This window comes from Protomyctophum bolini (genome assembly GCF_963924005.1).
Source record: "Protomyctophum bolini genome assembly, chromosome: 19".
Lineage (NCBI taxonomy): Eukaryota > Metazoa > Chordata > Actinopteri > Myctophiformes > Myctophidae > Protomyctophum > Protomyctophum bolini.
The window spans coordinates 14,853,780-14,983,779 of NC_137880.1; the positions used below are offsets into that span (position 1 = coordinate 14,853,780).

At 42.1% G+C, this 130,000-nt stretch overlaps 2 protein-coding genes across 2 annotated transcripts; one reads left to right on the plus strand and one right to left on the minus strand.

Annotated features, from left to right (window-relative positions):
* Positions 1–10,727: 10,727 nt before the first annotated feature.
* On the minus strand, positions 10,728–27,869 carry ufl1 (UFM1-specific ligase 1). The gene is made up of 20 exons (XM_080790867.1): positions 27,855–27,869; positions 23,063–23,260; positions 21,484–21,629; positions 21,041–21,069; positions 20,729–20,826; positions 20,098–20,212; positions 19,305–19,441; positions 19,141–19,199; positions 18,772–18,918; positions 18,165–18,340; positions 17,088–17,267; positions 16,600–16,726; positions 16,091–16,216; positions 15,381–15,501; positions 14,994–15,160; positions 14,237–14,367; positions 13,822–13,902; positions 13,646–13,731; positions 13,128–13,308; positions 10,728–11,582 (listed from the first exon to the last, which is right to left on the minus strand). The coding sequence occupies exons 2-20, from the start codon at positions 23,137–23,139 to the stop codon at positions 11,367–11,369; spliced, it is 2,400 nt and encodes a 799-aa protein (XP_080646993.1). The 5' UTR covers positions 23,140–23,260; positions 27,855–27,869; the 3' UTR covers positions 10,728–11,366.
* A 13,413-nt stretch (positions 27,870–41,282) lies between these two features.
* LOC308334571 (CREB-binding protein-like) lies at positions 41,283–102,776 on the plus strand (the record flags this gene model as incomplete). The annotated part of the gene is made up of 4 exons (XM_080791371.1): positions 41,283–41,288; positions 64,884–65,045; positions 65,186–65,467; positions 102,726–102,776. The coding sequence occupies 4 exons, from the start codon at positions 41,283–41,285 to the stop codon at positions 102,774–102,776; spliced, it is 501 nt and encodes a 166-aa protein (XP_080647497.1).
* Positions 102,777–130,000: the final 27,224 nt, after the last annotated feature.

The following is a 130,000-nucleotide window of genomic DNA, read 5'->3' on the forward strand; positions in this document are numbered from 1 at the left end:
CATCTTCTTCTTTTGGTTTCCGGCAGGCTGTGCAATCTAGTGCAATGCTGCCCTCCACAGTTCGGGAAAATGCTCGTTTATCGTATAGTAAATTAAAACAGTGTCCACCGAATGATCCAATCCCCCATAGTCCGTTCAGTCACTCAGACTGAATGATCCCATCCCCCATAGTCCGTTCAGTCACTCAGACTGAGTGAGTCTGAGTCGCCGTCGCCCACTAGCACACTATCCAAATCTTCCCCAGTGACGTCCTCAACATTTAAAAATACTTTTGCTGCTTCCAGCACCATCTTGATTCTCTCAGACTTCCTCTTGATTTCCACCACACAATTGATTACCATCGCTATGGAAGCTAGGAATTTGTTCTTTACAGACTCTGCATATGACATTCCCCATTCTGTTCTCATCCTGTGTACCGTCACCTCCTTGACTGTCCTAAGGCAAGCTGCGCTGAGCCTGCATAATGCTCTCCTCCTCAATGAATACACTTAGCCTGTTCGTTTTCCTTGCAGTCTTCTTTACAGTTATCTTTCCCACATACTTTACTACATACAGCCGCTACGTGCCTGTATTGCTGACAGCAATAGCATCTTAATGGAGCTCTCTCATAAGGCCTAACAATATAACTCATATATTCAGCATATACTCATTCTGGTATCTCCCCTTCAAATGTCAAACACACTATCTTACTGTCCTCCCGTTTTCCTTCCCTGAATCGCGTCAGCCTCCTTGCACCACAAACTCCTTTAACATCCAAAAATTGCTCTAATTTAATTGAAAGTGGCACGCCACCTATCACTCCCTTCGTCCTTCGCTTTCCTCTCAAGTTAAAGAGTTTTCATCTTTTCTCCACAGCTTTACCTATCACTCGAGGATCACTAAACAGCCCATTGGCTTGTTCAATCACTACTATCCCGACCGCATAGCACTCACTTCCTTCATCATCATCATCATCATCATCATCATCATCATCACTTGTTGACATGTTTCGTCCTTTCTTTCTTTTATTTTAATTTCGATGTACTCTCGGTTCCTCCAAATAATTTCTTTCATTGTCCAATTCCTCCTCCGTCGAGTCCATTTCGAACGACCCGCCGTTCCACCCAGCGGCGTCAAACAAAAGAGTCACACCTGACTCCATGGCTCCTTTTATAGGTGGACTCCAAGTGGGTTGTACCCCTTATACCCCTCTTCTCTCTTCAATGTTTGAGACAGGAATGACTACTACCACTCAAACCTAGGCCTCTGTCTAGTAGCCCCAACCATCTGTCTTTAGGAGAGGTTCCCACAGCACAAAGTATATTCACCTTTAAATGCAACTGACCAGAAAACAAAAAACATTTCACAAACCACAAAAAAATAAAATAATGTCTCTCTCTCTCTCTCTCTCACTCACTCACTCACTCACACACACACACACACACACGCACACGCACACGCACACGCACACTACAGTATGCAGATTTATGCATGACAGGTTGATCTTAATCCCTGAGAATGGAATTAGAGGCTGAGTCTCTAGAGAAGACTGACTGACCCTTAAAACATGAAATAACCTTTAACGGATTAATATTAGAGAGAGAGCGAGAGAGAGTAAAGTAAAGATACAGTGTTCAATTAATGTCCGCTTATTTCAAGTCACCGTTCAGAACAGAGGGAGAGATTAAAATGAAAGAATGTTTATCAAAGTGTGCGTGTGCGTGTGCGTGCGTGCGTGCGTGTGTGCGTCTGTGCACACAAGGGAATGAGTGAAATTGTTTTGGAAGGAAGTTTGTGGAATAATGAGTTTTTTTAAGCCTCTGCTGATGACAGCCGTGGCCGGAGGCTTTATGTTTTCAACATGAAGTTCGAGATCCACAGGGAAGACATGCCTTTATTAGACCCCATCTTGTTATGAGAACGAGAATGCCCGTTTCTTATTTCTTATTGCGACAGTTAGTCCGTCCGAACGTCTGTCCATCACGCCTGGTATCACATCTCCATATATGGTTGTCAGTTCATATATGGAGACGGCCGTCGGCCATATTTAAAAAATATGCGATGAAAAAGTATGCGATGAAAGTACGTGGATGAATGTACACGATGAAAGTATGCGATGAAAGTATGCGTTAAAAAAATACGCCTGAGGGTGGAGGCGTTTCAATTGAAACTGGTGAAACATAGCAATGGCCTCCTATGTGTGTTGGGTGCTGCTACTGAAACAAGCTAATGAGAGCCCAATTCAGTCCTGGTCTAATGCCTCTTCTCTGCTCTCTTTCTCTACTCCCACCCCTCTGTGTCTAGATCTCTCTCTAAATGCAGACAGAGTATTTTGTTCTCTTGGCAGAATAACAAGCCTTCCCTGTTGCACCTCAAAGTGCAGAGATAATGTATGCATTATGTCTGCGTCCGTCCGTCCGTCCGCCCGTCTGTCCCCCTCTCTCTCTCTCTCTCTCTCTCTCTGTGTGTGTGTCTCTCTCTCTCTCTCTCTCTCTCTTTGTCTCTCTCATTGCTCATTAGTAGATGCAAATCAGATTCCTGCTAGGGGAGAGTGTGCCGAGATCAAGGCATGATTATCACAGTGCCATGACCCATGGGCACTGTGATATCTTTTGATATGGGCACAGACAATCAGAAGGTCTGTCCCTGTGTGCCTGCATGCGTGCCTGCATGCGTGCCTGCGTGCAAGTGATGTGTGTGTGCATGTGCGCTTCTCGTTGCTACCCTTCAGTCTCACCCAAACACGGTGAAATAGCACGGGATTGCAATTCCGTATATACACGCCTAGAAAACCCCAAATTCCGTACATACTGTATGACACTGAAATCCTCCCCATAGACAAAGACGGAGGGGCGGCGTCTCTACCGAACTTGAGCCACGGAAGACGCCACCGAGAGGCCCTAAAGGGCTGCCAATTGCCGTGTCGAGCACTGCGAAGTTCGGTAGAGACGACTCAGCCCGATATGGACAGAATAGTAAATAATGTCAAACCCGAACTCACCCAGCCCGAACCAGCCACGGTGAAATAGTACCTCTGTAGCGGTCAAGTCGTGTCATATGTACGGATTTGGGGTTTTTTGTATGTACGGAATTGCAAATCCGCGCTATTTTGCCGTAACTGTCTGTTCCATTAGTGTCCTTGTGTCTGCATCCGTGCATGCGTGCATACGTGTGTGCTCCCATCTCTTCCTGCCATAATGAATACCCTCAGGAGTCTCATTATTGTGTGTTTAGAGTTGGTGTCGATTCCAGGTCCACACTCTGCTCTAACAAGCCTCCACAGAAACACACAATCACTGTGTCAGCAACTATTTGCTTTACTGGAGATGGTTACAGTCATATAAATGTACAGTTCTGGGTTTCTAACCTATATTCTTCCAGGGAAAGTGTTTTTGCTTCCTTCAGCACAGCCCTGCTTCACATTAACTCACTCTCCCCCATGGTTTATAGTGGAGCTGCACAGACACACACATTCCTGCCTGTGATGGAAGCTCCACAGTATATAACTGTTGTCCAGTAGAACCTCTGTCTCCCACTGACTGAGGAATGATACCAAACTACTGGAACATCTGGTACAGTGTGAGGATGCTACCAAACTAGTAACTACTGGAACATCTGGTACAGTGTGAGGATGCTACCAAACTAGTAACTACTGGAACATCTGGTACAGTGTGAGGATGCTACCAAACTACTGGAACATCTGGTACAGTGTGAGGATGCTACCAAACTACTGGAACATCTGGTACAGTGTAAGGATGCTACCAAACTACTGGAACATCTGGTACAGTGTGAGGATGCTACCAAACTAGTAACTACTGGAACATATGGTCCAGTGTGAGGATGCTACCAAACTAGTAACTACTGGAACATCTGGTACAGTGTGAGGATGCTACCAAACTAGCAACTACTGGAACATCTGGTACAGTGTGAGGATGCTACCAAACTACTGGAACTTCTGGTACAGTGTGAGGATGCTACTAAACTACTGGAACATCTGGTACAGTGTGAGGAATGATACCAAACTACTAGAACATCTGGTCCAGTGTGAGGATGCTACCAAACTACTGGAACATCTGGTCCTGTGTGAGGATGCTACCAAACTACTGGAACATCTGGTCCAGTGTGAGGAATGATACCAAACTACTGAAGCAGCTGGTCCAATGAGAGGAATGCTACCAAACCAGTTAGAAATCAGACCTGTCTGAACTGAGCAATCCAGGCTGTGTGTGTGTGTGTGTGTGTGTGTGTGTGTGTGTGTGTGTGTGTGTGTGTGTGTGTGTGTGTGTGTGTGTGTGTGTGTGTGTGTGTGTGTGTGTGTGTGTGTGTGTGTGCGTGTGCGTGTCAGAGGAATGCGAGTCACATCACGTAATCATAATCATGACACATGGAGATGTGTCGCACTGAATGTTTTGCAGTGACATGCATGCATGCATGCACACACGCACCCACACACACAAGACCAAGCTCCATATTCTGATAGTAATCACTGCTATAGTGTTTGTTCAATCATTTGAACTGTATCTCCGCCTCTGTAATAAACAGACAATACATTTTCAGGTGGGTTGCCGATGTCAGCCAATCAGCTGAGGATTTGACTGTAGGCTACATGTTTAAATTGTTTACTTCAATAATCTAAAATGAAATCATCATTTCCAAATAATCCATTATTTGATAGAATGAAGCTTGAGGGCATATTTTGATGAAGACGTGCACGGTGCACGCACATGCACGCACGTGCATGCACGTGCACGCACACACTAGAGAGACTAGCAGTGTAGTTCTGCTGCTTCTTTGGATGAGTTTACAATCTGTGACACACATCCCCCCACGCACATTATGCCACCCTGCAACTCCCCTCCACATACACACAGATTGCCCAACCTACATGCATATGGGCAGGCGGTTTCTATTGTGTGCGTGTGTGTGTGCGTGCGTGCGTGTGTTGACGTTGGCCTCTGAAGCCCTCTACAGCACAGCAGCACAGAACAGACTGACAACCAATAAATCACCTGAAAGATAGAGAGAGAGAGAGAGAGAGAGAGATGAGAGAGAGAGAGAGAGAGATGCACGCGTGCGTGCGTGTGTCTGCGCAGGTTATGATAGTTTATGTTGATGATGTTACGTACTTACAGTATGTGTCTGAGGAAAATATGAGTCATGAGTGCAACGGAAAACTCATCTAAACCCAGAAAATAAACTCTAAAGTCACAATTCTGATCATTGAGAAGAAGAAATAACGCAAAACAAAACATTAAAAAACATAACCTAGATCAAAACAAAACAAACATTCGATCACAGAGAAGAAAATAGCCAAACACTCAAAATATATTGAGTTTTATATCAACACTAGACAACAGGAAGAAACCCAACTGAAAGAAAATATATGGAGTTTCATCACCACTGGTCTACGAGAAGAATAAAGTTGAATTGTAGCTGCTGCAGCCATGATGTGGTGGTCGGACAATTTCAAAGGGTGAAGAGTAGATAGATGACAAACGGCAAGAGGAGGAAGACAAGTGAGAAATATAGGAGGGTTGATCAGTGACAGTAACTGATCTGGGTTGAAAATGTTCATCAAACTTTGAATCCATGCATGTAACCAGTAAAAGCCACATTTTTCTATTGTCATTGTTTATGCAAACTGTAAAAAATGTCCTGTGAGTCCATATGGGCTTGGCTTCTTCGGAAGCATGACACTTAAATAAAGAATCAATCAATCAATCATTTAGACTAAAGTCTCTTTTACAACAGGCCAAGAGAAGAGGCAAATAGTATCACACAGCTCTGCCAGTAACAACAAATAGTCTATAAGACAATCAGGGACAGACACAATAGTATCATTCGTAAACACAGTACCAAGCTGGAACGTCTAATAAAGTTACCAATACATTCTACTTCACCTCTGGCCTGAGCTGGCTTTACTGTGACTGTCTGTGAGTCAATCCTATGTGGATCCATTTGGTTCCATTTGTACCCTCTCAGAATGATAGACCTGTATACTAGAAACAGATGTGTAGAGCTGGGCAGAATGTACCCTCTCAGAATGATAGACCTGTATACTAGAAACAGATGTGTAGAGCTGGGCAGAATGTACCCTCTCAGAATGATAGACCTGTATACTAGAAACAGATGTGTAGAGCTGGGCAGAATTTACCCTCTCAGAATGATAGACCTGTATACTATAGAAACAGATGTGTAGAGCTGGGCAGAATGTACCCTCTCAGAATGATAGACCTGTATACTAGAAACAGATGTGTAGAGCTGGGCAGAATGTACCCTCTCAGAATGATAGACCTGTATACTAGAAACAGATATGTAGAGCTGGGCAGAATGCTGAGGGATTCTCTATACTGTAGTTAGACTCTTTTGTTACATTGCATGCATGGTAGATTTCAAAATAGAGTAAAAAGAACACGGTTCAAACCAGACAAACTTCTAAAAAGAAATCCATAGACATGTTTTTTTTATATTTTCTCAACACATTTGCATATAGATTGCAAAATTACATGAGGATATACACATAGTCATAAACATTGTCATGGACATTGGAGTATTAGCCTACTTGAGAATGTGCAGGTGGATTTTACACTACTGTCAAAGTGGTGTCGGCCGGGGGACCGCCAAGGTTCCTTCACATGGATCCAAATGGACCCTTACAGATCTGTAACTGAACACTATCGGAGTTAAGTTACACTACATTTGCACACTCTCATAGTAATGGTGGTCCATGAAATTAAAAGGTTTGAGAAGCATTGGTTTGCAGGGGCACATATCCTGTGGGCTCTATCTTTGATAATTAAAAACCTGGCTGGATTGTTTGTGGAGGACAGGTTGGTGTTGATTGAGTAAAAAATGTGGGAGGAGGTATAGGTTTAATTAGTTTTACATTCTATGATAAAAAGAGAGCGATGGATTTAATAATTCCTACCAGCTCCACACGTACGCACGCAGACACGCACGCAGTAGAGACAGGTGTTTTAGATTGCTGGAGGAGTTTGAGTCTTGTCTTATATCATATGGTTGTTAAATTAACTTTGTCTTGCACCAGGTGCTTAGTTACACGCACACACGCAGACAGACAGGCAGGCAGGCAGGCAGGCAGGCAGGCAGGCAGGAAAGGGAGAATATGACAGGGATGGGAGAATATGATAGTCAGAGAACAGAGGAATTTTATAGCAGGGGGAAAAAGGTTTAAGAAGGGAGTCTAATGAAATATTTAGAGATTAGAGAAAACGGAGGAAATGAGAAACCGATGGGGGGAGACACAGGACAGGAGGTGAGACGGTCATTCTCAGATATCATTCAGACAGACATACACCATTTAGTCCTATTTGAGTCACATCAAAGTCTTTTATTCTTAGTCAACAAAATTAACAGCAATGCCTGCATGCAAATTGATCTACTTTTAATTATTAGCCCCATTATTTCAATTAAACAGCATGCTTCCCCCATCGCCACGGCAATGTGAGCATGTCATCAGCACAGCTGAGTCCTCTGTTCCTTTGAACACAGCAACAATATACTAAAAGCCTGTGTGTGTGTGTGTGTGTGTGTGTGTGTGTGTGTGTGTGTGTGTGTGTGTGTGTGTGTGTGTGTGTGTGTGTGTGTGTGTGTGTGTGTGTGTGTCATATCCGTGTTGCTACAAGGTCTACCAGATACAAATACATGACAGCGATACGCTTCACTGGCTCTGCTAACACAAGCTCTCTCTCCAGGCACGCAGGCACGCACGCACACACACACACACACGCACTGCTTCAATCTCCTCTGTTTCTCCTCTTGCTCTCAGCATCTTTGTCTTTTTGTCCTTGCGCACTCTCTCTCTCTTCTCCCTCTCTCTCTCTTCAGATACAAGATACCTTCCCATGTCTGATCTGATCTGATGCTTTGTTCTCCCTCTAAACATGAAAATTCACACACACACACACACACACACACACACACACACACACACACACACACACACACACACTGCATAATTTGTTAAGATAGATACAGTATAACATTCAAAGATTGAATGATTGTATTTGTCACGTGTGCAGTGACATAGTATGTTATCATGATGATGATGATGAATATAGCCTATTACATTTATCTTAAGTTCTTGTTTTCTTGTTTAATAGGTTTAGCTATGTTAATTGTTAGTTCAAGGTTAGCTTTATTGTCCCTTGCGGGAAATTGGTTTGCAGCCAGATCATAGTAAAACAAATACACACAACAAACAACATTCAATACAAGACTAAGTAAGATCTAAGAACAGGGCACTAGAGACAGAGAATTCATGACATTCAATAGTAGCAAGTCAGCAAAAGTGCATTAGTGGGCGGCAAAGAGGCAAGAATAAAGTGCTGTCAGCTGTTCAGCAGTTGATTAGCAGCCGGGACAAAGGATAGTTTGAACCGATTAGTCTTTGTAGTGGGCACCCTCAGCCGACGACCTTAGGGCAAATCTTACTGGCCACTTTGACGAGGCTGCTGAGCCTGTTCTTGTAGTTTCTGTAGCTCTGTTTTTCTATAGGTCCCATCGTTATTTTAGTGGTTTTGTGCTATCTGTCTACGCTCGTTTGCTATTACCTGTCTTGACTGTGTGTGATCAGTTTATTATTATTATTTTTTACAGTTCAATGTAGTGAGTCTTTATGTGTCCTCTCCTTGTGTTGCTGAGTGTTTCTCAGGATTCTGTGTAGGTTTAGTCTAGATCACAAGTTTTGCACATGTAATTGTTTTGCCTGGTTTTTGGAAAGTGGTGTTTGTTGAAATAACCCTTTTGTTTGTGAGTAAAAAACCCCAAAAACAAACCTTTGCAGAAGTGGTTTTCAAACCAAGGACCCCTGCAGACCCCCAACCCCAACTGAAAATATTGTGCCAGGGAACTCCCAGTATAGAAGATTTGTGTTAAAAAATATATAAAATTATTTAACAGTTTCCAAAACTGTTAATAATTAAAAAAAGAAAACAAGGTTGCTGCGTGTGCTGAGCTATACAGCACATCTGTCAGTTCTTAATAGCCCGTTGGAACTCCCCGAATAGAAGGACCCCTGGCCCAGACACGGCTTTGAGAACCACAGCCATACTGAGGATTTATTCTTTCAGTGTAGATTGTGGTTGCAATGATTAAAAATAATATTTTCATATCAGTCTAATGTTGCATAATCAAACTGGGGGTCCTTGAAATTAAAAAGGGTTTTTGAGAATCATTGTTATATTACAGGGACTAATACTACAGTAGCCTGGCCAGTGGTGGCCTGTAGCCAGTGTTAAAACACATGATTACGTTACATATTATTAGTTGTGATGATGCTGCCATCTAGAGGTGTATTTACTATATATGCTATTTGAAAATAATACATTATTGCTAGATTCTACGACAGTGACATAGACGCAGAGAAGGCTCCCTTGACTCAAATACACCAGAGTAAGGCCAAGTGTGGACAAGGACGGACACATGCACACCGCACAGACGAACAGTCTGGTGAGACGTAGGAGGACACTAGGCAGGAGGCAAACCATAGTCCTAGAGACCTCTCAGTGCCTGATATCCCTCAAGAACACACAAGGCAGAGAGAGCTTCCTGTTAGTTCTGGCAGCAGAGAAAGGACAGTGGGCGGGTCCACGGGGGTGCCCTGGGCGCATTGGTTTGCTGCACCGGGCCGGCAGGTTTCGAACCACAGCCTGTTGGCTGGGTGTGGCCTTCCCTCCCGGTGCTGGTTGCGCCTCGGTTGTGGCTGCGCCCGGGGCGCCCCTCCGTGGACTTTTCTATAGCTGGAAGCCTGGAGGAGAGGGGCAGTGACTTGGCCAATCACTGCTGACCCGCCAACTGGAGAGTGTATATGGTTGAGGGTTGAAACACTCTAAGAAGGTTGGAGACCACCTGATGACCTCTCTTCCAGGCCAAGGCATCCATTAGAAATGGATTATATTTATATTTGATGTATTTACAAACCCTATGTGTACATTATTTCACACAATACACATCTGTCTATGAGTAGCTGTCTGCCTGCCTGCCAGCCAGCAAGTTGGTTAACAGAAAATAAATTGTTATGGCTGAGTAAAATAAAATACAATAAACACAATTTGCCTGAAAATAGATTACCCAGCTATGACCTTTTTCATGAAAAAAATGAGTAGTGATATGGCTGACTGAGTAAAATAAAACAATCTACCTGAAAATAGATAGCTATAAGTGAAGAGCAATTTCCTCAATTACCATTTCCGCAATTTCCGCAATTTCCATTTCCGCAATTTCCTCAATTTCCATTTCCTCAATTTCCATTTCCGCAATTACCATTTCCGCAATTTCCATTTCCGCATTTCCGCAATTTCCACCATTTCCGCAATTTCCATTCCCATTTCCATTTCCAACTATTAATGGCAGCTGGGTTTCATCATTCAAATAAAATAGAATTCTGTCCGTTTAGCTATAAAATTATGTCAGGGAATAGGGATACACAGTATATGTCTTTCATTTGCATTGCACCCCCCCCCCCCCCCCAAGCTTTTATTTTCGTTCGAGTAATAGTACAACTCTAATAGTATTACTTATAATAATAAAAGATAACTTCATTCAGATTTATTTATTTTTATTTCATTTTCCAGATTTTTCTTCTTCTTTTTTTTAGATTTTCATTGGTGGGCCAGTCATAATGGTCCCGCGGGCCTGAGGTTGAGTATCACTGGCATAGACTGTAAAAGGGCAAGGGTAGATAATAGATATAAGACTTTGCATGCACACTCAGGTCTCGACAATATTGGAAAGGAGGGAAAACTGTCTTTTTGAGAATAAATTCAGGTTTGAAATTATATATTTGTTTTATTACGTTTCAGGAGACATTGCAGGAACGATGTTAAATAACAGAAAAAGATGGCCATGTGAGAGGATTTTCTTGAAGTGATGGCTGCTATAATCTTGGGTTATATAGCTACCTTTTTTCAATAAAGTAAACCTTTACCAAAATAATGCTTACTTTATTGGCCCACTGTCGAGGTGCGTGTAAATAGTTATGCTCTTATATAGCTACCTGGCTATGATAAAAATCAGAAATATTCACAATCTATTTATTTTAGTTTAAACACTGGAAGCGAAAGGCAGAGACACGGAATTAAATGCAACAAGGGTAGTCGCAATCTAACGATCTGGTCAACTAAGTACTGTCATATTTCTGAGCTTGGTCAAGGTACCTTTACATCTGATTCCGATGACCATATTTAAACTTGTCCAGGTACCTATATAACCCAAGGTTCTACCAAAGTACAAAATCACTTTAAAACTACAACATAAACTGCTACTGTCAGCAGTATTTAGTAGAACACAATCGCTCATGTCGGGATCAAACCCAACATCCATTTATAAATCAACAATCACATTCCGTTGCCCATCGTGACGTGATGTCAGTCTTCGTTCACTGACGTCTTCCTCGGCAACAGAACAAGGTCCTTCAGTTCAGGCGTCAGGGACTTGAGCTCGCTGCGGATCACCTGGGCCTCCTCGTCCTTCTCGGCATTGTCATCCTCTCCCATCTCCTGCTTCTTCCCGCCGCCCTGGCCCAGGGCCACCAGCTGTTTCACCACCAGGCTCTGATAGCGAGACAGCAGCTGGTGCTGTTCCTGAAACACATGGAGACACACGTTTCAGTGCTGGAACTCGGCAACCTTGGAAACAACCTTGGAAACGCAATCATTACAAACCGCCACATGGTGGCGATATCTTGCCTTTTCTGATAACTGGTCAGTTATGTTTACATTACAATCAAATGGGGCTGGGCGATAGACAAAATCAAATAGCACAATATTTCTTTACCTTGGTATCGATATTATATTATATTGTGACGAACATAAAACAACCTTGCAATGCGTTGTGAGCTTGTATAATGTTTTGCCTGTTTTCCCAGGCAATATATCTCATATGATATTGATAAAACCTTTTTTATCTCACACCCCACCCTACAAACAGTTCCATACACTTAAGCTGAGGTGTGTATGTCTACCACCATGTTTCTGAGGTTCTCCAATCCATGAGTTATTCAAGCACCATACAGCATTATGTGAGGTTTTTAAATCTATAAATGTCCAGTTCATACATTTCCAGTTCGTACATTATATCATACACATACTGTACACCATTTGGTGCATACTTTCAAACCATGATGTATACATTTTTTGTACGACTCTAGTCACTCTAATGATGTTGAGATAATGCGTGTCATTGCAGGGTATAGCCTCTTGCCGTCAGCCGATTTCTCTTTTGACATCCTGTGGCAGTTAACCCTGCCACTGTCTGTATTTATCAGACTACAATGAGTTTCCTGTGTTATTTTATCTTGGGGTGGTATTAGTTTGACACTATATTGTAAGATTGATGATTGATTGCTAATTGGCTCCAGGGTAGGGAGCATACTAACTGGGTTTGTGTGGGGAACACACCAACTTGATTTTGTATATAGAGACATGTTTAATTATATTATGGAGATAATTTATATTGTGTATTATGTGACTCTAAAATGTATTATGAATGAACTGTGATGTCTCTGGACATTGTGAAGCCACTGGTTAGATTGTGGAATAAATCCTGGGTTGGTTTGGTCCATGGGAGGGGCCTGGCCTTTTTAAGAGGGGGACCTGCCACTGCACAGGAGTCAATGTAGGACTGCCCAGGCAGGAGAATAGACCTATAGAGCCAACCAGGCCAGTGAATGTAAATACTTATTTTGTGTATTTCTTGTAACAACCATTTCATGTGGACACTCAAAAGGTGAATAAAAACGGATTGTTTTTTTGCATAGAAAAGACTGCCTGCTATTTTTGCCATTTTGAGCATTTTGAGAACTGGTTCAGTGCCAATTTTGGCCTACACTACCTTCACTCAGACCAGGGTTTGACACATCCCCCCCCCCACTTTCTACTATGTTGACTGGTGGTTGTTGAATGCTTCCTTGTGATCACGTGGTTTCAATTCAAACCCAGCTTATTACACACAGCTAGGGTTGAGATGTGGAAACGGTTTATTCTGCTATACAATTGCTATACTGGCGGTTCTCAAACATCTAACTACCATAACTCTGAATGAGAGAGAGAGAGAACTGTTGTTGTCAAACCATGTTAGCTACTAATCCGTTTATGTATTCAGAGTGATTAGGTTCATGGCAGTAGTACCGGTGGTATGCGTCCGGTGAGTGTGCCGATGACTTGAGGCACACAGCGTCCTGGTGCATGGAGCATGCAGTTGGTGCTGGCCTGGAAGAGCAGAACGCTGGTCAGGTGGAGAGCCAGGGCCGGGTCTTCTGTCTCTTTCAACTGCTCCGTCAGCGCTTGGCGGTGCACAAACAAGGCCTGTCTGAAGACGGCACACATGAACATTGTTGTCAAAATCTGTGAAGGGCCCCTCTTTAAAAAACGTTACATTTTTATAAAGAGAGCACCGTTTAAAATAATAATAATTAAAATAATTAAATTGTAGAACATTGTCAGACATTTTTCCCAAGCATCTCTATGTTACTACAAACAGTGATTTGCTGGGGCCATTAATGGAATAACCAATAGCCAATGATTATGTATGATATACTGTATGGCAATGTGAACAGGCATGTATTGATGACAACATTGTCTGTTAGAACAGCATCCTGTATTTATGCTGAACAGTAGCTTATATACATAACATAATTATATATTACCTGTCCCTTTTCTTGTCTCCCTTCTTCAGCATGAAGCCACACACATCAGCTGAAGTTTCAACGTTGGTTAAAAAGTCTTCAATAATCTGTGAAGGTAAATAAATAAATACATTTATACATAAAAGATAAAAAAAGTGAAAGAAATACAGACCATCTGTTGACAGAAATCAACTTACTTTTCCATTCAGGCAGTTGTGCAGCTTCATAAGAGGTCCTTTGGTTTCGTCTGGTAGCTTTCCCAATATCTTCACTCTAGCCTTAAAGGACGACAGATGGGGAATTCAATGAGACTTACAATCAGAGCATGTGAGCCGAGCGTGAACGGGAGGAGTGCAAACTCTAGAGCGAGGACCGCATGCCGCTCCGAGCAGCCCAAAATAGGGATGACAGGGTTATTAAACTCATTAATACATTTATGCGTTTGCTTTAAAAACTATAGGTCTACAAGCTCACAGCGTGTCACTTTGTGTCGCTCTGCAAGCTTGTACATCTGCTATTTTTTTAATATTATTTAGAAAAGTCTTGAAAGTGTGAGAAGAACAGCTGATTTAGGTCTTAATTAATGTATGGGCCTCTGGGGGACAAACAGACCTCACTGGTGATGGAGCTGGAACTCTCCACTGACATCATCAGCTCAGCAGCCAGGAAGTTGACCAGGATGTTGGTGACATCGGTGCACACGGTTTTCAGAACGTGCTTGGCGATAAGGACCTGGGTTTCATCTGCCAGATCAAAGTGGATCAGGTTTAATCAGTGGTTACTAATACTTTAGGTACAATTTAGAGGTGCTTGTACTTTAGTTGAGTATTTCCATTTTTCAGAACCACTACAATTACTTGACACTAGTTACTACTTACTTTGGATTAGTATTACAAACATGAACCAGTTGAGCCCTATCTGTTATTATAAGTTATTTGAAAATAGCCTACAAGCTCACAATGTGCAATTTACAATTTAGGCATTTAGCAGACGCTCTTAATCCAGAGCGACTTACATTAAGCAAGAACAAAAAAGCATGGCAATACATCACATAGTAATAGTTTTCATGAAACATGCGTAAGCTAAGAACGTAACAGTGTAATCTCTCTAATGAAACTATACATACCGGTATATACTATACTATACTATAAAGTGATATGACTACATACAATGCAATTCTAGTGCTGTCTACATCACATGCTATAAGTCTGTATAAAATGCCTACAAGTCAACAAAAAGTGCTATCTAAGGGGCAAAAAACAGTTCGGATGTGTTGTAAATGCATTATAGCTCAGTGGTGAACCGGTGTTCAACAGCGGTGACCTATGTGTCCACACCAGTGGCAGGCAGATGCTAATGCTTACTGCACCTGAGAAGAACTTGGTGCCTTTTTCAAAGAGGCGGATGTTGTTGTAGAGGCTGGTGATCTCCTCCTGGAGGTCTTTCATGCTTTTCTTCTTGTTGGCTCCTGATGGAGAGCTAGTGGAGGACATGAACACTGACCGCACCACCTCCTGGTAAGCTTTGGTCAAAGGCCTGTGGTGGAAGACATGCTTCCATGTTAGAAGGTGGTTTGGGAAACAAATGTCTTGCCATCTTTCTATTGTACTTTTCGTAAATATAAGGACTACTGTCGGGTGGTAAAATAAAGGATTTAAATAAAGGTTGAAAGAAAGAAAGAGTAAAATGTGAAGGAGAGGTGGAGTCAAATAGTATTATGTATATGTATTTTATTTATTTCAGCAATCTATATTACCTTACTAAATGTTCCGCCAGCTCAGAAAGAATTTCTTCAGGGGAGTCACTCAGTCGCTCTTCTAAGATGCCCACTATTTCCTCCAAGGTCATAAAAAGGACTTCAGTCTGTTTACCACGATCTAGGGAAAGAGTAAGGCTAAACTAATTGGTCTCAAGGGAGCTACATTTACCTTCAGACTTACAAAAAACAGTTAAATAACCCAGAGAGGGATCTTTAACCAACCAGCAATTAAGCTCTTGTTAAATCAGAGGGTTTAGGCCTCGACTATACGCATACGGATACTTTTCTAAACAGAGACAATTAAACAAGAACTTTCCACATGAACTTGATGATCTCCGTATAGTCGTATACACATAAACGCAAAAACAGAGTATTCCCCATCAGCAGCAGATCAGTGTTAAATTCTGTGTTAAATTCGGCACAGGATGTCAAAACAGATGTGTGACATGATGCATATTTGATATGAATCGAAATCTTGTCCAAAAAAAATTGTAGTGGATACAGTGAATTTAAGCCCCATTATAGCAACCCATTGTGGGCATGTCATAATAATAGCCAAACGTTCAGCGAAAATAACGCGCATTGCAATGTGCTGTGAGCTTGTAGATTGTCTATTATTCACTGAAGAGATTTAGAAGAGGGCCAAGTAAAAATAACTAGGACCTCCATGTCCACAAGTACACTGTGGCCATAATAAGTAACCATACTTTGTTGGGCAGGTCCGGTTTCTTCGTCGCTGTCTTCATCCCTCCTCCCTCCCTTCTTCTTGGTTTTGCGTATCCGGAACTCTCTGGCGTTGCCTCCCCCGCCAGCTTTCACACTGCCACTACCCTCTGGGAACCAGGAAGACAACGTAGTGCATGAAGGATGGAAACTATCAACACAATGATGGTTCATCTTGGATGCAAGTAACATCGTTCTGATCTACAGTACATACTGTAAAGAAATTACACAGCAGTACTGTGTACAATACATAAGTAACTAACGTATCTATAGTGTCTATTTGGTTGTTTAATGTTTAAGAAAAATGTTCTAATATTCACACATAACCACTTTGAAACTGGCATTGCCCATTTTGGAAATATAGCAACTTTAACTATGTGTCATACTACAAAGTATATTGGGTTTAAATAGTAAAAAAATCAAATACTGTGCCATGTGACTGAGAATATGTGTGCGTTTCTGTACTTCTGCCCTAAAAAGGTTTTTAGCTAACCTGTTGTCTTCTTCCTGCGCTCTGCCTCTTTCTTTTCCTTTCTAGAAGGACCAGTGACTTCTGTCATCATGGATGTTCGCTTCAGATCTTCTTCAGTTACCAGAAACACTGGGTTATTCTTGACTTCCTGAAACAGCACAGCGCTAAAACATCACCGACATGGCTATTTCAGTGGATAATCATTAGGTAAATATAGCAAAATATATTCTTGCAAGGCAGCCACCTACAATATTAACAAGAGGTGTTGTAAAGTGCGACATCTAGTGGTTGAATGTTGTCTAGCGCTTCTTTAGCTACTTTTAATGTAGCAGGTCTAGTAATTGAAGTGATTGCCAGACATTCGCCTAAAATAGTCAATCTACAGGCTCACAATGCTGGTGTGAGCTGGTAGATTAGTACATATGTCTGGGGATCCCCGGTCAACAAATTATTTTAAGTTTAAGTTGTTAAATGTCACCTGTAATCCATATTGAAAAGGAAAGCCGTACCATTTGCGCTTTAAGCTGCATGGCCTCATCAAACAGAGAAAGGCAGTTGTTGATGAACTTCTCGCTGACGACCACCGTGTCTGCCAGCACCCTGGCAGAGGACTGCACACTGGTGTTCCTCATGGCCTGGTTGATCAGCATCACGCCATCCTCCACTGACAGACAGCTCGGCAAAATTGGCTAAGTCGGGGAGAGAGAAAAGCAGCACCAAATGAGTTAGTGCAGTGCAACCTTTTTCATATCAAGGTCATTTGAGCCACAGACCACCATTTGATGAGATTTAGTTTCTCAGACATATATATATTTTCTTTGGATACGATTTTGTCCATAATTCCATGCACAGGCAAACATTAGTCAAAATAACAATTCTTCTACATTCTCCAATTGTGTAGACGTCTTGTAAATGAAGTAATGCAGATGCTTATCAATTGGACCCCCTCAAAACGAGATGCTACAGTACATCTCAAGGGGTTATTCCTATTAAAGAATTTCAATCAACAACAATTTAACCAAATGTACCAGCATGGATCCATTTGGTTTCATTTTAGGCTCTCAAGAGTTAAAGATCTATAAGGGTCAATTTGGTTCGCCAAGGACCACTGGTGGTCACCAGACCACTGGTTGAGAACCACTGAGTTAGTGTCTGAGAATGTAAAGAATGTCTATTCAGAATGAAGACTATGTCTGATTTGTAACCTGCTTCATATTATTTATGTATCGTTTTAATGTTAACGACACAAACCCTATAGCATCCCCGTTGTGGACATAAATAGACAAATATTCTGTGAAAATAGTAGATCTTCAAGCTCACAAAATGTCAGCTTGTAGAAAATGGAGTAGAGGGCAAAAAAGGAGATGACCATGTACAACCATGGACAACCCAGTTCCCCAGTCAACAATGTACTGTATATACTGTAGTGTAGGTGTAGGTTTTAAGCTCTGCACACGTACACAGGCACACAGGCTCACCGTCGTCACCGACCCTCTTATAGATGGCTAGCCCCTTGCAGTGCCATGCCGTTAAAAGCAATTTGTGTAAAACGTTAATTTAAGAGTAGAAGGGCGGTATATAAGCACCTGGATATCAGCCCACGTGGCTGAGTTGACTGCTTCCTCCACCGAGGCCTCCACCTGGTCTACCAAGGCCTGGCCCACACAGGCTGCTCGCAGGAACAACAGCTTGCTGGATTTGTAGCGCTTCTTAATGTAGCCCGCTGGGTCAGGGATCCCCAACCGGACCAATGCGTCAAACTCTGCATGGAATCACCAAGAAGAGTTAGGTGGATTTCCGGCCCAAGCTTTTGTCACACAGTAAAATCCTCGGTGGTAATCTCTTAAAGCCTATACACTTAGTCATATGACGAATAGTGAAACATAATCCATCTGCAAAGCTCATAACGAACGCATCGGCAGGCGACACAGTGAGCTTGTAGAGCTGCTTTTTGGCATGAATAGGCAAACTGGGGTTCAAGTTATTAGTCATAGGACCAATAGATCACACCACATTGCCATGCAACACGCTGAGCTTGTAGATATGCTATTTTCTAAATGTATACCCTCACTCACAGTCATATTTAACACTGATGATTTTATTGTGTATTGTCATTAAGTAAACGAAATACAATAAAAAATCCAATGCCCATACACGTAATATTGAAAGCATATTAAATAAATGAAGGAGTACCCAGATATCCGTTCTGCTTAAGGAAGGAGTCCACCCATGCATTCTGTGTTTTGGAGTAAATGTCAGGAATGTACACAGCCTTGTCCTGGCGGCCTCCAACCACTGCACCTTTAAGACGTCCAGTGTTCACCAGCTCCTCCAAGACAGCTGGCAAAAGCACAGAAGCAGCGTTATTACACACAGCCAGGGTTGGGATGCGTAAACGGACCAGCTTTATCACACTGTCGGAGCTGGTATGGTATGCAGCTCTGCTATACAATTGCATACAAAGGATCCCAACCGTACCCACAGCAGGCTATGAATAAAATACTGTGTATCATATGCTACGTTGCGACTGAATCAATAATTAAGAATGATAGAACTGCTTACAATACAGAAGATGTTCCTGAAATCCAAACGTTCCAATCATGGTGCTGACAGGTGTTGGCCTTGAGAATACAAGAACAAAAGCAGCAGCAGGGGATTCAGTTTAGAACATAATTAAGTAAGTAAATAATGCTCTAATTATGCTTAGGAGATGTTTGGGGGCATACCGAGTGATTGCACTGAAAAGCCCACTGATGCGTGCCTTGTGTCGCGCTACAAACGCTTGTGTAAATATGACACCCCTGTTGTACTGGTCCATTTCCCCCTGGATCAGCTTCCCTGGGCCCATACGTCTTGACAACTCCTACCATATAAAGTAAAAACATACCATTACACATGTTCTCATTTCTCAAGACGATTTCGTTAAAAGTTTAAACTACTCGTTTAAAGTAGTCTTTTTAGGAAGCCAAGGGGTATCAGTGGAGTATCAAACCGTACTATGATTTAGCATAAGATCTGGGTGAATATTTAACCAAAGCTTACTTTCAAAATAGCGATGCACGACATTTACATTTTATCCAATATCCAATAGTTCAAATCAATCATTAGAATACCAATATTACAATACACATTTCCATTTCCAACTGTGATTCTGGGTGTAGATGCAAAAACAACGGTGCATTCTTATTACCTGATTTATTAGGCCTACTGATGCACATAAGTTCAAATAACTTAAATGAAGCAAAGTTGTAACACTTATTTTTGCATACATATGCTTTTATATGTTCAACAGGTATTCTGAAAGCTTCCCCAGAAAGCACCGATTAAATCTGCAGCCTTCAATCATCAAATAATTACTTTTTAAGCTTCCCATTGAAACGTAATTATAAAATGGCTGCAGAATTACAGGGATACTTGTACCAATATTGTGTATTAAGTAAATATTGTCAGGTTCATTTTATTCCATGAGATATATTCCAAGATTATTTCTTTTTATTGTGTGATTTAAGAGTGACTCACCTCTGTCAGAAAATCCCCTGGAAGGTCATAGCTTTTACAGAGATCGGAAATATTTATAAAACCGGCCCCTTGTAGTTTGTCATTCACCTCCTCTGCTAAGCTGTCCAGGTAAGTACTACAGTGAACAACATAAGATGAATACTTTCAGTAAAAGTTACAAGGCTATGCAGTATGCACCATTTATGATTATAGTCTAATCTGGTATTTATTTAGTTATTACAGAATGGTCAATGATGTCATGTTGTTAACCATGCTGTCCATCACCGATTTATAAAGAGCATCATGACACATTTATTGTATTTATTTGACAATACAGAAAACTATGTATCATGTTATAAAATCATGAAACCATTGCATTGTGTGTGGGGTTTCTAGCCGAGGCTAATTTGTGTCACCCTGTCCCTGTTAAGGCCTTCATATACAAATATCTACCTAGTAAAAATTAATCAAATTATAATAATCACATGCAAGAAGCTCTAATTAATGAATTGCAAAAGCAATAAGATTCCCAAATTTAAAACGTGCATAACATCTTAGTGTTCACAGCTTTGGTTCGATTTGAACCAATATACATTTCTAACATGCAGTATGTGTTCATAATAAGAGCAAACATGAACCACCTTATACTTACTTATCTATGAGTTGGCCCAACACAAGGCGGACACCTCTTTCAGATTTTGCTATGTCGTTTGCTCTATTTTCAACATGGACCAAATCCACGTTGATACTCTGTAGAGGGAAGGATCATGACATGGTTTATGGGAGGTTTTACTTTTAGTCAAGACATTACAGTGTAAGAATAGTACGGTATACATCTGTTTTTGGCATGTGATTGCATAATGTGAAAACTGCTGCTCTCAGATTTTGATTAGCAAAAAGGCCTTCAACAGCAATACAGTACAGCATGTTAACTAGTCTAAGAAAATAGTCTTCTTGAACGCACCTGCTGGAGATCGACGATGTTGACACGCCCTGCGAAAACAGAAAGTCTTATTATTCTTTTTCTACAGGTTTTCAAAAATGCTTTCATGTCCCAGGCACACCAATAGACAAAGGTACACCTGTATTCACAGAAAAAACAGCTGATTAAAAGATTAAGAGCTTGTAGATTGGCTATTATTTGACTGCGACGACTGACATGCCAAGTTAAAAGTTTTTTCTAGGCCCTAGGGCATAGTCAATAACGAGTCCGACCTGGCATCTGTCTACATAACATGCCATCAAAATTACATTTTAACCTTTGCATAAGCCTGTAAGGTCGTCAAGGCTAGGGTAATTGCTACAGTAACGAGCTCCGTAGTCTGAAGAGGTGAGTCTTCAGACTGTCTTGATCCAAGGCTACAGATGGCAGGAACATTATGGTACTGATATACAGGTTGAACTGACCTCCATGGATGTACAGCTCATCTCTGATATCCCTGTTGATCTGGGCTGGGGTGATGTACTCTTTCCCATCAAGTGTGTGTACCACATCCAGTTTCTTGTCCTGGACCAACTTTGCAATGATTTCAATGCAGTTCCTCTCAGACAACCTGTTGGAATTGTTCAAATGCATAAAGTGTTATTACTAATACTGACACTGCAATAGCTGAATAGACACGAGTAAACATAATCATTGCTGTCGGATAGAAACCTTGTATCTCCATATTTCAACTGTTTTTTTCCCTCATAAATGGCCTACTAGAAGTAGTGAAAATAGCCACTCTTGTATATTCGATTCACTATTTCAGAATTTGTGTGGTTCTCAAACTTTTTTATTTTAAAGGACCCTATAACTTTGAGTGTACAAATGGAATCAAATAGTGTACTATTTGGTGCATTTTGTTGGGGGGTGTTTTTTGTGCAAAACTAATGCTTGGAATGAATGTCACATGCATGCTACTTAATGGAATTTAGAATGTTTTGCCTTATAGGTTGTTAATGGCCACATGTATATAACCCCCTATAAAAGAAATTGCTCAATGATGACAGCCGGTCAGCAGGTGGATTCATGAATGTATGTGTAACATAGACAATATTTTAGGCCAATAAAAAAAATATATATACCAAATTTCCCACTTTGAACTAAAGTTACTAGTCTGGTTACCAGACTATGACTATGATATATGGTACATATAGAGTTATAAAGGAGGTATGGTGTAGCAGAGTGTTTCCACATAAGCCAACTATATCAGCACTATTTGTTCGACCAGAACAGCTAGAGCCTTCATTAGTAATCATTGGTAACACCTGGGAAGGAAGGAAGAGGCTATAAGTTTTCGTCCAATATGGCTGCTCGTGCTTGCCTCCAACAGAGCACTTCTAAACCGGCTTAGAGTATATATATTATACTCTATAGTTCCAACCCAAACTCGAACATTTAGAAAGATTATCACCTCCTGTACTGTACAGAAAGTCAGTGTTAATTTGTGTTGACTAAGACTAAAGACTAAGTCGACTAAGATTTTTCAGAAGACTAAATAGGACTAAAATAGTGAAAAAATGAACACTGCAGAAAGTAACGGTGGATTTTTAAGAAACAAACTTGGCAGATACAAAGAGGATAATCCAAGCTTTCTATGCAGCTGCAATGTTGGTGAGTTGAGTTTAACATAGTTTGTTTGATTGAATGTGCTGTCAAGAGTTGGTATTGCAATCGCAACTGCCAGATATATAAAAATAGCAGCGTTGCTTGCGGCTGGTGTCCACCCGTCCGACAGCAACGAAATGGCATATGTCAGACTGGAGTGTGGAAGGAAGTGATGTAGTACTATAGTACACACTGTACTACAGTGGGGTCGTATGCATTGGCAGTATAGCATGGCCAGGCTCTGGGCACGGCGGTGTCGCTCGCTGATTTACAAGCGAACATGTTTCGGATTTATAATATTATTGCTTGCTTTTATTCGTGTCTGACTCAGTTAATCCTGAACACGTTAGCATTAGCCCAGACACATCTGTGTGTATGTGGTTGTTTTTGCATTACCTCTGCACAGTGTCAGTGAACTGTGCTCTCTGGAAGTCAGCAGCAAGGCGTCGGATCTCTTCCCACGCATCTGCCATGATTATTTAACGCTTATCAGTTGTTTAAAACGGTGTTTGATAATGATTCAAACGACATTCGTATGAATGAAACTCGTGATTTTCTAACGAGAGACCCAACTGCACTGTGTGGCCATAGGCACTGTCTAGTGAGCTAATCTAGTGAGCTAATTTAAGGCTTCCGGTGGACGATCTCTTCAAAATAAGAGTACCTCTAGAGTATTGAAAAAAAGTTTGATTTGCACATTAAAACTACAAATTAAGCATTTAAATGATGCTGTAAGACACACATTATGTTTCTGTGTAAAAACAAGTAATTAAATAATAATAATAATAATAATAAAGTTATCTAAATGGATAAATGCTATTCACTGGAGTGCATGGACTTCATAAAGTGGACACTGGACAAAAGACGGCTCCGCGAGGCAACTATCTGGACATACCCACGCGTCCGGGGAGATGTCCTCTACCACACCCCACTCTCCGCTAAGCGGGAGAGGTGTAAAATTCACAGCAGCAGAGCTTCTACTGGGGTCAATGCAAAAAAATGTACCGTTTCCGGACCCAGAATGGACACTGGACAAAAGACGGCTCCGCGAGGCAACTATCTGGACATACCCACGCGTCCGGGGAGATGTCCTCTACCACCCCACAGTCTCCGCTAAGCGGGAGAGGTGTAAAATTCACAGCAGCAGAGCTTCTACTGGGGTCAATGCAAAAAAAATACCGTTTCCGGACCCAGAATGGACACTGGACAAAAGACGGCTCCGCGAGGCAACTATCTGGACATACCCACGCGTCCGGGGAGATGTCCTCTACCACCCCACAGTCTCCGCTAAGCGTGAGAGGTGTAAAATTCACAGCAGCAGAGCTTCTACTGTGGTCAATGCAAAAAAAATTACCGTTTCCGGACCCATAATGGACACTGGACAAAAGACGGCTCCGCGAGGCAACTATCTGGACATACCCACGTGTTCAGGGAGATGTCCTGTACCACACCCCAGTCTCCGCTAAGCGGGAGAGGTGTAAAATTCACAGCTGGAGCCCTTCTACTGGGGTCAATGCAAAAAAATTACCGTTTCCGGACCCAGAATGGACACTGGACAAAAGACGGCTCCGCGAGGCAACTATCTGGACATACCCACGCGTCCGGGGAGATGTCCTCTACCACCCCACAGTCTCCGCTAAGCGGGAGAGGTGTAAAATTCACAGCAGCAGAGCTTCTACTGTGGTCAATGCAAAAAAATTAACCGTTTCCGGACCCAGAATGGACACTGGACAAAAGACGGGTCCGCGAGGCAACTATCTGGACATACCCACGTGTTCAGGGAGATGTCCTGTACCACACCCCAGTCTCCGCTAAGCGGGAGAGGTGTAAAATTCACAGCAGCAGAGCTTCTACTGTGGTCAATGCAAAAAAAATTACCGTTTCCGGACCCAGAATGGACACTGGACAAAAGACGGCTCCGCGAGGCAACTATCTGGACATACCCACGTGTTCAGGGAGATGTCCTGTACCACACCCCAGTCTCCGCTGTGTATGTATTGTTGTTTGCAAATGTGACTTGCCTGTTTCATCAAATGACTTTTACATGCCCTTATGGTACAGAAATCTAAATCTTTGTTATCTGCCTTTCCTACCACTATTCTCCAGCAGCGTAACAAGTACATACTCATGCTATCTTGATTGAAGATACGCATACTGGCTTTTAAAAGCACTATGGACCTGTCACTATTAATCTGAATCGGTGTTGTGTTTGTACCAAATATCTCCTTCTCTTTGCATCTCAATTGTGTGAGTAGTTCCTCTATAGCCGATTGAGTATGTTCTTCAGAGATCATGAATGCAACAGGAGTTGATGAATTAAATGAACTTACTATAATTTCATAATACAAAATCCTTTTCTCTGTTAGTTTAGTCTTAATGATCCCCCCTGTGGCATCCCATGATGCGGCACATTGTGCGGTCGCATTGTGCCACAGTTTCACTCCTGCTTCACTAAAACATATAACCTTAAGGGGACTAACTTTAATAACTTGAATGAATCCTTTTACAACAACACTGTCTGTGTCTTTATCCTCCCATTCTTTTTTAAGGTCCATCAAAGCTTTGATCTCACTGTTATCCTTCCATCCTAGTTTCCGCTGTTCATATTTGACCTGCCTGTACAAAGAAGTGTCTTTGCCAACTCCACTACGATTTCCAGCTATTAAAGACCTTGGGTCTGCATTGTTCACTGCCTCAATGTAAGCATTATGTGCAAATCGGTTCTTCATTTTTCTACCCAAGTTTGCACGCTCTGTGCTTCTAATATATCTACCTCTCAATTTGTCCTTTGTGTGATGTATGTTGCCAGTGTAAGCTATATGAAATATGCCGTCTTCGAATGAATAGAGATGTATTTTAAAGGTCATCTCACATGAAGTATGCCGACAGGCGCCAATGATTGTCAGACATGGCTTGCTTGATTTTCTAACGACAGCGGTAGAAAAGTAGTGATTAACAAAACGGATTATACAGTATGGATTCGATTCCTTGACTTTGCTGGCAAACAGCTCTTGCCATTCATACATCTTAAAATATTTATTTCCTTTGACTCTTAAGGAGTTTACAGTGTCCCATTCTGAAGACTTCAAAGTAAAGGTAGTAGGTTCAATGGCACTGTGTTTGAAGGGTCCTAATGTAGCACTAGATAGTCCCATGACACTCTGAACAGTACCATCATCTAGACTCAGAGTCTGTACAGACTGATGTACAGTGCTATACGAGTGATCTATTTCTACAGCATCTAGACTCAGAGTCTGTACAGTGCTATACGAGTGATCTATTTCTACAGCATCTAGACTCAGAGTCTGTACAGACTGATTCTGTACAGTGCTATACGAGTGATCTATTTCTACAGCATCTAGACTCAGAGTCTGTACAGAATGATTATGTACAGTGCTCTCATGAAATGCGTGGTGCACAACAACTGGCTTTATAGGCACATGAACACTGCTGGTTTGATTTAAATGTGATTCATCTACACTAGTGCTGTCTTCCTGCACATGAACACTGCTATTCTTTTCAGGCTTTATAGGCTGCACATGAACACTGTTGGTTTGATTTAAATGTGATTCATCTACACTAGTGCTGTCTTCCTGCACATGAACACTGCTATTCTTTTCAGGCTTTATAGGCTGCACATGAACACTGTTGGTTTGATTTAAATGTGATTCATCTACACTAGTGCTGTCTTCCTGCACATGAACACTGCTATTCTTTTCAGGCTTTATAGGCTGCACATGAACACTGCTATTCTTTTCAGTATATAAAATCCCCTGTGTCAATGGCTCATGATTGCAAGTAGTGGATAAACACGCATAATTGAGATTGAGATAGTTGCCTCGCGGAGCCGTCTTTTGTCCAGTGTCCAGTCTGGGTCCGGAAACGGTATTTTTTTTGCATTGACCCCAGTAGAAGCTCTGCTGCTGTGAATTTTACACCTCTCCCGCTTAGCGGAGACTGTGGGGTGGTAGAGGACATCTCCCCGAACGCGTGGGTATGTCCAGATAGTTGCCTCGCGGAGCCGTCTTTTGTCCAGTGTCCAGTCTGGGTCCGGAAACGGTATTTTTTTTGCATTGACCCCAGTAGAAGCTCTGCTGCTGTGAATTTTACACCTCTCCCGCTTAGCGGAGACTGTGGGGTGGTAGAGGACATCTCCCCGGACGCGTGGGTATGTCCAGATAGTTGCCTCGCGGAGGCCTCTTTGTCCAGTGTCCATTCTGGGTCTGGAAACGGCACTTTTTTGAGTGTTGACCCCAATAGAAGGTCTGCTGCTCTGAATTTTACACCTCTCCCGCTTAGCGGAGAGTGGGGTGTGGTAGAGGACATCTCCCTGAACACGTGGGTATGTCCAGATAGTTGCCTCGCGGAGCCGTCTTTTGTCCAGTGTCCATTCTGGGTCCGGAAACGGTATTTTTTTTTGCATTGACCCCAGTAGAAGCTCTGCTGCTCTGAATTTTACACCTCTCCCGCTTAGCGGAGACTGTGGGGTGGTAGAGGACATCTCCCCGAACGCGTGGGTATGTCCAGATAGTTGCCTCGCGGAGCCGTCTTTTGTCCAGTGTCCATTCTGGGTCCAGAAACGGTACATTTTTTTGCATTGACCCCAGTAGAAGCTCTGCTGCTGTGAATTTTACACCTCTCCCGCTTAGCGGAGACTGTGGGGTGGTAGAGGACATCTCCCCGAACGCGTGGGTATGTCCAGATAGTTGCCTCGCGGAGCCGTCTTTTGTCCAGTGTCCAGTCTGGGTCCGGAAACGGTATTTTTTTTGCATTGACCCCAGTAGAAGCTCTGCTGCTCTGAATTTTACACCTCTCCCGCTTAGCGGAGAGTGGGGTGTGGTAGAGGACATCTCCCCGAACGCGTGGGTATGTCCAGATAGTTGCCTCGCGGAGCCGTCTTTTGTCCAGTGTCCACTTTATAAAGTCCATGCACTCCAGTGAATAGCATTTATCCATTTAGATAACTTTTTTATGTTATTTAATTACTTATTTTTACACAGAAACATAATGTGTGTCTTTACAATAACTGTAATGTAATAATAATACTAATAATGTAATGTAATAATTATTTAATTAACGAATTAAATAACCTTATCTTATTCTGAAGGCAACCGGATGTCTTAAATTAGCTAGCTCTCAGACAGGAAGTTCTAAATTAGCTCATAAGACGGAGCCGTGGCCATATCACTAGACAGACTGTGGCTAACACACGTCAACATTCAGTGACGTAGTACGGAAAGGCGTGAGGTTCAGTTCTGGCATAAATTCGTTTCACAGGTTGCAAACTCGCAGATCCGGTTTGGTTCTTCAGCGGATGCGGAAACTGTGTTCAGTAGGCGGGCTCTATAAACCCCTCAGACTAGAGTATGTAGAAACCAGGCTGCTGATGGGGTCCAGTCTTCACACAATTCATTGAGCTTATTCATTTACGTGTTTATTCATGTAAATTTTATATTTTCATGTAGGCTACATCATGCAATGATTAATGAATGACATGTAATTGCGATGTGAAAGTGAAAAGTTATAATCTCTGACTGAAGCTGTAGTGTAAACTGTGAAGCCAGTCGGAGCCAGCAGACGCGGGGGGAGAGCTTTGAGTATATATGAATTCATATACCGGTATACTCTAAGGCTTTTGAGCAACTTAATGCAAGTGGATGGAAGGAGAACTAACTTAATACTATATGATTGAATTCATAGACCGTACAAAATGAATAATTGAATTACGCTTATGACTTTGTCCCTTGTTACTTCCCGTAGTTGTCCTCTCATCCAGGCGTTCCCGCCGTTCCGGAAGAAACACACTAGCGCACAGGGAGTCGTCTCAGGCGGGGACCCCGTCGAGCACTGTCCAGTGACGAGGATCGCCCGTTCCTGGACATGCAGCAGGGGGGTTCCACATGCTGGAGACCACCCTGGGACGGGTCGCAGCCTCACTTGAGACCACACTGGAACACGTCGCTGCCTCACATGAGCGGGCCACCGAAATGCGCTAGTATGTGATGACAAATCCTGGATATGATGATGATGAACTCCCAGAGTCGGCTGAGGAATAGAGAAAGAGTGAGAGATTCTGCCCAGGCTGTCTGAAGAAAGCACACAAGTAGTCTACGACCGTGATAGACTGAATACACTAGCTGTCAACATGGCTGTGGCACGTTCTGACAACATTGAGCTTCAGACATTGACTGAAGTCAAACTTCGAGAAGTTCTGGCTGCAGCTGAGGAAAAAGACCACCAATCAGTGATCACAGAAGCAATCTGGTAAGTAGGCTACAGCCTGTGTCATCGCCTTGACTGAAACCTGGCTCAATGAGACCATACGGGACTCCGATGTCAGTCTGGATGGATTCACCATCATACGGGCGGACAGGACGGGTCAGTCGGACAAGGGACAGTGGCGGAGGGGTCTGCATCTACGTCAACAACAGGTGGTGTAATAACATCAAGGTCCACAACACAGTCTGTACACCTAACATTGAGATGTTAACCCTGTCACTTCGCCCTTTCTATCTCCCAAGAGAATTCCCAACGGTGGTTGTCGGGTGTGTTTACATCCAGCCTAAAGCTAACTACAGAATAGCTGTGAAAAAGTTAGTCCGGAGCCCTGCATACTGCATAGCATCAAAAACAGTTCTCAAGTTGCGATCCATTCGGGTCCTATGTATTCAACTCATAAACATGACATGAATAATAACAATTTTATATCAATACTAACATGAATCTTGTTTCTTATTTGCAGGTTAATGCTCAGCAAGCCTGGCAGGCGGTGCGTGTCGTGCGCATATTTGTCATGCAAGGGCAGGCATACATCTTCCTGAAGGAGTATGTGATGACAAATCCTGGAAATGCTGCTAATGAACTCCCAGATTCGGCTGACAATGACACAATCGAATCAATCCATGTCGGGGTCCAGGACTGGCGCCTTCAGCGCGTATAATCAACTCATGATTGAGTACTCCATTTAGTACTATTGTAAGTAATGGCTTATGTTTAAAAAGTTATTTATTCACAACGCCCCCTCGCAGAGGCGTTGTGAGCTTGTAGATGGGCTATTTTCAAAATGTTTTACTTTTTCATATTTTAGGCATTAAAAAAAAAGTCTTAGGTCTTTTGAATTGGAAATCATCACGTCATCTGGAGAGACTCCGCTCGGGCTTCCAGGGTATTGTGGCATTGGTCCGACCTCCCGTTAGTCCGACCATTACTAACACTATCCCTAACCTAACCTCACAGGAAGCCATGAGTGATTTGTAACCCGTGGCACGGGAAATGGACCCTTTAGATCTTTATTTTTTTCTCTTCTCAATTTTCTCTTCAATGAATTGATCTCTCACTGCCGTTGTAGTTTCAGGGCCAAACGTAGAATCTGGGAATCTGTTTAAGAAGGTCCTGTGTTCTTTCTATTCCTTGGTGCCCCATGCTATCATGCACACTTTCCTTTAAACAGGCAGGTAAAATTAAATCAACCTTGACCTGGTCCTGATTACACGATCTACTTCCTCAATGAATTCCTCCACTGAGCGACCATCTTTGTCTGGGTCGCCACTAAAGGGCTCAATCTGACGCTCTCTAGGCAGTTAAAGTGGCAATTGCTTCCATGGCAGTATCATGTTTCTTACTCAGTTCAGAAAGCTGGGTTTGCAACTGCTCAACAGGAGTGGTCTCTTCTTCCTAGCGTCCTCCGCTGACGTGGTCTCCTCAGTTGTCTCCTCCATTGTTGTTGTCTCCTTCTCCCGTCTCCTGTCTCGTCTCCTCTTCCTGGCAGACATGGTGGAATGTCTCTGTGCAGACTTGACTCACTCAGTCACTTGCAGCGCTGCAGATTGAGTTTGGTCTTCTACGATGATCTTCTCCCTCCCTCAGTGGCGTGTGGATGAGCGGTCCGGGCACTGGCTCTCCACAGGAATTCCAGGCTGCCGTCACCTTCTCAGATCCTCTCCAGCACTGGGCCGCCCGATACCACTACAGTTATTTATGCACTTCACAAGTCTGTCTAATCTATTAAAAAAAATGATAACCCCAATCCTGGTACCAAAATGTGACCTGGTGATGACACCGGACACAATACTGCATTTGGGGTTGTTCATTATCAGACTGCTCTCCAGATTTGAGAACAGTTTTATTATTTATTACTTAAAGGTTGGTGTTGATAACAGACAAAAAAAAGGTTTGTTGATTTGCTTTTAATCAATTTTGTGCATTTATATATTTTTGTGCATTTATATAGCGCCTTTATCCAAGGCGCTTTACATAGATTGTGCATTACATTCACCCATTCACACACCGATGGCAGCGGAAACCATGCAAGGCACCAACTAGCACACCGGGAGCAATTAGGGGTTCAGTGTCTGTGACAGTGTCTGTGACACTTCGACAGTAACTCTGGGGGAGCCCGGGTTCGAACTGGCAACCTTGCGGTTCCCATCCAGGCACTCCCATCCAGGCACTCTACCCCTGAGCCACCGCCGCCCCTTCAATCAAATACTGTGCCATGTGACTGAGAATATGTGTGCGTTTCTGTACTAAAAAGGTTTTTAGCTAACCTGTTGTCTTCTTCCTGCGCTCTGCCTTTTCCTTTCTAGAAGGACCAGTGACTTCTGTCATCATGGATGTTCGCTTCAGATCTTCTTCAGTTACCAGAAACACTGGGTTATTCTTGACTTCCTGAAACAGCACAGCGCTAAAACATTACCGACATGGCTATTTGTATATTCAATAGATAAAAAGCTTTTCAGTGGATAATCATTAGGTAAATAAAGCTAAATATATTCTTGCAAGGCAGCCACCTACAATATTGCACACAACATGATTGTAGACCTGTGCTGCCAATAATAGTATACTGTACTGTATGTAACAGAGGTGTTGTAAAAGTGTGACATCTAGTGGTTGAATGTCTAAAGGAATTGCCAGACATTCGCCTAAAATAGTCAATCTACAGTCTCACAATGTGCTGGTAGTTGCCAAAGAGATTTGGTGTAGAGGGGAAAAGACTGGGGATCCCTGGTCAACAAATGATATTGCGTTTAAGTGGTTAAATGTCACCTGTAATCCATATTGAAAAGGAAAGCCGTACCATTTGCGCTTTAAGCTGCATGGCCTCATCAAACAGAGAAAGGAAGTTGTTGATGAACTTCTCGCTGACGACCACCGTGTCTGCCAGCACCCTGGCAGAGGACTGCACACTGGCGTTCCGCATGGCCTGGTTAATCAGCGTCACGCCATCCTCCACTGACAGACAGCTCGGCAAAATTGGCTAAGTCGGGGAGAGAGAAGAGCAGCACCAAATTAGTTAGTGCAGTGCAACCTTTTTCATGATTTATTGGGCCTACTGATGCACATAATAGTTCAAATAACTAAAATGTAGTAAAGTTGTAACACTTATTTTTGCATACATATGCTTTTGTACATATGTTCAACGGGTATTCTGAAAGCTTCCCCAGAAAGCACTGATTAAATCTGCAGCCTTCAATCATCAAATAATTGCTTTTTAAGCTTCCCATTGAAATGTAATTATAAAATGGCTGCAAAATTATTGTGTATTAAGTAAATATTGTCAGGTTCATTTTATTCCATGAGATATATTCCAAGATTATTTCTTTTTATTGTGTGATTTAAGAGTGACTCACCTCTGTCAGAAAATCCCCTGGAAGGTCATAGCTTTTACAGAGATCAGAAATATTTATAAAACCGGCCCCTTGTAGTTTGTCATTCACCTCCTCTGCTAAGCTGTCCAGGTAAGTACTACAGTGAACAACATAAGATGAATACTTTCAGTAAAAGTTACAAGGCTATGCACTATGCAGTATGCACCATTTATGATTATAGTCTAATCTGGTATTTATTTAGTTATTACAGAATGGTCAATGATGTCATGTTTTTAACCATGCTGTCCATCACCGATTTATAAAGAGCATCATCACACATTTATTGTATTTATTTGACAATACAGAAAACTATGTATCATGTTATAAAATCATGAAACCATTGCATTGTGTGTGGGGTTTCTAGCCGAGGCTAATTTGTGTCACCCTGTCCCTGTTAAGGCCTTCATATACAAATATCTACCTAGTAAAAATTAATCAAATTATAATAATCACATGCAAGAAGCTCTAATGAATGCAAAAGCAATTGCAAAAGCAATAAGATTCCCAAATTTAAAACGTGCATAACATCTTAGTGTTTGCAGCTTTGGTTCGATTTGAACCAATATACATTTCTAACATGCATTATGTGTTCATAATGAGAGCAAACATGAACCACCTTATACTTACTTATCTATGAGTTGGCCCAACACAAGGCGGACACCTCTTTCAGATTTTGCTATGTCGTTTGCTCTATTTTCAACATGGACCAAGTCCACGTTGATGATCTGTAGAGGTAAGGATCATGACATGGTTTATGGGAGGTTTTACTTTTAGTCAAGACATTACAGTGTAAGAATAGTACGGTATACATCTGTTTTTGGCATGTGATTGCATAATGTGAAAACAGCTGCTCACTGATTTTGATTAGCAAAAAGGCCTTCAACAGCAATACAGCATGTTAACTAGTCTAAGAAAATAGTCTTCTTGAACGCACCTGCTGGAGATCGACGATGTTGACACGCCCTGCGAAAACAGAAAGTATTATTTTTCTCCAGGAAATGCTTTCATGTCCCAGGCACACCAATGGACAAACTCTCAATGTACACCTGTATTCACAGAAAAAACAGCTGATTAAAAGCACAAGGGGGCGCTCCGCAACCCTGCCCTAGGGCATAGTCAATAACAACCTGGCATCTGTCTACATAACATGCCATCTAAATTACATTTTAGCCTTTGCATAAGCCTGTAAGGTCGTCAAGGCTAGGGTAATTGCTACAGTAACGAGCTCCGTAGTCTGAACTAAGAGGTGAGTCTTCAGACTGTCTTGATCCAAGGCTACAGATGGCAGGAACATTATGGTACTGATATACAGGTTGAACTGACCTCCATGGATGTACAGCTCATCTCTGATATCCCTGTTGATCTGGGCTGGGGTGATGTACTCTTTCCCATCAAGTGTGTGTACCACATCCGGTTTCTTGTCCTGGACCAATTTGCAATGATTTCAATGCAGTTCCTCTCAGACAACCTGTTGGAATTGTTCAAATGCATAAAGTGTTATTACTGACACTACAATAGCTGAATAGATGCGAGTGAACATAATTGTTGCTGTCAGATAGAAACCTCGTATCTCCAGATGATCTCCGTATCTTTTAATTTTTTCATAAATGCCCTGCTAGAAGTAGTGAAAATAGCCACTCACAAATGTGTCGCGAGGCATTATGAGCTTGTAGATATGAGCTTGTAAACTTTGAGTTTACAAATGGAATCAAATAGTGTACAAATGTACTAATGGTGCCTTTGGGGGGGGGGGGGGGGGGTAATTTGGATTGAGTGGGAAATTTGGTATATATATATTTTTTAAAAGCCCTTTAAAAACGGCCATAGCCGTCATCGCAATTGTGATGAGGTCAGCACATTTGTGGCTATGGCTGTTTTGAGCCCATGGGGTGTTTTTTGTGCTAAACTAATGCTTGGAATGAATTCAGAATCACATTCAATGAAATTTAGATTTTTTTTGCCTTATAGGTTGTTAATGGTCACATGTATATAACCCCCTATCAAAGAAATTGCTCAATCATGACAGCAGGCGGATTCATGAATGTAACAATATTTTAGGCCAATAAAAAAAAAAATATATATATAGGCTACGCCAAATTTCCCACTTTGAACAAAAGAACCCTGTTGGCTACCAGACTATGACTATGATATGGTGCATAGAGTTATAAAGGAGGTATGGTGTAGCAGAGTGTTTCTAGTACAAGCCAACTACCATATCAGCACTATCTGCTTGACCAGAACAGCTAGAGCCTTCATTAGTAATCATTGGTAACACCTGGGAAGGAAGGAAGAGGCTATAAGTTTTCGTCCAATATGGCTGCTCGTGCTTCAACAGAGCACTTCCAATCCAAACATTTAGTAAAATTATCACCTGTACTGTACGGAATGTCTTGACAAGAAAGTCAGTGTTAATTTAGTTGACTAAGGTTTTTCAGAAGACTAAATAGGACTAAGACTAAATGGCGTGTTATTCAAAAGACTAAAACAATCAAAATATTGTGAAAAGATTTACACTGCAGAAAGAACATGTTTGTATACGGTGGATTTCTATGAAACAAACTTGGCAGATACAAGGAGGATAACCCAAGCTTTCTGCAGCTGCAACGTTATTGGTGAGTTGAGTTTAACATAGTTTGTTTACTTGTTTGTTTGTTTGTTTGAATGTGCTGTCAAGAGTTGGTATTGCAATCGCGTTGCTTGCGGCTGGTGTCCACCCGACAGCAACGAAATGGCATAATGTCAGACTGGAGTGTGGAAGGAAGTGATGTAGTACACACTGTGTGTACTACGTACAGTACTCTGGGGTCGTATGGCATGGCCAGGCTCTGGGCATGGCGGTGTCGCTCTCTGATTTACAAGCGAACAAGTTTCGGAATTATATTATTGCTTGCTTTTATTCTTGTCTGATTCAGTTAATCCTGAACACGTTAGCATTAGCCGACACATCTGTGTGTGTGTGTGTGTGTGTGTGTGTGCGTGCGTGTGTGTGTATGTGGTTGTTTTTGCATTACCTCTGCACAGTGTCGGTGAACTGTGCTCTCTGGAAGTCTGCAGCAAGGTGTCGGATCTCTTCCCATGCAGCTGCCATGATTATTGAAAGCTTATCAGTTGTTTAAAACGGTGTTTGATTCAAACGAGTTGAAACGACACTCGTATGAATGAAACTCGTGATTTTCTAACGAGAGACCCAACCGCACTATGTGTCCATAGACTGTGGCAGTACGGAAAGGCGTGAGGCATCAATTGGCATCAATTCGCTTCACAGGTTGCAGTCTGGCAGATCCTTTCATTATATGTAATTTTACATTTTCATGTAGGGTACATCATGCAATAAATGACATGTAATTGCGATTTTAATTTTGAAAGTGGTAAAGTTACAATCTGACTGTGAAGACTGAAGAGTAAGCTTTTAAGCCATGTAATGCATTCTTGTAGTGCATGTTGTAGTGCACCTAAGTGTACTCCAGGGGGCAGTAGACTACAAGCCATGAATCTACTTTCAGGCAACTCAACAGATGTCATAACAGTTCTAACTTCATAATACCAATACCAACACAGTTGAGGATTCTTCAACTGTGTTTTTCCTCAATGAGGAATATCTTTGGTTGAGGACAGATTCATAATCCGTAAAGGCCCATGATAAGGTAACTTTAATTAAAATACTACCGGAGGACACTCTCTAATAGAGTAGGCTGTTCAAGGATGAACTAATGCGTGATAGAGACCTAGCTGTCTCTCAAAGAGGTTAAAGAAAAGCTCTGTCTAAAACAGTACTGAGGAAATGATTGGAAAATGATAGTTGTTGAAATTCCGTCTCCATACACTCTGAAATAACAGGAGAATAACTGAATTAGAACACAATCTACCACCACTTCTCAAGAAACCCACAATCCGAGACTGGCCAATTCCCCAAGGCTATAGCGTTTACAATCGTGAGAAATGTAGAATTATTAAAACCTTTTGAATATTATTATGGTTCCCTCCATTATCATTTCTCTGTTATATATTATGTTTCTACAAACCACTTGTTTTCAATGGCAAACAGCACATCTCTGCACCCCCACAGTTACATAGACTATTTGGCCGTGGAATCCCATCTGAAAAGATCTTTTGCCAGGGATCCCCATACAAGATGTGTAGTATAGGGTTAAAATGAATAACTGATTTCAAAGCTATATTTACTAATTTTGCCCTCCCCCTCAAGGACCCCCTCAAGGAACTGAACCTTGGGGGTCCTGGACCCCACTTTGAGAACCACTGCAGTAGGTTATGAATGGTTTACAGCTGGTGTGAGAGAGATATATGTGGGATACACTACATGTAATAGCAAAGTGGAACAGAGGACTGTACTCTGTGTGATGCATTGAATCCAGGACCAACCTGGTTTTGAAAGCAGGGGGGTGGGCTATGAGGTTACAATAAAACTTCCCACTGTGGGAGCTCTTTAACGGAATTACCCAAATACAGTCAAGTGTGTCGGTCCTAGGGTGACCTGCTAATTATTAACTGTCCCCTTGCAGTCCCGCTGTATAGCTAATAGAAGCCTGCTTGAACAGAAGTCTCAGGTACAATGAAGAGAATAACCTAATTCAGGTACTTGTGCAATCAATGAATTCATTAGTACTGTAAACGTGTGTGTGTGTGTGTGTGTGTGTGTGTGTGTGTGTGTGTGTGTGTGTGTGTGTGTGTGTGTGTGTGTGTGTGTGTGTGTGTGTGTGTGTGTGTGTGTGTGTGTTGCAGTCAACTAAACGGCAGTACCACTGTGTGTGTGTGTACCGTGATTTTGTGAAAATATGTGGAATGTTATTCCTGGAATTAAGACATAATTGAACTGGTGCATTGCATGATTTGCATCTAACTTCAAAGCACTTCAATATCTCTTATCCTTAAAACATTATGGTGAAATGAGTATTTTGCATTGTTTTGTTTGCTGATAAAGAGAATTTAATGCAGTTAGTTATTTTTTGTGGTAGCAAAAAAAAGTTTTCTTTCAATTCACTGACATCTCATCGTATTCATTGAGTTACACTTTAACTTCGTCTAATTTCGTTTTTTTCAAATGTAGTCAGCTTCCCTTATCAGATTAGAGTTTGGACAAACCAACATAAAAAAATCCTCAAGGTATGTGATGGGATGGGAATCGTCTGTGATGTCATTCAGAGGGATCAAATAATGCTTTATAATATGAACTGAGGTTAATACTGTATTTCCAATATGATAGTGGTGAATAAAGTCCTTACAGCTTCGAGGATGCAGGATTTTATTTAAGAAAAATACTTCAAACTCCAAAAATATTTTATTTTTGGAGTTTGAAGTATTTGTTTTAGTTATTTTAGTTATTGACACATAAAAACAGACATAACAGACACCACTGGTGATACAATGAATGATGGGGGTATCAAAATCAGAGACATATAGATTTCCCCCATCCCCTCCAGCAAATCGAACCCTGATCCGGTGTATAATACTGTAGTACAGACCTGCCATAAAGCACGTTCTTTGCAATGATCCTCAACCAAATAGAAGTTCAAAGCTGCACTGTGCCAAAACAATAGTTGTGGCTAAGAGATCAAGTACATCAGGGCTCTTTGAAAGCTTTGATTTTAAGACACATTTTTGATTAGCTGCTTTGCACTAAAGAAGGGGGAAAAAGTTCTCCCAGTGTAATTCTGAACTTCAAAGCACAGCGTCCCTTGCAGAATTTAGGTCATGTTTCCACAGTGAATAAGCATTGTGAGGCTGCCTCTTTGAATTGTAATCAAGTTCAGGTCCATAAGTAAACACTTTTGTCTAAGCTGCAACAAACAGTGTTCTCCTGCAACTTCAAACGACTGAGCTTGAGATAGTTTGTGATATTCTTGAAAAGATAAAAATAAAAACCTTTTGAAGATGTTGTTGAACAAGCAGCAACGCTTTTTAATATTTAGTCCTCTTTGTTATCTTAAATGCATAAAAAAAAAATGCTTGCATACATTTTCTAATCTTATCCAATGTTCAACGCTATCCAAAGCAGAACTGTAAAGCATGCTTAATATGATATGATGATAAGCTGTCTCCCACCTTCTCTTGCCTTTTAAGTAGAACACTTTTTCTGGAGTAACTGAGCTTGAGAATCAGCTATTCTTGGCATGGAACATGGTCATACGACTAACCATAAATCAGGCTAAACAGACACGTTCTTCAGTCTGTCTGCCACCTTCCAGTGAAGTTGACACATCTGTACTGATCTTTCCTGTGATTCCTTGCGGCAGAAGTGGGCGATGGCAGTTCAATGACAATTGAAGTGATGGTTGGCAGAAGCAGCACGTAGGGGGATACTTGTATTCAGGTCAAACATCTTAATCCTACTACAACTACATGAACAAACGTACAAAGGAATTGCACTCATCTTTTTGGGCTGAAGAATTTGCAGAAACAAACTGTTGCATTGTTGTTTCGTCATAAAGCTGCAGAAATATGCTTTTGAGGGATTTTTCTATTGTTTCCACGAAAGATTAAACTTTGTCCCATGATGAATTCACCCCGGTTTGACATTCTGTTCAGGATACACTTGTGGGAAATGTTTTGGGAGCCTAGGGCTAGTCAGATCAGAGGTAAAACAAGGCTTTAGAGGGCAATCTGCCCTAAGCTAAGAGCAGTGATCCAAATGCAAAGGTCACTGCATATACAATAAGTTCAAAGTTTTCAAGTTCAAGACTTTATGCTTCCAAAAGTTAAATCTGGTTTGCAGCAAGACATAAAAATGCAACAGATGTTCACCATTGAAAACATAACGGAGTACACAGACCACATAGAAGAAACATTAAATAGATTCTTAGCTATTTGTTATGAAATATATTTACACAGTATGACGTTTTAATTGGACAATATTTCAATCTGCTCAGCATATCTGCCAAAGTTAAAGTGGCTTGTGCCAAGAGAGTGAATTAAAGAAAGAATGACAGAGAGACAACAGAGAATAACTAGTAGCTGGCCAAGTGCAGACCATAGTTGGTTAGGTTATGTGCATATATATTATATATTGCCAACTGTAATAATGAGGGTGCAGCAGCAAAGACAAGGCCACACAAGCTCAAATAATTAAAACAAAACAAACATACCTCTGTTGGTGTTCACTGCTTTTGAAAAAGGATTAGAAACAAAACATATCATTCATTTAAAGGGGGAATTTAAAGAAACTGTTAAAATCAAAACTATCTGATTCTGATATCCAGCATAAATAAAATCATGTGGGCTCACAAGCTACAGGTTATTTTTTTTTTAAATGTTGTGTGGCTTTCGCCTTTATTTTATATTTTTATCGAGGGACAGACAGTAGGCTGACAGGAAATGGGGAGAGAGATGGGGGAAGTGATATGCAGTAAAGGCCGTCGGGATCGGGAGTCGAATGCCAGACTGGATTACCAGCCAAGGTGCCTGGACCGCTGAGCCACGGCCCAGGATACAGGTTCTTGTTTGCAGATGCTATGTTTTGAAAGTATTGAGCTCTGCTCATAAAAGTAGTTTGACAACTAATCGGAGATCGGTCAGAATTTCATAATCGTGAACCCCAAATTTGTATACATTTCAAAACTTGAAATGGGACATTCTGTACAATGAGTACTTTTACTTTTGGTACTTTTGGTACAGAATTGGTACATTTTGATGCCAATTCTGTACTTTTACTCAAGTAAATTTTGATTACCGGACTTTTACTTGAGCAGAGTTTTTCTACATTGCAGTATTGATACTTTTACTTAAGTAACAAAATGTGAGTGTGTGTAATTAAGGAATGCATGCAGGGACATAATGGTTTGGGCGTTATACATCTCTGGTCCTTGCACTCGTCACTACTGTACTGTTACTGTACCTGTAATGTTGCTGATGCAACAATTATGAGACCGCGTTGCAACAGCTGCATCTTTAATACGCTGTGAATAAGCGTGTCCGCTATGTAAATGTAGTTCATTGATTTACTGATTTAGTCATTTATTTCCTCTCGGGTGAACTGTCTATCTGTCATATGAGAAAAGTAGGGCATGAACCCACGCAGGGATTGTATTGCCCACAGCGGGGACCCTGGGGCCTCTGGTTATCTTTTCCCCGGCTGACAGGAGGAAAAAGCCCCATGGTCTGAGATATCACCCTGCACAAACTCTTTAAACCTCTGGGGGACAGCTTGTGTGACAGTATATAGGCACTGTGACACACACACACACACACACACACACACACACACATTCCACCACGTTTTTATAGGCGCGCAATTAACCACAGGGGCTGGCAAATTAATTCATGAACGTGGGCGGGGGTCATCAATCACACACATGCCATGGTCATACCTGAGGACGACGCAACCTCTCGTGTCTTTGAGCCAACTCCCAAGACTGCATTGTTTATTAGATTCATCCGGACTTTATTCAATTAGGTATTCCCACTGAGAATAACGGTCTATTATTTCCGCAGACACAGACAAGAAGGCGGGGCCATTATATACATATACTGTACATAGGAGTCAAAGACAAACAAGAATGTCTATATAAAGTACATTCACCAAAAATCACATTACGGGTCATTAGTAAGAAGAACTCCCAGAAGGCATGGGTGGAATTAGTAAGAAGACGGACGAAGAACCCAGCCAATGCAAGCTTTCTATGCATGCATATTATGAAGCACTGGCTAATTGGTGACCGGTATAGGTTTTCATAGACGGCAGAGCACAATGCCACAGTGGTGGAATATATTCAGCCTTTTCCACAGCTCTACTGCCAGCCTTCAATGTCCTTCATGAACCTCGGCCGAATATGGCACATTTTTACATTTACATTTCAAGCATTCAGCTGACTCTCTCATCCAGAGTGACTTAACAAGTACGGCTGCAGAACAAAGCCTAATGTATGCTTTGTTGTATGACTGCACCGGTGAAGGATAAATTAGGCTTTAACATTCAATTCGATAACCAGCATTGCACGCATGCAATACCAAGCAGCATGAGGGTCAGTGTGTGAAATATTCCTGTGCTCCAAGAATGCTGAAGGCAAGAAATGGGAGAGATTTCTTTTTCTTTTTAGTCTGTAACCAAGAGTCTATAGTATCCAAGGCAATTCATTGAGAACAGGACCTTTTCAGATGCTTCACTGGCCTTCCCCAGCGATGCTGGTACAGCCTGTCTCAGCATGTCATTGTCACTCCTCAGGGTACATCGTGAGAGATTCTCTTGACTGGCCATCTGGATACCAGGAAACATTCTGTCCACGTCCACGACTTTGACAGATATCCGTATTTCCCCCTACCATGGGAAGATGACAGTACATGTTCCTATCTTAAAATAAGGGATAAGGGCTTTTTCCCCCCTGTGCGGGAGTAAGTTGGGTCTCGTCTCGGCCTGAGAGTTATCTAATATAAGACTTGAATTGAGTTGGGATACTTAAGGTAGACGTGTGTGTGTGTGTGTGTGTGTGTGTGTGCACACGTGTGTGTGCATGCGTGCACGTGTAGGCTCATTCATAGTCTGGATTTTCGGTGGTGAGGTGACCACCGAACTACAACATGACGTCACAAGCCGCGGTGAAGAGCAAACCATCGTCTCTCTGTTTTTACTCGCCACTGCTCAACGTTATTTCAGCTCCGGTGGTCAGCTCACCACCGGGGGGGTGGTCACCTCACCACCGAAAAACCAGACTATGAATAGGCCGCGAGTGTGTGAGAGAGAGACCTGGCAGAACCTAACCCATTAGCTGTGGCCGATATTGGCAGAATGAGATTGTCTGTTGATGCTTTCAAGAAAATACTAAAGACTTTCCTTTCTAATAATAATAATAATAACGCTACCCCCCATGTTGTTGTGCTGTACTGTACACGTTGAGATTGGTTTCAGATGTAAAGTGCAATATGTATTATTTTATGGACGAAATAGGGACGGACGGCAGGTTGAAAGTGGTTAAAATAATCCATAGCAGGAGCCAGCATATAAAGTAGCCTATTCCGTGTTGATGATCTAAGGCTCTAAGCTCAGTTCACGACTCACTGCCACTCTGGAATTAAGCATCGACCCAAAACAAACACTGAAAAGGAATTAATAGGGAGGTAGCATAGTCTGCACGGGTCACATTGTCTTTGTATATTGGGAGCTGTGATTCAATACCTGCAATTATTATCCTTGGGCTGTTTTTTCACTTGGAGTTAATAGCCATTTGCGGTGGTGAGGAGCCAGCTCGGGAGGCTTCTCTAATTTCTACTTCTTTGAAGAGGCTTTTTTTTGGTTCGTGCCACAGAAAGGAATGCACGGTATTTCGAATGGTTGCAATTAATGGAGGTGAAAGATTTAATTCCAGGCATTTGTAAATAGGCGGCAGTGGCTCAGGGGACCGCAAGGTTCCCAGTTCGATCCCGGGCTCCCCCAGAGTTGGTGTCGAGGTGTCCTTGAGCAAGACTTTGAACCATAGACTGTAAAAAATATGGACAAAGCGTCTAACATGAACGTAAAATGAAGCCTGTCAGTCCTTGCAATGGAAGTCGCCATCTTCCTAGATCCGTTTGGGCCCAGACAACGAGGTAGGACTTCCCCTCTTCTTCTTCGTTGGTTTTTATTTTGACTCGAGTGGGTGGGAGATCCCGTTCATAGACTGTAACGGTAGCCACGCCCCTCAGAACATGCGCAACTTTATGGTCATTTTTTTTTATAAATGGGGCCATAATTTTCCAAAAAGAATATTATGACATTAGAAATGAGACTTTAAACTAGTGACTGAAAGCAAAAAGTATTCATGACCATGTTTATTAAGGTAATACAGTCTAGGTGAAGTTGGGCCCAAATACATGGACTTCTATGGGGCTATTTTTTTGAGCCCAATGACAGCGCCACAAGAGGCCATTATATGAACTTTCATTTCCTTAGTGGCTTCACAAAAAATCTGACTGCCCCCCTGCTTTGAACCCCTAATAATTAGGGGTTCAAAAGCAATTAGGGTCTAATTGTTCCCGATGTGTGTGTGTGTGTGTGTGTGTGTGTGTGTGTGTGTGTGTGTGTGTGTGTGTGTGTGTGTGTGTGTGTGTGTGTGTGTGTGTGTGTGTGTGTGTGTGTGTGTGTGTGTGTGTGTGTGTGTGTGTGTGTGTGTGTGTGTGTGTGTGTGTGTGTGTGTGTGTGTGTGCGCGTGTGTGTGTGTGCGCGTGCGCTTTGCATGAAGTATATACATTAATCATTCACCATTTATGATGGAGATGCTTAGTGGGTTGAGTATTCCACCTTCTATGTTGGTGGTCTCTTCTCTGAGGAGTAGATTCCTCATCAGTTCTACTTCATGCACTCCTAATGGTGAACCTGGAACTCCATATATGGTCATGGTTGATGTGGATCTCCTTATATTAATGTATTGTTGTACATCTTTTCACATTGAGGCAGATGGAGACGGTACACTTCCGGTTGTGTCCGTCGCATATAGCAACCTAGAACCGTTCATATGCTGGCGAAGAAGTGGTGAAGCGTTGGATTTAAATAGACGTAAATAGTGAACATAGCAGATCTACAAGCTCATAACACATCGCGCCGAGTTGTGAGCTTAGTTTGGCTTCAATATAGGGTCTCTCCCAGAGAGACATCACATTTCTCTTTTGGGTCTCGAGCCAAAAAGTTTGGAAACCATATAGGCCTATTCTATAGGCCAATATATTATTCACATACCGGTAGGCTAGTTGACATAATTATGAACTTATTCATTTGTTTAAGTAAATAAATATAAGTCATAAAATCCAATTGGAGAAGTAGGGGGAGTTTTCCCTAAGTAGACCATGCCCCACCTGTGAGCCAATCCTGAAAAGAGCACATTTACATCAGTGGCTTTTGTCCACACTGACATTTCCATTATTTGACATTCTTAGCTGGAGGCCAGGTGTTGTACAAGTGCACGGGTCAACACCATAGAATCAGTCTTTTTTTCCCTCTCCCTCTAGTCGTCACAACCTTTGACAATAGGTGCAAATGAGCCAACAGTTTCGAGGACTCATGTTTATGCATGACTGGGCTTCCAGAACGTATACCGGTATATCTTTTTTGTGGGTCCATGCAGTGGTGAGAAAAAGTTGCGGTTAGAACAGCCTGTAAATAGATTCTTTGGCGGTCCTGTCTAGAGGCCAGGGACCGGCTGAAGTCAGTGAACCACAGAAGAATGTTGAGCTAAATGAATGTCTTGAAGTACACCTGATTCACATTAGACCCATTATGTCTTCGGTCATCCATTTGGCTTGGATCGACATTTTTTCATAGCCGTTAGCTAACATTGGGAGGGGGTGTACGGATGATGGATCTGCCTTTAATCTGGAAAGACGTTTAGAAACTGTCTGCAATTTTACTAACCAGAATGAACAATTATGGAAATGAGTAGAATAACATATGGAAGGTAATATATCTGTATTTAAAAGTAAGGGTGCATTGGAAGGTGCCTATATGGTAACTTAATTTAGAAATGCACACGCATGCATACTAACACATGCAATTACATACAGTACTGTATGCATGCGCACACACACACAAACCGGGGTTGTGCTCCGAAAATAGCAGACCTACAATCTCACAATGTGCCATAGCACAAAGCGTTGTGGGTTTGTAGATCTGCTATTTTCGGTGTATGACACCGCCAGTGCAACAAGGTATGAATGTCAGTACCTTTTACTTTCCCTATGGACACTGATTTTTATGACTTCCTTAAGTTAACCCGTGGCGGTAACTTAACACTGATCCAAATCCTCCCAAATTCTCACTTTGGAGGTCTGGCGTTCAAGTGCACAAGCGACACATTTCTCTCGGTTCTTTATCCCTGAGGGTGTAGAGTAGACCACACAGAATGTTAAATTATAACGATCACGTACATTCACACACGTACAGTATGTGTGTAGCTAAGGAGCGCGAGGCATTTGACTCTACTCTCTGCGGTTCAGGGGTCTCAAAGGGAGTGTGAAAAGTTCATTTTTGATGTAGGCTACGAAGAAATATATAAAATGTGTAGAGAATAAAGGAACTACAGTCTCTTGTGGGACCACATGTCTTCTACCTCATTTGCATTAAAGGTCCGCACATCAAAAGTCACGGATGCCCTTTTTAAAATATTAATATGCTTGTTTCGGGCTCACAGCTCATGGCACCCTCTATCAGGGGCTATAGGGAAGGCAGTGCCGAGAGAGAGAGAGAGAGGCACTCCAGTACAGTTTCTGCATTCACGGTTTATGTCTAGCCCTGGCCCACTTTTTCTCTCTCCTCTTTTTTTTTTCCTCCACTGGTCAGCTTGTCTACTCCGTTCTCATGCCTGCGGGGCTGACTGACTGTCATTCTATAGGGCTCCCATTCCTTATCTCTCAAGAGAGTCTCCTGCTGACGAGCAATAGCTGAAGTGAGCATATAACAGTGGGAGAATATGTTGAGGAAGATGTTTTACCATAAAAGAAGAGCCTAGGTCCTGGTCTATACCGTTGGCGCAAAAGTGCTGCCACAGCAGTTTTGCTCTATACACTATACAGTATACGAGAAGTCCATAGGGAACAACTAGCTTGCTTGTTTGTGTCCCACAGATGGATATAGTTTTGCTTCTTTTTTTTTGCATTTGCAGTTACTTCTATGCTAAATAGCTCCCAATGAAATAAATGATTGACTTCTGATTATGAGGTGTGAAACGTGAAACATTTCTGTTTAACCATTTTGTGGGCATCTGTTTGATGTGCGTGGGTGTTTGTTTGAGTTTAATATGAGTTGCGTGTACAAATGAATTATATGTGTGAGTGCATGTGTGTCTTTGTCGGTGCATGTGTTGCCAGGTGTTGTTCTGTGTAGGTGTGGATCCTTTTAGTTCTCACATATGCTCAGAGTAAAATGCAATAAATCAAATTAAAAAAGTAATACTTCCACCCTGTTCCCAGGCAAAGCAGTCTCTACGACGTGTATTGTTACAGTACAGTAGGTTGCCATTCATCATGTTCCGTTGTAGGTTGACCAGTATTGTCAAATGGAAAAGTTATCAGGTGAAGAATACAATTAGACCAAAGTCGTCACTAATGGACATATATTTTGAAAAATAGATCTACCACGGATGTTTTTTACATAGCCAGAATGCCTGTTTGTTCTGTAATTATATGGATTAATCACCTGCTATTACAATTACCTGCATTTAAGATCTGCCTTTTGCTTGTTTTGGAATTAGAGTTTTGTACTTGCTCAGTGCAAACACAGTGTAGGGATTAGGGAATAAGGAGGAATGATCGTCTGACATGCACACATCATTGTGCGGGGTGGGGCTGTACTTCTGCTTTTGATATCCCTCCTCTGGTCATTCATTTTATTTGTGTTATGCCTGTTTCAGGTCAAAAGCCCATATCACAAGTCGCAACACGAGCCACAGATCTACAAGCCCACAAAAGTTGCAATGTGGCACGCTGTCTTTGAGCTTGTAGATTAGTTTGATTTGCTGGTAGGGAAGGGATGGGAGGGGTCATGCTTCTGCTTTTGATATACCCCTTTTGTCCCTGCATCTGGTCACACTGATTTAAAATTCATGTGTCTAATTTGTTTGATAATATTTACATTTTACAATTTAATTAAAAAATGTATCTTAACCTGGTGTCCTAATTTGGGAAATTTTTCAATAGCAAAACCACTAATCTATAAGCTCACAACGCAAAGCTTGTAGACTGGCTATTTGTTAGTCGTATGTAAAAGTATAAAGTGCTTAAATGGTTAAGCAAATCCTCTCTCTCTCTCGCTCTCTCTCACACACACACACACACACACACACACACACACACACACACACACACACACACACACACACACTCTGACCTTCTATACATATGCATTGCATCAGAGAGTGCCAGAGGTCAGGGTCGTCCAAAGTGCTGTGCCCTGGAGTAGTTAGAGGTTCATTCTCTTGCTCAAGGGCACCATAGGCGAGCAGGGATGGTGGGCAATTCAGTTCATGCTCAAGCAAGACAACCAAGATAATGAGGTTACTTTCAAAATGTAATCTGCTGGAGCTCCATGAACCCCAGTCATTTTAATCACTAACACAGGCAGCCGTGTGGAGGTGGATGAATACATTATCCTATCCGCTGAGACACTTTCCTTCTTACCTATGTCCATATAGAAGTAAACAAGGAAGTGTTGGCTCCTGAAAGTCAAAGTATAGTTATAATAGAGCGGGGAAGAGGCATACCATTTTGGAAGCCCTGCAGTTTAATTTGCAGTAAACTGTACTGTCTTACATGATACAGTACATTATTGCAGCATGTACATTCTGTATCACGTCCTTTGTCTATAATGCATTATAATTATAAACGTATCATAAATTAACATAACATTTACAAAGTATCACAATACTTCATAAATGGGCACTCACATACTTTACATAGGTACTTCACATAATACTACTACAAAAATAGCAGATCTACAAGCTCACCGCGGACAGCAATGCTCCCTCGTCTACTATTTAAGTGGTAAAGAAACTTCTTGTTGACTTGGGGTGTGTGTGTGTGTGTGTGTGTGTGTGTGTGTGTGTGTGTGTGTGTGTGTGTGCGTGTGCGTGCGGTTGAATCTCATGACATATCTCACAGTTGTGTTTTATTTGGATCAGTCCCGTCTTGTTGCTGCTTAGGTTATTGTAGGTATGAGGCCAAACGCACTCAATTTGATGTATCATGTAATCACTTCATTATTATAACGTGGCTTATGTCCTGAGTCGGCAAGACGTGTGTACCAAGGGTCCTAATATGCTGCCGTTGCCGCTTGCAGTCGGGGGTAGCTACTCTCCGAACAGTGAGGCCAACGGCTATGCAAGTTTAATTGAGGTAATATAGTATTGATTTATTTTCCTCCTTTTTTTCCCGTGTGTGTGTGTGTGTGTGTGTGTGGGTGTGTTTCTTTCCTTGCAGCTGCCTGGCTTCAGGCATTCAAGTGCTTGACCAGCCTGTAAGAAAAGCTTGGCTTCGCCAAGAGTCGTGTACCATCCCTAATGAGCTCGCTAATTATCTGCCTGATGAATACTCGGCTGATCATTCTTCAATACAAACTTAACAGGCAGTGGCATGCATGGGTTTTGGTACACTTGAGCTGGTGTAAAGGAAAGCATAAAGCATAAGTTGCTTCATGCAGGGATGTGAAAGTAACTGAGTACATTTACTTGCTGTATCATCTACAAGCTAACAACACATTGCATCATTTCATCGCACGGCATGAGAGAGATTTTGAAAACTTGGAACATTCAGAATAATTGGGCACTTTTACGAATATTTTATGTCCACAATTTTGTATGTTAACTCAAATAAAACTTTGCATACAAGACTTTTACTTGTAACGGAGCATTTCAACATTGTGGTATTGCTACTTACTTGAAAAAAAAGGGAACTTTTCTTCCACCCCTAGTGAAAATTACTCTCCGAATGGATCAACCAACTTCCTGAGAACAATACCACTGTCTTTGTCAACATACACTACATAGTAATGCGGATTTGGGTCAGCTCAGCCTAAATCAAGTTCTTTTTTTTTTATATCCAGGGGGATCTTTTGTGAACAAAATGATGCAAAAATAGAGGGGAAAAAAACGAATTATGAATTAATTTATGCCTATAATATTAGAGAAAATAATTGACCTTCAGAGGGAAATGAGAGGCACAGGGTGCAGCCATTCATCACAACCCAATGAAGGACATTCCCACTAAGTCTTTTTATAGTCTGAAAGGGCTATAGTTTAATTGACCTCTATGCTGTGATGGTTAATGGAGCACAAACGCTCTCCAGGAAACTTGTGAAGAAACATGATGACTCTGAAAGCAAACAATACACTTTGTATGCGAGTGAGACGAAGATGGGTGATTAAGGATATTTTTATATATTTCATAAGGCCATTATTTTTAATCCATACAATTACAATTTAAAGTATGATGATATGACACATACATATATCATTTTTAGGTTATGGAGTAATGCTATATATATTATTTATCCATAAAGTCAGCATGCACAGCAAACACAGCCATGATACAAAACGGGACAAAAAAAACTATTGCATAATTAAAGTTTGTGTTCTACGTTCATGCTTGTGTTGTTGGGTTTAAATTGTTCTGTTATTGTACTGATGTAGCACTTTGAGATTATTATGAATAATGAAGTACTGTACTGTTCCCTTTTCACATCTACTGTACAGTAGATGATAGTTAATGTTATTAAATAAGGTTGAACATATGCAGTAAGTGTAGCAGTTAACCGTCTTAGACGGTTAATCACTTTGAGCCCATGGCAAGAGGAGGTATTTGAGCCACTACAATTATATGCATACTTGAGATGTCTATTTCTACATCCAAAGGAATGGCTGCTGCCTCAGTGGAGCACGCGCACAGAGAGAGAGAGAGGGGGGGGGGGGGGGGGGGGGATTCTGAGTTTTCTTGGCTGAATGCAAAATGCATCTGAAGCTTTTCCTCTGGGAATCCTAATCATAGCTACAAACTCCGAAATCGGGGTCAGAATATGCATGGAAATTCAATGGGGGAATGCAGGAAGAAAGCATTGAAGTATGCATTGCCAGAGATCCTTCAATCCAAGGCCTCTTTTACACAGACTCACTTTTACACAGTCTACACTCAGAGTTATATGAACAACTCTTGACTGTGTATATCATTGCATGGCTTCTTTTTTTTCTTCTTCTTCTTCAGAATGGGAATCAGACGGCACTTGAGCTGTGGCACAAACCCATTTCTTTCCTAGATTTGTGCCAAGTTTAATTTTAGATTTCTGATTTTCATCTCATTTACCTACTCTAATTTTTATCAAACGAATCCAGCGCTGCTTGTCTCGATGCATTATGGCCAGCTTGCCTCAGTAAATCTGTCCTACATGAAAAGGTGTTTTTCACAGCATAGCCCTCATAGGTACCAGTAAGACGCGCAAACGCGGGAAGCGAACGCAGCTCGTACATATTTGGCTTTTTTAAAGATTTCTTTTTAAGTTATTTTTTTAAGTTACGTTATTTTAAGTTAAGTTTTTAACGAGTGATTTGTTTGTGATTGATGCAGCACACGCCATATTTGGACGTATAGCTGCTTTGGGGACTCCGTATATGGTTATGGCTGAGTAACACTTTGTTCGCAATAACTACGTATACTAATCATCTAAGCAATTTCCCAGAGGCCATCCACTTTGCAGAAACCTTTGTACCCTGCACTGGTGATGTACAGTAACTAGATCTTCAGAGATGTTTTGCCCTGGACTTGAACCCAGGATCTTCTTGACTGATCATCCTCACCCCACAGGCTCTCTTATGGCATTCAATGTTTGTATGCATGTGGGTGTGTGTGTATAAGATAGAGGTGGGATCATGATGGAAGTCCAACTATCTTTGAAGAACAAATCAATCTACATTTTCCATAACGTTGATCATCCCTGAGGCTGCTCTATCCCACGTTAGAATTTAATCACTTTCAATACATACACAATAATTTTCCATAATCTATGCTTTTTGAATTTACCGGTATGCCATTTGGTATTCTACACAGTATATAGACCAACATCTGAATTGGACTCTAGCGGTAATAGTGTCCCAGTAAGTAGAGCAGGCGAGATTCCTTTTTTTCTGGTAATTTGCTCTGCAATTTTGCACATAACTGCCTGCAAAATAGCATTTATGAACAAGCTTATGTGTAAATTCGATGGATAGTTTTATCTAAAGCACCTTACAGTATCACGCGGGCATATTCTTTTCAGCATGGGTGGTCCTGGTAGGAATTAAAACCCACCCTGCTTATGCTATTGAGCTACACGTGGAATGGAACCCATATCATATCGTATTATTAGCGTTACTGTCAAGCTCTACCAGTTGACCTAGAGTATACCGCATTGGACTGACATTAATAATGGTTAATCTAACCATAGGTCCCTTTATCCTTTCCTGAAATTATATCCATCATACCTTTTATCACACTTACTTTCTTGCACTATAGCTTCAAGAAACTAATGCAATAGCACTGTAGTCCAATATAGTGTTTTTGATAGAATTTTTTGTTTTAGTCATATGTCTTTTGATAGTCTAAAACGTAAGGTCTGAAAGATTTTAGTTTTAGTCGACTAAAGTAAATATCCAATTTTAGTCTACAGTTGAACTACAGTTGATTTTGTCTTGATGGCGTAGTAATGGCAGATTTTACCTCTGGGTACCTACCATGGTGTTTACGCCATGGAAATGGCGCCACCCTTAGCCGATTCTTGAGTGAGATGAGCTTAGATAAAACCTGGTTGCATGCTGAAAAGCTCTAGCCAAATATTCTGTGGCTCTTGAAAGGTTAGCAAAAGTCATTATATCAGTTTGACTACTAATATATAAAAATAAAGAAATAAAGGCCCCAAATGCTTCACCTGCCTGTCAGGAAATGTCTGTAAAATGCAATACATTCCAATCATATCCATGCCAGTGGAACAATAATGGATACATTATTTGCCAAACACGCAAGATTGAGCTGCAAGCAGTGCTGGAAGCAGAGCGCCTCCGACTTTCACTTAGCGGAAATGCCACTCTAATTGGTGTCAACTTCCCTTTGTAGGAGCATAGCCTCCACACCTGCACTGGGATACTTGGGCGTCGTGTTGCTTGCACTCTCGGTTTACAGTTTCATCTTTCCACATCTATAATTGCAAAGACATGAGTGGGAGGAGGAATAATCAGAAGCAGGTGCACCTCATTGTCTTGACGGCGGGCCACTGTCACGTCTCTCTACATCAGTGGTTCTCAACCTTTATTGGGAATAAGTGGATAAGGGCCTGGCCTCCAGAGTGGCTGGGGAACATTTAAGCCCCCCACCCTATTGGCCAAAGCTGGATCTGCAGTCGGGCGAAGTACAAAAAAACGAGCAGCTGTGTTTTAACACAGAGTGCTCGTTCTTGGAGTTTGGAGAATGGAGAATAATTCAGTAGTAGAGCGTTCTTCCGGGTGCTTCAAACACCAGTGAGCAACTTCCATTGAAATGAATAGCTGGGGGCGGGGCAGTCCGCCCTATACAAGTCTAAGATCAAGGCCCACCTAAACATTTCAACAGGCGTTCGTAGCCCACCCAACTGACCACTTAGCGCAGTCAGATGGGCTTTCTGCTGCCGTGTACAGCAGCCCGTGTGCATTTTCAGAGGATGTTTTAAATCAAACGGTTGTGTTCCAGCTTGGGTCGATGGAACTAACATGCATGGAAGAATTATCATTGTGGGATCGCTAAGGCTGAAATCTGAAAATTCAGTACTACAGTATACTTAAACGCTCTATACTTGATAACACAGACCTGTAAAGAGCACATTTCACTACACAAATCAATTAACCAAAAATTGCCAATCTACAAGCTCACAACGCGTTATGAGCTTGTAGATTGGCTATTGTTGCCGAACGTTCCCGGCAGAATAGGCATGCTGGGGATTCAAGTGGTTAACAAATGTTTAGGTTTTAAGCATATTTTGATTGGGACATTTAATGCTCATATTGTCCCATCTCTAGTCGGGAGAAGAGAGGAAGTGGGTGACTGCATCTCAAGTCCTTAAATTACATCCGCATACACTTGCATTACATCCAATCCTTGCATGTTAGTCAAACATGGAAACCAGAAGAGGAGAGATTTGAATTTTTGGAAGTTGGCAATTCCTTTCACAGCGTGTGTGAACTGTGAAGTGCAGAGTTTTATTCAGCTTTTGGGCACCATTGAGAGGCAGCATGCACCTCGTTGCTGTCGGGTGAAAACCTTGTACAGTATGTCCAAAATGGTTCATGTTTTTAGATATTTTTTGGCCTGACTGTGTCGGGAGGAAACTAAACGTCATACTGTATGTACCAAAACTGTTACTTTTCAGGATTCAAATTTTAAAAAGGACAAAAGTTGCAGATCGACGAGGTCAAAACTCAAAATGCTTCACTTGTGGATCTGCGACTTTTGATGCATTTGTGAGGTTGTAGTAGTGTAGTGTAGTGTAGTAGTAGTATGCTCAAGTAGTAGGGCATTGATTTAAATGCCCACAACAGGTTAGAATATGGAGATAAGGGGTTTCTGTCCGACAGCAACGATCTGTTTGTTGTGCAGCTCTGACAAGTCATGCCCGTGGAGACGACTCCTCCCCTGTTGAGCCGCTGCTCAGAGGCACTGTCGGAAGAAATACTTAAGTAAAAGTATAGCAATACCACAATGTAAAAAGTAAAATAACTGTATTCATAATTGTACTTGATTAAAAAGTAGTACAAACGTACTGGCATTAAAATATTGCCAAAATAGTATCCCTTTTTGGCAAACTTGTGCAAAAATAGCAGATCCACAAGCTATAAAAGTATAAAATAGGGCTTAAGTGGTTAATGTTGTTTTGATTAATAATCCAAATCTGCGAGGTAACTTGTAACTAACGTTTGACTGAGACGTCGTGGAGTACTGTTAGTAGAAGAAAAAAGAAAATTGACATACTCAAGCAAATTAAAAGTACTACTTGAGTTGTCTACAGTACTTGCGTAAATGTACTTTCCACCAGTGAGTACCAGTACTTATTCCTTGTATAGTGTCCATGGCAACCAAGTGGAGAAAGCAGGCGCAGCCACAGGGGTTTGCTGTCAAAATATGAGTCTTTGCTAAAAGCACGTGTGAAAAAACAGTCTGAGAGAGAGAGCATCAGTGAGCAGGGAAGTGGCAGAGTAATAATGTGGCAGAGGGCCTCTTTCATTCCACCACCATCACCACAGTGAGTGACACCTCGCGACACACACACACACACACACACACACACACACACACACACACACACACACACACACACTCGCATAAAATATATATAACCTGAAATTCACCCCTTGAAAAATATCCACTGTAGAAAAATGCACTTATAATGTAAATTATATGTCCACAAGCATGAATAATGTAAATGGCTTACAGTAGCTTACGTAATACATATCCAAAAATAGTGAATTGATATTTTTTTCTATTCATTAAAAATGGGTAAAGTTCTTATTTATTTCATTACGTTTTTGCACTTAGTACATTTGAGAGGTATGATTCCATCAGTGTATTTTTTTTAAAGTCTGTTACAAGGAGTTTGGTTTACAAAATTTACTTGAGTAAAAGCACAAAAGTATTGCCATCAAAATGTACTTAAGTACCAAAAGTGAAATGAGTCCATCCATCCATCCATCCATCTTCAACTGCTTATCCGTAGTCGGGTCCTCCTAAACCACCTAAACTGGCTCCAGCGACTGTACTCGTAACTGAACTTCTCACCTTATCTCTAAGGGAGATGTTAGCCACCCGTGACCCGTCAAAGAAAACTCATTTCGGCCGATTGTATTAGCGACCTTATATTCTTTCGGTCATGACCCAGTAAAATTTGTCATTCTGCAGAATGGCCCATTTCACAACTTTTCCGATGTATATACATATTTTGAAAATTGCAATGCATTGTGAGCTTGTCTCAGCTATTTTCAAATGGCCAAAGTATAGGGGGCTGGAGTGGTTATGTGTGTTTGTAATAATAATCAAAATCTAACTAGTAATCTAAAAGTAACTAGTAACTAAGGTTCAAATAATAAATGTGAATTAAAAGCACAACATTCTGAGATGTACTGGAGTAGTAAAAGTATAGACAATTGGAAAATACTCCAATAAAGTAAAAGTAGCCTACTAGTTACTTTCCAGCACTGATAAGGACCCCTGCTCGATAAACGGCTTAGTACCAGAGGGAACCTCCACATGTACGAGGTTAAAAGTTTATAAGGGCAAACACTTTCCCAGCCTCGGCTACCGCAAATAGGCCATAGAAAGCCGTTATCAAACAGTTCTTTTGATGTCTGGACGTGTATGTGTGTCTGTGTATGTGTGCATATGTGAGTCTGTTCCGCACATTTTTTTAGGACAGCATGGCCTCCTGGGCTGGCAAGTGTGAAATTAACATTAATGAGAATTTAACACCATGGGGGGCGGGAGGAGGATGGGACTCCTCCGTCTACCTCCCCTCTACCTCGAGTGAAAGTAAACTTTCTCTCCCAAAATGCTCTCGTCGATGAGAATTACAGCAGTGTAGTAGGCTATAGGTGGCATTTTCTAAAATGAATGCACATACAGTATGAACTATGAAGGCATGGCTCCCCAACAGGGACATATAGATACAGTGCAATGAGTGCATTGCACTTCCAGTGATAAAAAGTATCTGCCAAACGTTGTAGGCCTACTTTAACATCTTCAGAAGGCTTGTATTATAGGCACTGACTGCAGTGATGGCGGGAGCCTATATGGCATCTGTTGTAATTAATATTATGCAAAATGTACATTAATTTGTCTTTAACTCCATAATGATGCCATGTGGCTAACATCCCCTGTCGGTCTTCCAGCCGTGCGAACACTCCACCCCCACACTGGACTATCTTTATCTTAAAACATTTCTGCACTTAAATTGTAATCTCCCGCAGCATTATGGGAGCCCCGCGGTTCACTCATCCAACAACCCTGGAGAGCTTCACTCTACAGGAGAGAAATGCGTCTGATTAAGCTCCTCGTTCATTTTGTCAAGAGGATCGTGCTTCATGTATAGCTGGATCCTTGGAAATTCAAAATGGTCAGATTACGTTTAGTACAAATCACTTGATTTTGAAGTAAGCACTCAGGGTGGTCTTTAAATGCAGGGTCACAGTCTCTTCCCTGAATGAGATTATGGCACATATGACTTGGAATGTAATTAATTTCTGCTTCTTTTTAATCCCATTGCGGACCCAGAGATGCAGAGATTCTCCATTACTGTACATGGCCTATTGTCAGAACCCTAGTGGAGAAAGGCTTAGGAGGCAAATCCAATTATTAGACGTAATATTCACTTTAGAATGTTATTTTTGTATCCTTGGCGAGTGTCCTTGCTTGTGGTCATTTGAGAAACACCGGCGGAATGACTGATTTCTTTTTTTTCTTTTTGCAGAGCAGCGGAAGATGCTGTGACACTGTATCTTGATTTAACACAGGACAGTTTGATGGTGTGAACCATGTTCCCTGGTGCTGTTTAAATCCTTTAAAAAATATTCCTCTTAATAAATGTACGTGGCAAGTAATTTTCTACACCCCAAAACAGTATCTTCTGTATCTCTGCCCTCCTTTAGTATACAAGGATCTATTGCATATCATCTCTTTCGGGTAGAAACATTATGTCCAAAACTGCCAAAGTAACAGATCTACAAGTGGTTCGAGCTTGTGGATGTGCTACTTTCAATGCTTTTGTGTGACGATGTAGTATCAAGTAGGGAATTAATTTAGGAGCTAGGATGGCTAATGTGTGGCACACCCTGCGATCCCATTCATTCATAATCGCTAATAATAGTCAACCCTGTCTGAGTTATGTGGCCCGTGCCCAACCTGGATCCATGCAGTAAGTGCTATATGGCAGGGATTTAATTGCAGAGCACTATATAAATGCTTTGGAGACGTTTTGATTAAAGTATTTATTAACAGTTTGTAGAATTACAGTACATTTCAAGTACAACTCAATACAAAAACACCATAAAGTATTACACTAATTTACAAGAGGGTCCACCATTTTCAATTCATCATAACATCATAACACAAATATACACTTCTATATAGCCAAAAATAGGAAATCATCATAGAAGAGTTGAAAAGGGAAAAAAAATATATATACAGTGAGGGGGAAAAGGTGTTGGTGGGGGGATTCAGAATTTATGGGGTCCAGTTTCGAATTGCAGCCGTCCGTAGGTGCCCTTTGAGAGCGGTTTTGAGCTGAAGCGGAAGACATTAACCAAATAAGAAACAAAATTGTTGGATGTAAGCGTTGTTGTTGATCTATGAGGCGAGGAACATTTGTAGTTTGCATTTGTATTGAATCCTTGAAAGCCACGACTACTATACTGTATGGTGTATGCATTTGCATGCCAGCCTGCTTCTCGCACCTTCGCTCCCCTATCGTTATGTAACCCACCACCCACCCACACAATTTAAACTAGGTTGTGAAAAGAAATACAAATATAACTACTGTATATCTTACAGCGTGCGGAGGATATCCTCCACATCTACCCATGTCCACCACCACCATTTGACCCTGGTCCACCTCCGCAGTGCAATCTCCAGTGTTGGGGAGTATTAAGCTACATGTAGCTGAGCTACGTAGCTTAGCTACATTTTGCTGTAGCTTGTGGTAGCTTAGCTACATTCATATTGGTGTACCTCGTCAAGTAGCTCAGCTACTTTTTGGGTCATTTTTGGTAGCTTAGCTACTCAAGTTACAAGCTACAATTTTGGGCAATAACATGAAATAAATATATTCATTTTGACCATTAGTTGCTGTGTTAATTCTTGTACTAGAACCCCCTTTGAAAAATCAAGGACTGTTCCTTTTTCTGATTGCTTTGAGGGCATGTCAGCTCTTGACAAGCCAACAGCTGCCTCTAATTGTTTTATCCTTTCTTTAATGGGGGAAAATCTGTCTAGAACAGGGGTCTTCAAATGTTGACGATCAAATGTCATCATGTAACAGTTGTTTAGTTATAATGTAGGTGTAGTTATCTCATTATACAAGGGTCTCTTTTTTTACAGTTAAGATGTGTTAACATTGACGATCAAATGCCATGTATAACACACAGTATCCTCAACAGATCCTCTTTTATTTGTGTAAGTCTCTAAGTCTTTTTTTTTTAAATAAATCCGTTGAGAGGCATATTTCAGCTGGCATCGTGGCATGTGACTTTTTTGTAGGATATTATATTTTGTTTCATATGCACCGCATGTACATTCTCAATTTAACGCTGAAAAATAAAAAGTAGCTGAGCTACTTTTTCCATGTAGCTGTAGCTTTACAAGCTACATTTCTCCAGGGGTAGCTATGTAGCTTGATCAAGCTACTGCCATGGTGAGCTACTTGTAGCTTTACAAGCTACGCTTTCAAAGTAACTTCCCCAACACTGGCAATCTCTCATAGTGCCTCTGCGGTGTTTCTCCATGTCAGCACGGGATCATTATCAAGTCAACACACCCACCCTCTTCCCAACAACGTATGCTAGAAGTCTTCGATACATTTATTTGACAGCATATTGACAGTAACAGCAGTGAGAGCTGCTTGGGGCTCCATTAACCAATATGAGCCGCTCTGCTGGCTGGTGCGGCGCTGCAAAAGTAGGGGCCGGGCAAATCAGATTGAGGTGACACAGCTGTTTCCGGGACTTGATGTGCCGGGGCACGAATCTGTTGACTGAGCGTGCGGTGAACGGCATCCAAAGGATTGCATCCACTTGGAAGACTGACATGGGGCAGTTGGCCTTTTAATGGCATGTAAAGGCTATTAACGTGCATTTGCAGAGATCAAATGTGCAAATCGAACTCAGTCTTGTGTGCATGCGCAGTCTGCCATGCAAGCACATTCATATAGACACAATGCTAACGAGAGTGTAAGTAAGTAAGTAAGCCTTGCTGAGTCATGAGGCCCATATAGGGCAGGAGCCGATCTCCTATTTCTGTAGCGTGAGGCAGCTTGATGTACAAGTACACTGCCTGGACATGACGCTAGTACGTCGCAGGGTTAACATGTTACAGTAGCCGTATATGAAAATAAAATAAAATTCCTGATCTACAAGCTCACAAACATGCAGCACATTTTCCAAAAGGAAATGCATGTATTTAATTAATTGAGTCTGACCAGAAGCAGGAATAACACCGGCCGGCCATACAAATTAATGACTAGAGATATCAAAAGTCCCCCCTCCCCATCTGCCCCAGCAAATACAACCCTGGAATGATGTACTCTTATGTGAAACACAAAATACACAAAGTACAGTATATCATGGGTTCTCAACCCGTGGGTCGCGACCCCTATGGGGGTCGCCAGATTATTTTGGGGGTCCCCAAATAATAATTATTTTTTTTTGCAACTGAATTGCTGGAAAATGGAAATGAAGAGTTTACATATAGTACACATATAAACCTTCCCTAATGATTATCTAGTTTCAGTATTTATTTATGGTGTATTGTCTCTATTATTAAGGTTATTGTAGCAGTCAATTTATATTGTGGGTCGGGAGGGGGCGGGGTGGGGGTCCCGAGACACTGCCAAAGCATCTCCGGGGGTCCCCGGCCAAAAACGTTGAGAACCCCTGCAGTATATGAATGCTCAGGCCAGGGGAAGAGAACCCCTGCAGTATATGAATGCTCAGGCCAGGGGAAGAGAACCCCTGCAGTATATGAATGCTCAGGCCAGGGGAAGAGAACCCCTGCAGTATATGAATGCTCAGGCCAGGGGAAGAGAACCCCTGCAGTATATGAATGCTCAGGCCAGGGGAAGAGAACCCCTGCAGTATATGAATGCTCAGGCCAGGGGAAGAGAACCCCTGCAGTATATGAATGCTCAGGCCAGGGGAAGAGAACCCCTGCAGTATATGAATGCTCAGGCCAGGGGAAGAGAACCCCTGCAGTATATGAATGCTCAGGCCAGGGGAACCCCTGCAGTATATGAATGCTCAGGCCAGGGGAACCCCTGCAGTATATGAATGCTCAGGCCAGGGGAAGAGAACCCCTGCAGTATATGAATGCTCAGGCCAGGGGAAGAGAGATGCTGCAGGTGTGATTTATAGCTCAGCCACGCTCGGGTGTGTTGCATCTCTGACATGGTCTCAGCTCGACCTATCAACTTCCTGGAACAAAGGGACAGAACACGGCCAGCAAGGACGCACACGACAGGGCCAACCCTGCATGGCGCCGGCACAATGTGCACAAAGATAAAATATCGTCGCTGTTCGGGCTAAAAGCTCCTATCTCCATATTTTAACTTTGCGTTTTTTTCTTTCTTCATAAATGCCCTACTAACCTACTTGATCATCATGTTGCAGCATCCAAAGTAGCAGATCCGCAAGGTTGAGCTGCTACTTTTATTTTGTATATATATATTTTTTCTATGATTTTTTTTTTGGGGGGGCTTTTTTCTGCATTTATTTGATAGTGTATAGTACGTTGACAGGAAATGGGGGGGAGAGAGATGGGGAGTGACATGCAGCAAAGGTCGAACCCGTGACACACTGTCAGGCTGGATTAGCAGCCTAGGTGCCTGGACCGCTAGGCCGGCCCGGGTCTCCATCTGCTACTTTTTATGCTTTTGAATTTGAATCTTGAAAAGTACATTTTGGGAAATATGAGGGTTCCCCCCCCCCAACATATTATGTACGCACGCACACACACATACTATTATACCGTACGGGACAATATTATGAATCACATTCTTTCCCACATTTTGCAATTTGTAACTGCAAACCTCAGTTTAATTGTGTGGTGGTGTTGTGCACCCGAGATAACCGATCTACAACAAGCTTGTGAGCTTGCGAAGACCCGAAAGATGGTCCTCATAATAACACACGCACACTAGAATGGACTCTACACTCTGTGGAGCGGAGATGTCAGTTCCTCTCACCATGACATACTCAGCCAATCACAGGTGGTACGGGAAGTCTCACTCCTATAATATAGGAGTGAGACTTCCCGTGATATATTATATCCACCGACCCAGTGAGGTCACATCCACCCACAAGTGAAGCGCTGCACACAGAGGGACATTGCAAAAAGCTTTCCAGCCCACCAGGGTGTGTTTACAAGTCCCGATTGAAGACCCTCCAAGGATACAGATGGGGGCACCATGCACTCGTGCCGGGGGTACGTTGGGGAGAGGGCTTTAATTTGCTCCCCTTGTGCAGCTTAAGACGTTTCCCCATGGATATAAGTAGATTAAGGAGGTGCTGTTGCTCAGCGTGAAGCAGCAAGCAGCAGGTAGATAATCAGATGCTGTACCACCACTTCCCCATTGCTTTGTGGGTCTAACATTACAGGGCCGTGATCCCTCTGATCCATATCGTTTGGATACGCTGTGTGGAGTCAGCCACTCATTGGCCGCCTGGTATTTGAATGGCCCTCCAAGGCTGCCCCGAGAGGTGACAATGGCTGGCAGGTGGCCGCTTCTTTTTTAGGGTTTAAGACTTACCTCCAGCCAAAACAGCCACTTAATCTCCTAACCGTCTCCGGATGAAGGTAATGAGTGAGCAGCTTGCTCTGGTTGATGCACTGACGGAGATACGTATTAGATGCAGCAGGCAGGCTAACAGGCTTGTGACCAGGGCAAGGAATTTACCCAAAAGAGGACATCTGAATGACTACCTTATTAAATCTTCTACTTAAATAGCCATGCCCATGCAGCAGACTATAGCCCTGCATGAGGCCGGGAATCCTGATAGGGTTATTTTTGCCCTTTGGCCGAGTGACCAAGTGTTTTTCCTGTGGCAGACCGGGATTCAAATCCAGGTGGTTGTTACATCCACACTCACAAGTGCAAACATGCACACAAAACACAAAAGGTCACAAACCGCACACATGTCACACACATCACACACATGTCAAGTCGTAAACCTAAGACTTATGGTGGTGCCAGCGGCATCGGCGCAAGCAAACATTCATAAATCCAGCCACAACCATAAACCTTGTGCAGCTTTTGGTGAGCACGGCATAATCTTTGTACATGTGCATTTGAGGGCATATAGGCCTATAGCTTAATGCCTTTTAATTGAACATTATTGAACATCACTGGTGCTTATAGCGCTCTGATATTGAAACTGAGACTGGCATCAAGAAACAGATGGGTTTTACCTCCTGGCTGAAAGCTGAGAGTGCAGTTGGCATAGCTAACCTGCCACCTCCCAGCAAGGTGGTGGCTGGCTGGCTTGAACTGCTGCTCAGAGAGCAGTATCGGCTCTATCAGCTCAGCCATGCCTCCAGCAATCAGCACTGAACAACTAACTAGCCTTGCAAGCCTTTATTGAGAGGGCCCTCAGTCCAGTTGCTTCTAATTTGAGACCAACCGATATTTGGCCGATATTTCAACAATAATTTTGCTTTTTTGGAAGACATCAGTATCAGCAATTACTGTATGCAGCAGATATATCCTGTTTATTAAACACTTTCAACTTGGCGTTACTATTGTTGGCATATCTTTATATCAGAAATGGGGCTTTTGAATAGGGTTTAAGTGGTTAAATAAAGTTGTGTATGTGTTCATTGTATAATTAAAATAAAATGCAAATGCAATAAAATTGCAATTAAAATAAGTATGATCTGTCAACATGTTTTGACCGTACATAGGGATGAGGGAACAGGAACATAATACTATGTGCACTCCCAAGCGTAGGTTTCACTCACTTTAGTATTCTGTTCAAACACAATGGTATCATTAGCATGGACATGCAACAGATATTGATGTGGAAGTGCTGTTTGTGTTTGTCCTTGTGCCTGCCAGTTTTTAATTCTGTTGGTTACTGTATTGTGTGGGTAAAGGGGTTTTCCCTAGGGTGCCTATGTGGTAGGGATGAAGCCGTGCTGGTTTTATTGAACACATCCATTTTGTCGCCGGAACCACCCAGTACAAATGGAAAACAGTCGATAACAGCCTAGATGGAAAAATCCATCCATATTGGGGTGACAGTGTTCGTGTCAATAGCTCAAAGGACCCCTGGACCGTTTAGTGTGCTCAAAGTACTGTTGACTCTCGCCTAGAATAAATGCCACTGTCGTCATCAACTGAACCATGCAAGTATTTTCATAGCATTTCTGTGCTTTATTGTCTGAGAGTGTCTGAGAGACGGGAAACCAAGGGAAGAGCAGGGGACAATACCAGGAGTCTTTACTCTTTAGCTGAAAACCTTCCAAAAACCTTTCAGAAAATTCCTCCAAATTCCAAGCTTTTCAAAAACATCAGTAGGACTACTGAGCTTGGCTATTTTCACTTTTTGTAAAAGTGTAACCTTATGCATCAGTGGGCGTGCTGAGCAGGAGAAGAGCCATTAATAGAAAAGGAGTTGTGTTGTAAATAATTATTTAACAGCAATAGCAGATCATGTAAAATTTGTAAATGAATAACCAAAAACATCGTACACTTGATCTGGAATTTGTTTAGAGATAACAAGAAGAAAAAAATAGTAACTTAACCCATTCTGGACGGGAACCCCTTTTGGTGTTTGAAGCATTGTGTTATACTTTAGCTAATGAAAAATAGCAGATCTACAAGCTCATAGCGAGCTTGTAGTTCTGCTATTTTTGAAAAATCGTGAAAATGTGAAGAAAATCTTTGAATATATATTCTTTCACAGCAAACGTTTTTTAACTCAAATCTTTGCTTCTAGGGGGGTCCCTCCCTGGAACAACATATTTTCAGATGGATGTCGGCGGCCAAATGCAAATATTTTTGGGGTCCTCAACATGAAAATGTTTGAGAACGACTGACATAGAAACATGGGTTTTTCAGAAAACTGTCAGGATTTGTTCAAGGTTATTTATTAGTGTCCCCGAAGGGCAATTGGTTTTACAGCAGGCCATAAGGCTTGAAACACATATAACATACATCAATCAAACCAAACGTATTACTTATTGCTTGGAAGGCATTTGTAGAATCCTCCTCAGGTCGAAGTAACTTAACCAATAGTCCCAACGCTACTGTGTAGCTCTGAACAGAACACTACTGTTATGGATCCAAACATGACTGTATCTGGATCCAAAACATTGAATCCTCATAATGGGTGTTGATGAAGCACATGTGGATACATGAACCACGTGACCTGGAATGTTTCTTCTGACCCCTCATTGACTCTGGCCAGGAAGTCATAATCCCAACTCACGCTCACTGATCTCGGTTCACTCGGTTCATTTAAACCTTTCGGTTCCCCCGAGGGTACAGTGGCGAATTTAATATAATTGAATGTAAGAACCACTATATAATAATATTACAATGTTTTCAGCTCTGTTAAGTACGGCATATACAGTACAACCCCTAAAAACCCTTTCATCAGTTCTTTTTTTTTTTTTAAGATATTCTTTTTGTGGCTTACGCCTTTTATTGGTTTTTTTAAGGGACAGACAGTAGACTGACAGGAAACGGGAGAGAGATGGGGGAAGACCAAGGGGCCAGCTAGGCACTCCATTGTTGAAGTGCTGAGCCCTAGTGGTAAGAGGAAGGACTGCAGGCGGACCCGTGGATTCTTGACGAGGAAACCCCGTGCAACCGAGCGCTCAATGTTAAAGCCCAGCTGCACTTCCGCATTTGGACACCAAAATGTGGTGTCCAAATGCTGAATCAGCGAAAAAATGCGGAAATAGACGGTACTTCCCGCAGCCTTCCGGGTGCTTCAAAATGCCACTGAGCAACTTCCACTGACATGAATAGCGGAGGGGGCAGAGCTTCGCGCCAGTTTAGTCTCTATCCTTTTAATTGCGAACGCAGTGAGCACTTACTATGAGACCTAGCAGATCATGTCTGTGCGTGCGTCTGTCTGTCTGTCCGTGTGTCTGTCCCGCTATCCAAATATGGAGTGTGTTGCATCAGCAATCACTCAGCTCCATATATGGGCACCATATATGGAGCTGAGTGACACTAATTCGTAATTTTTTCTAATTGTTATTGCAATTTACGATCTGCGTTCGCTTCCCGCGTTCGCGCGTCTTACTCGTCTATACTATCCTACAGTACCTACCAATTTGATTTAATTGATTTAATCCTGTGTATGGTGAGCGAGTGTGATTAATCTGTCATTGTATTTGGCCCACAGGGCACACCAAGTGACACCAAGAATGCCAAGAAGAAAAACGACAAGAAGGCCAATAAAAACAAGGGCAGCGTTAGCCGAGCCAATAAGAAGAAGCCTGGGATGCCGAATGTAGCCAATGACCTGTCCCAGAAGCTTTATGCCAGCCTAGAGAAACACAAAGAGGTAAATGGTTGTCTTGTCTTTGGAAAGGAATCATTTGTGAGTATTAAGATTGGATGTTCCCCTAAATGTTTGCATAACATGTCCCTTATTAATGTATTAGCTCATGCACTAACGCTCCTGTCCGCTTTGTTCTTCACAAGGTGTTCTTTGTGATCCACCTGCACCCCGTTCCCATGGTCAACACCCTGCCGCCCATCATGGACCCTGACCCCCTACTGACCTGTGACCTGATGGACGGCCGCGACGCCTTCCTGACTCTGGCCAGGGACAAGCACTGGGAGTTCAGCTCCCTGAGGAGGTGCAAGTGGAGCAGCATGTGCATGCTGGTGGAGCTGCACAACCAAGGCCAGGATCGCTTTGTCTACACCTGCAACGAATGCAAGCACCACGTGGAGACGCGCTGGCACTGCACTGTCTGCGAGGTGAGTTCTATGCATTGTTGTCGACACACAAAACACCAAACCATGCATAAACAATTTCATAAGAACACAATTTCACATATTTGATTTGATTTTGACTTTAGGTTTTGAGAAGTAAACGTTTAATTGCGAACGCAGTGAGCACTTACTATGAGACCTAGCAGATCATGTCTGTCCGTGTGTCCGTCCGTCCGTGTGTCTGTCCCGCTATCCAAATATGGAGTGTGTTGCATCGCTTACTGTATATGTGGACCTTGCCCCTTTTGTGCCCATATATGGAGCTGAGTGATTTGTTTGTATATGGAGTGTGTTGCATCGCTTACTGTATATGTGGACCTTGCCCCTTTTGTGCCCATATATGGAGCTGAGTGATTTGTTTGTATATGGAGTGTGTTGCATCGCTTACTGTATATGTGGACCTTGCCCCTTTTGTGCCCATATATGGAGCTGAGTGATTTGTTTGTTGTGGACCTGGCCCTTTTGTGCCCATATATGGAGCTGAATGATTTGATTGTTGTGGACCTGGCCCCTTTTGTGCCCATATATGGAGCTATTTACGATCTGCGTTCGCTTCCCGCGTTCGCGCGTCTTACTCGTACTCTATGGGGAAGACATGCAGTAAAGGCCGTGTCGGGCTCCGGAGTCGAACCCACGGCACACTGTGTGTGTGTGTGTGTGTGTGTGTGTGTGTGTGTGTGTGAGAGAGAGAGAGAGAGAGAGTGTGTGCTCGCGCGCACCTCCACTGTCCTCACGTATCATGCATGGAGCAGCAGCAGGGTGTCTTCATTGTCTGCCATGCTCGCAGCTCTTCTCTCTGGCAGGACGGTGGGCAGCTCAGTTGCCACTGGCACAACTTCACAGCCATCGTTTGGGGTTTTTTGGAAGAGGGGCTCCACTCTCCTGGGCAGCACTGAACTTCTAACCCTGTCCGTCTTGGAAGACATGAAGCCACCATTTATACTTTGTTGTGTAAGGCTGGTGGAAATAGACGAGTTACAAGGTCACAAAGCTGAGCTTGTGAATCTGCTATTTAAGGGTGCGCGGGCGCGGCACCATCGTATGACGGAATACGTTAAGTGTCACCGCTCTGTTTTCCCTGAATTCCTTTTTCTTTCATTCCACAATGAATTCATCACGTGTTTAACCCATTAAGACTTGAGGTGGTTTTCCTACAAAATGCCATAGTAATAAATCAGTACTTCTCAAACTTTTTGTTTGGATAAGTATATTAAGGAGGTGCATGTTGACATGTATTTGGCTGCACGGACCCCCATCTGTTTTGTGCCAGGGACCCCCCCAAGGTAACCTGACTCCGCCAGCTGGTGGCAGCAGTGAGTTCCTCCTCCTGCTCCCATCTGGTCCCTCTCGGGCAGAGACGATGCACTCCGAGCCATTTATGACCGGAGAGATATGCGGCCGTATGCGGCCGCTAGAGGCTGGATCAACGCGATACTGATGACGTATTGAAGCACTGCCACTGGTGAAAATGTAAACACAACCTAACAAGACTACAACTCGAAATTATTACTGAACTTGTGAACTCAATACTGCCGCAATCTGGCGGAGTCAGGTTACCCCGCAAGGCCTACAAGAGAAGATTTGTGCAAAAGAAAAAATAATATTCTTACTTTTAATTTTTGTTCAAAAGTAGCAGATGTACAATTTAGCTCACATCGCGTCACAGAATCTTCTGAAAATCGTGTTTCTATATACCTAGCTAAAATGTTACACAGATGCCATCTTTCTTTTTTAATGGGTTAAAAAATATATGTACAATTGTGTAGTGGGTGTTGTGTGGTACGAGCTTCTCTGTGTCCACGTCGAGGGAGGAGAACAAACAAAACAAACAAACAAACAAACAAAATACATTTATGTCCTCTTCGTGGTCGGGGCTCGATTTAGCCATCTCTATTTACCATCTGTTGTATTTGCCTCGCGTCGTCTGTGTGTGCAAAATAAGCCTGTTTGGCCATGTGCAGCCGGGGGAGCAAGTGGCCGTCTAATCCCTTCAACACATGGGATGGATGGAAGCAGGCACCAGCTCTAATTGATGCTGAAATGACTCTGGTGTCTTTCTTCAAAAAGAGAAATTAAATGTTTGAGATTCCTGCCCCCCCCCCACACACACACGGAAATCCGTGATCTTATAAGTCTTCTAGAGTAAAAAGATGTCTCTCTCAATCAATGCAAATAAAAGATATACATATATTTTTTAAGCAAATAAGAAGAGCAGATTAGTGGTATCACAATGGATATAAATCCAAATTCAGTGTTCGGCCATGTTTTGACCTTTGAGGTCCTCCACTTACAATTTCTTCTCTTTTACTGCCATCACATATTCATAGAATCTGTTACGTGGCTTGGAAGGCAGAAAAATACATTCCTCTGAGGACTAGTCTTCTGTGCCAAACTTCAAACCTCCGTTTTATTTATTTTTATTCCATCCAAGCGTCCCCTCTGATTAGAATGTCTGGATTACATTCAGACGTCTCAATTTGTGGGCTGATAACATCTTTCCGTCACATACTGTCTTGTTCTTGCAAAAGGGATGCAACCAAACAAACGGCAAATAAAAGTGCGTCACAATATTACACAATCTGGAATCTATAAAGCCTTGGCTTTTATGAGAACTTGCAAATGTAAATGATTACATTTACTGTAACTTGCAGTTTCCAGTTCAGGTATAATGCAATTAATTTAACATTTCATAGGATTGCTGGGCAGCCTCTACAATGCTTGAAGTAAGTAGCCTAGTAGGTCTGACTCTGTACAATATACAATATAATTTGATACGATCACAAACGTATATACTGTAACATAAAATCACATAAGATGATACATAAGCATAATCATAGGACCTACAGCATAACTGCAGAGATCCCCCTCAGACTGCACTGTTCAGTTGACAAAGGGCCTCTATTGACCCTGCCCCAATTAACTCAGGTTGTTATCACAGAACCAATAGTGCATGTATGGGTGTCCTATATTTACACGTGTGCCATCGATGCCTTTCCCCAATGATCAATGAGTGATTGCATGGCTGCCCTATCAGTGCCTGGGAGAAGATGTATAATATATTAAAAAAAAAAAACAGTCATCAAAGGCCAATAAAATGCATTCACTTTGGGTGTTAATTAATGTATTTTCTGTGGTCATTATTGGCACCGGTTTGCGTGGTGAGTTGATAAATATCTACACAGCAGATTGGAAGCAAAGTAATGAAACTGTGGATAAATGGATAGTTTCAAACAAGGGGAATAAAACATCCTTTGTGCTGGTAGGAAGTGACTGAATGAGTGGGCTGAAACAACCATCAGGGCCTCCAGCCGGGGGAACAAAAAGAACAACATTTAATTCCATACAAACATATAATCAATAAAAATCTATCTGACAGTACATTATAGGATTGCGTGTGTGTTTATGAACGTGCAGGCCGCTTAGCAGTCAGCATGTCCGCCTTCCGCATTTGATTTACTGCATGACTTCCCCGCCAATAGACAAATAGAAGGATAAAACATTGTACATCATTGCAAGTGCATGTATGCAGACAAAACATTCGCCCATGGTTTCTTTCAGACAGTGCTACGGTACAAAGGCATCATGTTGTCCACTAGTCCAGAAGGGGGCACACGTTAGGCCCATATCCCGTTAGTCTGACTACGTGGCCGGTTAAAGGGTTAGTTCAGATCTTTGGACTTTTGGACTGAAAAAATAAATAATTGTCTTCTAAATTCTGACAGTTTTCTGAAATACAATACATATACTCATGTTTCTGTATCAGTGGTGCTCAATATTTTATGTCAAGGACCCCAAAATGATACGTAATTGGCCGCCAACCCACATCTGAGAATATGTAGTTCCAGTGACCACCTACCCAGAAGCAAAGATTTGCGTTAAAAAACGCTCACTGAAAGAATATAAGATTTGCACCACATTTTCACGATTTTTCAAAAATAGCAGACCTACAAGTTCATGGCGCGCTATGAGCTTGTAGATCTGCTATTTTTCAACAACATAATGCTTAAAACACCAAAAGGGGTTCCCTCCCAGAATGGGTTAAAGCACACAAACAGACTGACTGAGCGCTCCTGTAGAGCCATGCAAGGGACACAAGGATGACAGAGAATGAGATGTACTGTATATGAACTGGCCCCGATGGCTTCTAAAGCCTGGTTTGTACTTTGTTGTACAACAGGTGTCACTCACCAACATCATATTATAATTATGGTCCTTAGCTTTGCTGGATAGTTATATTGTATTTGATTGTGTCCTTTGTTACCAAAAGATATATATTCCTCGGCTGAGAGGGGAATTTAACCATTCTTGTCATGATGTGACATTTCCATGACCTGTATCCTCTTTGATGGCTGGCTCTTAATTTTCCAACGCATGCCCTTAGTATCCCTGTATTGCGCGGGATGATGCGACTGGCAGTAATCTATTGCACATCCTGAGTGAACTACAAAGGCCCTCTGTCAAGAAACCCACGGGGAGGCTGTCTCCCGAACATGCTGCTTTCTGCCGACTGTGAAGCCTCCTTTTTGCTTCGTCGCTTGACGGTGTCGGGCTGAAAATAGCAGATCCACAAGCTCACAAGGTGGCGTGGACGTGACAAGCTGTGAGCTTGTAGAATGGCTATTTTCGGTGTATGACACCGTCAAATGACGAAGTGTAAATTGGGCTAGATGCATCAGAGTCAGAGATGAGACGTATTTTTATTTTATTCTTTTTTGTTTCCAGAAACTCAGGGGAAATAAATAAACAAAACTAAATAAAATGTAAATCTGCCCCCAGCTGAAAAGCTGGCAGTGTCCATGCAATGTGAGTGAAGTTGAACTTTCTGAGACATTGCTTTTGCAAACAATAGATGTAACATGAGAGTGGCTATAGGAAGTAGCTGAATGTTACTGAGGGTCGATATTCTCCATATTCAGACCGCAGCCATCTTGCCAGCAAGGTGATACCTAGGTGACACTTCCCATAGACAGCCCATTCATCCAAACAGAAAAGCCCTCTCTAATTATATTAAACAACGTCAAAATCACCAACATTGCAGCTGTAGGGAAAGCTTGAATTATCCTCTTTCAATCTGTAAAGTGCTGGAGTTTGGAAGTGCTCGTTGACTATCACTCAACGGACCACCTGTTTTGAATGTGCACATAATGCTGGAGGCAGCAGGAGGTTGCTTTACTGATGATAACGAGCGCTTCCATACTCTGATATTTAGAAAATAATCATCTGCAAGGAATTTCTTGACAGGAAGTAGCTCATAAAATGTCTGTTTTATTAAACAAAAACTTTACAGATTGAAAGAGGATAATTCAAGCTTTCCCTACAGCTGCAATGTTGGTGATTTTGACGTTGTTTAATATAATTAAAGAGGATGAATGGGCTCTCTATGGGAAGTGTCACCTAGGTATCACCTTGCTGGCAAGATGGCTGCGGTCTGAATATCGAGAATAGCCCCTCCGATGCATGGCTTTTGAAGATTAGGTCATATGGCAGCCAAGTCTACGGGCTTTGAGGATATTACAATGTTTGTTTAGAGACATGCAGCCAAGTCTATGGACTTTAATGTTTGTTTAGAGCACTTACAAAGTACCCGTAAATCGTTTGCCAGCCAAGTCTATGGACTTACATGTTTGTTTTGGGCACTAAATGATGGCCGATATAAATACAGTGTGTGCCCTTCTTTTTTTTTTACTATGAAAACGTGCATTTCCCAGTTAGTCAGTCCGTCCGTCACCTCACGCCTCTATGATCATGCCTCGTGACGTCACGTGGGAAGGACCCCATCCATCCTTTATTTTGACTGAAAACTAGAGTTCTCAACAGGCCCGAAAATTAAGGCCCGGCCCTACCTGGGCCCTCATCAAACCCTGTACACTCAAGCCACCCTTAGATCTCCATATATGGAGCTGACCTTCCATATGTTGATCTGACCTCATCAAACCCTGCACACTCAAGACACTCTCCATACTGTATAGCCAGGGCATCCTACTTGTCTATTATTGCTATCCTGTCAGGATAGGCGCTTATTATTTGCAGGTACAGCAATATAGGGATCCTAGGATTTAAGAATCCAGTTATATTTCCATTTAAAAATGAATTCAACATGACCTTTTACCGTATTATCTGACATGTCGATAAAGAGTTGCCTATCATATATATATTTTTTAATTAAATGTGACAGTGAACGATGTGCAGCATTCAGCTAGCCTAATGCCTGCCGTTCTTTGCAATGACTTAAATTCTATCCAGGTTTTTTATCAACCCCGGCACCTTTTTATCAACTTTTTTCCAAATTGAATTAAGTCAATGCTTTCACTGAAAGGGAGGGATTTAACGCAAGCTGCTTGGAATATTCCCTCTTCGTGTGTCGTGAGCCCCTGTGTGCTCTGGGCTGAAATCTTCAGCAACAATTAATCCCCATGAAATGGAGTTCCATAGCATTGGCTGGCATTAAGGTACTAACGAGTAGTCAATCAAGAGCATCGACTCGGGCTCTCGCTCACCGGCGAGAGAGAGTGTGCCAATGGCCCTGTCGTGCTATCTGATTGAAACTCGTAAGGGCTTCTCATATTCTTACCGAGTGAGCAGAGAGAGGGTAAAATGGAGAGCTTTTATCAAAGGCATTATATAGGCTTCTAGTCCCGTATCAATCAATACAAAGACAGCCTGGATCTTGTCGGTGATTTGTAATCTGACTGGACACTGTCTCTTCTTATCATGAGGTTCATTTTTACATATCTCGGCCCTAACTGAGCTCATGGCTTCACGCTAGCATGAACACTACTCCTCCCTCGTAGTTCCAGATAAAATGATCTCCTGCTCCCACTAGCAGGTCTAGGCCTGCCTATTGGGCCGAATCCGACAAGACAGTCCATTACTCTGAAAAACCCAATAGTCCGAAATTGTTAGGTTAGACTAGTGATCGTTGGGGTTAATAATAATAATGCACACCATCTCTGTCGGACCAATGCCATACGGCACCCTAGCAGGTACATCTACTTGTCAGACGGCAGGGTGCCGAGTGTGGCCTATAGTGCTTTTAACAACTTATTTTTAAAATAGCAGAAATCACAAGCTCCCAACGTACCACATCGTCGTGCAACAAAGTCTATACAACACAGTAGGCTTGGTCTTAAGCTGGTTAAGAGGCGGTCTTAAAAAATAATAGTTTACACTTGCAACGCGGATAGTGAGCTAGACTAGATGGCTTATTTTTGGTGAAGAGATTTGGTGTTGAGGGAAAAAAGGAGGGGGCAACAAAGCCCTAGGGCACCCTGGTCAACTATATAGGGTGTAATGGCAAAGAATCATAGGAAACATTCTCCTTTGGGTGATTGTCCAAAAGCTAAGTTATCCTTTTTGCTCTTGTGGCCATTTAGTACAGAGAACAGGAGGAAGTGATAGAACACGAAACACCTTGCAAACCATTTCTTCACCTTCCAGCAGCAGTTGTGCTAATTTGAATACAAGCCTTTTTTTATTCTGTATGTACTCTGTGTGAGAAATGTATCCATTTACCGTGCCACATTTACAATGCACATAACACATTTACAATGTATAAAACCAATGCCAGAACCATTACATTTGCGTTTGCCAGAAGTCCTGCTGGGAGCTCAAGCATGTTAAATCCACATCATATGGAGTCTGTTTCTGGTTCCGTGAACGACCCCATCACTCATTTGAGGGTCAGGTTAAAATGGAACACCTTGTAACGTTTCTTTTAGGAGTTTTTTTTTTCTTTTTTTCCCCCGTCTGTTTGCCAGAAGAAGCAGTTGTGAAATTAGGAGGTGAGACATTTCAAACCTGGCAACTAATTGTTGGTCTCAATGCCAAGGAATAAAGATCTGACGGTGGCGCATATAAACACCTCACGGAAATAGAAACTGGCCGTTATGTATGCAGAAAATGTCCGCCTGCGTACTGTATGTAGGTGTGAGATGGAGTTGGCAGCCTTGCTAATACAGACCTGGGTGTGTGCAGAGAGAAAAGGCCACCCACTAGATAATTGAGTGAGTGGGCTCTAAGTGTAGTATTGACTGCACTGGAAAATATTTCATTAGCCCTGTTGAGTTCTGCGTTGGACCCGGGCGGCCAACAATGTGCACCAGAACCTGTGTCATGGACCTGAGCTGGGGATAAAAATAAGATGAAAGACAGAGTGAAAGTGAGGGGGACAGAATAAGAAATGGGTTGGAGCAGCGATTCCTTACACCTCATCTACACAGGCAAGGGCGAGCGCTCCCAACGGCGATATCACATGAAAAACTCTCCTGATATGGAGCGTTTTTGTAACCTTTAGTTACTTAGTTTTCATTGTGATACCAATAAATAGGAAATTAAGTATACTATAGTTCCACCGATACAAGTCGGAACACAATCGATTGATCCAGAGGTGTTTCCAGGAATTACATGTTGGGCAGGTCGTCATCGTCCCCTCACTGAATTGAGCAGATGACGTGTTTGACGCCAATCTAAGGCTTGACATTATTTTCAAATAAAAAATGGTATGAATTACAGTAGGCTTTAGCAAATATGGGAGGTTTCTGTAAAGCAGCAGTTCTCTAACTTGTTGAGCACAGGGATGTTAAGCCAATGGGGGCCCTTGTATATTATCATTGTAATAAATGAATACATATTTGCAGTGAATGTAATTTAGAGAATGCAGTGTTCGATTATGACATTGTTTTAATGTGAATGACGTGCTGAACGTGAGGAGCGTAGACGGGTGACTGGCATTTCAAATCAAATGAAACACCAAGTATGAATCAGTCTTATGTGATTAACACCTGCAAAGGACGCAGTGCAGTTCAATACTACTCTGAAGGTAGACTTGAAAAGAAAAGAATCCAAGGCACTCCGTCTTTGGTGAAAAATGTAATAATTTATTTGAAGATGAGCAAGGCAAATAAATAACAGGACCAACGCGTTTCGACCAAAAGGTCTTCGTCAGGGTCTATCTGCTAGACAAAAGGTATCCTTCCTCCAAGTAGTACTGCGGGGGGGGGGGTGTAAGAAGAGGAAATGTGTCTTCTATTTTAACATTGCATTGTGGACAGATAAGTGACGTTTTCCCGTGCAGCGGATGGTCACTTTGAAGGTCAAGTACCGCCGGTCCCACTCTTGGCCTTGGAGGCAGGAAGTGGCTGCTTGTGGCGTCTCAGCACGTTGTCTAGCGGGCTGACCGCGGGACTGTCAGCCTGCCGTCTGCATCTCGGCACTCTCAATCAATGGCAGCAGTCAGGGCCGCAAGCTGCTTGCCCCCCACATCAATAACACCTTTGCTGTCAGTCAGAGTGTTCCGTCTGTGAGGTAGCAGCGACGTGGCTGACAGGATCACCCGAGGACCGGATAAGATCGCGGCAGGAGGATGAGCCCAGCTTAATGCTGTGGAGCATGATTAATTGCGGGTGAAATGCCAGTGTAGCCTGATTTCGACTTTGTCGCGTGCTGACGTTGCGCGCCGAGCATAGCAGATCTACAAGCTGTAATTAATTACGTGAAGCAATAGCAGATTTGGATAATTTTGGGGCAGAGGTTCTTCTTCACCTACTCTGGGAGTGTGCAAAGTTGCGTGCAAAGTTTCACACCGATCAGTCCAACGGTACCTGAGATTGCCTGCTCACAGTCACAAACACGAGGCACACGAACGGACAGAATGGGGACGATAACAACCTTTGGCCGTCTGTCCTGGCAAAGACGATACCCAACACTAGAATAACAAAATAGTAAATACCTCACAAAAGAATACGAATTCAAAGTTATGCACAGATTACATCACTCTAGTCAAAATGAATAAAAATATATCTGATATTTGAGACAGATCCAAGAGCACTTTGTGTCACACTTTTTGCATGTTACAGCAAAGTATACAGTTTTTATATTGACCCTGATGCTCTTAGCTCTTGTTTGGTTGCTCCGAAGCTCTGCCATATACTCTATTCAACAGAGTCGTATGCTTGGTACATTAGTGGCAGAGAGGAATATTTTAACAGAGTGGAAGACTCCTACTGTCCCTTGTTTTACCAGATGGCTTAATGAGTTTGTATCACTGATACACCTGGAGAGGCTGCACTGCAACATGCAGGACAGTTTAGCAACATTTGAATACATATGGGGCCCTACGGGTCATCTTGACTCTGCTGTGTGATTGCTCTGCTTTGTACGCCCATCTGTTAGTGTCAAAAATGTGGTTGCCTATTTCTCATTATGGTAGGTCAGTTCATTATGCATTATAGTCTGGTGTTTGTCTCAAAGAAAGTCACAGCATCATGACAGCAGCTTGTTTATGCACAGACAGACAGACAGACAGACAGACAGACAATGTTCTTTTTGGCAATGACATCCCTGCACGATCGAGTAGATAAATTATGCTTTTATGGACAGAGATAGCAGATACTGCATTGTGCCCTTAATTAACATATGAACACTCCCCCAATGTGTACTGTATGTGTTTGCGAAATGACGGAGTTACCACACGGTAACTCCGTCATTTCTCGACCGTTTCGGACGCGGGGCGGCTCGACGAAACCAGGCCGGCACCCTGGCCGCGTTCCTGGGGGTCTGGATGTTCCTAAGACCCCTGCACAGTACACTACAATACAGTACAGAGCACTGTAGAGTACAGAAACTATAACAATAAATGTATAGTTGTACCGCTCAGTTCACACAGGTGTGATTCCTTCTTTTTCTTTTAACTTTTTCTGTTTTGTATGCGTCTATGGAGTTAAGATTACTATAATAGACCCCCAGGTGTGGTTATAATATTCATGTCTTCCCTGTGTATTTTTTATTTCTTCCTGAAAGCTGAAAGCCTTTGAGTCTTTAATTAAGCCCATGACATCACAATATCATCCCCTCCCCTGACCCCTCACCCTTTGACGAGCAACAACAGCTGTGGGTGCGGCTCCAGTTCAGGTGGACCTCCACTCACCTGAAAACCAGCTAACATAATTTTAACACTTTCTGTACACTTTTTGGAAAACAATCTTCCTCATAGTATAATCATAATACTGATGATCATATTTTAGTGGGGAAAATTATATTGTTATTTTTTTTAATTGAATTTTCTTTTTTTTTCACAGTATCATTCTGGATATTAAGTCATACAGCTTGTTTTGCTTTTGCATTTCAGCCCACAGTTTCAAAGACCATAATAACAAGGCAAAATTCCAGGAAAAACAGTCCCCTGTGCCTCTCAAAGAACAAAATATCAAAGATTAATAGATATTCATGCTGTGTTGCAGTGTATTGTGAAGCCACTCTAAATGCCATGGTGCTTTTGAAGAAAAAGCCATTGGCGGGAATGCCTGGTGAGATGGCTAGTGGTTTTGTGTCCGTGTCAAAAGCTCAAAACGGTGAGCTCAGAAAAACTGCTCAAAAAATAACTAAAGCAACAATAATATCAATTCATGATGTGTTTGTCACTTTTTGAAGAAGTAGGTTGTATATCCCTTGTGTTTTGGAGCACTGACAAAAGTTTTTCATGATCTGTTGAGGAAACGTATATGGCTTGAGCTAAGGGGGCCTTAATTGTTCAATGAATAGGGAATCTGTATTTAACATAATCTCTCTTGTTCAGTCAAAATTATGTTTTCTAAACTATTAAAGAGTCCTCTAGCGCATATACAATACATCTGAACTCCACTTTAGTGCTGCATTACGTAGAACTGATTCATGTTGGAGTTTTGGTTCATAATTCTATTCATTCATCAATATTTATCTTATGAAGCCAGTGCCTCACAAAACACATTTAAATAACACTCATACAGAAATAGAGACTGGGGTTAGAGTTGTGCTTTGCTTTTTGATCAATTAGTCATACTATAACCCCAAAAATTACAAGGCACACTGCTTTGCAAAAATGTTAAAGTATTTCATGAATGGGCGCGCCTACGCGTTCCAACTTCCAACTCACAGCTGAACTCAAGCTCCCATAACTGCTGCCATTCTTGATATCGGCTACTGTAGCTAGTCTTGAAAATGGAAAACTTTTTAGTTTTGTACTTTTAGTTTTTTTTTTTTTTGAACTTTGTTTTTATTCAAAAGTTTCTTTCTTTTTTTTTACACCAAATAATAATAATGAACAGTCAAACAACAATGAAACATATCCGTGAAAACAAAAAACAGAAGAGACAAAAAATACAGTACATGAAAAGAAAAGAAAAGAAAAATAAATAAAATAAAAACAGCTTAATATAACTATAGTTCAGCATTTTCCAAGTTGAGTTAGGCATGAGGAGACTAGCTGGAGACATGACTCACAATACAGTACATACTTAAAAGCATTTTTTTTTTTTTTTTTTTTTTTTTTTTTCAGACACAACAACCACTACACAACTCTTTTCCAGACCCAACAACCTCTACACCTCTACACAAATATTGAAACACCCAGATACAGTATCACAGAAGTCCATTTAAGTATGAAACTGTCCATTTTTAATTGTAGCCTTGCGGTCATTTCTTCCATTATATAAACCTGCTTCAGTCTCTGCTTCCATTGGGTTATAGTAGGTGGCTTTATTTCCTTCCAATTTACTGTTATCATTTTCTTAGCAATCAGTAAAAGTATCCTTAATATGTAACTCCATGCACGCACGTCCTTTGGTATAATACCAAGCAGACATAACTCAGGACCAAAAGGAATATTCAACCCCAGACATTTTTCGATTTCCTTATTAACCTTTTTCCAAAACCCTGCAATTATTGGACAGTCCCAAAAAATGTGTGTATGGTCCCCGATCTCGCCACAATTTCTCCAACACAGTTCTATGGATGGTGTTTTCACATACGAGGAGATGACCAGAGGAGTGTTGAAATACCTAGTTTTGAGTTTCCAATCAAATTCCTTCCACATCTGGCTATTTATTCCCTTGTGGCAACTTTCACACATATCCTCCCAGGTTTTGTCTTCAATGATTATATTTAGTTCCAATTCCCATTTATCCTTAATGTACCATGTGTTTTGAGAAATATCATCCAACGCCTTATATAAATTGGAAACATGTTTTTTGGTAGGGAATCTTTTTTCTGCAATACCAATGAAGTACATCTCAATATCATTTGGGATCTTACTAACCAGCTCTCTCTCTCTATGATCTGTGATATAATGTCTTATTTGGAAATACCTGAATAAATCACTTGAAGGGAGTTTAAATTGCGTCTGGAGTTGAGCAAAGGATTTAAAGATCGTTCCTTCAAATAACTGATTTATGGTTTTAAGCCCCTTATCAGCCCAACGACTGAATCCAGTATCGCTTATGGATGGCAAGAAATCAATATTACCCTCTATTGGCATTGCCCTTGAAACTGACCCTGGTCCCCACAATGTTTTCTTAACTGCTTCCCACACCTTTAATGTATGTTTTATCCATTCATTTCCTATTTTAATTTTGTTTTTATCAATTGTTTTTTTATCAAGGAAGGGTAATGTTGACAGAGACACCCCTTTCATTGTGCTCTGTTCTATTTGGTTCCAAATTGTCTCTTCATCATTACTTATCCATGCTACAATTGCAGTCAACTGAGCCGCCCAATAGTAGTGCTTTAGATTGGGAAGGCCTAGGCCTCCCCTATTTTTTGGCAAGAGAAGTGTTTTGAGCCTTATTCTGGGCTTTTTATTTTGCCAAATAAATTTTGAAATCATTCGGTCAAGCGCCTTGAAGGTGGAGATGGGAACTCTGACAGGCAAGGACTGAAACAAGAACAGAAGTCTAGGCAATACATTCATTTTCACCGTTTCAACTCTACCCAATAAGGAGAGAGGAAGGACATCCCATCTCCCCAGGTCATTTTTAATGGCTCTAATTAATTTTGTATAGTTTGCCTCAAATAATTGTGTAGGATTTGGTGTAATTACAATTCCCAAATATCTAAACCCTTGTTTAGACCAACGAAATGATACATCATTGTTTAATTGTGTAGGCCAGGACCCAGAAATCATCATAGCCTCTGATTTGCTTTCGTTAATTTTATAACCTGAGACAGAACCATAACTTTGCAGGCACTGCATGAGTGGGGGGATAGAGAGGATTGGATTTTTTATGAAGAGCAAAACATCATCGGCGAATAGCGCCACCTTGTGGACGAACCCTCCATCATCTGGAATGCCTTGTATCTGAGTATTTCGGCGTATAGCTTCAGCTAAACATTCTATGCTGATTGCGTAGAGAATCGGGGATAATGAATCCCCCTGTTTTACGCCCCTCTCCACCCTGAAAAATTCTGAACAATGACCATTAACTCTAATTCTTGATTTGGAATTATTATATAGCAAATTAATCCAAGAAACAAATTCTTCTCTGAAACCCATTTCTTTCAAAGTCTCTTCTAAGAAGAGCCAATCTAATCTATCGAATGCTTTAATCCCATCAAGGCTAAGAAGCATCGAAGGGTCCTTATCCCTTGCAGCTATTGACTGTATGTTTAATGCTCTCCTGATATTATTTGTCCCCTGTCTTTTCCATATGAAGCCCGTTTGCTGGGGGGAAATCAATCGTTTAATGTACTTTTGAATTCTGTTCGCTAATATAGAGGTTAGTATCTTGTAGTCCACGCACAAAAGACTGATTGGGCGGTAACTAGAACACTGTATGGGGTCTTTTCCTTCTTTATGTAATACCGTTATGATGGCCTCTGACCATGATTTTGGGGGGTCCCCTGTTGATAATACAGAATTATATAATTTGCATAGCCTGGGAGAAAGTTCGTTTGCAAAAACCTTGTAATATTCCCCTGAAAAACCGTCTGCTCCTGGAGATTTATTATTTTTTAAGTTGGAAATGGTTTCCCTTATTTCCTCCTCAGTGATGCGTTTTATTAGTTTGGATGCTTCCCCCTCTGCCAATTTATTTAATTCAAGGGGTCTCAAGAATTCAATAATCTTTTCTCTTTTAAATTCTTGTTCTTGGCCCTTGTATAATTGTTCGTAAAATTTTGCAAAGGCATCCGAGATCTGTTTAGGCTGCGTTTCAACCAGGTTGGTTTCGGGGTGTCTGATTTTAGCCACGGCACGACCAGATTGGGCCTTCCGGAGTTGAAAGGCCAACAACCTGCTCGCCCTATTCCCCATCTCATAATATTTTCTATTAGTATACCTAAGTGCCCCCTCGGCCTTGTATGTTAATAGCTCATCTAATTGTTGTCTGGTTTCTTTTAATTCTTCCAGTGTTTTCCCATTCCCAAACTGCTTGTGTTCTTTTTCTAGTCTTTTTATTTTGTTTTCCAATTCTTGTTGTTTTGCAAGCCTTTGCTTTTTTATTCTTGCCCCTATAGAAATAATCTTCCCTCTGATTGTGGCTTTACCCGCATCCCAGACTACTGAGGGTGAAACAATCCCATCATCATTTATAGCGAAGTACTCCAAAATGGCACCCTTTATTTCCTCCTTAATACTGGCATCTGATAATAATGAGGCATTAAGCCTCCAGTACTTTAAGTGGTTAACTGACTCAAAGCCAACTTTCATAGAAACTGGGGCATGGTCTGAAATAGTGATCTGTCCAATAGTGCATTCTCTGATACGAAAAAGATCCTTCTTTGACACACAAAAGTAATCCAACCTAGAATAACTGCCATGTACTTGGGACATAAACGAAAAATCCCTTTCATTTGGGTGAAGATGTCGCCATGCATCTACCAAGCCTAACTCTCTCATCATGTTTGTTAAAGCCATGGCCTTTTTGGATAAAGTTTTTGTTGATGACGGTAGTTTATCCCACTTATTGCTCAAAGTACAATTCTGATCTCCTCCCATGATTATAAACCCCTCTCCTTTGTCTGCAATTAATGCAGCAATCTTTTTACTAAACAGAGGGCAATCTTCATTCGGGGCATACACATTCAAAATGGTGACCTTTATGCCTCCCAGTGTCCCAACTACCATTACATACCTGCCCTCTTTATCCTGGAAGGTTTGCTCATTGCTGTAATATACGGATTTACTGAATAAAATAGCCACCCCTCTCTTCTTTCCACCCGCATACGACGCTCCATACACTTGATCTACCCACTCTCTTTTAAGTTTTGTGTGTTCGATCTCAGACAAATGAGTTTCCTGAATCAAAGCCACGGAGCACTGCATTTTCTTCAATTGACTAAGTATCTTTTTCCTTTTTATAGGGTTGTTGAGACCCTTTATATTATAGCTAATAAAATTTAAACCTGCCATATTTTTTGCTTTTCATTTTGACATGCCTCCCCTCCTCACCACACAAGCCCAACTCTGCCCCATAAACACACACAATGAATTTAAGCTGTATAAACACTGAGTCCCAACAGTATGTCTACTTTTAGTTTTTAAGGGTCCATTCAGAAAGTCTTAATGTTGAGGTATAATTCCTGTGGGGAATATATTCAGGTAGTTAGGAGTGCTTTCTTTGTGGTCTATGTGAGTGCCTCCCCGGCCCATTCTCTAATTGAATGAACCCTAGCTTCCCTATTCTGAGTATGTCACAATACGCGGATATTAATCAAAAATAGGCAAACAGGAAAAGCAGATGTACTACAAGCTGACTATACGAGTCGCTTGTGAGCTTGTGGATCACATGTGACATCGGGGGCATAAAAAATCCAAGCGACGAGAACCCACTGTTTTGGAAACCAATCATATCACCAGTCCAATATAAAAGACTGCTCTAATGACTTTGAATTGATTGCAACTCTCTGTTTTCACACCGTTTTAGCAATGAAGCTTTTGCTTCTCTCTGCACCTTCAATTTTTATCTACATTTTTATCCCACGATTTTGTAACAATTTTTTTTCACCCAGTGTCAATTGTCTTAACTCTAATGTAATCCTGGGCGATACACTCCCTCTGCCAACCTGGGGAGAGCAACAGACTTTTCTGTACTTTATTTGTTCAATAAATAAAAATCAAATCAAATGCTGGGAGATTGTCTTCCGTCTCCATGGCGAGTGTCCTAGTGATGACAACACTCACCGTCCAAAGATGTATTTCCATAGCCCAAAATATAGTCCTCACATGTCCCAGAAACGTGGAGGGAGGCAGGAAATGGAGATACATGCGTTACACTGACTGCACATTTCTAGTTGATACCTGCATGCATTCATGAAGTAGCATTCCTCAGTCAACCTACTGTATTGACATTTGCTCATTTGGAATCGGAATACTAAAATATTGCGCTAAAACATATCATGGAAACAATAGTTGGTTTAATTTTTTTGTTTGTCTTTGTGCGTCAGCAAGGCTTTGAGTTGTATGCTGTTTACTCTTTCACTACAGAGTTATAATTAACAGAGATTCACCGTGCTCTCCGCTTGCTGTCATTTCTCGGAGGACAAAACAAAACTCGGGGTAGCTTCAACAAAATGTCATCTTGCAACTGTTTACCATTCTGCTGGGATGTGATGTAACTATCCCTTGTGGTATTTAGGGGGATGCAACTATGCATAAACTATGTATGCATTGATGTTGGAAGGATTTTGGAGTAGACACCTCACCTTTATCAGAGATGTGTTGTGGAACATGTCAAACGACACCTCCGGAAGGCAAGGCGGTTGATAATGCTCAAGCTGTGCACAAGAAGATATTACATCTGCTTTGAATTTTGGCGAGCTGCCCCTTTAAGGCCCATGAAATGAATGTCATTTGAAGGACACGGCCATTCTGAAATGCAAGTGTTCAATTATGAAGGAGTTACGGCAATTTGCAAAGGTTTCTTCGTCTCCCCTGCCTCAAGCACTGATCTCTTGTTCTCCCCATTTCATTGACTGGATATGTCACCTTAACATTCATTTAAATAATAATGGAAAGGTCTTAGTCCACTCCTGCTTCCACTTCTATTGTCCCCATAGCTACAGAGAGATGTAAGACTGCTCTCTCTCTCACACACACACACACACACACACACACACACACACACACACACACACACACACACACACACACACACACACACCACCTCCTACTGTTCACATCTGCTCTGCAGGCATTAGCTCTTTCAACCTGCCATGATTTTGGCCATGTCATTATAGACAATATTGAAAATAATATAATCTACAGTATATATACTGTATATTCTAAAATGTAATTCCAATTTCCTAGTATTATTCATATCTCTTATTTCCAAAGAAACAAACACACACACACACACACACACACACAAAATCATGATCATCAGGTACTAGGAGAAAGCAAAAAGTGTAAAAATGATTTTATTTGGCAACACCCACACGCAGTGGTGTAAAGTAAGTACATTTACTTAAGTATACTGTACTTGGGTACACTTTTGAGATATTTGTACTATTACGTGATTATGTAAAAATGTCAGTACTTCTACGTCACTACATTTCAGAGGCAAATATTGTACTTTTACTGCAATTATCACAGGGAAGACATATTTCAATATTCTAACCACACCTGGGAGTCTATTTGAGTAATGTTTTCTCCATAGACACATGCAAAACAGAAAAAGTACAAACATCATGGCACTCCATCTTTAAGTGCTGATACTACAGAAACCATTTCATTTTTTTCTTGTGCATTTTTCAGTTGATATTTGAGCATTACAATTCAGTAGCCATGCCATTAAGTGCCATGTCAACCAATGTTGGGTAGTCATTTATCTCAATGTGCATGGAAACCACTGAGGACATAATTCCACATTCACTAGTCCTATACTGTAAGCGACAAAGAAACAAGAAAAAACTATAATAATCCAGGCATTCAGCCGGAATGTGGCCTATCCAGTTCAATAAGGCTGCTGATGCAAGACATCCATTGATATGGTTTTATGCTGAGTGTGATCCCAAACCCACCTCTTCAATTTCAGCCAAGTGATTCACTTGACCTCAGATGCCCACGTTGACAGCCCTCCACTTGGCAAGACCTTGGTCTTAAACATGCATCTGAACAGTCGAGCAAAAGGAATACAAATAAAATGATGTATAATTCATATTAAATTCATAATATTGTGCCAGTTTAACTACTGTCAACCTGCAGAGGTCATCAATATGCCCGTACACGGACAAATGTCCATGGTAAAGTCTTTGCCTTGTCCATGGGAAATTTTAGATTGTCTTTTTACACACCATTATAATGTTCTTATTTTGATCATAAAGCCCCAACCACACCAAAGGGTCAAGACGGTTTTACCGTGCGGTGTGATATGTCTTGTTGCACGTTGACCCACGTTGACCCTATAGTATAGTGATTCAACGCATGGAATTCGATGGCCCAAACCACACCAATGGCTCGAGAAGGTTTTAGCGTTAACTCCTTGCAACCGCAACTTAATCCATTATGGGCGGGAACCCCTTTTGGTGTTTTATGCATTGTTATACTTTAGATATTGAAAAATCGTGAAAATGTGGCGTAAATCTTTGAATATATATTCTTTCATAGTGAACGTTTTTAACTCAAATCTTTGCTACTAGGGGGGTCGCTGGAACACCTTTTTTTAGATGGGGGCTAATTACATATATCTTTGGGGGTCCTTGACATGAAAATGTTTGAGAACGACTAACATGAGGTTTTTCAGAAAACTTAGAAGACATTTGTAGAATCGAGCTCAGGTCTAAATGGTTTAAGAGTTGCTTAAGACGCAATTATTGAATGCCAAGTCTCCAGGTTTTCTTTTCACTGATTTACTACGAACTATGTTTTCAAATGTTTTATTTGCAAAATCACTTTGTATGTCTGGCAAAAAAGATTTTGTTTACAAATATGTCCACCACAAGTCAGCATGCAGGTGATGACCTCTGTGAGCATAGCAGCAGATACACTAGGCTACTCTACTGTACATTATATGCTATGGATTTTAAAGGTGCGGAAAAAAGACATGGGATCGAGGTGCAAAGTGTCAGCACGTGTCGACCACATAGACCATTATACTGTAATCCTTTCTTAGCCATTTCACAATAGAGGGGGCTACAGCGGCACAGCCAGAGGCTATACGGCTATTTGGGGGTCCATGGCATGGAAAAGCTGTAAGGATATATTCTGCATCTGAATATCTATGCCGCAAATCAGCCAGTGTCGGATCAGATGTCATCCATTCCATCACATTAACACCCTCCACCCCCTGGTGGGGATGGACTGTTCAGCGTGGCTTGTTATAATCATAATGCTCCTTGTGTATCGCTTAAGGCCGTGGATCACCCAGCGGGGCGTTAATTCTCATAAAGTTTGCCTGCAAAGTTTCGGGAGCACAGAGTCGTTGCAATCCCCCACACACGGTGCACACGCACGCGCAGACACACTTCCTTCGCATCTCTTTTTTTTTTCTTGTGAAGTTGGCACACTTCAAAGCGATGGGATTGACGGCGCGGCAGACAGAGAGATCTTATTCATCTGCCGGGTGGAATCACACAGACGTCTCCCTGTAGAACGCCGTTTCAGAACCCCACTCGCTCACTCTACTTTAAATATCTGGCCTCTCCATGACACCCAACAACTGGAGAAGAATAAACCAAAACTAGGTGTATAGCCTAGAGCGAGAAGAAATGTACAAAAAAGTTTATAAGTTGGTTCAACACGTCCCACGTCAGTGTAAAAATAATAAATCAAACCATAGCGAGACACGGTTTGGTTGCATAAAACATCTGCAAGGCCTGCCGTATATCATTTCACCCATGTCAGTCCCCAGTCAAGAAGGTGATCTCAGATATGCTTTCAGGGATGAGACTGAGTGAGACTGGCCCACTCCTAGATGTGAATGTGATGCCGAGTTTTGAGAAAGTTTTTAGTGTGGATTTGGTTTATCTCAGACTGAATAAATTCATGCATATTCTTTGCATCTCCTCTTATATTTGATGTCTGTTTGATCATATTGGCTAGAAAAGTAAGATTTTAGTTGTGGTTAAGAAAATGCCCCCTCTGTTTGTTTGTTTTTTTACAAATTGAACACTGAGTTCAGTAGCGTATTACCAAGCCCAACAAAAACCTACAGTATGTTAGAAACACGATTACAATCTTATGTCCTGTGCCTTTTAGGATATTTTTAGGACATGATCCCAAATATATTTCTTCATACTCTGAAGGAGGCATATTGTTTGCCGAAACGTTGGTCTTTCAATAAAAAGACTATGAGCTGTGCGACCTCTCCTTTACATGATCCCAAATCCAAACACAAGCTGTGATTGTGTGTGTGTCTGGACAGTAAAAAAGAGGGTATAGAAAAATGACCTTGCCTTCAAAAACAAAGAAAGTAGATACCCGTGGGTGCCCCAGTGGGGAAAATAGCACAGGTGGGTGTTGTGGTTACATAAGTGCAGCTTTTATCATCATTTTGTTGATAAGACCTTGAAAAACGGAGAAACATAGACACTGCTGTTAGTTTTTGCATGGCACCCTGAAGGGTGTTGCTGGTATGCAAAGTGTACGGTACAGCATTCAATAGCCTATCTTGTTCAGTTTTCCTTGTTGTCAAATCAAACCACCTTGTCACAGACTGTCTCCTCTGTGTCTCTCCTTACCCCGCCAACCTGAAAAACCTTGAAACACCATGAAACAAAGACACTGCTGCTGATATGCAAGTGTGCTGCATATAGCATTTTTGTACAGTTGTCCTTGAACTCAAACCCCTTGTCACAAAACCTTCTGTCTGTCTGTCTGTCTGTCTGTCTGTCTGTCTGTCTGTCTGTCTGTCTGTCTGTCTGTCTGTCTGTCTGTCTGTCTGTCTGTCTCTCTGTCCTCTCCTGTCTCTTCTCTCCAGCCTTATTCCCTTCCTCTCCATCTACACACCTGTTCCTGCTGCTTTCATCAGCCCTGTGGTTATCTGACCTGCTCTGCCCACTCTTAACCCTCATCCGCCCTGCTGCGACTACCCTCTTTACTACACTCTAGACTTTGAAAAGATTTTGAAAATACTTCTAAAAGACAAAAAAAGTATCAAACCCTCTCACATTTACTGCCCACTAGAAGACTTTGAAAATAGTTTGAAAATAGTTTGAAATCCGATAAGCTCTTACTGTACATCTAAAGACCATATGTCATGGTTCAACCGACAAACTTAAGCTTAGGTGGCATAATGACACTGGAAAAGCATCAGGAATGCACTTGTAAGTCTGCAACATTTATTCTTTTTTCATAGCAATTTCTCTATTGATTACCTTTTTGTCTAATAGAATATAAATAGCTTTTTGTTAAGAATGGACTAATTCGATTGGTCTGATTAACCACATGGCCTATTTTATATGTAATTGTACAGTGGCGGTGTGCAAAAATAGCAAGGATTGCAGATCTACAAGCTCAAAGCGCATACTGATGCAACGCATTGTGAGCTCGTATCGGCTATATAATCGATTAGTTATTAGTTATTATATCAACTGTTGCAGCCCTATTCAGCAGGACAAACATAGATGTACATTGAACAGTATACTGTACATGCACCACCTACTCTACGCAATGCCCATTTATTCTGCTTCAATCAAGATTTCTGAGATGTATTCATTAAGTATGGCTTAAGGCTTTTTTAATAAACAGCATAATAATTGTATTAATGCATTATATTATTCACTTATATAGTAAACAGATTTTTACTATATAAAATATATTTTATAAAATATATATAAAACTATATTTTCAGTAACTTGACCACTTTTTTAAGGAAAATAGGTTTGTATATTCGCCTATATGACATGCCCAAAATCGGGACGATAAGTTGAAAATGGTTTAACTCCTTTATTTAGTTAGTATTTTCTTTAACTCATTACTTTTCTATAGCATGAACAAGCCTTTTCTGATTAAATCAGTGCTGTGTGGCTCCCTGGCAGACAATGAGTCTTTATCTAAATGTGTTCCCAGTTACTTCCATGTGGATCTGGTTAGGATGCATCCCCTTACCATTGTCTAATGACTGCTATACTGCACACCGGCTTTCAGGACAATTATGTTCAGCCGAGTTGAAAAAAGAAGCCTTTTGTACAATGAGATCTGAGATGATACGGCCGTCCGGGGTAGATGCAATCAATGTGTTGCGACCAGCATCGCTTTGTACTGTAAGCCACGCTGGCTGTTACAATCACAAGTGTGTGATTGCAAGACTAATTGGACAGAACAGAATAATTGTGAGTTAAACCAGCAAGGCCTCTGTTCTATGAGGAACATGCTGGTTTAATCTGCTATGTTTTATTTTTTTGTTTTTTTTAAACTTTTGTCAAGGATTTCAACTGCTGCTCTTATCAAGAGCAACTTAACCACGTGAACCATAGCGGACCCTATTCTGGGCTTGTCATAATATGCAAACATTCCGCATAACGTTGTGACACATGGGAGATATAACAATATAACGGCTATTTTTGGTGACCAGATTTGGTTTAGGGCGGGTGGGGGGGGGGGGGGGGGGGGGGGGGACAAGGTGACCAAATAGACCCCTGGTCAACAATGTAGGCTTGAATTGGTGAAAATGAGAGAGCAAGTGAACAAACTTGCAAGGGTCTTGCTCAAGAGGACATGGACAGGGTGTGTATGGGACTGTTTATATACACATATGCAAATTGTGAGCTCAGACTGTACTTTTGCGCGGTCATCTAACCACTATAGGCCACTCTTCTCATCTTCTGCCCTATGATCAGAGATTCAGTATGATTTTCCTAACTACGTGTAAGGCCCAGCGTCCACTAGAGAGTTTAGATTTCATATCAACAAAACTGTTACCACTAATTGCTTGCTGCTCTGACCCAAGACTTCTAGTTGTGTGTGTGTTCTGTCCACCACAATATAACGTACCCTTGCTGCCGGGTGGAAACCTTGTAGTTCCAAAACCTTTTTTACGTATACTTATTTCAAGTGATGAACATATATTCTGTCCTATGTCACCTTTTGATTATGCCTGAAGAAGGTCAGTAGACATTGATTGTGCACAGATCTGAGTGTGCGGAGCTCCCCTTTATTTTTCTCATCTCACCTCATCTCATCTTACGTATACTTATTTAAACATTTTAAAACAGTCAAAATAGCTGATCTACAAGCTCACGACGTGTCACGATGCTCCGCGTTGTGAGCTTGTACAGCTTCTATTTTCACTACATTTGTGTCAGACTCTTGTATGATGAAGTGAGGCATTCATTTACAAAATAAATATAGAGATACAAGGTTTCTGCCCAACAGAAACGGTAACAGGTTTTCGTATTGGTGAAATGAAACGGGTACATACTGTACCTAAAACCTATGATTTCAGATGATACACTAATATGTCAGTCAGACTCTTGTCAGAAGTCTATTTATTTGATCTTTACTTTATACGCTGTTTCACTCTTATAGCTGTTGCTGCTACAAAACCTACTCCACATGTCCCCACAGGGATCAATACAAGTTTATAACTATATAACTATGTCTTTACCTACACTGTGGTTGGTTTACGACAGATTCTGGGATTCAGCAACCAGCTTCCTGCACTGCAGCGTGTGCGCACGAAATTGACCGTTCGACGACTACGACCAGTGTTAAATGTCTTGTCCGTATATGCACGCACAGGAATAGGGGGAGCATGGAGTTAACTGTTAAACCGGGTAACCATTTATGTTATATTTTGTCTTACTTATATAGCCCTTTTTGAACATTTCTGAAACCTTTCACCCATAATGTCATGTACTCTATAGGTGATACAAAACAGGGACAGTGGTCTTGAGTACAGTACATTACAGCCCCGTCCCTAATGCTGTCAGTCCATCCATAATGTCATGTACTCTATAGGTGATACAAAACAGGGACAGTGGTCTTGAGTACAGTACTGCCCCGTCCCTAATGCTGTCAGTCCATCCATGCTGCAGCATCTCCAGTGACGGGAATAAGATGATCCTTTTTCCCATCAACTGAGTTTGTCTTCACTCTTTCATCATCCCTCCCCCCCAACACTCCCTCCACCCCCTCCTGCTCCCAAAAGCCTGTGCTGATGTTGCAGTGGGGCTGCCTGCCTGTGAAGACATATATACCGAGGCAGCAGTGCTCAGATCAGATGTTGCAGTGGGGCTGCCTGCCTGTGAAGACATATATATACCGAGGCAGCAGTGCTCAGATCAGACACGACATCCCTCCCCCTCCTGAGCGGACAGCCTCACCCGGAGCCCCTTTGGCAAGACGCACGGCAGCTGTTCCGGAGACAGATGAACGGTGAGGCGAGAGAAAGCCCCGCTGACCGCTTACCTCCAGCATCATCCATCATCTCTGACAGCTCTCGATCATTATTCATATTAATAAAACCTTCCCATCAATATCGCAACGGCCGGGATATTCCCCGGTGAGCTGCTCCCCTCTCCGTACTCCATGTGGCTTTGTGCAGGCTGTATGTCATAAATCTAAGCCCCGCGCCGGACCCCTCTGTACTCCCCGACAACAATCCCTGACTTCAACAAGGTATATAATGGCAAAGCAGCATGGCTGTTGGTGCTTATTGATCAGATGTATGTACCTGTATAGACGAGGAGATATGGCCGATTTATACTTGGTTTGCACCATATTGTGCACCGAAAATAGCAGATCTACAAGCTTGCCACGTTGTGAACTAGTGGATTGTCCATTTCCATTGTGCTTGCACCAGCATAAATCAGGTTTTAGAATAAGTTGTGTGTGTGTGTGCGAGTGTGCCTGCATGTGCCTGTGCCTGAAGAGACACGGATGCTGTGTTGCCTTGGAGGACAGTGTTGTTGAAAGCTGCAGTATGAATGTAGCTTGATATATTTTATGATCCATCACCCGCCATGTCCCTCTGGACCAGATGTACCTCTGCTTCTGTGTTGGCTTCTATCTATCTACTTTAATTCCTGCTCTCCCTGTACAGTTTCTCTCTGTGTGTGTGTGTGTGTGTGTGTGTGTGTGTGTGTGTGTGTGTGTGTGTGTGTGTGTGTGTGTGTGCACTTGTCGATGAATACCGATGTCGAGAGTAGAGGCTGACTTCAGGTACATTCATTCTGCATCCTGTTTGAGGTAGTACATACTTTTGCCTTTTTAGAGGGTTAATTGTAAGGCCAAGGTGTACTGATTTGCAACAAAATGCCTTTCATTCTCGGCTTCTTCATGAACACACACTCCGTGACACTTTGATGAGCTATATGCAATGCCGATATTACATGAATGCTGTTTCATGTGTTATGTTTGGCCATGAATGGCCCTATTTAACCGCAAAGCACTAAATATGTTCTTCTGCGCCGCTCTCAAGAAGTTGGCAATAACACATTCAACCCGCGCAGTGTGCACAGTATAATATAAAAAATATATATGTACACTAGTAGGTCTCTGCCGATTATATAAGTGTTCACTTCTCCTTGATACGCGCAAATGTGACCGGAATAAGTAATTGTTTGAACTCCACGGAGAACATGGCGTGGGGGGAAAGCGGAGCGCCTTCCTCAGATGTAATCTCCTTTTTCCTGGATGAAAGGACCCCAGTCATACCAGACCATCTACTCCCTGCCCACCAAGCCTCCGCGGAGCAGGTCTGTAGCTTAGAAGGAGATTACAATGGATTTAGTACTGATCTCACACACTTCTTTGCAAACCTAGTCCCCCCTCCCTCCCCCCACCATGCACGCACGCACGCACACACACACACACACACACACACACACACACACACACACACACACACACACACACCTCACGTCCTCTACCCACCAAAACTCCCCGTTCCAATGTTTCAGCATGAAGGCAACGGGATCCGACATTGTCCCGAACCGACTTTGTACTATAGCGAAGTAATGGAGAGAAACGATGGGACACTTTTTTTTGTGATGAGAGCGAAAGCCTGTTTCAAAGGGAGGTAAAGGGGAAGAGTTCAGTCCTATACCAGCGAGCACACAAGACCACAGAGCAACTGCTGATGAAGGCAAAGGGAGGGGTTCTTTTTCATTTAGTTCTTTAAACTCCAAAAGGAGTTCTGTGCAATCTGGGTCAGCGGATGATAATGGGGTGGGGTGAGGGAACTGTCAAGGTGGAAGAAGAGGTCACACTGGATGGAATGATCATTGGAATCATTCAGATTCCTGCAGTGTTGTGCTGATGGATTTATTCTCTCTTTTCGTGCTCTCCCAAATGCAATATAGGTCACTCCTGTAAAGATTTGTATGCACCGCACGGAGTGGGAGGGAGGAGAGGGCTCACTGGTGAATAATTAATACGACCGGATAGTTACATTGAGATAATCCGATGTTTGTGTACCAAAATTCATTGGGATGAGCAGCACCTATATAAGCGAGGCTCAGGCAAAGCCTCAAAGAGTACGTGCCAAGCAAGGGACCTGGCCAAGTTTGAGGTGATTAGTCATGTTTATTTGTATAGACAATGGGAATCTCCCACAGGGACACGCTGTAAAAGTTCCAGCAAGGAAAGCAAGAATTTCATCATCAGCTCATAGTTTTCAGGTTCACATTCCTCATGACAACACACTCTTTATTTGGTGTGTTTTGTTGACCCGAGCATATAGCCTACCGCTGTAATGCTGTCATTGCGTGTCAAAGTAAAACAATAAAACATGCTCTATATGACTTAAACATATCACAATAGCACATTGAGTACTACGCTGAATTCTCTCATGCTGTTCTGTTGCCAAGTAAATGTGAGCCATATGGTGCAGAACTCCCCTAAAGCCACAATATTTGACCGAAGTTGCACAATGGAACGCAGAAATGATTTTCAGTGGGTATATCGTTTCTTTAACCCAGCGTGACACACTATTTGTGTGGTGGCAAAGGCCTAATGGTTTGAGATGTTTTCTTTTGTTTGTTTTTTTGCTGTGAATCCCCATCTCCCACTTTATAACTGTCCAATAGCTACATACAGTACCTACCTTGTTCAGTTAACTTCACACACCACATAAGCAAGAATCTCTAAAACAATTGATCATTTTCGCATGATGGCCATTTTGTTCTCTCTTCATACTCTAGTCTATGGGGAAGAAATGCCACTCCATCAGGGTGTAAATGGAGAGCAAAATGGCAGCTGTGTGAATACAGCGAGATGTAAACAGCTCTCCCTTTGACATTTAAACAGCCTTTCACTGGCAATTCAGATCGAGACAATGCAATAAAAAATGCCATTGTTGTGTGAACAGTACGCATCGGTCTTTCCGCTCCACGTGGGAACTTCATTTGAACTATGTTCTGCATGCAAAAACAAGTCTATTTTGCACTCGGGTCGGTAGATTCATCACACTGAGTGATCACCCTCCACCAAAATGGTTTTGTATGAATATGAGCTACTGTACACTCCTAATAAAAAGGCTGAGCAGGCCCAGTTGACCTCAATTTTGGACCGAGCTGGCAAGAGAAAAAGATTGAAGTGGCTATGAAATAGTTCATTAATGGGGCACGGATTGCATGAGCTTCTCAGTCTCAAAGACTGCTCATCTGGCTAGTGTTTCAGTAGGTGACTAATATGATCTGCATTTCAATCTAATGGCAGATGTTCTCAATCTTTTCAGGCCGCGACCACCCCAAAATAATCATCTGACTAATCGCCTCATATTTCATCCTATGATGATATCCTGATTAAAAGGGTCTCTTCCAGGATGACAATGATGTGCATGATATGCGCATGAGTATGAAAATGATGTGCATCATATGCTATGGCCTTCAGGGACACTAGAGCTCCACCCAGATGAACACATATTAGACAGCGATCTCCACTCCACCAACATCATGAAAACACCAAATGAGAGATTATTTTGTTTTGAAAAGTATTCCCTCCTCCAGTAACGTTCCAGAGAGTTGAAACTCTTGTGGCAGCTCGTGTTGGCCCAGGCCTATATACACCTTACCGAGACACTGTTCGGTCTCCCTTTAATTGTCATGTCTGTAGACTCAGTACTGTCTACTGTGTATATCAGGACATCTTTACAAACTGGAAATCTATAGATTGCAAAGTTAGACCTAGACAGGAAAGAACAAATGGAAGTTTGAGGCGAAATCCAACTTTATTACGACAAGCAAGACAGAACACAGGCCTACACAGGCAAGCAAAACAAGGCAACCAGAACAGACACAGACAGGAGACAACTGGGTAACAAAAAACAGGCTTATCGAAACAGGCAAACTACAACCGGCTAACACAAGTTCATAGTAACGGATGATCTTACAAACAGGATAAGGCTTTTAACCACTTGAACCCTAGCATTGGGGAACGTTCACAAAAAAATTGCTGATCTCATCTGTGCAATGTGTCGCGTTGCACTTTTGTTACATTGCATTGTCGCATTGTGAGCTTGTAGATTGTCTTATTTGGCTATTTTTGGTGAGATTTGGTGTAAGGGTTTTGTCTAGAATGAAAAAAAGAGCGTACCATGCACAGTAATTTAATGTTTTCATTGGTTCAATATACCTACTAAAGGTTGTTCAATATCATTAGTTGGCTTGTTTCTGCCGGACAGTGACAATATGTGTTGGGGTTGCTGCACGTATTCAGAGTTAGACCTAAGGCCAATTCTAAAAATGCGTTCTGAACAGTAGGCGTGTATGGTGTATCGGCTATATTACCCATTTTAATTACTGTGCTTCTATTCATTCTAAACATCTTATAAATTACAGCCATCAGATCTAGGATCTATTCTCAACAATGCGAATATCCTACTGTACTGTCTGTACATGAAACAGTTTGTTACAAAAGTACAGATTGATTTACTCATGAGAAATTTTAATTTAAATATGTTTTGGGATACTGAAATCACTGTGTTGGGTGAAAGAGACCAAAAAAAGAAAGGTGCAGATAAATATTGGAATGTGAAATCAACACCAGCTCCATCTGTTTTAAGTTCTTAGAACATCTCACAGTCTTTGCTCCACTGCTGTGGCATCTAATTAGTGTGTTTCATCTGCAGAGACAACAGAAGCAGACTGGTTCTATGGTTTGCCTGAAAGAAAAGCATGATCATTGATTCAGAGTGTAACGCTTTCATGCTTTTAAATACTTCATTTTACATCTATGCAAAATCAAGTGGAATAAACATCCACAATTAATTGCAAAAAAACTCCAGCAATTAGTTGCCTATTCAATTCTGATTTAATTAATTGATTAATCATTGCGGTTGCATGAGTTTATGCCCTTCCACTTAGGCAGTATCGTATCAGCGATTAACCTGGGGTAGCAGCTATGAATCATGTAGCAAGATATTTCAGATGTTGGACAGCTTAAACCTGCTTTATACGATTTGTCGCATGACGGTGTCTTGTGCTGTCCCGGTGCAAAATGTTTTGATATTGTGCAATCTTGAACATCATCGTTCACGGATGATGGTCATAATTTCTCAGTAAAAGTTTATCTTGTTTGGTCATATATATATATATATATATATATATATATAGTGCAGTACCGGTTATCAAAGTCCTTTGGATGCCAGTCTGGAGCCACTTGGAACACCATATATTTGTGACGTCAATATAACGCCAGGCAGCTCCATGTTTGGGCATTATTGGGCGTGAACAGATGCCTCCAGCGGCATCAATGACTGGGGTGGCGTGCGTGCGTGCGTGCGTGCGTGCGTGCGTGCGGGTGACTGACTGTAATGCTCATTGTAAAGCGCCTTGGATAAAGGCGCTATATAAATGCATTCCCGCACGTCTGCGCTGATGCGACCGCCACTGCAGTCAACACTGTACCGTCCCCCATGAGCCCTCAGCAATAAATATGCCACGGCAATTAGCTTGGCCGGTTTTAGAGATATGTGGACAGACATAGTCAGTAGTCAGAGATTTGTGGAATGCATCGATAGATGTCTTGTCTATGAGAGAGGGGGGGGAGAGAGAGAGATACAGAGCAGCCTAATGGTTGCCTAGTCTGCTTTTGGTTAAGAGCAAACCACAACTTCCACTCATTATAAAGACATCAAAGTGCAACAGAGATACGAATGAAGCAGCGCACCATGATGAACTTTCCAACTGCAGAATACATTGGGAACAAGAAAAGGGGTCCAATTGCCTCGAAATATGCATTTAAGAGATGAAGAAGGAAAAGTCATTATGTTCAACCTTAAATGAAGAGACAAAACAGGAAAAGGCCTTGATGTTCCTCTAATATAATTTTTATTACAATTTCCTGATGGCAAGATCTTTCCATTCTGAGCCTGTGCCTCTTTATGAAACACGCTGCTTAATATTTTTAGCATCACATCATTCTGGCAGTGATAATGCATCACACAGGAGATATATTAGCTGTCATCATTTTTCCACTGGAACACAGCATACCATGGGCTATTGCAGAGGTCTATGAACCCCAGTGTCCCTATTTTGGTAATATGCGAGTGTTCAGTAAAAAGATGTGAACATTGGGCGAAAATAGAAGAGCTTGTAGATCAGCTAGTTTTGGCGAGGAGATTTGGCGTGACCTTGTACATGGTTAACTGTTTGATAATACTGTGGTCTTTTATAATGAATGAAATGTAGTTCGCACAGTTTTCTCCGACTTACAGTGTTTCCTATGGAAGGCCAGAGGGAAGGTCTTTCATCATGTTTAATAATGGCATCTTTGTGGATCTTCATGTGTGAAGTCTATGACGTATCTATAACATATCGTTGCTGTCGAGCAGGACCTCTAATTAGCTCTGAAAAGGTCGACACACACACACACGCACACGGACACACAATGAGAGACAGCGAAATCCAAGTTCGACCGCGACGGGTGCCCATGACGTTTGCCGAGTCGCCCGACCATCTCCTAGACGCTCTTACAGCGCAGAATATTGACGGAGAGAAGCTCCTTAGCGGGAAAGGCTACGTGTGCATTTGTAAGAAATCCACAGAAAGCTTTTCTTCTGTTGTTATTGAACATATATACAGTAACCCCCAAGATCCAAGCCGGATTGACTTCCATTTTAAGATTATTTCAAATAGCTTACTGGCAGTGTGAACGAATACCAAACGAGTCACCCATTTGACCAACTTGCCCGAGCGTACAGCCGGCGGAACTGTCCAGCCTGATATTCCTAAAGTAGCCCACTGTAAGTAAATTATGCTTCAACGTTACCTTATTCCTATTCTTAAACTCAGTAAAACTATGCCTAAACCTAACCCTATTCCTAAACTTAACCCCAGTAAAACTATGCCTAACCCTAAACTTATTTCTAACCTTATCTTTGGAAAACAAAATAAAGAATACAAGAACCGCCGCACCGAGCGGTCGGCTTGAGGTCGGCGGAATAAAACGAGGGCGAGATGAATACCGGTAATAATAGTAATGGAACAATGGTACCCGACACATTGTGGAAAAGACTCTGCACTGATTGGTCCAACACGCGTTGGTTCAACACGCGTTCCCAAACATTTTCGCCCGTGATCCAAAAGAGAAGTTTTATATCTCCCCAGCCGGGACCCAAACTAGTGAAAATATCCGATCTACAAGATGATTGGGAACCTAGTGATATAGACTTGACAAAGCTGTGTGCACTGCAGTGGATTTGAACACCTAGACTTTGCGGTGGTGGGTATGTACTTGTACACTGTGCCACCCGAGTGCAGAGACTCATCACAAAATAACACGTTTTTTCTTAAAACTATGTTGATCTCATATGGACTTGTTTGTGGTTTATATAGAGCCATATCGTTTCACCATTTCATAACTTGTGGTATGTGTTCCTTGGATGGATACAACATTGTGGCTACTAGTAAAATCCCATCATGCAAAATATGAATGGGAGTTTGACTTCTGGACTCCACAAACCAACGGGTGACTTTATATTATATATTGGTCCATATTGTCTTTTACAATATATAATGTGCACACGCACAGATGTCTCTTCCAGAGACCTACACATACACACACATACACTTATACACATACACATGCACACTCGTGCGCACGCACACACATATGCACACCACCACCACCACCACATTGACCACAAGCATTTGCTCTCCCTTAGGCTACACAAATATTACTTGCCAAATCTCTGTCACACACACACACACACACACACACACACACACACACACACACACAGTTATCTATTTCTACTTCCCCTCCTACGCACTCTCACACATGCACCGCATCCACATCCATCCGTGCACTCTGTTTCAGCAGGCACTCGTAGCCACTGCAGATATTATTGCTTATACTTACCCTGTAATAATGAAGTAGTGATTCCATTTGATTTGTCACAACTAATCTGATGCATCCCAGCCTCTCCCGGAAAGATGTCAAAGAAGAGAGAAAGTCACAAACCTCGTATCTCCACATTTCGACCTTTGAGGTTTTCTCCCTGTAAAGTGTAAATGAATGCCCTACTTAATCATACAAGACGTGTTGTTTGGGTTACTCTAACTTGAAGGTCTTCAAAGTCTAGTCTACGACTCTACGTGTTGTTTGGGTTACTCTAACTTTAAGGTCTGCAAAGTCTAGTCTACGACTCTACGTGTTGTTTGGGTTACTCTAACTTTAAGGTCTGCAAAGTCTAGTCTACGACTCTACGTGTTGTTTGGGTTACTCTAACTTTAAGGTCTGCAAAGTCTAGTCTACGACTCTACGTGTTGTTTGGGTTACTCTAACTTTAAGGTCTTCAAAGTCTAGTCTACGACTCTACGTGTTGTTTGGGTTACTCTAACTTTAAGGTCTTCAAAGTCTAGTCTACGACTCTACGTGTTGTTTGGGTTACTCTAACTTTAAGCCTCTCGGACGGTATTGATGTTGTTGGTAACGTAGGAGAGATAGTTTTAACATAATTTAACTCTTGAGAGTGTAAAATGAAATAAAAATGGAACCGTAAGGGTTTTACGCTCCTCTCAAGAGTTGAATCGTGTCCATTTAGTTACCAACTCTCCATTTAGCTGGGGACCACCTGGCACTCCCTCAAGGGGGGAGTCCGGGGACCACTGGTTGAAAACCACTGCTATAAAGGACCGCTGCCCACCGCTGTCGGGCAGAATCCTCTCATTTAACCTTTTTGTGTTTTTTCATAAATTAATGACCCACTTGATCATACTATTACTACAGCGTGGCACCGAGGTGAAGCGGTGCGTTTGAGCTTGGAGGTCTGCTACTTTTGCTATGTTTTTATTTGAATCCTGATTCCTGAATAGTATCAGTTTTGGACACATGAGACGATGTACATCCCTCAATTTAGGCAAAAAGATAAATTATATAAGTAATATAAAAAAAGTATAAACAAACTAACAGCAAGAAACACAATAGAAGAATGTATTTTGAATGGTGATGCTTTCTATACAGAAGTTTTAGACTTTCATGTTGATATTTGGTGCTAATTGGTTGCATGGCATAGTGTACATTATACTGTGTGTATATGTATTATTCATATTATGCACTGCTGTTAACTAACAACTTTTGGCATATTTTGAGTCACAGTATATGGAAAGATGATCTCTGCATACTAATGCAGTTCAATTGCAGTTCACCGAGGAAGGACAAAGTTCTTACTTTCCTTTACTTTTATTTTATCAACATATGAAGCAGTGATATTCCCTGTCTGTCACCGGCTTGTAGATCTGTTATTTCAGGCAACGTCCCATGACTAATTATAAATCAGGCTTTTCATACTATATTATACTCTACTATACGATAAATATTTTGCCTGTCCTCAACATGTTTTTCAGGTTTTCTTTCTTGCTTTCTTGCAGTCCCTGCCTCTCTCCTTTTCTTTTTTTTGCTTTCTTGGATAAAAACACATTTTGTCCAGTTCTTTATACACCTGTGTAAACCTGTGATGTGAGTGACCATAGAGCACCGAAGACTGTCGTAATTCACGCAACCTGCGTGAATTACCTGTGTGTGTGTGTGTGTGTGTGAGTGTGTGTGTTTGTGTGTGTGTGTGTGTGTGTGTGTGTGTGTCGGCAAGAAATCGCTAACGTTACCATCACCAAATCAATACATATTTGACATTGACAATAGTGCCGGGACAATGTGTTTATTGTTGGACCACAATTCTTATATGAGACGATTCTGAGATGACCCAATGTTGTTCTCCGTAGAGAAATGACTTCTGTGAACCCTAGGGGATGAAACCGTGACGTCAGGACTTCGCTGCTCTATAAGATGATTCAGATTCTGACATGAGGAACTGCACCTGTTTTTGAGCACTGTACATAGAGACACAAGAGGCGAGTGTTTAGAAAGAGAAGGCGACGTCACATACCAGTGAAATCAATAGCTGAAAACCTCAAGATGATGCCACCTGTCTATTGTACTCAATGGACGGGGGGGTCGCTCGTTCTAAATTGAGTTGGGAGGAAGCTCCTTTGCATCCTCGTGTAAAGGTCATGGTGTGTCAGAATAATGGGCTGTTGGAATTGCCCCGCATGCCATTAAGGGGACCATTCATTTACTAGAGATGAGTAGGGGGGGGGGGGGGGTGACGACTCCCCCCTCATTATTTATGATCATGTAGAAGTGTTGCAGTGAGAGGAAAAGCAAAGTTATGACTCGCATGCTTATGACTTTCAGGGGTGCAATAAAGATATCACTTTGCTAGCAGACTGCCTTTCTAACTGCCCCTGTGTGCCATGTTCAAGGCTGTTAGGAAAGCTTTTGAGCACTCATTCTCACTCTGCTCAAATAAAAGCGTCATTAAAATAAAATACATTTAAATAAATTGTATTTTAATATAGAGAAGGGATCACAATAGGTTTATAATTCACGGTTTTGGTCATTCTGTAATGACACAAGCTGGCATAAATCTGTCCAGAAATCCTGACCGGTATAAAATAAAGAAAGAAATACACATTTAAAATCTTCAGCTCCACAAGTTTCTCTCACTCTCTCTGTCTCTCTCTGTCTCTCTCTTTCTCTCTCTCTCTCTCTCTCTCTCTCTCTCTATCTCTCTCAAACATTGGCAAATGTACAGTTCTCATCTAATGCGATGACACAAACCGTGAGGCAAAGTGATATAATATCCAGTGAAGAACTGATACGCTATTAATTTTTGGAGAGATTACAAAACCATGAGGGACTCGCAAAGTCATAACATTAAAACATCATAAATCCAACACAAATGTTTTTCCCCGTTGCTCTCCTCTCACTAAATTCATTATGTTCACTAAACAGGTCCCTGTGAATCCAGGGAAGATGGGAGTTACATGTCACGGAGGGTCAGGAAATTGCTGTTTGTCAAAACAGTGAGTCATCCTGCGAGCGAGGACCCGAGTGGAGCTGTTGCGGCCATCGGCGGAGCAGCGGTGCGTCATCGATGCAAGGTCAGAGGTCATGTTGGTTCTTCAGAGCCAAGGTGGAGCTCGGTTCCTTAAAACATGTCACTCAACATGCGCTTAGTGTCGGGACATCTATGAGAGAGAAGCAGACATAATACCGATGGAGATGAAGCTGTCTGTCTATACCGTATCTATCTGTTCATCTCGTCTATCGTTAATTAACCTCGCGTCACCAGACTTTCCACCGCAGAGGAAAGCCTGGTATTTGTTTTACAATTACAATTTAGGCATTTAGCAGACGCTCTTAATCCAGAGCGATTTACATTAAGCAAGAACAAAAAGCATGGCAAATTGGCAATACATCACATACATAACAAGTAGTTATCATGAAACATGCGTAAGCTAAGAACGTATGACTGACGCTCATAGTCACGATGTCATCAAGATTTTTATTTTTCCAATGTTTCGGCAACAAGTTGCCTTCTTCAGGGAATGACATACAAGGAGTTACACCAGATATTTATAAAGATTGGAAGCTATAAGAACTTAACAGTGGAGTATCTATATAATGAAACTATACATATAAACTATACATACTATAACTATACTATACTATACATATTTACTATAAAGTGCTATGACTACATCGAATGCAATTCTAGTGCTGTCTACGTAACATGCTATAAGTCTGTATAAAATGCTATCTAAGTCTACATAAAGTGCTATCTAAGGGGCTAGGGCAAGTGCTACGGGCCATGGAGTCTGAACAGTTGGGTTTTCAGACTACGGCGGAGGATTGGGAGTGAGGCTGCAGTTCTGATTGTAATGGTCCATTACGTCCATTACACTCTTCTCCAGAAGGGAGAAGAGTTTGGGACGTGTGGAGCGTTGTCCCTGCGATTTTAGTGAATTTACTTCCAGTTTCCCTGCGTTGACTGATCTGAGTGAGCGGGAGGGTTTGTAGGGTTCTATCTATCTATCTATCTGTTACAAAGGATATAGCATGAAGACAGGGAGCAGAGAAAGAGAGAGCATAATTATTCTGCAAGTTACCACTTGCACCTGGTAACTACATTACAGAAAGCACAGCACAGCAAATCAACCATCAAATCTACATGCAGTCTAATCCCAAGAACAGTGTGTCTTGCATGTCAGAAGTGCGAGGCAGAGCATGTGCGCTCTCACGTGAGGGTGTGCGCGTGCCTGTGGGAAGCTGGGGGTCGTGATCGCAGGGCCAGCGGTGCTGCAGCTGTGGCCCTCCTGAGACGTGACCCCCAGAGTCATGCGCTCAGATGGGGCTCAGTATCTCTGTAAGTAATGCCCGGTTCGATACTTGGCCACACATCGCGTCATGTGCCGGAAATAGCAGATCGACAAGCTCATGATGCGTCGCACTGCCACGCGTCGTGAGCTTGTAGATCTGCTAATTCCGGTGCGCGACACGGGAAGGCTCTTCACCACTGGGCTCTGCTGGCCAGCTGACGGGAACAGCAACATGAGGAAGTCAATGTCATTTAAATTCATGGTCACGCACACATACGCATACACACACACCACGCCAGGCCATGCTATAGGACTTTAACATTGATCTACTTTAAAAAACAGTTCCGTGTTATAAGAGTCCCTCGGCTGACACAAACAATTTGTTGGGACGGATTCATCTCCTCAGGGTGTGAACGCTAATATAATACACACGCGCACACACACACACACACACGCATTCACACACACTGACAAGCAATGTCTTTGTTTTGCAAAGCAAAGTAGACTTTTTGCTTTTTCTGGCCTCCCAAGCGGCACCTCAATCCAATTCATAAGCAAACATGTGAGTCACACACACACACACACACACACACACACGAGGGCCACCAGTGATGTATTGTCGTCCCCCATCAGCAGCCTTCTAGGAGGATAAAGCCGTACTGCATGTGATCAGGCCGGGGATCAACTCACTTTCAATTTGCTCCCTTCCAAATGCCTCACTTGAAACAGCTGTTCTTGCAATATAAATAGAACCCTCATTCTAAATCAATTTTAACCACATATGAACCCTGGCGTCCCTATTTCCGGGCGGCGAGAATTCTGACAAAAGAACACATCTATACAAGTTCCCTTCTCAAGGAACCACCCAGACAGACAGACAGCAATACAGAATCCCTGCACACTCATGGTAAAATGTGTGAAAATTAAATTTGCAGTTAATTATGATCTACTGGTAGTATTGTGCAATTGACTCTCTTACCGTAATAGCTGAAGGCTATTGGCGAAGTATGCAGATTGCTACATCACATTGTGCACCACTGTGGAGCCAGAGAGGCAGTTATCTCCCGTAAGCGTGTTAGCCCGATTTATTTTACCGAGTCCCTGCTGGAAAGGGGGGGGCATGCACCCCTTAAAAAGAAGCAGCCTTGTTTGCTTATAGTAGAAGACCAAGCAGAGCCCTGTGGAATAAAATAGCACTGTCAACCTGTGCATAGCCTGGAACTCACCTATGCTTTTTATGGCATAGGCAGACTAATTACTTAGAGCGACAGAGAGAGAGAGGAGCGTGTGTGTGTACATTTGTGCGTGTGTATGTCAATTTTACAAAGGTGCAGACGATCAGAAATCAGCAGAGAGTGAGCAATGTTTGCGCTACTCTATGCCGAATTGAAGTGGACTCAGACCCAGACTTTTTTTTTCCTCCCTGGAAATAAAAACGTCTGGGTTTCCGAGGCTAACCTGTGCATGCAGAAGCTTATTTTAGTTTTTTACTTGTGCATGGTGATGAATTACTGTAGCTGGAGGAACGCAATGGAGAAAAAGTTGGTCATCACCCTGTTGCTTAAGTTATAGTCCCTCGCACGATAGTGCCACACACCGGAACAAGCCGATGCACAAACTGCGGCGCGTTTTTAAATCTGCTTTATTTTTAGCATGCAACGCCGCACCATGCAAACTAACTATTAGGCCTGAGTTACTGTTTCTCAATGTGGGGTCCTTGAGGGGTACCATAGGGTCCCCATGTAGCTAAATGATGAATAGGCAGGAACCAAATGGACACTTATAGGTCTGTGGCTCAGAGTGTACATTTGTGCACTCTCTGAGTTAGTAGAGTTACATTAAAGGCATAGTTCAGATTTTTTTAACTTAAGCTGTATGAAATACTTTTAGCTTATCAGACGGAACGTTACGCTAGAAGCAGTTGCCGGTTGGATTCCAACTGGCGGAACCTTCCGTCAGAAGCAGTACATTTGTTAAAAGTAAATTACCCCCCACAAAATGACCAGAACTACTTAATATTCACCAAAACCAGAGCAGAACTGCCACCACAGGACTCGGGCAATCAATAAATACAGTTGCAACCACTTTATGAATGGCAAGTATTTCATACAACTTTAACAATGACGATAATTACTGTACAGAGTGAATGTGGAGATAAAGCTTGTATCGCATGGGGGTCTGTGGCCTAATCGGCATAATATAGGTGGAGTATACATTGGGGTCCGACGGTCCGTATATATACAGACCTGGGATATGATGTCCCCTAGCGTCGGAGTCCGTATATATATACAGACCTGGGATATGACGTCCCCTAGCGTATATACAGACCTGGGATATGACGTCCCTTAGCGTATATACAAACCTGGGATATGACGTCCCCTAGCGTATATACAGACCTGGGATATGACGTCCCCTAGCGTATATACAGACCTGGGATATGACGTCCCCTAGCGTATATACAGGGGTGGGGTGCCGGTGGGAGGGGGGGTGGGGTGGGGTGCCGGTGGGAGGGGGGGTGGGGTGGGGTGCCAGTGGGAGGGGGCCTGTGTGATTTACAGAGTGCCAGATCCGAGTAGCTCTCCCAGCTGTGTGATTTACAGAGTGCGAGGGTATTTTCAAATGAGACTCCCACGAGCCACTTAAGTTCACTAGTGCGGGGCTTTGCTCGCGCTTCCTATCGGTGACCCCCGTGGGGGTTTTTTTGTTGGGGGGGGGGGGGGGGGGCTTCTGCTCACACAGTCATTTACAAAATCCATCACTGCTGATGACAATTCAAATATTTTATGTCCCTCCCTCCCCCACATGTTATTTTTGTGTGACCCCCCCCCCCCCAACACACACACACACGCACTCCCTTAATTCCCCCGTCTTCATGTGTAAAACGGCCCCTAAATGGAACAGTTGAAGTGCTCGTTGATTTGTCTTCCGCGCACCCACAATGTCTGCCCCTAAGAAACACACCGAGGGCAGGGAGGAACAATATTTCACACATACATTATTCATGCCTCTTCATGACTTTTAACGAGGTGCTAAAAATCCTGACATGTGGCCCACTCAACACTCTTGGCCGCACCATGAATTCTTAATACTTTTTTCTCTCCTCTTCGTACCGGCCCCTGTGTGTTTATTAGTAATAAAAAAAATCCTGCCTCTTAACGTAGTGTGATTATTTAGTCGTCCCCAGCGCTCGTATATATGCAGTGTGTTTTAAAGATCACTCATATGGGGGCTTTTTTTAATTGGCATCAATGTGTCCTCAGCTCACACGTTGTGGTTGTCAGCAGTGGTAGAAGAAGTACTTTGATTTATTTTACTTAAGGAAAAGTATATGTACAATGTAGAAAACACTGTTACAAGTAAATGTCTGGTATTCAAGTACTATTCATGTACTTGAATAAAAGTACAAAAGTATTGGCAACAAAATATACTTCAAGTGAAGTTATACATATACTCATTAAGCAGTATGTTCCTTTTCAAGTTCAAGTTTTCAAAATGTGTAAAAAACTATCTTTTGAAAATAGCAGATCTACACGTTCACATGCCTGCAATGCTATTTTGAAATAGGGATTAAGTGGTTAATGTATGTTTTGTGATAATAATCTAAATCTATAAAAGTAACTGGAAAGTAAGTATGTAAGTAAGTATTTACTGGAAAGTAAATGCAGGGTAGAAGTAAAAGTATTGAAAATTGGAAACCTCCTTTTGGGTATTTCTGGGTATTTTGGGGCAATTAGTAGGACCCCTCCAGTCAAGTAAAAGCACCTTAACATTGTACTGTATGTACAGTGCTCATGAGTACAAGTACTTAGTTACACCACCACCGGTATTAAAGATCACTCATTTAATAATGGGGGCTTTACGGACGTCAACATGTCCTCAACTCACACGTGTTTGGTTGTCAGTGATGTGACCGTACAGTACTGTGCACTGAGAAATGCTTTGTCATTCAATAATATTTATGTACATTCCATGACTAGTTTGAGTCTCTCTCTCAACACATCTTTCTGTTAAAAAAGAAAGGAGAGCAGCAGCTCTCCACTCGTTCCCTTGTGGAGTTTTTCAGGAAATTCCAGAGTGATTTTAACACTTACATTTTTTGTGTAGTGCATAACTCACTCAATGTCAGACTAAGTACTCATTTAAATGGCCCCGTGTCAGTCTTTTCAGTGCATACTCTTATGCTGAAGGCGAACAAATGCCGCAAGTATGGGCCGTGAGTGACTAAAGCCTGTTTTGATCAAAAACGCAACCTGGGAAAATAATCTGAGATAAATGCATTCTGTGTTGATTGAGGCAAAGATGAGATGCATGCTGACCATTTGGTTAGTTTTGGACATAATAATAATATTGTACATGCAAAGTTTCCACCCATCCAAGATGGTGACAGTAGCCAATTTGCTGAACTTGAGGTTTCAAAACAGGAAACCATAAGCCAATGGATGGCGTCATGGTCACTGTGTCCATTCTATTATTTTTTTTACATTTTACTATGATGATTGCTACCCTGTCAATATAGCAAAACACAAGAGAGGCGCCCACTATTTATATCAGACTCGACGTCTGACGTTATCATTACTGCCCTAAACAAACATAAAGGTCCATAGACTTGGCTGGCAAACGATTTACAAGTGCTTTACTCCCAAGTGCGCTAAACAAAGAGAGTGAGTGAGTTCTCACAGTGGCTGTCAGTAAGTGTTCAAAGTAAAATGCACATCCTTTTATTCCATCCATCATTTCTGGCCAAACGGCAAAACATTTAATAAATAAAAACATAAAGGGGAGGGCGGTCGGCTGCTCATTTATCAGTAAGTATCATGAATCAGTGGTTCTCAAAGTGGGGTCCGGGGTCTTTGAGGGGGTTCCAGGCGGTCCCCGGCTGAATGATTGAGAGTTCTGGGAAAGAATTACGGGTCAGAGTTTTAAAGTGTGTGTGTGTGTGTGTGTGTGTGTGTGTGTGTGTGTGTGTGTGTGTGTGTGTGTGTGTGTGTGTGTGTGTGTGTGTGTGTGTGTGTGTGTGTGTGTGTGTGTGTGTGTGTGTGTGTGTGTGTGTGTGTGTGTGTGTGTGTGTGTGTGTGTGCATATACACACATATATAATGTGGGTGCGTGCGTGTGTGTGTGCATGCGCATAATGCCCAGGCTTATGTATGCCTCTATCTCAACAAACAGCCATAAAGAAGCTTTTCAGCACGCTCACATTCCTCGTTTCGCTATCTCTCGCTCTGACAGGCACAGAGAAAGAGGAGGAGACTGTCAAAGTTCACCCCAAGAAAGACAAAAAAAGTACACATGGTCCTGTGTTTTTGACCATGAAAATGATTCCATGTGCACTCACACGCACATCTTTGTCTGCTGGCCCGTCCGTCTCCATAAGATGAGTGGGCCGCATTTCAAGACGAGTTGAGTACTGTGACAAATCTGTCATATTTCTAAAATGACGTTTATGAGTAACAGTCACTTTCTTCCCCCATACACGCCCATGGAATGTTCTTTTTCCCTCTTTGCAGTTTATAGTATGTATACTCGTGAATCATACTGCACTCACAATTACACATGAATAAAAATGTAACACATTTCTAAAGAAATGTTAAGATAAAAAATGTGAAGACTTTATGAAATTAGTAATTCAATATGTGCTTGTGAAAAAACAAAACAAATTACGTGAAATCCACCCTTCAGTATTACAGATAAATGATGATTCTGTTTGCTTAGACTCATAACTTATAATAACCCCAAATCCACTTTAAATTTATGCCAGAAGTCGTTTAAAAGTATATGTGACTCAAATGATGACATTACGTTTTAAAAAGAAACTCTTCAATTCAATAGCACTTACGGTATTCAGCACTCTTACACAACACTATGAAGTTATTTCATTATGGTTTGGTTCGGTGTGGTACTTTTTTCATATAATTGCTATATAACATTTTACAATAAATTATTTTTAGATACATGCATGCTATTTATATTATAAATTGTCCTGTAGCAATGCATCGCATTACGAGACTGTATCAGTTATTTTTGCTTTAAAAATATACATTTTATAATAGCTGTTTTTGTATTACAAAATTCACACCCACATGTGAAAAAAACACACACACATGTGAAGTGAGGGGCACTAATATATTAACGTCTAACTCATGTTGATTAGGTGATGTAATGGTGACAAAACATTAAACGCCATTAACAATAAAGAGCCAATATAACGTAATGAGGCACATTATGACGTACATTTTCCCTTCATTGTCAATGGCGTTTACAAAACAAACATTGAACTAAAGACAAACATTAAACCTGTATAATGGTTATACATCAAACATTAAGAAACACAAAATAAAAATCACACCCGTGTGAAGTGACGTCATCATGATGTAAAATAGACACTATCATCTATTTGCTCAGACACTATGACGTAAAATTGTCCATTCATTGTCAATGGGAACTTAATGTTTGTGTAGTTTCTGCACACACACCAAAAGCTGGATACACTGTAGGAGGGGCTGGCGCCCCTCAAAAACTTTCCGCCTATAATGACATGCCCAAAAGAGAACGTCGTAACAATCTTCAAGCGATCCCTCATGTGGTATCAGTCATGTGTTAGTGATGCATGCGACCAGCTCCAATTAGCAGATTGATTCTGACCAAAGAATGAGCCGTATTGACAAGAAAACATGACCTTTGTGAGGAAAAGAACTCCATCTGTTCCTTGGATCATACTGAGGGGTTTCCCTGGTGAAACGCATTGATCTAGCACTGCTAAATAACACAATAGTCTCCTGGCCCTAACGCGCTACACATGTTTTCCGGGACTGGTGTGTTATGCTTTCTTGAAAATGTAATTAAAACGTAGGCGGCGCTGCAGTGTAGGGGCCACGGAGCCAGTTCGGCCACGGCTAAAACACAAGGGGTCATAGTCTGCAATTTGTTCCAGCTATGACAGTCAAGCTTAACATAGCAGTGTGTGTTGTTTAGTGCCAGGAGCCTTTTTAGCATGGGTGGCCTCCAGTGTGAATTCAACTACAAACCTTCACTTCTGCGCTCATTTTCACATCTATTCAGACTTTTTGCACCCCAGTTTTGATTCAATACTTTGATATTTGATTAATTTGATCATTCAACTTCAAACTCCATGATTTATATACTCTGAATGAATTGTATTCATTATTTATTACCATTCAATACTGCACTAACTATAATACATGTAATGTAATTATGTCTCTTGTATAACATCTTACATGCAAGCATGCATGTATGCTCTTTCTCTCAGGCACGCGCACGCACACACACACACTTGAACTGATTCTGGGCACTTCTTCGTGATTCATTCATTTCCTAATTTCCAAAAACGAATCTTAATCCTAATCTTGCTATCCTTGAGAGGACATTTGTTCGTGCACATGCACACAAGCATGCATGCATGCACGCATGCACACAGCTCATTACACTAGAGTTATTGTCAGGTGGTATGGCGTTAGGTAGAACACACGCAAGCACACACGCACAGAAACACGCACGCACGCATGCATGCACGCACACACACCACCCTCTGTTAAAGCGTTAAGCAAAAGGTCCCGTGACGCGGTGCACCTGCCCGGTGTGTTCCTGTATCTGTGTGTGTGTGTGTGTTTCCACTAGCCTCCCCATGAGCTCAGCCTCTCTCTCTCTCTCTCTCCAGCGACCGCTTCGTCAGTTGTTTTCGTTGGCTTTGAATCTCGGGCTGCTCCATTTTCGTTGCCGTCGGGACGGAAACCTCCTATCTCCAATACTTAAATTAATGCCCTCCTTTTCGCACGAACGTAGTGAAGATAGCAGATGTACAGTAAAAGGGCTCACAACACATCGCCGTAGATTTTATTTCAGTTTGAATTCATTTTAGTAAGTTGTTTCTGGTTATCCTTTGTTGTACTATTGATACATGCTACATTTGTGTCTTGATTTTGTATTTAGGCCTACTTCATGTCATATTTTAATGCATAACTTTTTTGTTATTTAAGATGATTATTTTCGTCTATATATTAGGTACAGTTAATGTGTGTGTGAATGTACAATATATAATATATTGTATTGGTTCTTTAATAGTTTTTTTTTTTTTTGCTTCACAATGTTTTGTAATCGTACTGTTTGACCCTGCAGTAAGAATAGTCACTGCTAAGGATAGAGACCGAACCGGCAAAGACATGTTTGTCTTATTCATGCGCCCCAAAAACAATCAGCAAGCCACCAAAATTCAGCATGCCCCCCCAAAAACAAGTATGCCCCCGTGACATCATGTGGCAGCCAAGTCTATGAACTTTTTATGTTTGCTTTAAGCATGCCCCCCTGTGATGTACGAGCAAGCAAACAAAGGCGCCCCTCACTTCACACGAGTGTGTTTTTGTATTTTAATAATATAATAATTGGAAAGGAAGGGTTTTGGACATATACAAGGTTTCCACCTGACTTCTAAGATGTGTTCTCGTTGCCAACTGGGGCCAGGTTCCACACATGCAGAGCGAGACCTTCAGTCTCCAGCCCTGCAGGCCATCTGGGGAACGTCTGCAGTCTCTGCACGGCTAAAAGAGGCTGTCGCAACTTTTCGACTATGTTGCAAATTCCGCGGCAGAGCAGGGAATAAAAGCCTGACTGACTGGTGGAAATGGTGCACGGTTAAAACGATCAGTGTTCATTTAAGTCAGAGCATGTAAGCATGTAACCGAATGGACCCGCGCGCTGGGTCTATTTGGTTACATTTGTACAATCTTTGTACAAGTTATAAATGGATAAGTTAACTTATTAATTAAATGTCTTTTTTTGTATTGCCGTGTGCCATAATATAACCAAGTTAGGGCCGTTTTCACGAATTATCAATTTGATTGTGTTTCGGCCACTTTTAACAGGCAAACTCCCTTGATATATATAGTATTTGTTTGTTTGGTGTTGAACATCAATGTTTGTGGATGTTGCTGAGTCAGCATCATTGAGTAAGTGGCAATCATCAAGTTCTATATTAGGTACTGTATATCCCACAGCATAATTTGCCGTAGTATAACCTTGTATAAATGTAACCAGTAAAGCCTAAACAAAACATATTGTAACCCTATTAGTAGTAGTAGTAGTAGTAGTAGTAGTAGTAGTAGTAGTAGTGGGAGGATGGGATGGAACAGTGAGCGACCTGGGTGTCTGACTGGCTGCATGGTTCTGTGGGAGGATGGGATAGAACCTGGGTCTCTGACTGGCTGCATGGCTCTGTGGGAGGATAGGATAGAACCTGGGTGTCTGACTGGCTGCACAGCTCTGTGGGAGGATGGGATAGAACCTGGGTCTCTGACTGGCTGCACAGCTCTGTGGGAGGATGGGATAGAACCTGGGTCTCTGACTGGCTGCACAGCTCTGTGGGAGGATGGGATAGAACCTGGGTCTCTGACTGGCTGCACAGCGCTGTGGGAGGATGGGATAGAACCTGGGTCTCTGACTGGCTGCACAGCTCTGTGGGAGGATGGGATAGAACCTGGGTGTCTGACTGGCTGCATGGTTCTGTGGGAGGATGGGATAGAACCTGGGTCTCTGACTGGCTGCATGGCTCTGTGGGAGGATGGGGTTCGTTTGCCATGTTGTGGATTTGAATCCATGGTGTGACCTTTGTAGCGTGTCATCCCTTCCCTCTGTTTCCCTGCCACTCTCCACTACTGTTGCTGCCCACTGGAGCAGAAATGGCATGGAGATGGAAACAGAAGCCTTCGGTGACAATTCCCTGCGATGCTTCAGCATTTTCTACACAACCCGTTTAGTTACGGTAGCGCCTATTAGCAGAGGTGGAAGAAGTACTATCTCTACTTTTTTTTAATTAAGTAAAAGTAGCAATACTACAGTTTATACATACTCTGTTACAAGTTGCGTAAAAGCACAAAAATGTTGGCATCCAAATATACTTGAATTACAAAAGTTAAAGTATTATGCAGAAGGTCCCATTTCAGAAGAATTTATGTATTCAAAATAAATAAAATGTTGAAAATAGACAATCTACAATCTCACAATGCATCGCTTGTAGATCGGCTAATTTCAAATAGCTATATATAGAGCTGAAGTGGTTAACATCATAATCAAATTATATAGAGTAACTAGTAACTAAAGCTGTCAGTAATTGTAAATTGGAAATACTATAGGCTAAAGTAATAAAAAACAAAAATCCCTCAAAATTGTTTAATTAGTACAGTACTTGCCTTGAGTACTACTTGTACGTACCGGTAGTTATGCATTCCACCACTGCCTGGCTATTAGGATGTTAATTCACAACAAAACACAAGTCAAGTCATTTTTCTCACAAGCACAATAAAAAACAACAAAACAAACGCCACATAATCAAAATGGTAATAGTCAAGCTTGTGCGAATTCCCATGCCAATAACAGAATGGCGCTTGATTTGATGGTCAGTGTGGCACATATGTTACGACAGCTGGATCCGGTTCTCATGCATTAGGTTGCATACTGTGTATATCCATCACACACCAGGTCCCATATCTGCTTTCCAGCTCAGCTGCAGTCATGACAAGTCACGGCATATTAATTGGGACGAGCGCACACATGTGTCAACAAGATGACCGGGAGCTACAGTCGCAGTCGGATGGATGGTGAAGCGTGTGTGTGGGTAGTATGTCAGGGAAGGCACGTAGTCACACACAGCAGGTTTTGACCCGCATTGATTGTGCCGTCACAACATCCCATAACGATCAATCTGCCGAGCAGATTATTACGAGTGACACAACATCGGGGGCAAAATGAATGGATACCCATTAAGACCAGAGGCCCATTCTACATGCATCATGCCTTCTAAAACAGAATTTCTCAGTCACATTTTCAAGATTTTTCAACTATGTTCAAGAATAGAAGATTGTACAAGCTCGCAGCGCGGCACAAAGTGACACGCTATCCCGGCTATAATGTTTTGGTTTTTTTAAGGTCTTTAAATAAATACGTTTCGAAATGTCTATGGGAAAAATGCATGGGGAATTATTTCCTGGGCCTGGCGTCGTCATGAAAGGGGGCGGGGCCTGGCGTCGTCATGAAAGGGAGTGGGACTGCGACGCTCTATTGGTAATACAAGGGTCCAAAATGTATACTTTAAAGTAGGATAAATTAAAATGATGTCATTAAAATATGCAAAGTGTCTTTAAAATAGAAAACAAGTAGAAGCGTTGACCTAGAGCTGGGATTAAAGGAAACATCATTGGGTCAACAAAACCAGTGGCAACCATGAACGTGCACTGCTGTTTCGAAGGCATCTTAATACCGTATCTTGAAATTGGTTAAGTTCTCAATGCTGTACGTGGAGTTACAAGAGCAGGTCTCAGTTTCTTCCTGCATGGATTTCAAGGTTAAATGAGCGAATAATGGATACAATTATTCATCATTGCGTTTAATGAGTAGGCCTAATTGTAACTGCTAATTACAAATACAGGCAAATATTTAATTTGTTTCAGAAAATGAGCGAGGCGCATTGTAACAAACGGCTTTGTTTTAATTTACACCGGCGGAGATTAATAAATTGTATTTGTTCTATCTCTTCCCGCTTAAACGGATGACAAATGCGTTTAATGTGGTAAAATGACATTTCTGGGGCAAACCATGAAGCAGCATCCCCACAAGATGAAGAATCACGGTAAAGAGAACACAGGGTGGCATTTGTCAACTGGGAGGCTCTCTGCAAAGAGGAAGTGCAACCCATGCAGCCGTGCCATCACACTCCCTGCATGCTTCCCTTCCGCCGATGCGGGGCTGTCATGTTGTCACCCCATGTTGCGGTGCCCCCCCCCATGTTGCAGTGGGGCCCCTTGCATTTGGAGCAAGAAATTACGCACGGAAGCCCCAATGGAAAATATGCTGTCCGTTTCTTGACGTGTCTAATGAGAACGGATGGTCATGGCGCGGGTACGAGCGGACGAGAGCGGACACCTGACAGTCAGTCCATTGTCCCTCTCCATCAAGCTCACTCACACCACCATGTCTGCTCGAGCCGTTGGCTAACATGGCTGCTCTCGCCTCCCCTGTCTCTCCCCGCGATGGAAATGAAGATGTCCCACCTAATGGGAGGCATAATGCCTGTGGACAGATGGAAGACATCTCGCTTTACCCCGGATTTCCCCCAGCTTGGCGTAATGAAGGGATGGCTTGTTGACAGATGAGGAGAGAGTGTGCATGAGGAAAAACAGGAGAGAGTGGCGTGTCATCGCAGCTGGGGCCAGAATCCCAAAGAATGTGTAAGAGGACAGATTAATGTATACCAGCAGCTTTGCTGTGTGTGTGTGTGTGTGTGTGTGTGTGTGTGTGTGTGTGTGTGTGTGTGTGTGTGTGTGTGTGTGTGTGTGTGTGTGTGTGTGTGTGTGTGTGTGTGTGTGTGTGTGTGTGACAACAAACAGTAGCTTATGTGTTGCTCTCTGCTTCACTGTATATAACCAAAACATGAGCAGTTGTGGTAGAAGCACTCAGATTATTTTTACTCAAGGAAAAGTACTTATGTAGTACAAAACATAAATGTAGTATTTATGTTTTGTTTCTGCTATTTTGGGAAGAGTATACAGCAGGCTGCATTTTAAATGCATTGTGTATTTGTAATAATAATCTAAATCTGAAAGGACTTTTTGCTACAGTTTTCAAATAATGGTAGTGGAGTAAAAGTACGACATTTGCAATGGTATCAAAACATTTTAAATACTCTATAAGAAGACTAACTCAATTCTACAGTAGTAAATGTACTTTCCACCACTAGTCAATAGACACTCTAGGATGCACGGCCCCTGCTGTGGTGGAAAGTAACGCAGGTACATATTCAAGTAGGCCTACTGTACCTCCAATTTTGAGGCACTTTTTATCTTTAGATTATCATTTCGAAACAGGGCTGACCCTAGTATTGCAAATAAGGGGGAACCTCAATGCTCTTTTCGAGAATAAATGAAGGTTTCAATCAATATACACATACAATATACAACACTTTTGTATTTTTACTCGAGTAAGCTACATTTTTATTGACAGACTTTTACTTGTAACAGAGTATTATTTCCCCCCCCACTGGGCCCCTGGGCTATCTAGTTGTGTCACCGGGTGGAAAACTAGCAGCTGTCCACTGGCCTTCTGATTTATGAGCCATGTCAATAGCCAGACTGTAACGACGCATCGGCAGGCGGATGATTGGTTTCTTTTCAGGCAGACAATAAACACACCCATATTGCAACAAGATTGACACTTTCAGCTGGTACCAAAGCACTATTTGTTTGTTGTCAAAAACCCATCATGTTCAGCGTTCAATTATTAATGGCAATAAATTGATCAAAGGGAGGTGTGTGTGTGTGTGTGTGTGTGTGTGTGTGTGTGTGTGTGTGTGTGTGTGTGTGTGTGTGTGTGTGTGTGTGTGTGTGTGTGTGTGTGTGTGTGTGTGTGTGTGTGTGTGTGTGTGTGTGTGTGTGTGTGTGTGTGTGTGTGTGTGTGTGTGTGTGTGTGTGTGTGTGTGTGTGTGTGTGTTGCCATTTTACAGCACTTTTTATCCGAACCATTTAAGGTTTGGCATGTTTTCATATTTTGTTGGAATCACTGCCAATTTCACGTCTGCCACCAATAAAAGGTTCATCTGAGCTCTTAAATGGAAATGTCACTTCTCGACAAATGATTGTGTTAACTTCTGTAAGCCTTTTACAGGTACACAGCTGCAAAAGGCACCCACTGCGCACAGCTCTGTCACCATATTTAAATGTGGGGCGGTACAGATGTTCCCCCAAACTGTTCATGCCGAGAACCCCCAAATAGCCATGACCTCATTGTGAAATGCCAATAACATTTCACAACTAGAAAAAGTGCCCTTCTGGGCACAGGTCTCCACCAGGAGGATAGGAGTGTGTGTGTTTGGCAAAATGTTTAGGAGTAATATAAACATTTTTTTGTTTGTTTGTTTGTTTCTTGCAACAATTGTCTTCATTTTGTTGAGGAAATGCAGAGCCAGATCACTCATAGCATCTCTGAGGATAGAATTCTGGATGAGCAGGACATGTGCAGCATTTTATACAAAACGGGCTACTCCTGAAAACTTTGGAAGGCAATCTTAGCTAATCAGTGTAGAATCTGAGAAATCCAACAGGCTCGTCTTGATCACATGACTACAGAGATCATGTGTACCGATTTGCGTGAGATTTGGATGAAATCTGTGCGACTAACATAAACAATGTGTCTAGCAGAAATCGGCCTCATGGTGGCGCTATAACTGGCAGATGTGGAGGGATGCAGGGAAAATGTTTTTCCATGGCCTCTAGGGAGTGCACATCAGTTGGATGCAGTTATAGGTAAAACAGGAATTGGCCTTAGCGCCACCGTGAGGATGATTTGGGAAAGAAATAGTGGAATGTCATCCTCGGCCTAGTGGAAATGTGCGTGTATAATTTCGTGGAAATTGGACACTGTGTTTGTGATTTGTGGCATTTTGTTCGAAACGGACCAATCATGTGAGCTTTGGAAGCCAATCTTAGCCAATCAGGATGGAAGATGGGAAATTGTGCAGATCTGTGTTGATCACATGACTATAGAGATAGTGTACCGAGTTGTGTGATGTATGGATAAAATGTGTACGAGTTATCGACAGAAATGTGTTTAGCCTAAATCGGCCTCATGGTGGCGCTATAACAAGCCGTTGAGGAATATTTGGGGCAGAGGTTCGTCGTTGGCATCCAGGGAGTGTGTGTGCAAAAGAGACAATAATCTTGTGAATTACATTTGAGTTTAAATATTTAAAATGTCCTCTCCTATTAGAGGCTCATAGTGGCTCCCACTTTACAAACCACTGGGGTAGTACCTTCTTATCCTTTTGTGTCCAGCATGAGGCTCACTTCACTTCAGAGGACTTTTTACATTGCGTGCATGCGTCACGTGTGTGTGCGCATGCGTACGTGCGTGCGGACACCAGTGGGATGAACATTTCCCATCGGGGAAGCACTGAAGTCAATAAGAGCAGGGGGAAAATGCTGAGTGGCATGATTGTCATTTTGTGAAAAATGGAGATGCAGAGGAGAGGGGGGACAGAGTCTGCAGGGGGGCTATACCTCACCAGTAAAGGGAGTGGCACATGTTGTCTTTCAGGGGGTGTCCCTGCGTCTCTGTCTAGCCACGGCGCTATCAATCATCGGGCTGTCCGTTCACGAGGCCTGTCTTCTCTCGGTGACCCTTCCCTGCCCAGGTCTCAGATCAAAGATTCAGCGCGGGGCACGTGGAGGGGGGATGCAGGGGCGGCGACGATTTCAGGCTCCGCCCCTTTTCCCAAGGAATGTCCTCCCGGGTGATTCATCTTTGTTTACCGCATGGTTGTATACAGCGTTCTACCTTGGTATGGTCCATGTGTCATGCGGTGGGTCGGGAGACCCACAGCAATCAATAACAGTGGAAATGTTTAATGTTGCAATCTAACCACTTAAAGTCTTAAACCCTATATACTTGGTTGACTGGAGTCCCCCAGGGCTCTATACTAGGCCCCCTCCACTACACTAAGTATCTTTGTCGGAAATATCCGACCTACAATCTCACAACGCATCACGCCCTGGTGTGTCGTGAGCTTGTAGATCGTCATTGTTTGCCCCAGAACTGGGACGGCAGGGTTCAAGTGGTTAATGTTTACTTTGAACTTGCCCTGCTAAAATGCTGCAGTGTATTTTTGCGGGATCCACTGTAAATGATAGCTGAGCGATGCCAGACTTCTGGGGCCAGGCAGAGTTCATATGAAAGCCGCTTCTCCTCCAAGCAGGCGGCCCGTGAAAACCGAGACACTGTCAAAAGCATGCCTGTTCGCTCACGGCACGGCGGCAGAAGCTCTTCTGATTATTATAGGGAGCGGGCCGTGCCAACGTCGCCGGCTCCGCTGGAACTGTCAACGCAACCAGAAAGAAAGAGCAACATCTTGAGGGAACGGCTCTCAGACTGTAGACGTTCCCGGGAATGTGTATGTTACTAATTCATGTTATTTACCACATTCCGGGGAAGCTCAATTATGAATAAGGGAAATGAAGAAAATAACCACTTTAACTGCCACCCGTCTAAAAATAACCTCCACCGCCTCCTCTTGCAATGTTATCTTGGAGAAGAAGTGTTGAAAAGGAGCAGGGGGGGGGGGGGGGATGTCTTGATTCCATGCCGTGCAAGAAGCCTCGCCCCATGGTGAAACACAGAATGGAGTGGTGGCATCACCCTATGCATTATTCACAAGTGTAAATTAACCTATAGTGGCTCCTCCATCAATCAAACAGAAGCTGCCATAAACAGGCAGCCGGCTGGGGGCACAAGGAAGGGGTTACGGGGCGGGGGTTAAGGGGGCGTCTTTGGGTGGAGGAAAGGCAGAGAGGAGTCGGTGTAATGGTGTATGTTGGCTGGATGGCAGTTGGTGTAGAATTGGTGGTCTGTCAAACGGGAGAGAGACATGCACCCTCACATGTGTCTTTTAGCTTCGCTACTAGAATTAGCCACCCGCCAGTTCAACAGGTGGCACATAGGCTGCAGTCATGTGAGGCATGTGGACATGCTCGGGCAGATAAGCACCAGAGCCTGGAGGGGACACGACGCAGTGTAAAATGTCTCGGGAAACGGACACAAGACGAGAAAAGAAAGATGGGTTTTGAAACCAAATTCTTTCGAATGCTTGAATTAAAAATAGCTTGAATACATTTTCTGCTATGAGTCCGGGCGTCGTCTGGTAAACAAGATTAGCATACAGTCGAACATTCCGAAGTGTGCATTCTTTCTCTTCTTTAGTATGAAACTGTTATCTATCTAGGATGACTGGCAATGCACAGCTTTTTTTTTCTTCATACCTACACCTTAATTTATTCATATCTTTCCTCTGCTGTGAAAGTGAGAATAATGTTTTATTGATTTCCTGATGGAAACTATACAGGGCTTTTTTTTTTTTCTAGAGGCATTTTTGCACCTGCTGTGTGACCACTGTGTGGCCTGGAGGAAGGGTTCCTATTACGCAAGAGGTTCGGTTTAGAGATCAAGACTACAGCAAGCTCAAACACTCTCCATGCTGTATAGCAATGATGAACCGTCCTACAGCGAGTGAATATGAGCTGGACACTTTACATTAACCACTCAAGCACACTCACGTGTGTAAAAAAAATAAGAATTCCCGCGATCCATGTGTATTTTGGGATCCACACTGGAAATCATTGCTCTATGTGGATCTCAGACTTCACGAGGCCAACCTGTGACGTCAGGTGTCATATCTATGACGTATCACATTAAGGTTTCAGCAGATCGGGGTGCAGATAACTGACCACATGTACTGTAGGCTCTGATATTGTAGCTAATAGCGACACGATAATAAAGCTAATAGTGGTTAGATTCCTGGACCCGGCGGACCTTTGCTGCATGCATGTCACTCCCTGTTTCCTGACTCTAGTCTGTACACTGTGGACTATCAAAGGCAAGAAAAGGCTGAAAGAAATGACAGTTTCCATTATATAAAAAAAAATGTCAAAAGGTATGGCTTTTCTTAGTTTCTTTTTAGATGTCTTATACTATAAGACATCTAAAAAGAAACTTTGTGGAAAACATTTGTGATTGGTCCAGTGGTTTGGGTGTCTTTCTCAAATGCACACGGCCAGGACACTCTAGGTCCAGCAGGGATCAAATCTGTCTTCTTCGGCTTATGACGGTCTGCTAAACACCAGGCCATCCTGCTACCCTTGGGATTTTATCAGTATGGCATTTGTGTACTTCTGGAGTTTCCTCTTATGCTTTTTCATTCATTTCTATATTTTATTGTCTCTTTATGGGAGCCAGGAACACTGGCCCTGGATGACAGCATATTCATTGGCTCACTCTTTCACCGCATGTAGCGATGGAAATAAAGTAGTCTTAAAGGCACCCGTGTTCCAAATTCAAAGCATTATTCAGTGCAGAAAGAGAGTCCATTAACTCCGCCACTTTCCGGGATGAAGTCCAAGTCTGATCAAGATCATTCTGTGTATGGTTAAATAAAATCCCCCACAAGGGTTCTTTCAAGCAGGAGGCCGGTGTTTTCTTCTGTCAGACGGGCGTTGGACAGAGACATAATGACGTTAGCCACGGTGGTCCTGGTTTTGGACGGCTGGTTGTTTAACAGCGTATTCATTTGGCTTGTTTGCTCATCAAACTAGCGGGAAACCTCTCTCTGCTCTCGGAGCGGTCGCTTAATGAATTGCAGAAGAGGACGTTATTGTTTGGTACTCCTTGCTGGCACTCCAGGCTCTTGGAGTGGCTTGGCTGAGACTGGCATTGACAAAAAGGGATGTTGGTGACTGGTGTCAACACCTGATGTTCCAATGTGCTCCACATAGGAATGAATTAAAAGACGGACAGATGGACAGACTAAATAAGTATTTGCTGTCAAAACTAACTTAAAAATGTTCGTTTTAAAAATAAATATATTCAAAAGATTTGCACAAAATAATGCACTGGTCTCTGAATACTCATGAAAACGCGTAGTTCTGATTGGCTGCCTTTCTACACAACCCAAGGGGTCCAATAATGTCCAGTTTGTTAATTCACAACAACTACTACTACTACTTTGGTGTTGAAACTTCAAACTTCAAAATTCTCTAAATAATATAGCCATAGTAGTATCTTTTCATATTTGTCCAAGAAGAATACAGGCAGTAGCATATTAAATTCAGTGCCACTGAAGTGTAGAGGTTGTGCCATTTTTGTCCATTGTGACAAATACAAGCCAATTCAAATCCGTTTGTGATGTTCACGTGATGACGTGCACATGACGTGCACGTCATCACGTGCACATTAGATTACACATAGATTAGATCAATTAAAAAACAAAGGCCTCGATTTACATTTTATAGCACAATTCTGGAGATATAAGGCAGCCACTGGTAATTAACTGATAGTTCTTGTTTCTTAATTTATTTCTACAGCCAACCAATGTTAGCTAAAATCTAAAATGACACAGATGTTTTTCCTGGTTTTAATGGGTTAAGGCAGAGGGGACCGTTACTATGGATGCATTGATGGGTTAGGTTAATGGATTATTAGAGCGTAGACTGCCTGGGATGTGCGTGTTGTATGAGTTTCACATGTCTGGTGTTACTAAATGGTTCTATGTTCATGTTACATTCTTAGTTTAATTCAACTCCCTAATAGAATGTGAACCGTGTTCAAATGAGTCCTACAATAAGACCTGCATCATCATCTCTGTATTCTCCTGTAAGAAGGTGCATATGACAGTAAATAAATAGGATCAGTTGTGTCTGTTCTCGAACCAGACACCAGCACTTTGATTAAGCATCCTCTCCACCCATATGGCCTACATCTGCCCTCATTTCTCTTCTTGATACCTTTTCCTTCGTCATTTGTTCAAGGAGAACAAGAACAATACGTTATATACGGTATGAAGAAAAGCTTCAGAAATACTGTATGTCCTTTGGGATTTTCAGCCATCATTCATAGTTCTCTGAGTGGAGATCCAGCACTGAGTGCTTTTGTCCACTTTTGTTTCCTAAGGCATCAATACCAGTTCCGGTTGTTTTTTTGACACGTCAGGGTTAAGACATTGGAATTCATGGCATGTTACTCAATAGCTTCGTATTTTATTGATTGAGTTCGACACAACTCACAACCCAATGTGCTACACGTCTTTCTAACTTGTCTTCCCTATTTTCTCAGCACAAAAAGGCTCTTGTCATCTAAGATGACTTTTGTTTTTCATGTAGACAAAAATGGTTCGATTCAATAACATTGACAGCAAGTAAAAGGAAGGAAGGAACTACAGTGCCTTTTTATAGTGGAAAGTGGAGATGGACAGGAAGAGACTAGGGGGAAGAGGGACGGGGGGTGACATACAGCAAAGGTCGTCAGGATCGTGTCTTGAACCTGCAATGCACTGTCAGGCTGCATTAAGAGCCTAGGTGCCGCGACCGTTCGGCCGGCCCAGGCCCTTTACTGCCGTTATTGATATAGACTGAAATGGGGAGAGAGAGAGATGGGGAGTGACACGCAGCAAAGGTCGTAAGGTCGTCTGTATCGGGAATCGAACCAGCAACACGTTGTCAGCCCAGGTGCCTGGACCGCTACCCTATAGCCGTCATTTTGTGAGTCTCTGATTGGCGCTCCCCATGTAATGTCACACTGTCGAGTTGTGTGAGTGCTGAGTCTGAAGACCAGATTTTTGTTCTGAAATACATTAATACCTGCAGGAATTTCACAGGGAAGCTTCAAGACGATATTAACCAAACAAAACAAAACACAATTTTGGGGGGAGAGTGGTCGACCTCTAACTGTAGAAACAGGATTTGTGTAGTAAAAGCTGCCCTGTCTTTTAGTGTCTTCCCTCAATGGCGACAGCATTTCAAAAGCCTGAACTTTTCCTCATATCAATCAAAGGCCCGATAACTGGGGGCGAGGAATTAAGTCTTTAGATGGACCCATACGCCAGGCGTCCATCTGGACAAACGAATGGGCAGTGAGTCCAGGCCTCTGGTCTAATTATGCCAGAACCAGCTGGCGAGCCCTATAGCGGTGGTGCACAAGCACAATGCCAAATGTCCTGATTTTCGCTGTGTTAAGAAAACCTTGGATTTTTTGTCTTTTTATCCAGTGCGTTCAGCAGTTTATGCCAATCGGTCTAGTCCTGGCCCCAGGTGGTAGAGAGAGTCAGCAATTTCAGCAGTGCTCATCCTGTGGTCTTTTTATTGTCTTTATTATGCTATCTATTCCAGCCAATTTGGCCAACATCTGGTGGTAGCTGGGCTGCAGACATCAAAAGGACATGTGCTCGCCTGAAGCCACGACATGCACAATAAGCTGTTGTTCTTTCCTGTGTCATTGTTAACGTGTTGCAAAAACATTTTTGCTATTAATATGAAATGAAGGCATTCATTTCCGAGAGTTGTTTAGATTGTTTTGATTGACTGTGGAAAACCAGTATTAAAACTGTTTCAATGCTGTTCTAAATTGGTGGAAAATATTATATATCTGTGTTGTACTTTATTAATTCCTCAACCCATCATCGTGTTGGTCAGGTATGGGCACTGATGACACGTAGGGGAGAACACGCCCACAGCGTCCCTAGTGGGAATCAAAGTGGAAAAAAAGTAGAAAGAAAAAAAGGTTAAACTGGAAAATAATTATGGGCTATATAGTATACCAACAGTGTCATATAATTTTCACATTAATGTAAGAGCTTTTCATTTGGAATTGCCCTATAAATAGTAAAGTGTGCCCCCTGGTCTTTTACTTTTGTTAAAAAAATTATAATAATAAATAAGACACATGCAAAGTGAATTGATACACTGAATGAGAATAATTCCTTTTAAAACGGATCAACAGATTGAAAGATTGGTTTTTATTTCCTTTTACATCGTTTTGTGTACACAATGAAGACTTAAAATTCTTTCCCACCATTCCACGTTGTTGACTGGGACATTCATAGTGGGGTGTGGCGGTTGAAGGACCAAAGCCCGATTCATCCTTGCCAAGAATAGCCCACCTATAAGCTCAAAATGCGTCCCGTCCGCGACACGTCGTGAGCTTATAGGTCTGTCGCTCTCTGTCGCTCTTCTCGGCGCCCGACCACATCGCGACGGAGCATCAATGAGGCTTACAGTACAATTCCTCTGCCTTTGTTTCAGATCTGTGCCTCCTTCGTGACACCAGTAGGCCTGCGCCTGCCCTCCTGCCTGCCTGTCTGTGCGGAGAGGCTGTGAGAACTGTCACATCCGTGGCTCGGTTCCAGCAGATAACAGAACTTGTAATAGCGCATCGCTGAGGCCCCTGACACGATGAATGAAAGAACTTGACACGGTGACACCAACGTGAACACAATGGCTCTGACAATCTGTTATGGCTTCAACAGCTACGGGTTTTTTTTTCTTTTTTTTTCACCGTCACCTCTTGCCAGAAACGTTACACGATAGTTAAACCATTCATCACTGACAAGGGGGGGGGGGGGCGTCATTTGAATGCCACTGATGGCATTATGTCTGACGCTCGGGTCATTTGGTCAACAGTGAAAATCTGTGGTTTGCAAGCATTTTCTTGACAAGGACCCGCAAATTGACCGCCTTTTTGAAAATATTTCAAACCAGGGACCCCCATAAGAGAAGATTTGTCAAGACGTTTCACAAAGCGTTGCGTCGCAATGTAGATTGGCTATCAAATAAATAGGGCTTAATTGTTTAGACTGTCCGTAATTTTGCTGGCGAGTGGGGACCCCTTGGAACCCCCTCATCGGACCCCTGGGGGGGCCACGGACTCCACTTTGACAACCAGTGTTGAAAAGAATATGACATGGAATGCAAAGGCCTTGAACTTGAAAAGACAACCATCATTGACTTTGTTCTATGGGCTCAAATATAACCTTGCCTTTTATTGTTAGAAACCGTCAGCAAAAATAGATTTCCAGCCAAATGGAGTCCAACAATGGACCAACTGTATCATTCGCATCCATCTGAAAAATCGCCAGTTTGGTAAACAGTTGGATAGTTGTTCAGGTCAAGCCAACCTTGATTTTCATATTACATTTGATGCACAAAAGAAATGCTGCTACACTTCATAAGAAAGAGCTAAATAAGGGGCACGGTGGCACAGTTGGTAGTGCTGTCGCCTCACAGCTAGAAGGTCCTGGGTTCGATTCCTGCTGGGGACGCTGTGGGCACCGGCGGCGTGTTCCCTCCTCCGCGTCATCAGTGCCCATACCCGAGGCGGGGGTTGGCGAAAGGGCCTTTCTGTGTGGAGTTTGCATGTTCTCCCCGTGTCCCCTAGGGTAGATACCCTCACAAAAACCTGGGTTACAAAATCGTGGGATAAAAATTTTAATTGAAAAAGAGAGAGCTAAATATGTAAAATGGAAATCAGATAATATACAATGATACCCGTATAGTAACAATTAGAGGTTTCAAGCAAGGTAATCTATGTATCATACAAATAAAATAGAATAAAAAAATAAAAGAATACCTAATAGTAGAAAGTAGTTTATAAGCTGATGGTCAATACATTTTGGGTGATTTGTGGCACTCCTTATAGGTGTAGATTGTACAGCTTTGGTGGTACAATGCATGCATATTCCTTGATTAACACAATCCATGCCAGTACACTACAATAGGAACGCAGACCAGTTGCCAGCATTACATAATAATAATAAAAGTTTTGGAAGTCCAAGGTTTCTTTACATCTTTAAATCTTAAAGTAGAATGCACTTATGGACATTCAAATTTGACCCTTAAATAACATGCCTCCAAATGGCTATCTGGGAAACCTAACCTTTTGCAATGTCTGAGTTTGCAAATCATATCTATTACTGGTGAAAGTTTCCCTAACATTTGTCATCTCATAGGAATTAACAAAAAGCCGGGGGACTAAAAAACCATAATAAACTGATTGGGGGGAAAAGAAATATAACATAACTAACCATGTGGTTAGGTGTTTGTATACGCTAGTGTGCAAACACGTTGGTCGGTGAGGGATAAGGATAGCATTTAGTTAGGTCAGAATACATTACAGTGCAATTTCCCTCACAGAATACTTTTCCATCAACATATCAATCTGGTGGTTTTGATGGCTGGTCTGTGGGGCAAACTCCAACTCACTCATCGAATGTGATGTGAGCGTGCGTGTGCGTCCGAGCATGTGCGTGTGTGTGTGTGTGTGTGTGTGTGTGTGTGTGTGTGTGTGAGCGGGGGGTGCTTGATGTTGCGCAAACATCAAGCCAATTGTCTGTCACATCAATCAGGGGACATCCGTCCAGAAGTCCCTCAGTGGGGTTGGTGGCGGGTAGTAACTGTGGCACAGCTAGGCATCAATAAGACGGAGTGACAGCAGGGCTTGGAAAGGTTCCTGTAACGGCTCTTCCCAGAGTGGGCCCCGATAAAAACATACTGACACTGAATGGATAGAATGGGCTTTGTTTGTCCTTGCATTGGTAGGAAGTATTCCTTGTTAATGGTGCATTTCCATAGAAGTGCCATCTGTTACACAAACAAACATAATCCGTACCTTTGAACTGTCCTGGGTTGTAACCAACTGAAGGAATTAATAACACTCCCTGGCTTTGTTGTTTTCACTTCACAATGGCTTGAGCGAGAGCCATTCTCCTGCACCTGCACAGCGATAAAACAAAGTGTGAAGACAGGTCTGGCACTGTGAGGCCATTCGCCTGGTACACTTGGGGCCTGAAAGTTTGTCATCTCAGGAATTAGAATTGCTTCGGTGAATCGGAGAAAAAAACGTGAATGTCAATTCCCATGGCAACATACTCAAAAGATTTTCTGGCATCCGCTATTGAAGCACTGAGCGAGATTACCACGATTACACCAGGAAGCAGATTTTTTGGGGGGTATCTATCTCTTCTGTGTGTTCCCAAAGCGATCACGCTCCTCCGAGGTTCCAAGTCCCTGCCTCTTATTCAAATCAAGTCATGGAACTCAGTGGGAGTCCCGGCGAGGACAAAGCAAGGAGGCCTGGCCATGAAAGGAGATTAACATTTCACAGATTGAAATTCTGAGCAGCACGGCCCCCACCACTGTCTCAACCTCAACGGATGAAGTGTTTGTTTACTTGGCTGATTCAATAGCCATTAAAATAATAAAGGAAAAAGGCCTGCGTGGGCCACAGAGGAGACAATGTGCGTCACCTTATACTGTTTTTGTCATTGCGTATGCATTATGACTTGTTTAACTCAAATTAAATTATCATGAACAATATTGGGGAAAGGTTGTTATTGACATGGTTTTTGATTGATTTCTTTGCTCTATTAACAGTTTAAGTACAGTGGTACGAATTGTACGATTATAGAATGGCCCTATAAAAGGCTAATTTTGTTGTCCTATGGACTGGTATTGAAAAGTCTCATGCTTCTGGGTGGTTCCAAGCGTGCACTGATCTTGTATGCTGGCAGTTTTGGTGTTCCAAAAAAAACCGTTTGACAAGCTTCCCGGTAATCTTTGCGGCATGTATTGAAGGAATAACATTTCCCCTGTAGTGAAAACGTTGTAAGACTAGAGGATTTAAGTGGTGAAACTATGCACGTGCCTTTCACAGGACATAGATTTACAGCAGGTACTTGTGAAGGCCGTTGAACAGCAATGCCGTTATAATGTATTCTCCCTGACAAACAGTCTTGTTTGCTTATTTACTCTGGCAGGGCACACACACAAGTGTGGGCATTTGACCTGCAATTACCGGTGTTGTATATATTTCATAGTAAACTTTTACTAAAGGGTGTCTTTCAGGTTAACTGCTACCAACTCTATGCTGGCGAACGCAGGGAGATTAATTTAGTAGCCTATAATTTTTATTTTTTTATACATTTATGTGTTTTATTAAATTAACCACTTAAGCACTTACTATGAGACCTAGCAGATCATGTCTGTCTGTCTGTCTGTGTGTGTGTGTGTGTGTGTGTGTGTGTGTGTCTGTCCCGCTTTTGTGCCCATATATGGAGCTGAGTGATTTGTTTGTGATTGATGCAAGTGTCTGTCCCGCTGTTACGTCACCATGACTCAGCCATAACCATATAAGGAGTCCCCAAAGCAGCTATACGTCCAAAACCCAAATATGTACGAGCTGCGTTCGCTTCCCGCGTTTGCGCGTCTTACTTGTATTTAAAACTATAGTTATAGTTATCGTTATAGTGCTGAGTGTGAATCGCCCTTAACGGTGTAATGTACGCACGCACGCACGCACGCACACACACACACACACACACACACACACACACACACACACACACACACACTATATAAACTCAGCTACTGTTGAGCTCAGGGATTTGTTGGAAGACTGATGACTCTGTCTCCGATCATTAATGGGCAATGATCACAAGCATAGCGCACGATTGGTTTAAGATAACAAGAACTCTGTGCAAGAAATGTGAATACATACTTCCAAGTCTTTATGAAAATCTCCTACAGTGGATTTTCTTTCAGCCTGGAAGCTGTAATTTGGATTTCTTTCCCTTTTTTTTGCCAAAACAGAAAGGTTCTCTCAAGTGATTATGCCCTGCAATTCATATCATTTAATCAAAATATTAAGTGGCAACTTAAATTAACCTGACTGGATATATCTTTAGTATGGTTAGCCCCAATGTGAATCCATTTCCCAACACTGAATCAAGTTCCTAATGAGTTCCTGCTACTGCCATCATGTGCCATGTGACATCCATTAAACGCCATCATCCTTGCTCATTATTTATTTTTTTATCATTTAATCCATACCAAAGGAGTCATTTCTTTTTCTCTAACGACCCTTGGATTTTGTTAGGCTAAATGTGAATGATGGACCACTCAATCCTGTTCCAGGCTGGTGCATTTGAACAGTGAGCAGGCCTGTCACATTGACAGGCATTGATGGAGTGGCCTATACCATTGACTAGGCCCCAGGACGGATGGGCCCGTCCAGGAAGTGTGGCTGTGGCCGTGGCACCTGTGCCTTGTCAAGCATGTGGACTCTCTCCCTCCTCCTCCCCCTCTGCCCAGAGCCATCACATATACTGTAACATTGTGTCAACCTATAAGTGTGAATTGTCCAAGTCAACAAGGCAAAAGACAAATTCATTCTGCGTTGCCCGATGGAGCATAAAATAGGCATGGGAGTTGAAAGGGTCCGCTAGCTTGCGGCCTCTAGAGCAGTGGTGCCCAAAGTTTTCTAGCTCGAGATCCAAAACAGAAATTTGGCATCTCCCCATGGGACCCAAAAATAGCCGATATTCAAGCTCCCAACACGTCACGATGCAACGGGTTGTGAGCTAAGAGAGATAAATGGCTGTTGTGGTGATCAAACCTTGTACCACAGAGGGAGGTTGAGAGACCATGGCTACCGAAGGTCACAGGTTCAATCCCTGCGAATATAAAGGGGTTCACCACTGCCAAAAGTGCACAACACAACACGTCACGATGCAATGTGTTGTGAGCTTGTAGATCTTCTATTGTCAATACTTTTTAATATTTTGAAATACTTAAAAACAAAATGTAGGAAAAAATAAAGGGGTATTTACTCACAACCCATAAAAATCGTTCCCGACCCACTGTTTGGGAAACACTAGAGGGAGTGATGCTCCTTAATGGACCAAAGGGGTATAAATGGACTGAAGCTACCATCCTTAGAGCCCCGCGTTCTCACTAGTGGGGCTAAAAGTTAAATAAATAAATTAACAAATAAATACATATAATTGGTAGAAGTGGCAGTAAGTTGGCCTGCTGGCACAGCGTGTGATGCTCCGGTCCAGTGATTTGCACCATTA

What these genes read in the sequence shown, in the direction of transcription:
- ufl1 (XM_080790867.1), bottom strand. Translation starts at nt 23,139, where the DNA reads ATGGCAGATGCGTGGGAAGAGATCCGACGCCTTGCTGCTGACTTCCAG. An exon ending in TGCAGCTTAAAGCGCAAATG is followed by an intron (nt 16,727 to 17,087) that starts GTACGGCTTTCC and finishes GTGCTGTTTCAG; the next exon opens with GAAGTCAAGAATAACCCAGT. An exon ending in AACCGGACCTGCCCAACAAA is followed by an intron (nt 15,502 to 16,090) that starts GTATGGTTACTT and finishes CTCTTTCCCTAG; the next exon opens with ATCGTGGTAAACAGACTGAA.